This window comes from Dromiciops gliroides, chromosome 4 (assembly GCF_019393635.1).
Source record: "Dromiciops gliroides isolate mDroGli1 chromosome 4, mDroGli1.pri, whole genome shotgun sequence".
Classification (NCBI taxonomy): domain Eukaryota; kingdom Metazoa; phylum Chordata; class Mammalia; order Microbiotheria; family Microbiotheriidae; genus Dromiciops; species Dromiciops gliroides.
In genome coordinates this window covers 156,196,449-156,340,627 of record NC_057864.1, presented here as the reverse complement: position 1 = coordinate 156,340,627, position 144,179 = coordinate 156,196,449, and the positions used below count along the sequence as shown (strand labels likewise).

Below are 144,179 nucleotides of genomic sequence, written 5' to 3'. Positions count from 1 at the left end.
TATGATGTGGCATCCACAGGTACATTGGAATTAGGAATGGGCTAGATTCAGAGGCAGAGGACCTGGGTTAAAATCTTTCATTTGCTACCTACTAAATATGTCACCTTGATGAAGTTTTTTGAGGTCTCTCAGCCCTATCTTCCTTGTCTGTAAAATGTAAGAGTTGGGCTAAATGACCTCTACAATCCATTGAAATCTATGCTCTTATGACCCTTTGCCAATGAAAGAGGGTGTAGAAGTGGACCTGAAAATGGGCTTTGCTCACCTGGAAAGGTACAGGCTCCCCAGGAGACTGCACTGCAAATGCCCAAATGTTCCCACAGAGTTGTACTCTACAAAAAAGGTTTCTAAATCAAAATGCTACTTTTAATTTTAATTTATATTTCATTTACATGAAGAACACTTCAAAGATGAATGCCAGAGGGGCAAAATCAGCCTTGAATGTGATGTAAAAAATGAATCTGTCCATTTGGAGCATTACCAAATGAACTAAACTGTTGAACTGGGAGAGAAGACACTGTACTTAGATTGGTACTTTGAAATCAGCCAGGAGAGGATACTGCCAATTCTCAGCAAGGAATGATCAACTGGGAGAAGTTGTGCTATGGGGCAGGATAAAGAATGGAGGATGAAGAAGCAAGGAATGTCTCTGGGGGAAGTGGGCTTGCTCTTAACAGAATTTCTGCATAAACTTAAAGATCAAAAGTAGCATCACTGCTGGATGAGACCTCATCTAAGTTGCTTCTGGGATGGGGCCCTGAATTTCTGTTTTCAAGGCCTCAGTGCTGAGCTGGATGCTAAACCCAGCACAGACTCTGATTCTTGGAATCCCAGACTCTGAGAATCTTGGACTCTAGGAGGCTCACTCTCCTGACCTTTCTTTCTTTTTTTCTTTCTCCTGACCTTTCAAAGGTTTCCTGCCCTTTCAAAAATCACAAGATTAGAGCCTTCATATCTTTCATCTAAGAACAAGGCAGAGGACTAAGGTCCATATTCATGAGGCCACATGTTGGCCTTGCCGAGAGAAAGCCCAGGGTTTTAGCTCTTACAATATTCTCTCTCAATGGGCACTATCAGCAAAGGAATTCAAACCAAGAGAAGTTCACCAAGGAAGAGAACTGAAAGGAATGACTAAGGTTTGTTTCTTTGACTTCTAGAACTGGACTATCCCAACAGGTAAAGGATGAGAAGGAAGTCAGGATCTAGGCTTAACATTAGGAGGCACTTATATGAAGTATTCATATTTTCTGACAAATCACATAATAATTACAATAACAACTGTGCCTTAAGATTTGCAAAGCCTTCAATATACATTATCTCATTTGGTCCTCACAACAATCCTGTGAATTAAGGACTACAGATATTATTATCTCCTTTTATAAGTAAGAAAACTCAGAGCTGCTAACTGGTTTGCTCGTGCTCACCCAATTAGTAATTTTTAGATTCAGGGATGCCCAGGGAAGAGCACAGGATTTGAGCCTTAGGGAAGAGGGTGTCCATGTGTAGGTGACATTTGATCCTTGGTCCTTACCTGTGCCCTTTAGCTGTAAGATGAGGTTCCCATTCTCAGGTAGCATGGAGTTCAAACTAAGCATGGCTCTAGATAGTCTTTGTAGGTAAAAGAGTACAAGATTGCTCGTTTAAAAAAGTTTTTCTATTTTAGGAATTCCCCAATCATAAATCTGAGAGTTCAAAGGGATTTTTGAGGTCCTCTGGGCCCACTGCTCACCTAATGAGGTGGTGTGGAAGAGTGGAAAGAATATTAATTTTGGATCAGTTCAAATCCCACTTCTGATGACTCCTGTACAACACTTGGCAGGTGCTTTAATCTCACAGAGTCTCAGTTTTCTCATCTGCAAAATAGAATGGATAATACTTTTATTATGGTTTTCATAGGGTTAAAGTGAAGTAGAGGTAGTACAGTAGATAGAACACTGAGCTTGAAATCAGGAAGACTCATCTTCATGAGTTCAAATCCAGCCTCACCTACTTACTAGCTGTGTGACCCTGGGCAAGTCACTTAATCTATTTGTCTCAGTTTCCACATCTGTAAAATGAGCTGGAAAAAAATGGCAAACCACTCTGAATGGGGTCACAAAGAATTGGATGTGCCTGAAATGACTGAATGACAAATTAGTTGTTATTACTATCATTTCTGCAGCATCCCTGAAAGACAGACACAAGGTCTTGCTTGATCACTTCTAGTGGTAATGAACTCATTAACATGAGGCAGTTGTTGGACAGCTCTAATTATGTTTTTTAAAGACCATTTTCTATTGAGTCAAGATCTACCTTCTTGTTACATCTATACTATGAAACAAGTCTACTCTGTTTTCTATGTGGGTGGCCTTCAAATACTCAGGATCACAGAATTTTGTAGTTGAAAAGATCTTGGAAATTACCCAGTTCAGTGATTTCTATTTAGTGGTTTAAGAACTCCTTGGGGGTTTCAGACAATGATCCAAAGGGGTTCATGCTAAAATTCTTTAATGGCACCTTGAGCAATAAATAATTGCAGAATATAATAAGTTGTATATTAAAATACATGAAGGGTCACAACTCTTTTGTTTCATTGAAAGGTGTTAATGGAACAAATATGTTGGGAACCACTGATCTGGTCCAAGCCTTTCTCTTACATATGAGGAAAATGAGATGCAGAGAAAAGAGGATTTGCACTTGTTCAAAGTCACATAGGTAGTTGGGGCAGCTAGGTGGCACAGTGGATAAAGCACTGGCCCTGGATTCAGGAGGACCTGAGTTCAAATCTGGCCTCAGACACTTGACACTTATGTATGTATGATCCTGGGCAAGTCACTTAACCCTCATTGTCCTGCAAAAAAAACCTAAATAAAAGTCATATAGGTAGTAAACTTGACAGCTAGGATTCATACACATCTCTTCATTCCAGAGTTAGTTTTATTTACTTATGTCACATTATGTTTTTTGAGAATACCAATCTACTCTCCTCAATTATCAATCAATCAACAAGAATTTGTTAAGTCCTTCCTATGTGCTTGGTATATAACAGACATTTGACATTTGGTGCTTAGTATATTATTGTTGACTTCTTTCTTTCTTTTTTCTTCGTGAGGTATTGGGGTTAAGTGACTTGCCCAGGGTCACACAGCTAGTAAGTGTCAAATGTCGGAGGCCGGATTTGAACTCAGGTCCTCCTGACTCCGGGGCTGGTGCTCTATCCACTGTGCCACCTATCCGCCCCTGATTGTTGACTTATTTACTGACAAACACCATGTTTGGTGGTGGGGATTAAAAAAACAAAAATGAAAACTGTTTCTGCCCTCAAGTAGCTTATATTCTATCAGGAGAAAGAAAATCTATGTGTGTGTATACATATATATATGTGCATATATATGTATATATATGCATACACACACACACACACTAAATTGAAATTGAAAACTAGATTGAAATTCTATGAGATTCTGTCATTCCTTTTTTGCTTCTCTGATAGCATCTCACTTTAAGACTTTCTGACATATTGTTTAACTTACAGTAGTCAAGGTGGGTATTATCCTTGAAAACAATAATAATATGAACTATCATTTTAAAATTCTGTAAGGTTTGCAAAGCACTTTACAAATATCTTATTAGATCCTTACAATAACTCTGAGACAGGTGCTATTATGATTCTCATTTTATAGAGGAGGAAATGGATATGGACAGAAGTTAAGAGACATGCCCAGGGTCACAGTGCTGGTAAATGACTGAGGCTTGATTTGAATTTTGAACTTTGGTCTTCCTAACCCCAGGTCCAGTGCTCTATGCATGGTGCCACCTAACTGCCTCATGAAATAAGCTCATGAAAGCCTGCTGTGAAGATCTGGACTTTATAGTTTCCCTCATCCTCCAGATTGAATTTGCTGATCACTGGCTGGAAGATGTTAAACAGATTCAAGTTGTTCCTTGAACTATTTGTCAACAATGTTGAAAGAAGGATTCTTTCACCCATTCCTGGGATCACAAATGCCCTGGGGGGTATGGAAGCTCCAGACCATTTTTCCCATCTGCAGCCCCTTAAGGATATCCAAGGAAAACTCGACTGATTCACCCAGAACTCCACGAAAGTGGAAGGACAACTTTCCCTAGTGCTGATTCAGCAGCTCCTGGTAGCTTTAACTTAACAGGATGCTTGAAGACAAAGAAGTCTGATTCCTTTCCCTTTCTTTGCTAAATGGCTCAGATCTTTCCACGTTAATGACATTAGGCACTTCAGAGACTCCCAAAACTCAGTCTGTGCCCCTGTATTGTCCGTTCTACCTACCTATGAAAGCCAGAATTAGCTTTCAAATTAGAATTCCTTCTGAATTATAATCATAAACCCACAGAATGCTAGACCTTGAAGGAAATTTCCTGGTCATCTAGCCCTGTGCTCTCATTTTACTAATTATAACTGACATTTGCAAAACACATTAGGAATTGCAAAGTGCTTAAGGTAGGGTCAAAAATCCAAAGCTGGAACTGAGCCAAATTTATGAAAATAAGAGCCATTCCTCAATTGAGAAAGAGTCAAAGGATATGAATAAGCAGCTTTCAGAAGAAGAAATCAATGATATCATTAGTCACATAAAATGCTCTAAATCACTATTGATTAGAAAAATATAAATTAAAACAACTTGGAGGTACCACCTCATACCTATAAGACTGGCTAATATGACAGAAAAGGAAAATGAGAAATGTTGGAGGATGTGGAAAAATAGATTCACTAATGCACTGGCAATGGAATTATGAACTGCTCCAACCATTCTAGAGAACAATTTGGAACTATACCCAAAGGGCTATAAAACTGTGTATACCCTTTGACCCAGCAATACCACTACAAGGTCTATATTCCAAAGACATCACAGAAAAGGGAAAAGGATCTATATGTACAAAAAGTATTTATAGCAGCTCATTTTGTGGTGATAAAGAATTGGACATTGAGGGGATGCCCATCATTTGGGGAATGGACAAATAAGTTGTGGTATATGATTGTGGTAGAATAGTATGATCCAATAAGAAATGAACAGGATGGTTTCAGAAAAGCTTGGGAAGATTTATATGAATTGAGTTGGAGTGAAGTGAGCACAACCAGGAGAACATTGTACACAGTAACAGTAATATTGTAATAATGACCAACTGTGAAAGACTTGGCTACTCTGATCAAGACAATGATCCAAGACCATCCCAAAGGATGCATGATGGAAAATACTATCTACGTCCAGAAAGAGAACTAATGAATTATGAGTGCAGACTGAATCACAGTTCTTTTTTTTTCTTGCCTTTTTGGAAGTTATTGCTTATCTTGTTTATCTTCTTAATGGGGTGGGGGAAGGATGAAAGGGAGGGAGAGAATTTGGAACTCAAAATTTTTTAAAAAACTAACATTAAATTAAAAAAATAATGGGGAAATATTTAACAAAAGAAATAAAAATATAACTAAAAGAGAAACAATGGATCAAGAAGGATAAGTGACTGCCTAAGGTCACACAGGTAATAAGCACCTGAGGTGGGCTTTGAACCCTGATCTTCTTACTCCAGTCAGTGATCTCACCACAGGGACATATGGTCTTATGATTTAATTTGATACTCTCAACACCCCGTGAGGTAGGTGCTGCTATCACCATCATACCATATTACTTTCCAGGGAAGGGACTAGCTCAAGGTCACACAACTTAGTGGCAAAGCCAAGACTATAAACTGGGTTGACATTCATTTCTCCACTGCTTAGCACAGGGCACTGCACTCAGTTGGTATTTAGTAAATGTTTGTTGAATTGAATTTCAGTTAATCAAACTTTGTGCTGTATCCAGCAAATAGCTCTGCAGAGCTGTTCAAAGAATTTGTTTATTCTGTAAATGTGTATATTCATCAATATTATTCACTGAGTGCTCAATGTATCTATCCAAGGGCTGTCAGAGGCAAGAGAAGCAGGTTTACCCATCTGGAGGAGAAAGTCTGATCTTTGGAGATAAAGGAGACAAAAGAATATATAGTAGGGGTAGTGAAGCCAACGGGTGAAGGTGCCCATTAGTGAAGCAGAGATAGTTGTCTCTTGGGTACTTTTATGGCACAAAGAAGACCACATTTTTGGTTAGGAGGCAGATTGTTCAAGTTTATTTTTCACAGATGCTCAGCTGGGGGCTTCATTCCCTTTTCAGAAAAATTGATCCCAAAGTGTCAGTGAATATGATGGCATATTTATTCAGTTACAGACATAAGGGAGAAACATTGGTGATGGGAAGCAAGCAGGCTTTAATGAGGTCAAGAGCAGAGAGAGGAGAGGGGGCTTCAAGGACACATTTGGTGTTCACTGAAGCTCACAAGTCCTGGAAGCTGGCATTAAGCAGGAAAAGAGTTCAGAAAATATTATACAATTCATCTGCCCAGTTGAGATAAGGGCACCTGTGTAACGGCATGCATGGGACAAATGGGGAGAAACAATGAATCTACTATGAAAGAATGCCTTTGAAAAGCAACATTTACATGAAACCAAGACGCAGGTATTTAAGAAAAACAATTTTGCCATTGTTGCAAGTTTGCAAATAACAGATTTTTCTCTTCCACCCCTTCTCATTACAATAAAAAAAAAATCTCCTTACATTAAGTAAGACTGTAGTCAACATCTGAAACATATAGAAATAAAATAAATGGTAACACTGGGAAGACAGATTTGAAATACAGATAAATAATTTTTTCCACCAGCAGAATCACAGCATCTTGGTCAGGAGGAAGCTCATTACATAATCTTCTAGACCAATCCATATTTGCGCATAAATGTCCTCTAAAACAATGGTATCAAACTCAAAGAAATGGGAACATCTAAACCGTACATAAGAATCTTTGTGGGCTGCATATTGACTTAGTTTTAAGATGTAATATTATCTATGTCAATGCATTTCTATTTATTTTGTTAGATATTTCCCAATTACATGTTAATTAGAACTTTGTAGGGTTGCCAGTGAGAAGAGAACATCTCTGCTCTAAAACACCCCCGACAAACAGTCGTCAAGCCTATGTATGAAGCCCTCCAGTGAGGGGGAACTTAGTACCTACAAGGGCATTCAACTTTTAAATAGCTCTGTTTGTTAAGATGTTTCTCTCTCCATCAAGACTAAATCTTCCTCTTTGCCTCTTCTAATCATTGTTCCTTTTTTGTGTTCTGGGGCAAAGCAGAGCAAATCTATTTCCTTTGCACTGACAGGCCTGTGACAAGCCTTCAAAGTATTGAAGACAGCTATCATGCCCTCCTTTTCTCAAGTTTTCTCTTCTCCTAGATAATAATCTTTAATTCCTTCCATAATAGATGACTGACCAAAGAGGGTCCAACACCAGGAACATGGGCAATAGGCTCTGCCTGCTGCTAAGTCATGTATGTGTGTGGGTGGGGGTGAGGTGGGGTGGTGAACTTGCTTCTATCAGTCCATGATGGTGTATAATGGAGAAGTCCCGCTCTCAGGTTTGGACAATGTGTAGGTATTGGTTACTGTTTCTTGTTTCCTCACCAGGTAGTGAAGAAAAGCCTTCTGACTGGCTTCTGAACTGGAAATGAGGGTGCATATAAAAGGTACTGAGAAGCCAGGTAGGGCTCTCTTTCCTGGTGGTCACTGAGGGAAAACATTCTATAAGCCTCTTGGTGGGGAGTGAGGGCCTGGTCCCTAATCTTTGAGGCCTGTGGACACATGCCATCTCTGTTTCTTTATCATTGTCCTTTTTGCCCTTAGGTAAATAAATGAATGTTGGATAGGGAAAGCACTAGGTGATGATCTGGTGAATTTCAAAAGATCAGAAATCAACCAGAGGTCCAGGAACTAGAGTTCATTCCAGAGTTTGCCTTATCCAGTAAGGGGTCTAGCCTTAAAGAGTATCTTAAAGGATTCAGCTCAACAGTATGCTGCAGAAAGGGACTGACTTTAATAATAGCTATGCCATACCCAGAAGTCAAAGTGGTGAAGTGAGTGTTCACAGTGGCGACATTAAATTTGAGCCCACCTTCCCCAAGCACCAAAGTGGTAGAGGGGAGAGTATGCCCCAATTTGATAGAATGTTTTTGGACTATGCTTCATGTAAAATTGTTGTTCATTGGTTAGATGATATTGGTGTGTCAGGCACTGGCAATTGAGGCTTTGGGTGAGGGGCAAGCAAACACAATGGAATGGGGACTCAAACCAATAGCATAAGAAAAACCTCACTGCCTCTGAGCAGTGCCCTTAGAACCCCAAGGAGGGAGGTGTAACCAGATACGCACTGGGGACCTGAATTTTTTGTGAGCATGTGAGTTGGGGGAGTGGTCCCAACTATACAACCACTCTTCAACTGATTCTCATATGATATCACTTTGAAACCTTTCACTATTCTGGTCAGCCTACTCTGTATGTTCCCCATCTTATCAATATTCTACCCAACATATGTAATTCATTAAATGGTGTTGAGAATGCTTCTATTGTTTTATATTTCCATTTCTGTTCTTGCTAAATGTTATTGCTGATTTTTTGTTGTTGTTATTAGCCTAGGGTCTATTTGCATAGTAGAAATTGGATACCTAGTCCTGAGTGTAACTTTAGAGGGTTTCTTTTTTTTCTTCACCGGAATGAGGGTTCAAGCCAAGTGAGGTACATTTACTACAGTTTATTCTCTCTCCTTATAATATGACCCAATTCACAAAGGGTTAGAACTGGCTGGCACATAGGTAATGTAGGTTACAGTGTTCAATTCAATGTTGGTAAGGCTGTGGGGAAACAGACTTGTTAATATGGTTCTTGTTGGAATTGTAAATTGGTGCAATCTCTTTGGAGAGCAATCTGGCAATACAGAATAAGGGTTAGAAAACGCTTTATTCCCTTTGACCCAATGATACCACTACTAGGACTATACCCTAAGGATGTAATTACAAAGAAAAAAAATACCTAGCTATATAAAAATATCCAGAATGCTTTATTTGTAACAGCAAAAAAAACAAAAAACAAAAACTGGAAGCAAATTCTCTGGTCAATGGTTGGGGAATGGCTGAACAAACTGTGGTATATCAATATAATGGAATATTATTTCCCCATTAAAATGACAAATAGCAGGAATATAAGGAAATACAGAACAACAAAGGGAATAATGTAAAACGAAGAAAACAGCTAGAAGGACAAGATGCCATATAAACAGCAACAACGACAAAACTTTATGTGTACACAGATGATCGATCAGAATGGGACCCGGAGTTAATAACTTGTTACTGTTATTGCTTTGTAGAAATATATGTTCTTTTAAAAATGTAAATAGTTCTCCTTATATGGTTATAATGGGTTTAATTCTTTCTTTACTTTCCTTGTTCGTATTTCTAGAGATTGTTGCTAAATTTACAATAAAAAATTATTTAGAACCCTACTGCCAAACAGTTCTTAGAAGCTGCAAACCAATCAAACCCTGGCTTCTCTTTTCTTGGGGGCCCATGGGATTATAGGATCATAGATTTACAGCTAGAAGGGACCTTAGAGGTTTTCTAGTTCAACTCTGTCATTTTATAGATGAGAAACAGAGGTCTAAAGAGGTTAAGTGATTTCAAGGTCACAGAGTGGAAGAGCCAAATGTCAAACATGGGTCATTTCACTCCAAACCTGGTATTTCTGAGTGTAAGGGAACCTGGAGGATCCTCTGTTAAGGAAGGGGTTTTCTTTGTGAATTGTCCTACCTAGCCATTTGTGTTTCATTATTTGTATCTTCTGAGATGTGCAGCTGAAGGGGAGACTTAGGAAGTAAGTGATTTATAGGAATGTGAATTTAAAAAGCAAACCTCTGTTTGTCATCAGGAGGACTCCTGATTCAATTCAATTCAATCCACAAGGATTTTAGTAAACACCTACAATGTGCCAGGCTCTATTCTAGCCACTGAGAATATAAGGACAAAAAATAAAATGGCTCTTGCTCATTATAAGGACAGGTTCCCCTTGTTGGTCAAGGATTGTATTAAAGGCAAATGAATGAGCTCAGTAGAGTTCAGCTGGGTGAGCATCCCCAAATCAACTTATTCACATTGGGATGTTCTAAAAATGAAGATTCCATTCTTTTTCTAAGGGTTCCTGGTGAGGGAATTGGGATTATTAATAGAATCTCAAATCCCCCAAAAGACATCTAGATGGCACAGTGGTTAGAGCACTGGGCTTGAAGTAAGGAAGGTAGGAGTTCAAATTTGATCTCAGATACTTAACTAGCTGTATGACCCTGGGCAAGTCATATTACTTCTGTCTGCCTCAGTTTCCTACAAAATGGGAATAACAATAGCACCTACCTCACAGGGTTGTCGTGAGGATTAAATGAGATAATAATTTGTAAAGCACTTAGCCCAGTGCTTGGCACATAGTTGGTGTTTAATAAGGGCTTATTTCCTCCCTTCCCCAAAGGGGAGAAAAAATATGGAAAAGTTTTATTTCCTATACACAAAAGAAAAGATAAAAACCAAAAGGTTCTCATAAGCATTTGACAGAAAACAACATTCAGCAACAGTGATACGTCCTCCTAGAAGTTGATACTTAAAAATATCAAGACATGATGAAGTTACCAGAAGTACTGAGTGGGCACTTTTACGTTTCACCTTGGTTCTGCACCATTCAGATAATTCCCTCCAGGTCCATGTCTTCTGGCAAGCTGTCCAGGGGATTAAGCTCCTTCTACTGTCAGTGGTATATTTTCTAATGCAGTAACCCCACCTTGCGCCAGACAGCTCTGTCCGAGGGACCCAAAACTTCCAACCTCTCAAACTCACAGAGCTGCCTTTAGGATTCGATGCCTGCTCCTCAGGTTCTCTGTTTGGTTATCTATATTCAGGCTTAAGGCTTAAACTATACCCAATTCTAGTTAGAACTGGCTGCTGAGACTCCAACGAGCTTGCTGATGCAGCATAGCTGTAATAGACCTGAGTAGGTCTATCTTATTAATTTCTAGAGACTCCCCTTTTCCTTGATCTTGTTACCCCACTGGTGACCTAAGAGTTGACAGAGAAGGTCCTTTGTCTGAAAACACGATGTAAAGGAGGGTCCCTTGTAACTCTGGGTTTTTGATGGGAAAATAAATCCTACTGTTTTATCTGGGCTACTGCCACTCAGCAAGCTGCTCCATGCTATGGTTGGGTGTGAGGATGACCACTTGTGATTCTGCCCCTGACTGAATTGGTCATTTATCCATGCCCTTGCCACGGGGAAATAGGTGGTGGGGCTCCTTAGGTATTCCTCTGTAAAGTATTACAACTTGCACACATCCTGATTAAAGATAAAAGAATAGTTTTATTTAGTACACAGGGAACTGGCCAGGAGGAAAATTTAGAACTTTTACCTCCAAAAGAAGGACAATTTAAAGAAGGTAGGTGGGGTGATCACCTGAAAATGGAAAGTTCCTTTCTGGGGTGGGGAAAGCCTGAATGAGGGGTGGTGGTCCTGACTTCTGGAGTTATCTCTGTCCCTGGGTGTCACTCAAGTAGTAGCCATGCCTAATGCATTTATCTCCCCTTTACTTCTTAGGTGTGTCTGTCCTTTAGTTTTGTTTCTCAAAGGAAAAAAACTTCTGAGTTATCCCAGGCCCATCTCACCCACCTATACTGGGCTTGCCCATGAGTATAAACAAACCATTCTGTGTGGCTGGGTATTATTCACCCAAACTCCACCTTACTTTTTCAGGACAAAAAGCAGCTAAGAACCCCCAAGGCTCAGCTTGTCTAACCAGGTGCCTCTTCCTCTTACCTCTCACTAGAAAGAGTTGAATACTCCTTACATAGTCTACATCCAGGAAGACAGGACGGATCACTCCTGTTTATAGAACCATTGAGTCATTACCTCTTCCTCCTTAGTGGACAAGAAAAGAGGTGCTTTATCACCCCCAAAGTACTTCTGTAGCTTCTGCAGTTTTCTAGGGGAGCTCTAGTGCATACTTCCTGGGATGGTCCCATTGGTCCACTTCTATGCATTCTTACCCCCTGCAATATTTGTAAATAAATGCTAAAAACAACAACAAAGACATACTCAGGATCTGAAGAGTATAGAGACAAAGTGATCAAAAAAAAAAAAAAAGGATGGATGCTAGTCCAGCTGTAAGGAACACAGTGGCTTCCGATCAGCTAAATGAAGAAGCCTGGGGGAAGCAGAAGATCTTCCTATTAAAGGGACATGAGCAATAATAGTCCCCAATCCCTTTTCCTACCCTCAGGGAATCTGAATATCAACTGAACTTCAATTCCCCAGGAAATCTTCCTATCCCTTCACTATCACAAATGGGTACCAGTCCCTAGATCCAGGCTTTTCTCTCCCTTGTTCTGTTAGACTCATATAAGGGAAGCGAATAAATATTTATTATAGGGCCAAATATATGCTTGCTAAGCACCACTATACAAATATTGTCTCATCAGAGATCCCACAACAAACTTGCAAGGGGTTGTTATCCTCATTTTATAGATGAAGAACCCAAGGCAAACAGAGCTTAAGTGAGTTTGCCCAAAGTCACACAGCTAGTAAGCATTTGAGACGGGATTAGAACTCAGGTCTTTCAGACTCCAGGCTCAGAGATCCATTGTGCCACCTAGTTGCCTGTATAGGAGTTTGGGATTCTCCTCATGATCCCAATTCCCACACCAGGTGGCCTTAGAAAAAGAATGACATCTTCTTGCTAGAACACACCAATGCTAATAAGCTGACTTTGCCATGTTTACTCAGCCAAGTTCTATTGAATTCATTTATTTGCTCTTTTTATAATCCCTGTCTGGGAGCCAGCCAGTCCCCTAAGAATGCTATAAGAATCCACCATACTTTATTGACTGGGGAGATGATGCTCTATTCCCTCCAAGATCACAGCAGGGTGCCCAATTCCACTCTAGGGCCCAGCAGATTTGACCTGTTTATAGAATCCTCCCTTGTTGTTGTCAGTCCTGCCCCACTCTTTGTGACCCAATGGACCATACAGTTTATTGTTGTTGCTTTTTTTTTTTTTGGTGGGGCAATGAGGGTTAAGTGACTTGCCCAGGGTCATATAGCTAGTAAGTGTCTGAGGGCGGATTTAAACTCAGATCCTTCTAAATCCAGGGCCACTACTTTATCCACTGTGCCACCTAGCTGCCCTTAGACCATACTGTTGATGGGGTTTTCTTGGCCAAGATACTGGAGTGGTTTGCCATTTCCTTCTCCAGTAGATAAAGGCAAACAGAGGTTAAGTAACTTGCCCAAGGTCATATGGCTAGTAAGTGTCTGATGCCAGATTTGAACTCAGGTCTTCCTAATTCCAGGCTCAGCATTCTATTCACTAAGACAACTAGCTGCTTCCAATCCCTTACTGCTCTTCATTTTGTGTTATCTCTCTCTAATAAAGCTGACTAGTCTTACAGTCTTTCTTTGAGGTCTGTCTTGCCTTCTGTATTTGGTTTTCAAACTTACTTAAAGTCTGCATTAAGATACCGGGGCACCTAGTTATGATGGCAATAGTCAAAGAAAAGGGAAAAGGTAATTGGGGATTAGATATAGTGAAACTCTGAAGCCAAGGAGTCAAGTGTGATTAGGAAAACATCAATGTCTACAAGTCTTAGTGGCTCAGGTTAGGACTAATGACAAGGAAATTTGGATAATAAAGACACAAGTTCAATAGAACAATTCAAAGAGGAGGAAATGGTGGCTTATCAAGATGGTGTGGGTCACTGAGATTGAGCACTGCACACTTCTGTCATTTCTGAGGAGGGCACAAATGATACTCATAGGATCTTAGATTTATATCTGGAAGGGACCTCAGAGGACTAGTCTAAACCCCCTTGTGTTACAGATGAAGGACTGATGCTGAGGTAGCTATGTTAAGTGACTTGATTAAGGTAACCCAGAAAGTATGTAGTGGAGCCAGGATTCAATCTCAGTTGTTTTGATTTGAAATCCAGCACACTCTCCACTGTTCTATATTGAAAGAAAAAACCCAGGGAGTGGCTGAGTAAATTGTAGTATTATGAATATCATTGCACTATAAATGATGGAGAGGAAGAATTCAGAGAAATATATGAAATTGTTTGAACAGATACATACTATAGAAATCAGAAGCAGTAGTTCAATTTACATAATATCTATTATTGTTGAGTCATTTCAGTCATGACCAATTCTTTGTTACCCCATTTAGGGTTTTCTTGGCCGAGATACTGGAGTGATTCACCATATCCTTCTAGAGCTTACTTGACAGATGAGGAAACTAAGGCAAGCAGGGTGAAATGACTTACCCAGGGTCACACAGCTAGTAAGTGTCTGAGGCTGAATTTGAACTCAAGATGATGAATCCTTCTGACTCCAGGCCTGGCTCTTTCTCCACTATATCACCTATTAGCCCCAAATTATATAATATCTATGGTAATATCAGTGAAAACATAAAAAAACCCAATAATAATGATAAAGATAAATAACGATAGACATTTATACAGAACTTAGAAATTTACAAAATGCATCTCATTATAGACTCCCAATAACCTTGAGAAGTAGGTATCCTAGGCATTATTATCTCCATTTTACAAATGAGGAAAGTGATTCGCAGACAACTTAAGGGACAGCAGAGTTAGGATCAAATGCAATGACTAATCCTGGTTCCATCCCATCAGAAGAGAACTGAAGAATCAAGATTATAGAAAGTTTCATAGCAGACACAGTTCCTGTGCTTAACTATTTTCTTTCTTTTGTAACCCGTGTCCCATAGACAATTGGCATGGGACCCCCCTCATTGATGGAGATGAGAGGAGCCTGAAGTCTCCATCATGTCCCTATTCCCAGTTTGCTACACTGGAGACTTTGCAGAGTTTCCCCATAGGTGAGATCAAGGACAATCTCTGCGGAACTGAGTTATCTCACTCCCAGTGAGAGAGATCCTTCATTCTCTATTGTAGGGTATATATTCTCTTATGTATAATTTCTCTGATTTCTGTTTTGTGATTGATTTGGCTAAATGGGCTTTCTTTGCTATTCAGTGTGTGTGTTCATGGTGGAAGTAGTATTTGGTGGGAAAGAAGTCAAGCCTTGGATATAGAGCTTGGGGTCCCTTCCCCCCAATAATAGTGAGACAGAGCAATTAGATGTTAGATAGAATCCAATCACATCCTCTAGACTAATTATATTCAAGGGAGCAAATAGAGGTAATTCTAGCCCAGTACCCTCTCTTTCTCTGAGGAGAGCAAAATGGCCTCAGGTCCCAAATTCCCTTGCTTTCCCTTCAGGTAAGAATGAAAGTCTTTCTTAGAAGCCTGGGAGGAAAAGAGGTAGAGATGTCTATCCTGCCTCCCTTTGAGCCACACCAGGGTCCCCTTTTGCTACAGGCAGGGACACTGCCCCTTCTCACAGATGGGCTCTCTCTACCCTTTTAATGTGGAAAGGGGGGTTCTATGGTAGGAGCAAGGCTGGGGTAGAGTTATTGATAAGTGGGCTATAAAAAAACCAAAACATCAATAAAAGATTTTTCTAAAAAGAAAAACAGGTAAATAGAAAACAGAAACAAGGATTGTTAACAGAGGATGAATACAAAAGCATGCCATTGTTCGAGCTATTAGAACAGTGTCTAGGGTGCTAAAGCTCAGAATGAGCTTAAACAGTTGTGGAAAGCTGAAGACAATTTTTAAAAGTTTTTTTTTTTTTAAGCTGTGTTGAGGAAAAGAGGCTCAAAGAAGGGTTGGGACTGTTAGGATGAACGGGACAAAGATAATGGGTTCAAGTGGGTTTAAATGCCACCTCAGACACATACTAGCTGTGTGATCATGGACAAGTTACCAGACTTCCGAGTCTTAATTTGCTGAACTTTAAAAAATGGAGACAATGACACAGAGGACTCTGTGCTGGGTTGTCTTCTCTTCTCCCGTTATATTACTTCCCTTGGTGATCTTCATCAGCTCCTGTGGATTTAATGATTATTTCTGTGCTAATGATGCTCGATTGCACCTATCCTCTAAACTGCTGAGCTCTAGTTTTGCATCTCCAACTGCCTTTCAGATATCTTGAACTGGATGTCCGGTAAACATCTTAAACTAAACATGGCCAAAATTTAGCTTATTATCCTTCCCCCAAACTTCCTTCCCTTACTCCATCCTGCTCCAAATTTCCCTTTTACTGAAGAGGGTAACACCATCCCTGTCTCCCCCCCCCCCCCCCCCCCCCCCCCCCCCCCCCCCGTTAACTGGGTTTTAACCAGATTTACAACCTGGGTGTCGTCCTCACTATCTCCCTGCCATATTTATGCTGCCAAGGCCTATCGATCTCTCCTTTGTAACATCTCGCCGATGTGCCTCCTTCTCTCTGATACTGCCACCACTCTGGCACAGACCATTACTTCCTCATTATTGGACTACTGAAATAGCCTATTGTTTAGTTGGCCTGCCTTGTCCAAGCCTCTCCCCATTTTAGTCTACCCTCCACTCAGCCAACAAAGGGATTTTCCTAAAGCGTAGCTTTGACCACATCACTCCTTACACAAAAATCCCAGTGGCTCCTTGTCACCTTCAGGATCAAATGCAAAATCCTCTGTTTGGAATTTAAAGCTCTCTGTAGCCACCCCTCCCCCCATTTCCAGCCTTCTTACACAGTCAACCATTTCCCCAACTCCATTCTCTACCTCGTTCCCACGTACTCTTCAGCGATACAAGACACTGCATACCTTGGCTGGGAGCATTTTCTCTGACCTGGAACAGCACCTTCTTCCTCATGCATCTCCCTCCCTTGCCTCCTGGCATCCTTTAAGTTCCAACTAAAAGTCCACCATCTACTGAAAACCTTTTCCAACTCCTTTTAATTTGCTCTCTTACATATTTCACGTTTATAGCTTGTTTGCACATAGCTGTTGGCTTGCTGTCTCTCCTGTTACATTGTACGCTCCTCTAGGGCTCTTGCCTCTTTTTGTATCTTCAGCGCTTAGTACAATGCCTGGCATGCAGTAAGAGATTAATAAATGCTTATTGACTGACTCGTCCTGTCTCCTTCACAAGGTTGTCGAGGGAAGAATTTTGTAAAACTCAAAAGTGCTGTGATTAAGTCTTTGGTTAAAGAATTCAAATGAAATTTGTTTCAGTAGGAGAGAAACCTCCTTAGACTTGGTTTCTTCATCCGTAAAATAATACAACTAACACTAAGAGCCAGGGACTGTCCACTTAACAATTATCATCTCATTTGATCCTCCATAACCCTGGGGGCTTTTATTATTATCATCCCTTTTTATGGATGAGGAAAGTGAGGTAACGTAGACTTGCCCAGGGTCACAGAATTTGAATCTGAACTCAGGCCTAGGCCTCTATCCACGGCACTACCTAGTTGCCTCTGAATGGGCTCTTTTTTAAGCTTCTAGCAGTTCTGTAACACTGCTGTCAGTGAGCTCGAGAGTGTAGAGACCCGAGATGCCAGACCAAGCCAGACACAACCTTCTCCTCCCCATTCCGGTTAAGAAAAAAACCTGCGCATGCTCACTAAAGAGAAGCAAGGTAGTGCCCTAACAACCTGCGCATGCTCACTAAGGTGGTGTCTTGATATATGACTGGTTATTTCTGGCAATACTTAGAGGATCCCGTGTTTCTCTCCTGCGGGGAGTTGGGGAGAAATACAAAATCAGAGACGGTGTTTCCGATGCTTAGGAACTCTGGCCCTAAGCCAATTTCTTTTTTCTGGGCCCGGGAACCCACTCTACCAAACCACCATGAATAATTGGCCAGACCGAAAGGGTCCACCTTCTTCGCCTCCTCACATTGGCCCCGTGGGTGAAATTTGCTGAGCCTATTGGTTCAATCACACGTCCGTCAACGCCGGAACAGGCGATGAATCACTCAGGTTAATATTGGAAACTCTCACGGGCTCGGCATGAGGCATCTTGGGTATTGTAGTCCCGAGGACAGATAAGTCCATCTTCCTCTTTTTTCCCTGAGTCTTCTGGAAGAATTCTTTTGTGGTTCTGGAGATAGGACTGAATTCTCCATGCTCCCGGGGAGGGGTGGGGCGTTTCCCACCAACTCCCTCTATACTAGTGTACACAGATGATTCTAGGCTTACCAGGAGTAGTGGTAAGAATGGAAAAAGCCCAGGGTTTGGGGGTGTTGGCTCTTGGGTTCCAATCCTGACTCCAACTCCTACCAGCTTTGGGACCCTGGGTAAGTCCCTTCCTTCCCAAGAATCAGTTTCCTCGTCTGTAAATTAGCAAGAATAAGTGTAAGTGGGATGTGAATATTAGCGCTTTATAGAAATGTGGGTTATCTATTAATGGATGGATCATTCACTCACCAAACATTTATTAAGCACCGTTTGGTAGTAGCTGGGGGAAGGGGACATGATAGAAGACCTCCCCCTTGCCCTTGTTGTTGTTCAGTTGTTTAAATTGTGACCCCTTTTGAGGTTTTCTTGGCAGAGATACTGGAGTGGTTTTCCATTTCCTTTTCCAGCTCATTTTACATTATAAGGAAACTGAGGCAAACAGGGTTAAATGTTTTGCCCAGGGTTACACAGATAGTGTAACTCAGAGAACTCAAGAGGATGAGTCTTTCTGACTCCAGGCCTAACACCTGATCCAATGTACCACCTAACTGTTCCTCAAGGGAAGCTTAAAATCAAACTTACAGTTATATGTCAATTTAAGGTGTACAAAATGTTTTCCCCAGACCCACCCTCTGAAGTAGAATTATCCCCATTTTATACACAGAGACATTGAAGCTCGAGGTGCTTGTGTTAACTTGCCCATGCCACCTAGCTAGTCAGTGTCAAAGCCAGGACCCAAACCTAGGTTTCCTCTGTTAGGCCACAACTGCTTCTGGGAGCTTATCTCTTCATTGTATTCCAGAATTAGAGGGAGTAGGACTGGACATATAACAAGAGTGGATAGATAAACCACATGGAGTCATAAAGATCTAGGTCTGTACCCCCTATCTCTGACACATACTGGCTGTGTGACTCGGGGGAAGTCACTTAACCTCTTGCTTTTGCACTCAGTTTATTTGGTCTCTGTCACCCCCAGGTGCCCAGAAGGTGCAGTTGCCCAGAGATGCAACAAGAGAGCCTACTTCAACTGTAGAAATGAGGAGCCAACTGGAGGGGTAATGATGGTAATTAGTCTTAATCTCCCCAGTTCAGGAACCTTTAGATTTCATAAAGGGCCTCTAATTGTGAAGGTGGAAGAGGATTCTCTTCAGTGAACCAGCTTCACTGACCAAAGATTCCAGCCTTGAGCTCTTTCCCTGCTATTGTTGGGCCCTGAGTCCCTGAGTGGAATCCTGGATTTTTGCTGTTGTTGGTTGCAATCTGAGCTGCATTCCGCTCCCTAGATAAATCAGAGAGCATTTATTAAACACTTTCTATGTGCCAGACACTATGATAAGCCTTGGGGATACACAGAGAGGTAAAAATGTGGTTCTTGCCCTTGGACCACATGCAAATAACTCTGCTTTCTAGATATATACAGGCTAAGTGGGAGACAATTTCAAAGGGAAGGGGTAGGAGAATGGGTATTGGGGAAGGCCTCCTGCAGAAGGTAGGATTTAAGCCCAGTCTTGAAGGAATCCAGGAGGTAGAGGTGAAGATGGAGAGCACAGTGAGCATGGAGGATGGCCAGTGAAAAAGTATAGAGTTGGTAGATGGAGATTTGTATTTGAGGCACAGCAAGACACTGTGACATTGGATCATAGACTGTGTAGAGAAGTAAAATCTAAGAAGACTGGGAAGGGAGGAAGAGGCCAGGTTGTGAAAGGCTTTAAAAACCAAATAGGGGATTTTATATTTAGTTGTTGAGGTAATAGGGAGCCATAGCAGTATATTGAGTGGGGTGTGTATGAGGGGTGATATGTTTAGATCTAAGATTTAGGAAAATCGCAGTGATAGCTGAGTGGAGAATAGACTGTAATGGGGAGAGAAAAGTCAAGGAAAAAAACTTGCACTAGGGTGATTGCTGTGTGAGTAGAGAGAAGGGGATGCATATGAGAAACGTGAACATAGGAATGACAAGATTTGACAATGGATTAGATATGTGTGGTGAGTGTGTATGAGTCAAGGTTGCAAAGCTGGGTGGGTATCTGGGAAGTCAGTGGTGCCCTTAACAGTAGCAGGGAGAGTCAGAAGAAGGAAGGGATTAGGTGGGAAGAATTCTTTGGATGTGTTGATTTTGAGATGCCTTTGGGACATATTGTTTGAGATAGGCAATCAACAGTTGTAGGCATGGGGCTCCAGAGTGTTTAGGGCTGGCTATATAGATCTGAGAATCTTCTGCATGGAGGTAATCATTGAATCTATGGTAGCTGATGAGGTCACCAAGAGAAGATATTATATTGGGAGAAGGCCCAGGACAGAGCCTTGGGGGACAGCCATGTGTGACCTGGGTGAAATTCCAGCAAGGAGATTGAAAAAGGGCAGTCTCACATAGTAGTAGTGGTGGTGGTGGTGGTAGTAATAAACATTCATACAGCACCTAATGTATGCCAGGTACTGTGTTAAGCACTTTACAATTATGATCTCATTTGATCCTCACAGCAACCCTGGGAAGTAGGTGCTATTATTATCCTATTTCACAGATGAGGAAACTGAGGCAAATAGAGGTTATGTGACTTGCCTACTGTCACACAGCTAGTTGGTATCTGAGGTCAAATTTGAACTCAGGTCTTCCTGACCTCAGGCCTGCCACTCTCTATCCACTGTGTCTCCTAGCAGCCTTGGGTTGGAGGAGAATTTGGAGAGAGCAGTGCACCCAAAACCTAGAGAGAAAAGAGTGTGCAGGAGAAGAAGGTGATCAGCAAGGGCTATGGGGAGGCTAGGGAGGATCACGACTGAGGAAAGACCTTTAGGTTTGTCAGTTAAGGTCAGTAACTTAGACCTTTAGGTTTGTCAGTTAAGGTCAGTAACTTTACACCCCTTGTGTAAGTTCCAGTGTACTCAGAGTTGTGTGTGCTTGACCCTATTGGCAAAGGTAGGACCCAGTTCTGGTTCAAGCCATGGTGTCATTTATGTTTCTTTCTCCCTCGGCTGGGTCTATCACTATAATATCCACCTTGCCCTGGGAAGGAAGCCCCAGAGATAGGAAGATGACCACTCCTTCCTTGTTGCCTGGAGGTATATTGTTGACTCTGGCCTTGCTCTGTTCTCATCCCAGAGCCAGGAAATCCCCATTTTGGAAGCTCACCTTTTCTCTGACCATCTTCTATTCTTGCCCTTCCATTCTCACTGAAGGGCTGCATGTAATCATAAAAAGCATGGGAGATGGGTCTGAGTTAGGGCTCAAGTAAAACATACTATTGCCTGACCAAGGTCAAGTAATTTAACATTTCTGAATCTCAGTTTTCTCATCTGTGAAATAGCCCTGTGAGGTTAGTAGGTGGTAGCTAGGTGGTACAATGGAAAGAGTTTTGAGCCTGGAATCAAGAAGACCTGAGTTCAAATCCAGCATAAGACACTAGCTGTGTGACCCTGGGCAAGTCGGTTTGCTTCAGTTTCCTCATATGTAAAATGAGTTGGAGAAGGAAATGCCAAACTACTTCACTATCTTTGCCAAGAAAACCCCATATGGGTTCACTAAGAGTTGGGCATGGCTGAGCAAGAACTACGAGGCCAGAAATGCAAGTACTATTTTGTTTTGTTTTGTTTTGTTTTTAGTGAGGCAATTGGGGTTAAGTGACTTGCCCAGGGTCACACAGCTAGTAAGTGTTAAGTGTCTGAGACCAGATTTGAACTCAGGTACTCCTGATTCCAGGGCCGGTGTTCTATCCACTGCGTCACCTAGCTGCCCCAATGCAAGTACTATTGTTGCCATTTTCAGGTGAGGAAACAGAGTTTAAGTAATTTCTCAGGATTACACATGAATAATAAGGATCAGTGGCAGGATTTGAAGCCAGATCTTCTTACTCTGGGATTACTTCTCTGTCTACAGTGCCACATAGTAGTCATATTCTCATTCTCTACCTGGGATTATATTGGGAAAGTTAGGATTTTAATAGTGTGGAGAAGTCTCCTTACCTGAGATAGCCTGCTGTGCCTTATCTGGGGTCTAAGGGACATTTTTCCCTAGGTAGAAGATCTTGAGGGAATATCTTTGTGTCATCCTGGATGCCAGCATGCTTTGAAGTGATGGATCTTTACCTTGAGAGGTTATTGTCTTCTGCCTTTAGGTACAGGTGCATAACCTCAAAGCATTCTGGGAAGGAAAGGCTTTCAGGAGACCATCTCCCTGTGCAAGGTTTCCTGAAAGCCTTTCTATTCCAGTATGTTTCCATCATAGGTTTTTACGTCAGTGAGTTTCTATTTAAGCCCCCGCCATATGCCCAGCATTGTGCAAAATATGTTGTCCCGGTGAAATTTAAAGTCCAGTTGGAATCTGTGTACGTGAAACAGCTAGAGATCAGTACTTGCTCTTCTAAGAGCAGGGACTAGGTTGTAGGCTGGAGACTTTATGTGATAGAGACTGTACATGCTGTTAGAATTGAGGGAAGGAAGATGGGAAGTGTGAGGTAGCAGAAGGAAGGCTTGGAGTCTAGCCCCAGTCTCATCACTAGTCAGCTATGTGATCTAGAGCTAATCACTGTGATGTTTAAAATCTAACTGTTATGACTAAAATCTAACGTGTGCTCGCCTTAAATTAGAAGCTTATAGCGCCTGTCTTTGAGCATTGAGCAGTTATTAAAGGATATGAGAAGTTAGCAAAAGAGAGAGGAAGAACACGTGGAGTTCAGAGAGAAAAAGCCTAGCTACCCTGGCCCTTCAGCCGCCACTACTGAGACCTCCAACTGAAAGAGGGATCGCCATTCTCCTAGAGCAGAGGCTCCCTGCAGGACCAAAAGAGGGTCAGTCCCCACACACAGCTCCAAGCTAATTGTCTGGTAGCATTGATTGACATGACTTACAGGCAGTTCTATGAATAGATGTAACTTCCGGATGCTAGTCACATACTTTCTCCTCGGGGGGGGGGGGGGTGTGTTGCCCTGGTTCTCACAATATCTTTTTTTTTTTTTTTTTAGTGAGGCAATTGGGGTTAAGTGACTTGCCCAGGGTCACACAGCTAGTAAGTGTTAAGTGTCTGAGGCTGGATTTGAACTCAGGTACTCCTGAATCCAGGGCCGGTGCTTTATCCACTGTGCCACCTAGCTGCCCCCTCACAATATCTTTTTCAGCAGGGGGGTGGCACCCTGATTCTCACATCACCTTACCTCTGGATCTTAGTTTACATTATCAGCAAGATGGAAATAATGTCACTTGCTCCATCTTCTGTCACAGGGTGATTGTGAAGGAAGCACTCTATAAATCATAAAATGTCTATTTAAAAGTCTCCTATTGTTATTGGGGCAGGGAGGTAGCACAGTGGATAGAGAACCAGGCCTGGAGTCAGGAAGACCTGAGTTTAAATTTGGCCTCAGACTCTTACTAGCTGTGTGACTCTGGGCAGGTCATTTAACTCTGCTTGCCATAGTTTCCTCATCTGTAAAATGAACTAGAGAAGGAAATGGCAAACCACTTCAGTATCTTTGCTAAGAAAACCCCAAATGGGGTCACAGAGAGTCAGACGTGCCTGAAACAACTGAACAACAACATTATAGTTATTGGAGAAAACAGTGGAGGGCGTGGAATTTGAATAGAAAGTATGGAAGATGCTGGGAATAGCATTAGCAAAGATGGGGCTGAGTGTGATCCATGGAAAGGGAATTCGAGTCAACAAACAAATATATAAGGGCCTGCTAAGCCTAAGGATCTGGGCTAGATCCTGGGGATACAAAGACAGCCCCTCAGCGTAGTGCTTATGTCACAGAGTTGTCTTAAGCATCAAAGGAGAACATAGATATAAAGCTCTTTGTAAACCGTAAAGTGCTGAATAAATGACAGCTGTGACCCTTGAGATTTCAGTTTAGTAGAGAAGATAAAATATGTGTGCAAACAACTATGAGCACAAGTTAGAAAATGAATATGTACATAGGATGTATGAGATTAACTAGAACCTAAGAAGTTTAAGGAGGAAGAAATCACTTCTGGCTGGGCAGCAGGGTGGAGCCTGAGGAGGCTTCATGGAGGAAATGGCTCCTGCGCTGGGCCCTGAAGGAAGGGAAAGATGGCAGCAGGAAGAGGTAGGGACGGCAGGTAGTTTGTGCTGGTCATGGGAGTTCACATGGTTAAAGACACAGAAGTGACAGAAGGTGGCATGATTGGGGAAAAATACTGCAGTTTGGTGGAGACCGAGGATGCTTGTAGAATGGGCAGCTTGCTGACTGCGGGGCACTTTGAAGTCCTGGCCAAGGGAGTCTGTGTTTTATTTTGGGTGAGAGCTACTTTAGGTGTTGGTGCAGGGAAGTGTGCATAGCCAGAGCAGGGGGCCCGAGCTGAACCGTGGTGTAAATGAAAAGGAAGAGATGGTTGCGGGGGAGGTTGGCTAGGACTTGACAACTAAGTTGGTGTGGTGTGTGAAGGAGTGGGAGGGTTCTAGTGTGACTCCAACTCAGAATGGGCAAAATTGGGAAATGTAAAAAGAGTGGGAAAGTTAGGAGGAGGTGAAGGTTTGGGAGGGATATGAGGAGTTGGCCTTTCTGTCCTAAGAAGTAGTGTAGAAGGAGGTTAAATGAGTAGAAATGGAGGACCTTGCATGCCTCACTGGGATTCGAGTCAAGGTTACACATAATTAGATAGGCAGTTTGGTGTGATGGACAGAGAGCTGGCCTTGAGGTCAAGAAGGTCTTACTTCAGATCCTTGCTCTCACACAGATTCGATATGTAATCTTGGCACTTAGTCCCAGTCCCCACAGGGCACTCCAGGACTGTCAATTGCAGAGTGTGGTTCTGGCCTCTATTGCTGGAGAGATTCTTCATCCATAGTTCCTTATGTGAATGGAATCACAGATCTGGTCTCCCCCAAAGCCACCCAAAACAACCCCTGCCCTACCTACCTACTTCATGGTTTGTTCTAAGGATCAGATCAATCAAGTAGTCAATAAGCATTAATTAAGTACCGATTTAGTGCCAGGTCTTGTACTAAGCCCTGAGAGTATAAAGAAAAGAAAAAAAAATAGCAACAACTAGTCTTTTTCTTGAAGGAACTTACATCCCAGTGGAGGAAACATCATGTAAATGAATAGGTTCTTATAAGATACATGCGGAGTAGATGGAAGATAAATTGAGAGGGGAAGGCCCCAGCTCCTGGGGGTGATGAGAAAAGCCTCTTGCCAAAGGTGGCATTTAAGCTGAATCTTGAAGGAAGCCAAGAATTTGAAGAGGTAAAGGTGAGGAGGGTGATCGTGTTAGGTATGGAGGATAGTCAGTGCAAAGGAGTGCAGATGGGAGATGGAATGTCGTGGGTGAGGAACAGCAAAGGGGCCATTTTGGCCAGATTGTAGGATATGTCTGGAGGGGAGTGAAATGTAAGGAGACTGGGAGGTTGGGCAGAGTTTTAAATGCCAAATGGAAGACTTGATATTTGATCCTCAGGTAATAAGGAGCTACTGGAGTTTATTGAGTAAAGGGGTAACTGTAGAAAACTCACTTTGGCAGCTGTGTAGAAGATGGATTGCAGTGGGGAGAGAGTGTAGGCAGACTTGTTAAGAGGCTATTGCCTGAGGCCAAGTGTTCAGTGATGCTGGTTTGAATTAGCATAGTGGTGGTGTAAGTATGGGGAAGGGGACATGTTTGAAAGATGTTGTAGAGAAAGAAACAACAAATACTGTCCACCAATTGAATATGTGGGGTGGGTGAGAGGGAGGTTTTGAAGATGACCCTAAGAGAATGAACCCTGGTGATTGATGGGACATTGGTACCTTTGGCAGTAATAGGGATGCTTGGTGGAGGGATGAGTTTGCAGGGAGGAGATAACAAACTCTGCTTTGGAATTGTTGAGTTTGTGATGGCTTTAGGACATCCAGTTTGAAGTGTCTAATAGACAATTAGCAAGACAGTTAATAAAGTCATTTTTGCTATTCTTGTTGAAGAGATAGAGAGCTGTGGGCTAGACACTAATATAATTAGGTGGATTTAGAATTGGTTGAATGGCTGAAATCAAAGTGTGTTGTTAGTGGTTTGTTGCCATTTTGGAAGGAATTCCAGAGTGGTGTGCTCCAGGGAAAGGTACTTGGTCCTGTGCTCATTAACATTTTTATCATTGACTTGGAAAAAGTCTAGATGCATCCTTATCCAATTTGCTGGGGAGAAAACTAAACTCACAGGATGGCAGGGTCAGGATCTAAAACAATCTTAATAGTCTAGAATTTGTTCCATATCTAAGAAGATGTGATGTAAACATTTTTATTGTTTTCATATCAGTTTCATTTTCCAGTTTGGTTTTCTCCCTTCTCCCACCCAGAAAGCCATTCCTTATAACAAGTAACAAAGAGAAATAAAAACAGGTCAACACCCAGCCAACAAATCAGTCAAGTTTAATAGTATGTGCTGTGTTCCTCCTCCATAATCTCCCTCCTCTGCAGGGAAGAGGGAGATGCATTTGTTACATCTCCTGGGCTAAGCTTACTGACTACAAGTACACAACATTCAGTTTTGAATTTTGTTATTTCCATTTATGTTGATGTGGTCATTATGTATATGGGTAGCTAGAAGGTGCAGTGGATAAAGCACTGGGCCTAGAGTCAGGAATATCTAGCCTTGGATACTTCCTAGCTATGTGACCCTGGGCCCTAACCTTCTGTTTGCCTTATTTTCCTCATCTGTGAAATAGGGTTAATAATGACACCTACCTCCCAGGGTTGTTGTGAGGATCAAATGAGATAATAATTATAAAGCACTTAGCACACTGCCTGGCACTTAGTAAGTACTACATAAAAATGAGCTATTATTAATATATTGTTTTCTTTGTTCTTAAGGGAGATGAAATTTTATATGGATAAATGTAAAATCTTATGCTTGGGTTTTAAAAAACAACAACAACTTTACATATGCAAGATGGAGGAGGCACAGTTAGACAGTAGTTCATTCTTAAATTATTCGGGTGTTTTAGTAGTACCTTATAGGTATTGTGGCATAAGCCAAAATTTGGGTTAGTCCTGTAGGTTCAGATGTTTTTTTCTTTTTAAAAAATGCAGCAGGCACTCTTGAGCCACAAAATCCAATTAAAACTACTTTAATAATTGAAAATTAAAAGCACACACTAGAAGAATAAAAAGGATATTAAAAACATTTCCCCTTCTTCAGTTACTGATTCAGGAACAGAAAGAAGCAACTTGAAGAGGAGCTTGGGGAAGATTCCTGACAACCTTTCCTGCCGTTACCCTGTTCCATTTTTAGATCAAACCACCAGGTGTTTTGGGCTGAGCCATGGAGCTATGCGGAGGACCAGCTATGGCTGCAACAGCTACACCAGTCCTAGGGGCCTATTCAACCTCCCACTATTTCCCACCCCTTAATGACAAGGTCTCAAAATTTTCCAGGAGATTTTTCACCAGTAATAATGTCAAAACAGCTTTCAGACATGGGGGAAGAACTTAAAATAAATGAAGATAAATGAATTCAAACAACTCTTTTGAAACAATGGGAAAGTGATAGGAGGGGCAGTTCATAAAAAATCTTTTGGGATAAAATAATCATGATATCCAGGAGCTGCACGAGGAGGATCAGGTTCACCAAATGACATTGTCACCACTTCTCATCACAGGTCTAGACCATATCAATTAAAAGAGCTAAGAGATCACAGACCTCTAACTCGTAACCTGTCCTGGAGGCTAAATTAATACCAAGATTGACCCAATACCGCCAGATACAGAGACTCATGCATTTGGTGTTCCAAAGCCTGCCAGCCAAAAACTCCCTCTCTTGGATCCCCATTGTGTAGATCAGTGCTTCTTAAACTTTTTCCACTCACAACCCCTTTTTGCCCAAGAAATTTTTATGTGACCCCGGGGTATATAGGTATATAAAATAGCTATGCATAACCATTTACTGTCACCAAATTTTTTTTTTTGTTGTTGTTGTTGTTGTGTTTTTTTGGTGAGGCAATTGGGGTTAAGTGATTTGCCCAGGGTCACACAGCTAGTAAGTGTCAAGTGTCTGAGGTCGGATTTGAACTCAGGTCCTCCTGAATCCAGGGCCGGTGCTTTATCCACTGCGCCACCTAGCTGCCCCCTCTGCCCTCAGTTTTTATTTCTTAAAGATTCCCCGTTGTTTTCATTCAAAGACTTAAAATCGCCACAAAACAGGCCAAGATCCCTTTCCCTACCAGTAAATTCCTAGTCACCACAGTTATAAGAGGTAATTTTTACCTTCCCCAAACCATTAAAAAGCAAAGCCCCTCCCAATAATTGGCCCTTTCTGCCCCCAAACCCTTTCTAGGAAGGAGCTTTTCAAACCATCTCAGGGTAAAGAACCTGCCAACAAATTGGTACTGAACTTTATCTCTGGTGCAAATCCATATAATGGGATGATTCCCTCAAGTCTTGAGACACTCTGAACAGAGTCTAGAACAAGGAAGGTGAACGTGTGTATGTGTGTGTGTGTGTGGGAGGGGTCAACTGAGATTCTGTCCCAAAATAACCATCCTGGTCAGGCAGGTGCTTCTGAAGGGTAGATCCAAGAAACCACTGGAGTGGAAACCCCTCCTCTTTCGAGGGGCAGTGCTGTTTTATCAGAGCCACAGCCTCTGGAAGATATGCTCAGCCTTGATAACCAGCTGTCTGATGACAAAGCTGTTTATTTTAAAGTCTGTTTCACGACACCAGCTGCCTGGGGATGGTATAGAAAATTGAAAACCCAGCAAATATGGTGGTTATGGGTCTAGACCTTGTTTGCAGTAAGATAGATACTTTGATCAGAGGTCATACGAAGGGGCCTATAGGCAAGAGGAATATGTTTTGTAAGGGATACTGCCCGTAGTAGTAGCAGACTTAGCTGGCACTGAATGGGTATTTACTATAGTGAGGACAGACTTCTTGTCTATTGATGGAGTAAGAGGACCAGAATAACAATTTGTCAACTAGATGTGGGCTGAGAACTATAAGGCCTTATATAATACTGAAGAGCAGAAGCAGCTGCATCATCTTTGTTTAAAGAGATGATATGAACTTGTGCCAACCACAACAGAACATCTTGGCCCCATGTTCAGATTGATGACACCCCCAACCCCCTGTCTCTCATTCTTGTGAGGACATTGGCCCGCTCCCTTGGTTTATCCGTGGGTGTATGATGTCTCCAGTGAGCACTACCATAACCCACAATTGACTGCATGCTGCAAGAAGAATCAGCAGAATTCTTCCATCTGTCCTCACCCCAAAGTGGCAAGTCTTTAATTGTCTAATTATGTCCTCCCTCAGCCCTGGTCCACTCAGCAAAATCCATGGCCACTGGCCAGTCATCAATTTGAATACAAATTGTATCTCCTCCGTCCCTCCAAGCTCTTTCCCAGGCCAGCTGTGCAGTTCTTAGCTCAGTCCAGTGGGAGGATGGGCCAGGACCTCCATCCCTTGTGAAGATCAACTAAAATAATTTTGTAAATCTGCAAGTGCTACACGAATGTGACTATCTTTATCTGATTTGGCAGAAGAGTCAGCCGAGACCTGGACAAGGGAAGGGACTTGTCCAAGATCCCACAGCCTTGACTTTTGATTCTGTGTCCAGCGCTTTTTCTTAGTAGTCAATTTTTATTTTGTGCTTATGTTCTCTTTTTATCCCCGAGGCTAGCTCCAGGCCCAGTCACAGCTCTTCCAGTCAGCAGCTCGGTAGTAAAGGTGCTATGTGTGCTTCTCACCCAGGCCCCAGGTCTGAGATGCCCTTCTTTATGGCACAGAGAAAACATTTTTGATTTCCTCAGGCGAAGGCCCTTCTGACCTGCCAAACTCAGAGCTCCTAGCCTACTTGTTAACTACTGTTTCTCTGACAAAATGTTCTTTCTCAAAATGGAGTGACATTTTCCCAACTAACTAGGGGAAGCAGCTATTATGTGTGGAAAAAGCCCTGAATTTGGAGTTACGAGACTTTGCCTTCAGTCTTGACTCTATGGGTGACTTAACCTTTCCGAGCCTCAGTTTCCTTACATGTAAAAAGGGGATATTACCCGACAAAGCCACCTATCTTCTCAACTTCCCTATTCCTCTGGAGAGTGCTAGCACTTTTCCAGTCACCCAGTCACATCCTCAGTGTCATTCTCAGCTCCTCACTCTTCCTCCTCCGAATATCCAATCAGTCACCCTTGTCAGTTCTCTTGGCAACAAGTCCCACATCCATCCCCTTCTCTACTCTCACAGCTGCTCTCCTGGCTCAGGCCTTCATCACTGATCACCTGGCTTGCTTTAGTGGCCTCTTAGGTGGTCTTCCTGTCTCACGCCTTTCCCTTCCCTTCTCCAGGCCATCTTCCATATTGCTGCAAAATTGCTATTCCTTATGCACAGGTCCGACCTCCTCTGTTCAGGGGGCCCCAGTGGCTTCTTGTTACTTCCCAGATAAACTATAAATTCTGGCATTTAAAGCTCTCAGAACCTGACCCCTTCCTACAATTTCAAAGCACAGGAGATGGCCTGCACAGGATCAAGGAGACAAGATGGAATGCCTAGTATGGGGAACAAGAGGCCAGTCTGGCTGGAATGTAGAATCTGTGATGGAGCAGAATCTGCAGTAAGCCTGGAAAGGTGGGCTATATGAAAACCTTGACAGCCTAATTCCTCTGTGGGGTTTTTAAAGCCCTTCAGAGTCTCATTCTACCTTACATTCCGGGACTCATTCCACCTCTAGGGCAGCTTCATCCTGGCTTAAGGGACATGCATGCATGCTAGCCCCCTGTTGTCTGCTCTGTTGTCTTTGTGCCCTTCCACAGACTGCCCCCCCATGCCTCATTTCTCACCCCTACCTGAGGAAATCCCTCTGTTCCTTGAAAGCTCAGCTCATTTAATGTAGCCTATAGGAAATCTATTTTTTCCCCTTTCCTCTCGAAGTTTCTAGTGCTTTCTTTCTAGGAAGTACTTTATCTGTATATTATGTTAATTTTTTGTGTTTGCCTGTACTGTGTCCCTAAAGCTCTTTGAGGGCATGGACTGTTGGCTTTGACTTTGTATTCCAAGGGTCTAGCCCAGTGATGGCCACAGAGTAGACAATCCACAAATGCTTGTGGAATGGACAGATGACCACAAGATAATGTATGTAAAGGACTCTTTTTCTTTCTCTTTGCTCACTGCCACTTTTTCAAAGAGACTGGGTCTCTATCCCTACTTTTTTCCTCTCTGAATCTTCTTTTATTCATTCAATAACTCTTTTTAAGGGCCTACTATACTTGGTAGAGTAGATCAAAGCTTCTTAAACTGTGGGGCAATTTAAGCCCATATCGAGTTGCATAACTGAATGTGGGAGTCATGAAAAATTTAGCAGTGTTTAATTTGTATACCTATTTTATATACCTATATACCCAGAGTCACATAAAAATTTTTTGAGTGAAAAGGGGTCGTGAGTGGAGAAAGTTTAAGAAGCCCTGGTGTAGATTTAAACTAACCTTTTTTAACCCCACCCCCAATTCCAAACCATTGATGGAGTTACACTTTAGGCCAGGCTATCTTTTCCACCCACTCTAATCCTTTGCCTTCCTGGGAATTCCTAGGAGGCAGATTCCTGAATGGGGGAGAGACAGGGTCCTTTGAGTAAACTGGAAGGATCCAGAAAGAGGCACATATATCATCCCTGAATCCATACTCTCAAGGAGATCAGAATCCAATAGGAGAGAGAGGGATAAATGCAGGAAAATATAGCTAAGATTGCCTAGGTGAGTACTAAGGGGCTACAGTGTGGCCAGTGTTGCGTGAGCAGTATTTGGGTGAGCAGTATATGAGTGTAGTCTACAAGAACTCAGAGATGTCCTAAGACCTAGAATTAAAAGACACCCCATAGATCATCTAATGGAATGAACTTATTCTACAAGGGAAACAGGTTCAGCAGGTGGAATGCCTTGTCCAAGATCACAAGACCTTCCCTGGACGCTTGGCACAATCCTTGGACAAGGCATTTAACCAATCAGAGCCTCAGTTTCATCATTTGTAAAATGAGGACACTACTACTTGGTTATCTGTCTCCCAGGGCCATTGTAGCCCTGGTTTGTTAAGTAGAGTGAGTGGGGATTTCCCTGGGGTTAGAGTCCCTTCTCCTCTATTCCATCATCTGGCCCCTGGGAGAGAAGGGCAAGGAAGGGAATGCTAGGCCGAGTCCAGTTGCCCTGGAAGAAGAGTGAAGGGCAGGGGAGGGTGAGACATGCTGAGAATCAGGGTGGCAAGCTTCCATAGCTAGAAGAGGAAATTTGTCTTGTATGTGTGCATTGGAAGACAGGGGAAAATCCATCTAATTGAGTACCTAGAAGATATGACTAGTGGAAGAACAAACCTCCTAGAGGAAATGCCCCAGTTGTTCTCAGCTGGGCCCTATGCCATAGCACTCAAACAGCAGACCCTGGAGAGTTTTGTTCTGTGGGAATCATCTCTGGCCCCACTCTCTTAGGTATTCATTAAAAGCCAGCACAATTGAACTGAATTCCCTTTCCTTCCTTCCCAAACCCTGTGGGTGTGCTCTAGTCCAAAGACTATTAAAAATAATTGAGTCACTACAGGATTGGAGGGAATGCTTTGTCATGGACAGTGAAAAATAATGGCTCATATTTCAGGTGTCACCATTCAGTTGTTACTTCCTCTGTGAAGTCTTCCCTCATCTTCCCCCAAACACTCCCCAATCATTAGTGGGCACTTTCTCTTCAGTTTTCCTTGTGCCTCTACCTATTGTAGCCCCCAGGTGAATATGAACTTTTCTGGGACGAGGACTGTTAACTTTCTGAATCCCACAGTCTAGCAGAATGTTTTGCAAATAGTAAGTACATTATAAATGTTGAGTCAGATCTAGTCCTTTAATAAAAAGATTTCAAAGCAGTTTTTATACAACTCCACAAAGTAGGTACTACATGCATTATTATCTCCATTTTACAAATTAGGAAACTGATTCATTGATTACCTGACGATAATTGATTAGTAAGAATCAGTACAAAGACTCAAATCCAGGTCATGTGGCTCCAAGACAAGGACTTATTCTATTATACTAGGCAGTAATTGACTGAAAGGCAAGTGGGAGCAATTTTTTTAATGGAGCTTTAGAAAGAATAGGGTCCCTGGGATTGTTAGAACATAAAATTGTCTTTTTGAGTCAAAGCTAGGCTCTGCCCAGCTTAGTTCTGTCTTAGAGGCACCAAGACATGGCTATTGGAAGGATCAGTGCTGGACTGGGTCTTAACTCAGCGTAGTCTAGTGCAAAGAGTACTGGGCATAGTAGAGTCAAAAGCCTTGGGTTCCAGTCCTTATCTCAGTCCTCTGGGCCTCTTGGCAGAAGCTGAGTAAGAGTGGGAAATCAGGAAGAAGGCAGAGCAGGTGAGAGCCTGAAGTCTGAGGCCACAGGGCAGAGCAGAATGTGGCATGCTATCTGGGAGACCGGTACTGGCCTGAACCTTGTGCTCCTCTGTAGGCTTTTCAGAGGCAGGGCCAGTGAAGGGAGGTGATGGGGGGCAGGGCGCTTGTGCTGTGGGGGGCTTGCCTTCTCCTCCAGCAGCACTCTGGCTGCTGCAGAGCATTGCCCCTCTCACAGCGCCTTTTTGCGAGGAGCTAGAATGGGAGATGGCGAGGGAGAAGGTACCAGATTCAAGCATAGCAGTTTCTCTTCAGCCCACTTTACTTTCTCTTCCTTTTTTCCTCTTCTTGAGAGCAGAGATTGTTCATTCGGCAGCTAGCATAGTACCTGGCACTTGGTGGGTATTTAATAAATACTTGTTGAATGATTACTTCTTGTAGCCCAAGGGTGTCCCAAGGTCATTTCAGTTCAGGGAGTGAAGGATGTTGCAGCTCTATTTGACCAGCCTCATCCATAATGTACATGGCTTTGTCAAGATCTAGTGGTGGATCTGTGAGTTTTTTGGGTTAGGGATTTAGAGATTATGGTCTCTTTCTGTGGAGTTTGCTGAAGGGGAGAGATGGGGAAGTTCTGAGTCTTAAACCTCTGCCTTCTTCTAGTTGGATTTTTCTTCTGCATCCTGAGTTCCTTTGGTCACCGAAACTCACCCTCCATCTCATCTCTTAGTCCTTACTCCCACTCCCTGATAGCCCAAGGCTCCTGACCCCAGTTTCTCAGGTCCTCTTGATTACCTTCCCTTATAACCTTGATGTTAGGGGAATCTAACCTTCTTTCACCAGGTCTTCCCTCTCCAGTTGGTTGTTTCTGACTTATTCTCCTTACACTAGCACTTACCACCATTCTTATCTTCATATTGTAGAGGAAAAAATTACTGGACCGGGAGTCAGAAGACCTCTTTTCAGCTGGCTCCTTACTATCCTGTGACTTGGGAAGGTCGAAGTCCTTCTTTGGGCTCCAGTTTATTCATGTGGGAAATGAGGATGTGACTCTGGTCTTTAAGCTATCTAGCTCCTGGATATATCACCTGCAGGCAAACCCCCCAATCCACAGGGTCTTCTTTGCCCCCCTGGGAATGGCTACCCTAGGTACAAGGTATTCCTTTTGTCCTTGACTTTTTGGACTTCAAAACTTTTCTAGGGCTTCCCTCCCTCAGCACCTGGGGCCTCCTTGCCCAGGGACAGCCTTCCACCTCAGTGCCCTGCTCCTCCTGGAGTATTCCTCTATAAGGCTTTCCCCACGTCTGCCATTGATGAGTTCCTCCATTTTGTGACAGGGCCCAGGCAAGCTTGCCTTCTTTCACATCTCTGCCTTATCCATGACTTTTTGGACTTCAACACCATGCTTCTCTCCTGGGTACCTTCTTCCCCTTCACCCTCTCTTGATACTTCCCCCGCCCCAACATACACACCTTTCAGTTCCCTTTTGTGTGTTGTCTTTCCCATTAGAATGTAAGCTCCCCTTGAGGGTGAGGACTATCTTTCTTTTTCATTATATTTCCACTCCTAGTGCAAACCCACAGTTACTAACACATAAGAAGTGCTTAATGAATGCTTGTTTCCTTCCTTCTGGTCCATATCCCTTAAAACCATAGCCCATGAGCCCCCAGTGATGCATTTCCCTTTAATGATCAGCCAGAGGACCCAATCAATTCAAAGCAAAGGCTGAATGAAATGCCATTATATGAAAAGTAGAAACAAACATTTCCCTCATAAACCTGGGTCACCCTCTCCCACAAATACAACCACAGCAGTTGGGAGGGCGGGCAAACACAGGGATCATGTGTGGAGAAGCACAAGTGAAAGGAATGCGTTTGGCCAGTGCGCACACAAATAGGGGGCGCTGGTGAGCAGGGCACACGTGGGATGGGTCAAGTCGCTCCTGCAAGGCTGAAGGACCCCTGACGTCTTCTGGTGATAGAGAGATGCTGTCGTACTGTTTCCAGTAGGCTGCTTCTCCAGGTTCTTGTACTCTCTGGTTCTGCTCTACCAGATACATGGTCTCCTCTGGCTGCTGTTTTGCCCTGGGTTCTCCCAGTTGCTGTTTCACTAGACACAGTTCAGTTGAATGGTGCTCAGCTGGATGTGTCATCTTCCGCTTCTGACTCTGCAGAAGAGTTTGGTAGTTCTTTGTTCCAGAAAGGCTTCCTCACCTTAAAGCATATGGGCCCATTTTCAGGTTTTGAAAGGTCACGTGTGGAACGGAGTAAAGTATAAAGAGACTGGAAAGGGACCAGTTATGAAGGGCTTTACAAAACCAAAGAGAAGATTTCCTGTTTGATCTTAGAGTTAATAGGGAGCCGTTGGCATTGATTTTTGCGGGGATCGTGTTTATCCTTGTGCTTTAAATCACTTTAGCATCTGAGTGGGAAATGGACTCAAGTGTGAAAGACTAAAGGTGTTTGATCCCTTCTTTCTACTCACAAAGCCTCTGCCTTATAACTATAAGGACTCAGGGTTCTTCATTCCAAAGAGCTTTGCTTTGGACTGAAAAAGTCTCCTCTTGGATGATAAGAGGCTCTAGTAGCCGAAACTTTGAGGAAATAGGACAAAAGAGGAGGGTTTTTGCTGGTCCTAGCAATGATTTCTGTCTTTCCTAAAATAGCCGTTCCTTAAACATAGCATTCCATCTCCCAACTCCATGCCTTTTACCTGGCTGTCCCCCAGGTCTGGAATGTTCTCCTTCCTTATTTCTACCTTCTGGCTGTGCTGGTCCCTTTCAATATTTAGCTTAAAATTCACCTTCTGCAAGAGGCCTTTCCTAGTCTCTCTATTGCCTATCTCCCCTGCCCCTCCCAACTGCTAGGTGCCTTTCCTCTGAGATTACCTCTCATTTACACTATCTATCTTGTATGTACATAGGTGTTTATCCCCAGTTAGAGTGTGAGGTCCTTGAGGGAAGGTATCATGTTTTTGCTTTCTCTTTGTATCATTGTTTTGTCATTGTATTGATCAGAGGAACAAAGTCTTTCGGTATTGATTGTCTTTATAATATTGCTGTTACTGTGTAGATTGTTCTCTGGGTTGTTCTCATTTCACTTTGCATCAGTTTGTGTATTCTCATTGCTTAGCATAGTGCCTGGCACATAGTAAAGTGCTTAATGAATGTTTGTTGCCCTACTGGAGGTAGAAAGCACAAAATGTGGCAGTTGCTGCCTATGTGATGTCAAGAAGAGAGGGGCATTTGAGGACATCAGATTTGAGATGTCTAACAAGCAGTTAGTATTGCAGGACCAGAGCTCAGGGGTGCCTGGAGCAAGATATATAGATCTGTGGGTTATCTGCATATGACAATTAAACTCATGGGAGCTGATGAGGTTCCTGATAGAGTGTACAGAGATGGAAGAGAAGCCTTAGGACAGAACCATGGGAAATACCCAAAGGGGCAACTTTTTGACTTCAACCTTCTGGAAATCACCTGTATTATACCCCAATGTAGGGACTAGGTGATGAGCCAGCAAGAGATTGAGAAGGAGCCATCAGACAAGTAGGAGAAAAAATAAGAGAGAAGTGAGTGAGAAGATAAGCAATGGTGTCAAATGCAGCAGAGAAATCAAGAATTATGAAGATTGATGGAAAAAATTCCCCACATTAGGCAATTTCAGGTCAGTGATGAGTTTTGAAGCCAGTTTACAAAAGGTTGAAGAGTGACTGAGAGGCAATAGAGGCAGTGAATATTGACTAATTTTTTTTAGTAAGGTTGGGGGCAGAAATTGTGTGTGTGTGTGTGTGTGTGTGTGTGTGTGTGTGTGTGTGTGTGTGTGAGAGAGAGAGAGAGAGAGAGAGAGAGAGAGAGAGAGAGAGAGAGAGAGAGAGAGAGAGAAGGAGGGAAGTTGGTTTAGAATAACTTCTGTGGAGTGAAATAGGGACTCAGGGAAGAACAAAGTTGAAGTGAAGACCCAGATAAGATTAAACTCCTTGGTAACCTTCTAGAGTAGGGCTTCTTTTTTGAAAAAAAAAATTCTAGTTCCGAATTTTTTCCTTTCCCTTAGTCCTTGCCCCACCCATTGAGAAAGCAAGATATATACCTATTTATATATGTCAAGTCATGCAAAACATATTTCTGCATTAGCCATGTTCCATCAAAAAAGCAAGAAAGATCACAAAGAAAGGGGGGGGGAGGCTTCATTTTGTACTCAGTCTTCATCAGGTCTCTCTCTGGAGGTAGATAGCATTTTTCATCATGAGTCCTTTGGGATAGTCTTGGATCATTGGATGAGGGGAGCTAAGTCATTATTGGTTATTTTTACAATATTGCTGTTACTGTATAGATTGTTCTCTGGGTTCTTCTCATTTCACTTTGCATGAGTCCATTCCTAGGTTTTTCTGAAATCAACCCTTTCATCATGTCTTACAGCATAATAGTATCCATCACATTCATATACCATATTGTTCAGCAATTCCCCAGTTGATGGGCATACACTCAATTTCTGATTCTTTGCCACCACAAAAAGAGTTGCTATAAATATTTTTGTAGATATGGGTCTTTTTCCTTTGTTCTCATTGGGGGTACAGAACTAGTAGTATTGCTGGGTCAAAGGGTATGCACAGTTTTTTTATGCCTTTGGGGTATAGTTCCAACATATTCTCCAGAATGGTTGGATTAGATTATAGCTCTACCAGTAGTACATTAGTGTCTTTAATTTTCTATAACCCCACTCATATTCATTATTTTTCTTTTCTGTCAGTCAATCTAATGAGTGTAAGGTGGTACCTTGGAGTTGTTTGAATTTGCATTTTTAGTTATTAGTGATTTACTTTTTCAGATTTCAGTTTTTTGAAATAGATGTTCTCCATTGTGTCCAGCTCTAAATCCTATGAGCCTCGTAATGGAGTCTCTGGTTCAAAGGGTGTGGCCTTTTAGTTCCTTTATTTGCATAATTCCAAATTATTATTTCACAGCTTCACCAATAATGTATTAGTACATATGCAGTATCTGTAGGTGACACTTGCTCAGGGTCACAAAGCCAGTAAATATCTGAGGACAGATTTGAATTCAGATTTTTCTGACTGTAGGTCTAGTACTTTATCCTTTGTACCACCTAACTGCATCTGACAAGGTTTGTCAGGAATGTATTTTCTTTATATTTTATAAATCTAATCAAAACAGTTTTAAAATGAAAAGGATGGAAAGGCAGAAAACCCCTTATGTTTATCAACCAAGCTAGATAGCCTTGAGAACAGCTATAATGGAAGAAGATAGGCAGTAAAGTCAATAACCACAAGTTTACAGGAGACAAAATTCACAAAAGGAGCCAGTAGTAAAATCTACCCCTCAGATGTCTTTATAGAAATGCTCTAGATTAAGGCAACAAACAAGAGAAACTAGGGGTCCTTATGCAAGGATGCAAATTAGATGTCATCACTGAAGTATTACTGAGATTTGGTGGGATGAAACCTGTGACTAGAATATGGCTCTGGATGTATATATCTTCAGAAGAAACAGAAAAGGTAAAAGAGAATAAGATTGGCATGGAGACAGGCAAGGGATAGCATTTTATATTAAAGAGGTACACTAAAACGAAGGAATTCTCAAGAAACAAAGGGAGTTCATTCCACTGAAGGGAAAAAGAAAGAATATTGTTTAAAGAGCTTGTTGTGGATGCACAGGGTGCTCACCAACCAATTTAGATTTTTTTTTAAAGATGTAGCACTGGCCCTGGATTCAGGAGGACCTGAGTTCAAATCCAGCCTCAGACATTTGACACTTAGTAGCTGTGTGACTTTGGGCAAGTCACTTAACCCTCATTGTCCTGCAGAAATGAATAATTTAAAAAAAGATGTGGAGGATCAAGGAATGATGATGAATATAAGAGCTTGGCAAAAATAGTTAGGAGAGATGAGCCTCAGAATAGGCTGTGGTTAGTTAGAGAAGTTGAGGACAACACCAATGGTTTTGGGTTTTCTTTTTACCTATGTTGAGGGAAGAGAGAGGGTCAGAGAAGGGCTAGTGAGATGATGCCACTGCTAGGCATGAGCTGAATGATAAAAACTGAAGAAGAGATGCTTAATTACTATGTGTATTATTTTTTTTGCCAAGAGAAATCACCTTTCCCAGGGAAATGTCAGATCCCAAATTACTAATGGGGAGTTGATAGCCAAGAAAAATAAGGAGATTCTAAGGAAGCACCTACTTGTTTTTGATGAATTAAGTTACCTGTCCCCAGACGAACTACATCCTTGACTCTCATTCAGGCAGTCAACCTGCTCTGATTAAATGCCTACAAAATACATATTAAATAACCAAAAGGGAATTTTAAGAGGGAGGCTCTAGCCGTGGAGGGTCAGCAAAGGCCTTATGTAGGAGAGGACATTTAAGATGAGCTTTGAATGAAATTAGGGATTCAGAGGTGGAGACAGAGGCTTCACATTCTAGGCATGGAGGCAGCATTTGTGTTCAAAATCATGGAGATTGGAAGGAGATGGAAGATCAGGTGTGTGAGGAGCAGCAAGAAGGCCACTTTGGCTGGACCATTGATAGAGTGTGTAAAGTGCAGTGATGTTCTAGCAATGTTAGGCAGGTAATTGGAGCCAGGCTGTGAACAGCTTTCATAAGACTGACAGGGATGATTGTTTTTTTTTTTTTTAATTTTTTAGTGAGGCAATTGGGGTTAAGTGACCTTCCCAGGGTCACACAGCTAGTAAGTGTAAAGTGTCTGAGGCCTGAATCCAGGGCCAGTGCTTTATCCACTGCGCCACCTAGCTGCCCCGACAGGGATGATTGTTGAGCCACAGCAGCTGATCATTGAACACTGGAGATTGGGAGAGGCACCACAAGATTACAGGTCCATGGTCCTGATCTTTCAAAAAAGAACAAAACAGGGAAGAGAAGTCTGTGAGCCTGAGACCAATGAGCTTGACTTTGATTCTTCAGAAAATTCTAGAGTGGATCATAAAAGAGATGGTTAACAAATGTCTAGAAAAGGAAATAGCGGCCACAGAATGCCAGCGTGGTTTCATCAGGAGCAGGCTGTGCCAGATTAGCCCCATTTTCTTGTTTGTCAGGCTGACTAGACTAATAGATGAGGCCAAGGCTGTAGATTTCTGACTTTGTATTCCCAGCACTCAGGACCATGCTTGGAACGCAGCAGGCCCTTAATCACTGTTTTTTGAATTGAAAGTATATGACTTAGCTCTATTTTAGCAAAGCATTGGATAAAGTTGGTCTGATACTATTCTTGGGGAGAAGATGAAGATTATATGATGAGACAATTCGATGACTTGGAAATGGTTGGATGGGCCGACTCAGAGAGTCATTGATAATGGTTCAGTGACAGGTTGGCAGGAGGTCTCCAGTGGATTGCCTCAGGGATCCATCTGGGCTTGGCCCTATGCTGTTTAACATTTTTGTCAGTCTTGAATAAAGGCATAGATGGCAGGTTTATCAAATTTACAGATGACACAAAGCTGGGAGGGGAAGCTAACACAAGGGATGAAAGAATCGAGATCCAAAAAGATCTTGACATCTAGAACATTGGGCTGAATTAAATAATATGAAGCTCAGGAGGGATTTTTTTCCCTTTTTAAAATAACATTTAATTTTTCCCTAATTACATGTAAAAACAAATTTAAGCATTCATTGTTTTTTAAGTTTGAGTTCCAAATTCTATCTTTCCTTCTCTTCCCCTCCCCTTCCCTGAAACAGTAAGCAATCTGATATAGGTTATCCATGTGGGATCATGTAAAACATTTCCTTATTAGTCACTTTGTGCAAGAAGACTCAAACAAAAAAAGAAAGGAAGAAAAATAGGATTCTTCAGCCTGTATTCAGGCAATATCAGTTCTTTCTCTGGAGGCGGAGAGCATTTTTCATCATGAGTCCTTTGGGATTGTCTTGGATCATTGTATTGCTGAGAATAGTTAAGTCTTTCACAGTTCTTCATCATGTAATGTCAGTAGGGAAAATGTTAAGTCTTTCATTGAGATATGTTAAAAAAATCAACTTTTCAAGTACAGCATGGGGGAGGCCCAGTTAGACAGCAATTTATCTGAAATAAAGAGTTGGGGCATTTACTGGGCTGTATATTCAACATGAGATTGATCGTCTGATGATGTGTCAGCCACAAAAGCTAGTATGATCTTGGGCATTGTTTCCAAGAGTAAGGACATCATTGTACTTTAGAGTCCCTACTGGTCAGACCATGTCTCAGGTATTGTGTTCAGTTCTAGGCACCGCGGTTCAAGAGGGACACCAGAGAGTGTCCAGAGAAGGGAAAGCAGGACCTTGAGTCTCTATCAGAGGAGGATTGGTTGAAGGAATTGGAAAGCAGTGGGGTACAGAGGAAAGAATGCTAGGTTTGGAACAAGATGACCTGCTTTCAGATCCCAGCTCTGCCACTTAACTCCCTATGTGGTCTCCGGCAAGTCACTTAACTTCTCTAGGGCTCAATTTCCTCATCTGTAAAATGAGAGGGGTGGAGTTGATGGCCCACAAGGCCAGGTCTGGATTGATGATCCTATGAAATATCCCTCCTGTGCCATGCCTGCTATTATCTGTGGTGTTAGTTACTTGAGAGTATTGTGTAGTTAGGCAACTTGTTTAGAGTTAACATTTCTAAGTGTGTCTGAGACAGGACTGGAACATAGATCTTCCCGAGTCCTCTGTAATGGAGAGAGAGAGAGAGAGAGAGAGAGAGAGAGAGAGAGAGAGAGAGAGAGAGAGAGAGAGAGAGAGACAGAGACAGAGAGACAGAGACAGAGACAAACACAGAGAGACAGAGACAGAGACAGATACAGAGAGACAGACACAGAGACAGAGAAAAACACAGAGACAAGGACATAGAGATAGAGGAGTCAGGTGACCTGAAGGATGTGTGTGTGTGTGTGTGTGTGTGTGTGTGTGTGTGTAGTGTTATGTCCACATGCATACACACTAACTAATCTTCATTAGATATACTTCATCATATAGTTGGCCAAGAATCCATTATTTCAATTTCTTAGGAAGGTATGGTACAGAAATCCAATTCCCATTCTCAGGTGCCTTCTCTTTAATCAGCTGTCCACTTTTTCTCCAGAAGCTCCTACCTTCACTTGGCAGCATTAATGCAGATATGACCAACCTCTCTACACTCTTGTGTCTTGCCTAGCACTTCATGCTGCCCAGTGATGTTTTGTAGTGTGTTGGTCCTCACATAAAACATCTGAGGAGAGAGTGGATAGAACTGACCCAGGAGTCAGGAAGGCCTGGGTACATAGCCCACCTCTGACATCTATTGGTTTTATGTTCCCTTGGTGCCCCTGGCCAGTCTCTAAGATTCAAAATGGCAGTGCAGGTGCTAATCTTTGTTGGTAGAACTTAGTCACGGGAAGTTCCCTACAAAGATAAAAATCACAAATCCAGTTTTTAAAAAGTCACCGGAAGAAGGCTATGGTTGTCAGGATCTTTGGTGTTTCTCAAGCAGTGTGTAATCCTGGGGAATGTTAAAGTAAAGGGACAACTTACTGGGGTGGCTTTGGAGAGGGGAGCAGGAGCATTCACAATGAGTGTGGCTGCATTGACCACAGTTGAAGACTGGAATAGGAATCAGCTTTATCTTTGGCCATGGGGTATAGAAATAGTTTCTGGCCTGTTTGGAATTCTCAAGAAGCTCAGTAATTTTCAAGCACTATAGTGCTATGGAAAAAAAAAAAAAACTGCCACAGAGGTAAAAGTCCTGCATTCAAATCCTGGTGCTGCTTCTTGCTGGTTGTGTGGCCTTGGAAAAGCCACTTTGAGCCAGGGGTGGTAATATTTTGGTTTGTTCTGTCAAATATCATTTGACCTGTTATCTCTGGTCCCAGTTTTCCTCATCTGCAGAAGGAGAGCATTAGACTAGATTATCCCTAAGGTCTCTTCCAGTTCTAAAACCCCGTGAATCTAGTCTGATCCTTTCATTTTATAGATGTAGGGACTTAGGGGGTGGGGGTGTGATGCAGGATGTGATGAAGCACCTCTTAGGGGCTCTCATAGACAATACACCCTTTGTGCTTCTGGGAGTCTCTTTATTCATCTTTCTTAGTCCAAGGGCTGCCTTATAGATGTGCTCTAGGATAGCCTTAGAAATGACCTAAATTGCCAAAATTCTGTCACCATGGTCTTAACCCTACCCTCACCCAGCCCCAACCCAGCTTCGGACTAGCCCTGACCCACCCCTGACCTGGCCCTAACCCTGGAATAAAATGGAGGAAGCCTCTTCTCTTAAGGGCTAATAACTTTTGTTGTTTTATTCTTTGAAGCTTTTATAGGCTAATGAACAATGAATTTTATAGGCTTAGACAAAAATCGCTGTTAATGGCCATGTAGTTTATTGGCAGTAACAAGTAATATAGACATGTAGATGGATGTCAACACAAGGTATGGAAAGCTGCAGTGGGAATTGTATCGGTCACCTCCCTCTTTCCATCCTTCTCCCAGCTGGTCTGGGGGGTGGAGTGCAGTGTTGCTGTAAAAAGAGATTGAGATATAAACTTCAGGTCTTAATTTCCCCAGCACTGTCCTCTGGGAAAACAAGGGAAGGAAAGAAGCTGTTGACTGGATCTCGCTCTCACTATTGGCCACAACTGTTCTCTTAGCCTGGTCTCAGTGCTGTGCCTGCCATGTGCCTGACTTCTCACTTGCTCTCTTGCTGCCTGAACCAGTATCCATGCCCCAGAGGACTTGACCTTTTCAGCTTTGGAAATTCCCTCCTCGGAGCCCTCCCTGTCCTGACTGAGAATTGCCTCAGTTGCTGACTGTGTCCAAGACTGGCCCCAGCTGTACCACATTTCACTCTCCCGCTGCCTTGCTGGCTGCTTTGCTCACAGGCATGTAACCTCCACCTCTTCCTCTGCTTCTAGTTCTTGAAACATAATTGATCAGCTCTGTCCTTCCTCCTGAAGGTAAATGTCAGTCCAACTCTCCTGTTGCTTGGTCCACCAGCCTGGCAAATTGCTCAAACAAAATGTCCCTCCATTGCCACCACTCCCTTCTATGTGATGTTTCCTTCTATTAAGCAACTAGTTCAAAACACTGAGGCAGGGCTTCTTAAACTAATTCCACTCTTGACCTTTTTTTCCGGAGACATTTTTATGTGACCCCAGGTATATAGGTATATAAAATAGGTATACATAACCTTTTACTGTTGCCAAATTTTTTGTAACCCCTACATTCAGTTACACAACCCTGTATGGGGTTGTGACCCACAGTTTAAGAAGCTTTGGTAGAGCAGATAAAGCGTTGGGCCTGGAGTCAGGAAGACCTGAGTTCAAATTGAGAGCTATGTGACTCTAGGCAAGTCATTTTACTTCTGCCTGCCTCAATTTTCTGAAACTATAAACGGGATAATAATAGTACCTACCTCACAGGGTTGTTGTGAGAATCAAATCAGATATTTGGAAAGTGCTTAGCCCTTCCATTGTTACAGTAAATGATTCTTGAGTATTCTAACCAATCTTTCCTCCACTTTCCAAGAAAAGTTATCCAAATTATGAATGATTCTGAATCTTGACAAGCTGGGGCTCATATAGAGAAGGAAACTGAGAGTGACTTAACTAGCGGGCCACAGTGAACCAACCAGTGGCAGAGCTGGGATCAGAGGCCAGGACTCAAGATTACTAGTCCAGGGCTCTTGCCACACTGTTTGGTTTCACAGTCACCTTTGAGTATAGACACAGAATCAGAGAGTCTCAAGATTCATTTATTCCAATTTGGACTGTCTCCTCGACAATATTTCAACAAGTGGTTGGCATGCTGCCTTTGTTGGAAGATGCCTTTTGAGACAGGAAATCACATTCAGCTTTTGGGACAACTCTGAATCTCAGGGAGAAGAGGCTTTAATTTCTTATTTAGATTATTGTAGTTATCCTGCCTTTCCCACAGGCTAGAAATACCATATGTCATCAAAAACCCTTCAGAAAAAGTAAAGGCCTTTTCAGATGCAGAAAGGAAGCTGCTTGGAATGACAGAGGAACAGAGGGAAATCTAGGGCAGGGGGTGTGTCTATAGGCCAAGGGAAGTGGTTTGGGGAAGGGATTGTTTTTGACCTAAAGAACAACCATCTTCCCCTCTTTTTAGAAGTTTCCATTTACATCCTTCAAACTGTCAGGAGTCTGTTAACTTTTTTAACGCATAGCCCCACAGGTTATTTGAATTCCGTTTTGAGTTTAGGCCCCAGCCAGTTACACCCAGCCACTTGGATAAAGTGTTTGGCATTTGTCAGTCTTTCATAACCCTTGGTCATTTGCTTGGATCTCATGAAAATTATCCCAGAAGTTTCACTTGGCAAAACTGCCAAAGATTTGAGGGGAGCTGCAGGGAAGGGATTTCCATCAACCTCTACCATCCTCTTGGTCCATGCAGATATCTTGTCAGTAAGATTAGAAAGGGGACAGGTAAAACTGGACACCTTTGTCCTTTTTTCTCCATTTCATTTATCATTTCCAGGTCCCTCTCCAGCCCCCAGCTGCTAGTGCCTTCCCTTATGAGAGTACTTTCTATCTACTCTGTTTATACTTGTTTTTTATCTTGTCTTTCCCACTAAATGTGAGCTTCTTTCAGGCAGGGACTGCTTTTGCCTATCTTCATATCTCTGGTATTTAGCACATTGTCTGACACATAATAAGCACTGATAATTTTTCTTTTATAAATTGACTAATCTATCTTATAAATCTGTATTTCCAACATTAGTCTCCCTTCTGCATTCTTCTCTATCATCACTAACTTTCTGTAATCTATCTCCATCTGTACATTTTATAAACACCTCAATCTTAGCATGTTTAAAATGTGATGTATTATCTACCTTCTCTTAGTTTTCCTATTTCTAGAAAATAGAATCAGTGCTCTGTATTAGTGAGAGAGTACTATTATTCTCCAGCCATTGGGATTTATAATTTGAGAATCTCTGGCCCTGGGAACACAGAGAGATGCTTCTGGGCATCTTCATATGAATGGCTTGTATAAAGGGCCATGGAGGGAGAGCTGACACTGGATGAAGCAGTGGAGTTAGGATGAACAGGGTCGGAAAAGCCTGGGAACCAGTGCTGGAAAGAACCAAGACTGGATGTGGGGTAAATCAGGATGGCTTAACTTCTGTAGTTAGTGAGAAGACTGATAGACCAGTCATTAACCTCCTATTCCTCTTATTCCTCACTATTTCTTTCTGTCTTAGAGGACTGGCCCCCCATGTGGGTCTCAGACATTTGACCCCTTTCTTTTGATGTTTCTTAAGACTAGGGTGAGAGGAAGGAGCAGAGGGAGGAGGAAGGAGTGTTTAAAAACTGCTTTTCCTCTCACCCTCAGTGGGAAAACCAGGAGGATGCTGTGGGAGGAGGTTTGGGGAGGTGGTTGAACTAGTATTCCATGAGAAGAGTGAATAACAGTGTCTTTGTTTTGTTATATTCAGCATGTTGAGTAGTGTAATAAATATTATGTGTGTGTGAACATCACCAGAGAGAGAAGAGCCCATATACAGAGTGAGGATGGAGCCAGAAGTTTTCCTTATAATTCTTTAATAATTCAGGGCTGTTTTTTGTGTTAGCTCAGATCAGTATTAAATCTGGGACAAGCAGCCATAGTGAGGAATTGTGAGAAGCTTGGGGTGGAAGGATAGGGAGTAGTTGTAGGCCTAGTGCTCTGTGGTTCACAAAGGGGATTCTCTAGCCTTTAGGAAAGCTTCATAAAGAGTTCACCAGGAAAGAAGCCCCCCTCCCTATCACCTCTGTAGGCTCACTAAAGTGTCCAAATCACTTGGCCTGTGACTAGGCTATGGTGCCACCTGGTGGACAAATTACACATTACATTCCTTTTCTGGTTAATTGTTCAATTAATTGTGATACCTTGTAGGTATTATACCTTCAGGCCTAAAGAAGGTAGGACATGAAGCTGTATGGGTTGCTTTCAGTATTCCTGTGCCCCAAGTGTCACCCGGGACACCCAAGTCCTATGCCACCCATACTCTTCTCATAAGGGAAAACTTCCTAACAACCAAAGATGGTTCAAAAATAAAATAAGCTGTCTCTGGGGATAGAAAGTCCTCCATGACTGGAGGTCTTTAAGAAGAGGGATAGTTGGCTGTCAGAAATGTTGTAGATTTCACTCATCTTTTGGTGTGACTGAACCACAGGTTCTCTGACATCCCTTTCGGTGCTGTTTTTTTTTTCTGTTTCTTAAAGCCCAGCCTCATGTTACCATTCCAAGTCTGAATTTCCTCATCTGTAAGATGAAGGGCATGTGCTGTATGATTTTAAAAGTCTCTTTCAGTTTTAAGTTCCAGAATAATTATTGTAATATTATTATTCCCTTTTCACAGATGAGTGTACTGGGGCTCAGAAAAGTTCTGTAGGGACCAAATTTAATATAGAGAGAGTTAATTGGGTGGCTTGCCGTAATATTGGGGTTCAGAAAATAATGAGGGACCTCTAGGTCCAAAGCTTCCTCCCATCCAAACTGCCTTTTTTAGTTATTTCTCCCAGGCCAATAAGAAAGGAAATTAACAGCCTCTTTTTCCACAAACAGATCAGGTTTTATTAATGGGAATAAAATACACAGCAAAGGTGAAATTAATTAAAGGAATAGGGAAAGAGGAAAATGGATAATCTCCCTGGCTCTAGCAAAGACTGTCTCAAAACCCAAACTCACTTTCAGCTCAGCTAATTCAAAGAGCTAGATTTTATTATGAATTCACCACCAGAGGTCTGTAATTTCTATGGGAGTCAGTTGTGCAGCCAGTCTGCTCTGAAAGCTCCTCTAAGGCAAGAACGACTACTTCCTGTTGGGGGGGGGGTGTCCCTTTTTCTACTTTTTTCTCCCTACCCCAAAGGGGAGGTCCTTCAAGTTGTGTGGCTGAGACTGGTCCTCGGTTGAAGACACAGCCTCTGAGGACACTCCTTCTCAAGGTTGGCCAAGTTTAAACTAGGTTTAACAGGGCCAGCCAGGTGTGGCTAAAAATCTAATCATCTTAAGTGGGTACTCAGTTGTTTCTCATTCACACCCAATTCAAACACTACTAAATCAATCAAATCGGACCCCTGGGCATCTGCCAAATTCCATTATTTTACCACAGTTCACACATGTGGTAAGTAGCAGAGTCAAGATTCAAATCAAGCTCTGATGCCAAGCTGAGTGCTTTTTTTCACTCACTCCTTAAGGAATTTCTGTTGAATTGAGTTACACACAGAGGGAATTACTCTCATTGGGAGGCAGAAGTTCTCAAGGATGGGGTGGATGAGAAGGTTTGGAAAACATTCAGTTCCCCATTGTTCCCTCTGGCTTTCGGAGCTGACCTCAAGAGGGTGGCAGACTCACAACCTCTTTCTATCCATCTCCATGCCAGGCATAAAGAATTGGAGTAGAATTGGGGCAAAGATGGTGAGGATGCTTTGGGTGGCAGTAACTAGGTGCTAGAGCAGAAATAGGAGTGAAAAGCAAGGAAGGAAAATTGGGTTTCCATGTAATAGGAAGCAAGACAGCCCAGGAGGCAGAATAATAGTGCTGAGAGGGTAGAGTTGGGGAGATACTGTGGTTAAAACTCACAACTAGGCTGGGAAAATCTGAGCCAAGGACCCTGACTGAGAGATTGTGGGCTCTGCTCCAAGCCTCATACTCCTGCTACCCTTCTAGCCTCTCTTCTGGGGACTGACTGTCTGGGTCTAGGGAAATACTCTGGGTAAGAACTGATTGGGGAAGGGGAAGAGAGGAGGAGGTGACCTGGCAATTGAAGGGAACTGTATTCTAGGCTGGTGCTTTAACCACTGTGCCATCTAGTTGCCCCCTTGTTTCTTTTTTCTTCCCTTACTCCGATTATTCCCTTTCTCCTAACGTCTCTCCCCACAGCTTCCCAAGAGCCCCTCACATTCCTCTGCCTGCTGATCTTGCCTTTCTTCAGCCACAACTGGACTTTGACCAGAGAACCTGGAGACCCACTGGTGAAACCCAGAGGCTAGCACCATGCGCTTCCTGCAGCCCTGGGCTGGGGGTTGCTTCACTGCAGAAGAGGGAGGGGAGCTGTGGAGATTGGTGCAGATGTACTTGACCAGCTTCACTCAAGATGTGCAAGACTTTGTTAGGTTCTTGAGGCAGGACTATGGGTCTTGAAGGGCCTGGGAGGCTTCCATCTGAGGAATTTGATGAAGGGAGGTGGGGAAGGGCAGTGTGGACCACAAGACTCTGCTGTCTCCTAGCTGAATCTTTCCCCTTGGCTCAGAGCCCCCTTCCTCCCACATGACCCACCTCTGAATTCTTATTTCTCCTCCCTCAACCATGGCCCCAGGCTTTCTTCTCTGATAATCCCCCCAAAGTCCCCCAACATCTCCCCAACCTCCCAGGTTCATGTGTCCTCTCAGTCTTTCCCCCTTGTGATCCTGGGAGAATCTGGAGGCTTCCTTTCACTTGGTCTTCCTTCTCCCCGTGGCTGGTCAACTCATTCTCCTTACATGATCCTTTCTCACCTTTCCAGTCTTACCTGTTGGGGAAAGTGAAAAGAGTACTTTAACTAGAATCTGAGGAACCTGCTTTTCTCTTCTACTTACTACTCCTATGACCTTGGACAGTCCCTTTGAAGCCCTGGGACTCATTTTCTTCATCTGTAAAATGAGAAAGTTGACTCTGGTGACCAAAATCCCTTAGAGCGTTAAAATCCTGTGAGCCTATATTGGTGTTATTTTTATTACACTAATTTCCCTACTGATCCAGCTTCTTCAGTCATTCCCTAAACTCCACCCTCTTTGTCCTCTACTTCCTCATCCCCAGACCCCTTTGTGATCTAGGTGTAACACCTGTTTCAAAAGCCTCTCCTGCCGAGGAGATATCCTGTAGCTTTAAGAGCCAAATGGAGTGCTTAGGATTGGGCAGTTAAGGGATAGCAGTTTTTGAGAAAACTGAGAAGAGAGATTTAATGCCTATTTCTGAGAGAAATTATGGAGAAGACAGAAAGAAGATGAGGAAAAGCTTCTTTCTTAAGAGAAATGTCAGCTTTTATTTTATGAAGAAACATCATAAAGAGACATTTGTAAGAGATGAGATTGAAGAGACTATTCAGTGATAGTTGGGAGAAGTTGGAAGAGATTTCCTCTCATGGCTTAAGAGAAGCCCAGGAAGACAAGAGCAGGATGAAGAGGCCTTTTTTACTGATGGAACTGTTTTAACTTTTATCTTGAGAAGATCAAGAGAGTTCTTGAGAAGAGAATTTGCTCAGCTAGGTGGTCCAGTGGATAGAGCACTGGTCCAGGCTTCAGGAGGACCTGAGTTCAAATCCGGCCTGAGACACTTGACACTAGCTGTGTGACCCTGGGCAAGTCACTTAACCCTCATCTCCCCCCCCCCCCCAAAAAAAAGAGAGAGATTTGCTTGGTACTTTGAGAGAACTGATTGTTATTTTCAGAAGTTAAGAGAAGACTGGCTATTACAGTGAAAGTACAATATTGTTCTAAAAAACTATGTCTTTGTTTTTAATTATTTACTTCATCATTAATAAACTGTATATTCAGTAACTTCAATATTCATTTAATCCTAGGAGATTAAAAGATTCATTATACAGAGACATAGGAAAGGATGTTTCTTTCGGATATTAAATAAATATATTTGATGCCGTGGTAGAGGCTCTGAGTTGTTATTTAAGTGAGAGATATGTTGAAATGTTATTAATTCATGAGGAAATATACTGACATGCCCCTGGATTACTTTAGAGCCCTGGATAAGATTAAATTTCAAAAGAGTCAATAGGACACTGAGGAGTAACCAACAAATGAGGTTAGTTGATTCATGGAAGCCTAGTATATGTAAAAGGCTGTCTTCCTTCTACACTGACCATAGGAGACTGTTGTTGAGGAAACTCCAATAGGCTTCTTCAGGTGGTAAAGGGAGCAGGCTTCTTGAGCTTCAAGGTGAGTCATCATAGTCTGTCCCAGGAAAGGTTAGCCCTAGATACTTGCAGGGTGCTTAACTTGTTTTTGTTTGTTTGTTTGTTCTTTAGTGAGGCAATTGGGGTTGTGACTTGCCCAGGGTCACACAGCTAGTAAGTGTTAAGTGTCTGAGGCTGGATTTGAACTCAGGTACTCCTGACTCCAGGGCTGGTGCTCTATCCACTTTGCTACCTAGCTGCCCCCAGGGTGCTTAACTTGTACCAGGGGACCTAGGACACAACATGGTCTACTCAGTGACACTTTCTTGGCTCCATTGGTGATTTTCTAGAGGCAGGAGGAGCATGGGAAAACCTGAAGTGGCAAAGCCAGTTTTGGGAATCATCTTCTCCCTCCTCCCTCCCCTGAACCACCTCCAAGCCCATAGCCATCAAGACTTTTAGGGCTCAGGCCCCTTTTTGTGGGTGCCCTAACTCCTTCCCACCTCACAGCCAACTCATTTGTTACTTTAGATCATTGGATAAAAAGACGACAAGGTAATTGGTGAGAGAGAAGAGAGAGTTGGTCCCTGGAAAAGGGAAAGGGCTTGGGGTAGTCCTATTATAGGACTTTGGTCCTTGTAGCCAGAGCATCTTAGAATAGCAAAAAGAACTTGGGATTTGGGGAGCTAAGATTGGACTCTTGGCTCTCTTATCCTGTCTGTGACTTTGGGTAGGTCTCTGCCTCTTTGAGCCTAAGTTTACCTTCCAGGTTCAGCTGGGTGCCTCACCATAAGGGTCTGGCTCTTGACACAGCTGGGGTTGTGGTGGTTTTAGTGATTGGTATCTACTGTTGTTAATTCTTTGGTTTCATTTGCTCCATCTTTTCTTTCTGCTTCTCTCTCCAAATCTTTACCCTTTGCCCTTTCCCAAAACTTAGTTCTCTTTTCTATATAGTCACAGAAAGCACTTTTACTTTTGGTTAGGCCAGGCGATGACCTTACAGGTTACCATAACAGTATTTTGGGACTAAGCCTTTCATTACTCTTCTCCTATTGGATAGTGAGCTCTGCAGTCCCGGAAGCTTGGCTCTGTACAACCCAGAAATCTCAAGGCTTCTGAAATATCCTTCTCTCTTTCTTTCCATTCTCCTCTTTCCCCAACATGTTGTTATGGACTTTTCCTTCCTTGAACTCCAGTAACTTTCTACATTGGTCAGAGGTTCCCCTGTGCACTCTTATCAAAACAGAGTAGAGGGTGGAGGAGGTTGGGCCATTTCCTCTTTCAGTAAGCAACTATCACTGAGTGCCCATTATGTTCTCAGCACTATAAATGACAAATGAGAACACCCAAGAAGTAGAAAACAGGGCTCTTGCCTTTGGAGAGCTTGAAATCCCAGTTCCCTAGACAGGAGGAACCATAAAGAACCAGATAAATTGAAAGAACAGGGGAGCTTTTGCCTGGACAAGAGAAAATTTAGCAAGGTGAACATTATGGATGCTTTCAAGTATTTTAACTGCCATATGGAAGAGGATCAGACTTGATGAGTTCTGCCCTGAGGAGCACCTGATCAGCTGGGGAGAACAGTTGCCACTGCTGTTAGATGTTATATGAGAATAAAGAAAGCAAAGGACTCTGGGATTGTTTATTATTTTATTTGTTTGTAATCGACTATATATGCACACACACTATACACACAAATCTGCACACAATCTATATGTGTATATATGCACATGTGTATATATACATACATGCATATATATGAATCTACATACACATATATGCATACAGACACATATATGCACAGGAACAAAATTAAGTGAAAAGAGAAATACATAGCTTCAGCCTGAAGGTGAAATTAAGGAAGTAGGCATTGAATAGCTGCAGGAATCTCAATGACCGGGCTGAGATTGCAAGACAAATTCAGAGCTTAGCCAAGACGGTGGCTGTGTTGAATCACTGAGTAAACATGTAGCTTTCTCAAACTTCCCCTGCCAAAGTCAAGGCTCTGGTTAGAAGGGAGTATCACTGATTCTTGGGATGGAATCATTTGGGAAGACACAGACATAGGATCATAGATTTAGTGTGGGGTGTGTGTGTGTGTGAACTGTTTTACAGAGTAAACTGAGGACATGGTCTAAAATTATACATCAGAAAGTTGCTATCGTTCAACCATCCTCCACCTATCTTTCACGTAATCACATGGCTAATAAGTATCTGAGATCGGATTTGAATTTAGGTCTTCCCAATTCCAATCTACTGATTTTAGTGGGGCGGGGTGGAATAGGGAGGGAGGGAATATACGAATACTGTATCTTCCACAATGTGAGGCTTACTGGAGTAAGGGCATAACCAGGGGCCTGAAGGAAACACGCTGCCTCAGAGTTGAGAAGTAAAATCGCACAAACCAAATTTTAGGAATTACCAAAGTAGGAACCACCAAATCCTGTGCAGTGCCCCGGTGCCTGACTTCTACATGCTTATAATTAAGACTGTTCTCATACTGAAAAAGAAAGAAATGAGCTGATGAATGCCACCCCCTCACCTAAAAGTATCTTTCCTGCCAGCTAAATTAGCCTGTCATGCAATGACAGTGGGAACTCCTATGGATAAAATAGATGGGCAACCAACTAAAAGCCTTTATAGATTTGTATTGTCAGAAGAGTAAGGGAGGTGGTGCAGACATTTAGTGGGACTTCTACATGCAAAAGGGACAACCAGGGCAGGGAGGGGGGGAAGGAAAAAGAAACCACATTATTCTGTCCTAATGTACATTTAATAGCTTGAAACTCATGGACTTCCAAAATGGGTACCAGGCTTTTCAGTAGGAAAGGGCACGTGTTGTGTGTGTATAGATGTATCTATATAGCCACACACACACATATGTAAACATACAAAATACATATATATGTGTACATATAGAAATATATACATATCTACATATTATATCCCCATTTTCTGAAAAGGACCAATGGCATTGCTAGGTGATTTCTTGACTCAGGCATAAATTGGATTTAAATGAGGCAGAGTTGTACAGAGTTGTCAGCCTTATTCTTTCTTCCAGTCACGGAAATCCAGTGGCAAGACAAAAGTCAGGATGACTGGCAATGGCCCGGGATTCAGTGGATGATCTTAGCATTTTTTTCTGGTTTTATTATTTTTTTTACAAATGTATTTATTTTATTTTGAATTTAAGAAATAAAACAAATGTTTCCATAGCAAAGTGGGATAGAACAGAATGATTGCCCTGAAATTGCCAGTCTGCTATGTTACAACTTGCTATTCCTTTAAAATATACCACCCAGTTATCAAGCAACTTTATTTCCCCCCTTCCTCTTCCCCCCCCAACTTACAGGTGGCTACCATTAGACATAAATCTCTCTGTGTGTGGATAGAGAGATAAATAGCTCTCCTTCTATGCCTTTTTCAGGGGTGGGGTGGGGGGATATCTGAGTAAATGTACCTTGGGAAAGGTGTAATAATCAAACAGAAGTATTAGGTACTTCCTTTTAGGTACCAGCTTTTAGCACAGTGCCTAGTATACAGTAAACTCTTAATAAATGCCGTTTGGTTGATCACATTACAAATATATCTATGTGGCTTAGAGCAACTGCTGGAGTGCTATATCTATTCAGGCCACCAGGTGGCGCTGAAAGCTCGAGGTGTGCCAGTTCATTCACCTTGTATTTGTGCAGATAAACCTAGCATCTTCTAACATCTATCAATTTTCAAGAACTTTCTAGGGACATTGAATAATTCTAAAAACAAATCATGATTCTCTTGAATCTTATCCCATCTTCTTAGATCTCTTTCCTCATTCCCCAAATAATTCACTTAGTTGGTACCCCCAGAGTCTGAGTCACTCACAAAGAGCCAAGACTACAAAACACTGAATCTTTCTTAAGGTCCTACAAGACAATCCTTTTAAGGTAAATTTGGGATTACCTGGGTCACTGAGATGTCTTCCAACTCTGAGATACTCTGAGTTGTTGTTATCACATTCATTCATCTTGTTTTCAACTCAATGGGGTCCAAATAAGACCTGACCTGAGACAAGTCACTATCCTGTTTTATTCTTTTATATTTAATATTCTACAGACTCTTTCAAGATGGATGAAATAATTGACTTTTTGTAATTTAGTTAAAATATTGGGGTGCAAGCCCATTTTTGGTAGACTCACCAATATCATCTTTGGGATAGCTTTAGTACCCCATGCTGTTCCCATGTGATTTTGATTTCTTTCAGTAAATACTGGGAACAAGATGTCAGAAATATATTCGTAGGTCCAGAAGAAGAGAGAGCAAAGAATCAACCCCCCTCCCACCTTCAGGGTTAGCCTGATGCAATCACAGTAGGTATGGACATTTTGGGGATACAACGGAGTGGTTCAGTGGTCACAGAAAGAGGAAGGGAGATGGACAGGCAACAACTAGAGAACCCTGTGATTATTGCTCACTGTTTGGGCAAAAATTTCAGGGAACTAGAAAAAGCTAAACTGAAAGTTCAAGCTTCTAGAGCAAAATTGAAGAAAGCAGAGGGGTAGGTACCCTCAGATGGGGGAATGGGTCTAGAACTGCAGGAGGAACTTGGGTCAGAAACCCAGTTGAACAGGAAAAGGAATCTGGGTTGTTAGAGATAGGTTGGATAAAACATGTGGAATTGGGAACTCGTTGTATGCATGATGGATGAGTTGAATAAGAAAGTCAGAGAACCCAGCAATACCACTACTAAGTCTATTTCCAAAGATGACTGGGGAAAAAGGCAAAAGAACTTCTAATGTTCTAAAATATTTATAGCAGCTCTCTTTGTGGTGGCAAATTGCTGGAAACTGCAAGGATGCCTGTCAGTTGGAGAATAGCTAAATAAATTATGTGATCATGATGGAATACTACTGTTCTATAAGAAATGATGAGCTTGTTGATTTTAGAAAAACATGGATAGACCTGCATGAAAGAATGCAGAATAAAATGAGCAGAATCAAGAGAACATTGTATACAGTAATAGTGATACTGTTTTAAGAACAACTTTGAGCAAATAAGTCATTTTGGCTATTATAAATACCCAAATTAACTGTAAAGGACCTATGAAGGAAGATGCTATCTGCATCCAGAAAAAAGAATTGATAAATTGATGTATCAAGTGATTTTATTATATACATATATGTATTTGTGTCTAATGCTAGATATCTCTAGGGTGGGGAGGAAGAAAAAAAGAAAAGAAAAATAAAAGAAACATGATGACTATGTTACAGTTTATTTTATATTTAAAAGGAATAGCAAGTTGTACATAATGGATTTGCAGTTTCATGTGCAAGTATCTTTTTAAAAATTCTACTCTACTATGTTGTAGAAATACTTGTTTTATTTAATAAACTAAAAATAAAATAAATAAAAATTTTTAAAAAGAGTCAGAGAAAAGATTTTCTGTTTCCTTTTTTTTTTCATGCTGTGTTGAGTATATGCTATTCTCAGGGTTCTGTATCTGGCCCATGTCGTCTGGACAGAATTCCCTTTGAACCAATTACTGATTAATCAAAGGAAAAGGGATGGAAAGAATAAGAGCTTTTCAGTGGAATGTTTCAGAGCTAAAGGATGTGAGACAGACAGGAGTAAGAGCTTTCCTCTTCCCCCATCTGCAAAAAATGTGGCATTGGAAACTGAAGAAAGATTAAATTGGCGACTCATACACAATCTTTTAATGTGGCTTTCCAAATTACAAGGGGAGTGATTTTTCTTTTTACTGTTTTTATATGCAGAAAGATGCTTGTGGAGATTTTCTTCAGGATAGACCTCCCTAGAATTGTTAAAAAGGAGAGATTTTGTCAGATTTGTATGACAAATGCAACCAAACCCCTCTCTCCCATCTTTCCATAAGAGAGTAAAGAATTTCTGTTGCTTCAGTGTTAGGGAAAGGGAACAATTTACATTTTGGAATGTGGTCTCTTAGCTTAGAGCCCCCTTTCACAATGACATTAAACTCCACCCCTAGATCCAAAATCAGAAGTTTGGGGAGTCTTACTGTCTATGAGAAGTGCTTATGAAAATGCATTAGCTCTCCTAAATTTTCAGCCTTGGACTTGTCATAAAACCTTATCAGTTCAGTGAGAGAAGGAACCATAAGGATGTGTGTGTGAACAGAGTGCCTGGGGCCAGAGTGATCAAGAAGTTGACTTAGAGAGGAACCAAGGTCCCTTCACCCTATCTGTACCCCTCAACATACACTCTAGTTAAATGGGCATGTAACAGGGAGCCGACTAAAGACCCAAGTCCTTATGAGCATGCACTAGTGCTGCTGATACAATTTGCCATTAGAATGAGTAAATGAATCATTTTTATAGTACTGACTATGCACAGAGCAATGTACCAAGTGCTGAAGATACAAATAGAAAAAACAATTCCTATCTTCTTCTTTTTTTAAAATAATAAATACTTGTATTTAATGTTTTGAGTTCCACATTTTATCCCTCCTTCCGTTCCACTTTCCCTGAGGTGTTAAGCAATCACATATAGGTTATACATGTGCAATTATGTAAAGCATTACCATATAAGTAATTTTGTATAAGAAAACTTGAATAAAAGAAAGTGAAAAATAGCATGCTGCAGTCAGTGTTCAATCAATATCAGTTCTTTGTCTGAAGGTAGAGAGTATGCTTCATCATTAGTCCATTGGGATTGTCTTGGATCATTGTACTACTGAGAATAGTTATGTCATTCACAGTTCTTCATCAAACAATATTGCTGTCACTGTGCACAATGTTCTCTTGGTTCTATTAACTTCACTATATATCAGTTCATACAAATCTTTCCAGGCCTTTCTGAAATGATCCTGTTTGTCATTTATTTTATTTTATTTTATTTTTATTTTTCAGGGCAATGAGGATTAAGTGACTTGCCCAGGGTCACACAGCTAGTAAGTGTCAAGTGTCTGAGTCCGGATTTGAACTCAGGTACTCCTGAATCCAGGGCCAGTGCTTTATCCACTGCGCCACCTAGCTGCCCCTGTCATTTATTATAACACAATAATATTACATCACCATCATATACCACAGCTTCTTTAGCCATTCCCCAATTGATGAGCATTCCTTTGATTTCCAATTTTTAGCTACCACAAAAGAGCTGCTATCAATATTTTTGTACAAATTGGTCTTTTCCTCTTTTGGGGATGTCTTTGGGATAAAATCTAGTCGTGGTATTGCTGGATCAAAGGGTATGCACATTTCTTTAGCCCTTTGGGTTTAGTTCTAAGTTGCTTTCCAGAATGGTTGGATCTTTTCACAACCCTACCAATAGTGGATTAGTATCCCGGTTTTCCCACATCCCCCTCCAACATCCAGTATTTTCCTTTTTTGTTATATTTGCCACTGTGATCGGTGTGAGATGATACCTCATACTTGTTTTAATTTGCATTTTTTGGATCAATATTTATCTAGAGCATTTTTTCATATGACTATAAATAGTTTTGATTTCTTTGTAACAGTCCCTAATTTCACAGAGCTTTCATTTTAATGGAGGAAGTAACATATGCCGTAGACTTAGATAGATAAAAAGTTCCATAGTCCACAGGAGGCTGTGGAGCCAATTTTCAGGTGAATCATGACAGCATGTAATGGAAAAGCCTTGGAAAGTTTGGGAACACATGAAGACATTTTTATAATTAGCTGTGGTCTGCTAACTACATGGAAAATAGGAGCTGTTTTTTATTGGCTGCAGATGCATAACTAGAATGGGTTTGAAAAGTTTGCTTCCACAATATAGAAATTACTTAGATGGTGAATTAACTACTAGTTCCTGTAGAATCTATGGAAAATAACTGGACAAATTGGAAATTGATTGGCATATGCCATTTTCTTCATGTTTCATCTGCTCCCTATGTAGTACTGGAAAATAGGGCAAAATAATGAGACAGCAGACCACCTTTACATCTTTGTATATAATGAGTTCCTCAGTTTCTGTAAGACTTTGATGTTATACATAAAAGATCTCATTACCAGGCTTAGAATCTCCATTTCAGTCCATCAAGGAGAGAGATGACCCTGACGCCTGCTGAGGAAAGGACCTCACTGGAACCCCAGATGGTTAGAACTGCTGTTCAACCTTGGAACTACAGATTCCAGTTTAAAAGGCTTTTTCCCCCCTAGGGGTTTATAGGTAGTATATTAAACCATCTAGGCTAACTGTAATCAACACCCTTCTGCTTTTTAGTGAACAAGCTTACATTTATTTTCTGTGTAGAAGCCCAGCATGTGATTATTTTATTAATTTGCTATGATTGATGCTTGTATCAGAATGTGTTAAACTAGGAAGAGAAGAAATGAGCTAAAAGTTTTTAAGAAACACTTTGTATGCATTTAATGGCTACAGAAGATGGATCTTTTCAATGACTGTCATGTATTATGCAACAACCGTAAACTGTAAACGGTAATACTTTTAACTTGAGAAACAACACTTTAAGTTTTAAGTAGTGGAACTTGCTATGCAAGGTAGGTAGGGTTTCTTGGAACATGAATCCAGGTAAAAGTGTTTATGCTTTTGCTGAGTGAGGCAGGTAGAGGTAGATTCCTGGGATAATTAATATGAAAGCCTTAGGAAAATAATGGTGGGAACCTCTTAATAATAGTAGCTAGCATTTTAATAGCATTCATGATGTGCCAGGAACTGTGCTAAGCACTTTACAAATATTATCTCCTTTGATTCTTACAACAACTCTGGGAAGTAGGTGCTATTATTATCTTCATTTTCCAGCCAAGGAAAATGAGGCAGACAGTGGTTAAGAGTCACACAGTAAGAATCTGAGGCTAGATTTGAACTCAGGTCCTCCTGACTCTAGGCCCAGGATCTATCTATTGTACCACCTAGCTGCCTAGAAGATGCCTATATATATAGCTGCCTATATGGAGATGACTTACTTTAAATTGATTCATTTGAAAGAGACCCATGGTCCCTTGGAACTCCTGAGTTCAAAATAGTGCTATTCATAAGCACATCAGCCACCACTCAGACTTAACCTTATTTTTCATGACTATGGAATAATCCTGAATTATTTAAATTGGTGCTTCTTAATTTTTTATTGTTTTTCTCATGACTGCTTGGACAATTTGCTGTTTGTTATTGAAATTGTAAAATTTAACTAGTATATTCCTTGTAACTTTAAGTGTGAGATATTTCTATGGTGACAATATGAATTTGAAGAAGGAATACTTTATTGTCTGTATCAAAAGTTCTAGGCAGGTTTTTAAAAAATTAGTATATTGTTCAGTATATGTTCAGTAATTAAAATAAAACACTTTCATGTTTTCCTGGGAGAATTTTAATCCTAAATTATCTGTTCATCCTGTTTCTAGGTCAGTCAGTTTTGTTTGTGTAGCATAATTCCCATGGGTGTGGGGAGCACCTCACACCTCTGCTCTGCATCTGTAGACACTCACTCTCTAGGTTGGCTCCCTTACTCCAATCTGTTTTTGTACTTGCAGATTTGTTGTTTTTTCTTTGTTCTCAAAGAGGACCATGACATCGGGAGGTGATGTCATGACTTGCACTGAATTGGATTTAAGTGAGGAAGGGATGTACAAAATTGCCAGCTTCACTCTCTCCTCCAGAGACATTTGGGTCCAGTGGAAAGATATCAGTCAGGATAACTGGAGATGACCCTGGATGTTTGAGGTAATCAGGGTTAAGTGACTTGCCCAGGGTCACATGGCTAATATGTGTCAAGTGGCTGAGGCAGAATTTGAACTCGTGTCCTCCTGACTCCAGGGCATTGCAATGCTTGATCCACTGTGTCACCTAGCTGGCCCTACTTGCATTTAGTTTCCCAAAGAAGGTCCACCACCATGTAGTTACATTTTTTTTTTTTTTTTGCGGGGCAATGGGGGTTAAGTGACTTGCCCAGGGTCACACAGCTAGTAAGTGTCAAGTGTCTGAGACCAGGTTTGAACTCAGGTATTCCTGAATCCAGGGCCAGTGCTTTATCCACTGCGCCACCTAGCCGCCCCCAATGTAGTTACATTTTAAATTCTGTCAGGGTCCTGGGGTACTAAGTCCTTGTTGTGGGGAACGACAATCCCTGTTACTTACTGCTTTAGCTTTTGAGGCCTCACTGATGCATTTCCACTCATACCAACCAGCCATTCACAATATAAACTTAGCAAAAAGGCAAGAGAAATAAAAATAGCATAAGTGGTCGTGTAGTAAAGAAAATACATAAATGTGAAAATATATCACAATTCGCATGTAAAGCTGGGTCACATTCTCCCACCAATACACATACATATAAATCTAGCAGGGAAGAACATGAGGGAGAAAAATCTGTGTACTTGGAATAATTTACAACTCTGGACTCTAGGTTTTGATGTCATTGGTCCATTCAGGAAAGCTACACCACAGAAGGCTGATTTTCTGCTAACTCCTTGCCTGCTGGTACCATTCATTCTCTAGTTGGGCAAATCTTCTCTCCTCAACGGGATAAAGTACTTATAGGCCCCTTTAATCCTGAAAGGGGAGTTAGAAGAGTGTTGACTTGTGGCATCTAGGTGGTGCAGTGGATAAAGTACTGGCCTTGGATTCAGGAGGACCTGAGTTCAAATCTAGCCTCAGACACTTGACACTTACTAGCTGTGTGACCCTGGGCAAGTCATTTAACCCTCATTGCCCTGCAAAAACAAAAGAAAGGGGAAAAAAAAGAGAAGAGTGTTGACTTTCAATTCATCTGGCAGATGCTGTTAAGCCGGAGAGTTGAAAAGTTCATTAGATTAGCTATCTTTGGGTAAAACCAGTTAGTCATTTGCCATTATATCATGTCATTTAGTCACACAGCAGCAAACAGATGTCACAGCAAAACATCTCAGATTGACTCTCTGCTCAGGGCAAATCATTCTGTTGTTGTTATTCATCCTTCATTCTCCAAGAGGACCAAGGAGAGCATGAGAGTGATGTCCTGACTTGTGCATGAATTGGGTTTAAGTGAGGCAGAGCTGCAAAGAGTCTTTAGCCTCACTCTCTCCTTCAGAGTCATTGAAGTCCAGTGGCCAAGACAAAAGTCAAGACAACTGCTGATGGCCCGTGATGCACTGGATGAACTTGGCCTTTCTAAATCAAAGTCTTTCCCAGGCTTTCTAGCAAGCTCCAAACTCACCAGGATTCTACAACATCCAATTAAAATCTCAGATTCTTTTCCTGTACAACAAGAACTAGCAGTATAGATTCCCCTCCCCCCTTTCCATCCCTTTTTAATTTTTTCATCTCAAACCAGAGGAGGGCAGCAAAAAGCAACAGGTATTCCTGAGAGGCTTCCTAAATTCTAGGATGTGGGATCTTCACCTTCAGTCTGTGAACTTTTTTTAAAAAAACGTTTTTATAACCAGGACATCAACATATTTGGTTTCCTTTGCAATATTGTGTATTATATTTTATGAATTTAAATATTATTCCGAGAAGGACTCTGTAGGCTTTACTAGTCTTCCAAAGGGGCCATTACACACAAAAAAATGGTTAAATACTCCTGTTCTAAGGGGTGCTGAAGAACAATAAGAAATTGGAAAGCTAAAGGGTTTTGTCATCTGTCCACCTCCTGTCCTGTCTTTACACATAGCCCCAAGAGAGATTCTTTTATCCTCTAGATACTTCTGCTGTCAGTAGATAAGTCAATAAACATTTATTAAGTGCCCACTATGTGTCTGGGACTATGCTAGGTGTTGGGGATACATAGAAAGGTAAAAGACAATCCCTGCTGTCCTGGAACTCATAGTCTATTGGGGGAGATAATATGCCAACAACTATGTACAAACAAGCAGGATAAATTGGAGCTAAGCAGCAGAGGGAAGGCACTAGAATTAAGGGGGATCAGGAAAGTCTTCCTGTGGAAGGTAGGATTTTAGCTGGAACTTTGAGGAAGCCAAGGTATTCAGGAGGCAGAGCTGAGGAGGGAGAGCATTGCTGACATGGAAAATAGACAATAAAAATGGCAGGATTGGGGATGTGGAGTGTCTTGTTAGAGAAACAGCAAGGAGGACAGTACCATTAGATTGAAGATCCAGCCTAAATCTTCGTTTGCCAAGTTCTTCCCTCTTCAGCATAGCTTCAGCTTTTTATACCTTTCAGTGGCTTAAATCAAAGTCTTTTGGAACTCAGTAATTTAAAAGTTCCCCAGGTTTCCCATGTAAAATCGACAGTTCTTATTTAAACATATCTGTTTCCAAATAGTTATACAATTTCTTTTTTTTATTATTTTGTTTTTGTCTTAAACCATTTAGAGAGGAATGGAGACCATAATGTCTTTAGCTCAAAGTTCTCAAAACATTCAGTCCACCATCTCATTCTGTGTTCTTGAAACTATTTCTTAATACTCACATTTTCTAGTTTTTAATTAATAAAAGTTTTTCTCTTCCCACTTTAAACCATCAAGCTATTTAATACAAATTAGGTGTCATCCTACATCTTTTCTTTCTTTCTTTCTTTCTTTCTTTCTTTCTTTCTTTCTTTCTTTCTTTCTTTCTTTCTTTCTTTGGTGGGGCAATGAGGGTTAAGTGACTTGCCCAGGGTCACACAGCTAGTAAGTGTCAAGTGTCTGAGGTCGGATTTGAACTCAGGTCCTCCTGATTCCAGGGCTGGTGCTCTAACCACTGTACCACCTAGCTGCCCCCAGCCTACATCTTTTACAAAGTGATTTAAATCTTTATATTTATACCAAAGTTTATTTTCTGTGTCAACCTGTTTAAGTCCCACCTCAAAGCTGTTTGTTTATACACACATTTTAGTAGTTAAAAAATTAAAAGAAAGTTATTTTCCTACTCCTTTTAATTATCAAAATATTCATTTAGGACAATGGTAATACCTGACATCCTTTACTAGTTAACTTAACTCTTTTTTCTTCACATGAAAGTATATGTTCTGCCCTTTTCTACACTAGACCCCTCTATATGAAAAGTTCAGTTCCTTATAGGAGAGTACCTTTAAAATAGAATCCTTGAGTGCTTTTAAAGGTGTTTCCTTTTGCTTCACTTCTTCCAAATTTTCTTTCACTTGCCTTCTTTTGTTTCAAATCTGTTATTCTCTCCCTTCCTCTCCCCCAATCCCTTCCTTCCTCCCTTCCTCTCTGTCCCCCCTTATATCTCTGTCTCTCTTTAGAAAATATATCTATCATGTTTTCCAAGTTTTATATCCTGCTATTTGTGATATTTGGGGTGGGGGGGCAGCTAGATGGCATAGTGGATAGAGTGCTGGGCCTGGAGTCAGGAAGACTCATCTTTGTGAGTTTAACTCTGGCCTTGGACACTTATTAGCTGTGTTATCCTGGGCAAGTCATTTACAACTGTTTGCCTCAATTTCCTCCTTGTAAAATGGGCTAGAGAAGGAAATGGCAAACCACTCCAGTGTCTTTGCCAAGAAAACCCCAAATGGGGTCATGAAGAGTCAAGCACTACTGAAACACAACTAAACAAATTTGTGATTTTTAAAAGTTTTGCATTGAGAACTCTGATTTTAGACTCAATTTCATTCCTAATACCTTCTTTTAAAGGTGTTATTTTGCTTTTGAACCATTCTAGAGTTTTACTGGTTCTTCCCCCCCTCCCCCCCCCCCCCCCCCCCCCCCCCTGCCATGATTGCTAAGGCATCTGAAGAATTCCCTTCTTGACAGGGGAAGTTTAATTCATTTCCCTTCATAGGATAATATGTATTTTCAGTGTTTGAACTTTTCTTAGTTTTTATTCATTCTTATTTCTATCTTTAAAAGCTTCTGCACTGGTTTATCTGTTCATGAGTTATAGTTTACTCAAGCTTCCTCCCTTGACCCACTTTTTAGGCTTTCTCTGTTTTTTTTTTTTGGTTTCCTGTTTCTGATTTTCGTCTTTGCTCTCTTTCCTCTTCTCTTTGCACTGCTACACAGACCCAAGAGAATAAACATTTTAAACTTCCTTGAGTTGGGGGTGAGGAGTAATAGGAACTTGACCTAGGTCCTTGCCCAGAGTAAACTCTGGGGGGAAAGGATTTCTTATCCTCTTTCCATCAGGTACAGAAATTCTTTGTGTCTCTAGCTACCCCTGTGCTCCATAAAGGTACCAGGTAGGGCCCTCCACAATTCTCTTCCCTTTTAAATCATTAAACTGGTGGCATACAAATTAGGATTCTATATCTTTTACAAAATGATTTAATTCTCTATATTTATATCACAGTTTTTACTATAAGGTACAAACCTACATGGTTGCATTAATGGACCCAGAAAACTTTGAAGTGCACAGTGCCTGGCATATAATAGATGCTATATAAATGTTATTATAATTATTGTTATGTTCTCTAGTGTTGGTTGTAGTTGAAATGGGAAAAGTAATGGAGGATCAGTTGTGGTCAATGTCAGAACCTGGGAAACCAAGCAAGAGGCTCAGTAGCTTGAATTGGTGCTCAGAGATGAGAGAAATTTAGTGAACTTAAAGGTGAAATTTTTCCAACTTCCAGTCAAATTCTAAAGTGTCCTGAACCACTTTCAAGAATCTGAAATCCCCAGGAGACTAAAGTGTTTTGGTGAGGCATAAAACCCAGTGTTGTATTTTTTCCAAATACTATTAGGGGTAATCTGGAAACTCAAATGGAAAAAGAAACACTCAATGGAATGGTAAGTGAATTGGCATAAAGCCTAAGAAAAACTGGGTAAAATTATAGGTTCCTCATTTACTCCCTGTGTGACTTCAACATGGTATTTCCCTTCTCTGGGCTTTTTTGTTTGTATGTTTCAGTCATTTCTTACTTTTCATAACCCAATTTGGGGTTTTCATAGCAAAGATACCAGAGTGGTTTGCCATTTCCTTCTCCAGCTTATTTTATAGATGAGACAAATGAGGCAAATAGGGTTGTGACTTCCCCAAGGTTACCCAGCTAGTAAGTGTATGAAGCCAGATTTGATATCACAATGATGAATCTTCCTGATTTAGGCTCAGTACTTTATCCATTGTGCCACCTAGCTGCCCTCTCTGAACCTTAATTTCTTTGTTTGTAAAATGACTGCATCCTTATCCATTCCAGCTATACATCTTATGATTCTATGATCAAATGAATAAGAGTTCTAAATTTTTTTCCCAAGGTAAACCAGGATGTTTGGAGAACTATCCTAACCTTTGAAGGTAATCATGAATCATCTTGCTCAACATTCTTTCTTACTCTTGTTAGAGGCAAACCACTGGGCTGTGAACCCTTAACCAGGTCTAATTCCATTTCTGGGTCAGACTGAGTCTGACTTTCCATTAATTCCAGCACCTTCTTGGCTTGTCCTATCTTAACTATAGTTACATATAGTTCTTTTTTTTTTCTTTCAGAGCAATGAGGGTTAAGTGACTTGCCCAGGGTCACAGAGCTAGTGTCAAGCATCTGAGGCTAGATTTGAACTCAGGTCCTCCTGAATCTAGGGCCGGTGCTTTATACACTGCACCACCTAGCTGTCCCATTATATATAGTTCTATCTTAAGTATGGTTATGTCGATACCAGAGAAGTGCCCCCCTTCTAAACTATTTTATGTTGAGGTATTTTGCATATGTTTGTATTAATGTTATATTTATGCTATACATAAGTATATATATATGTGTGTATATACACATACATATACATACTTATATATATATACACATACATACACACACATATATGTACTTGTCCTCTTCATTGGAATGTAGGCTCTTTTTGAATGGAGATTGTTCCGCTCTTTGTACTTGTATCCCCAGAACCTAGAAAAGTGCTTGGCACATAGTAGGCACCTAATAAATGCTTGTTGATGCCAAAGGGTCAGTTTTGCTGTTCTGGAGCCTCAGAATCACACAGCTACTCAATTTAGGCCATTGGTCAAGACTTGAGCACCAAGCCTGGGAAGAACTTCCTTACTTCTAGTAGCAGGAGAAAGAAACTTAAGAAAACTTTCTCAAACCCAAGCTTTAATTGGGAGGTGGTGGGTATAATGAGTGGGGTTGGCAGAAGTACTCTCTCAGCTTTTTTAACCCTTATTTACTCCTACCCTTTGCCCACTTCCCCCCTGAAGAAACTTCTAATGATAGAGAAACTCCTCAAAGGAATGGTGAAGGAGGAGTGGTGAGGGAAAGGGGTAAGCGCCATACCCAGGACAAAACAGACTGAGTAAAACCCCATAATGCCAGAGTTCCAGTCAGTATTGTACATCACCCATGGGGAATTCCCAGTTATGAACTGAGTACCTGGTCAGAAAATGGGAAGAGAAGATGAGAGGCACATGAGTCAGAGAGGAGAGGGAGAAAGGATATAGAAGAGAGAGGGGGAGTTATGGGAGATGGGGAGGTAGATGAAAGCTTTAAGGTTTACAAAGTATTTTATACAATTAATGGTTCATTTGATCCTCAGAGCAATTCGGTGAGGTAGGTAGTTCCTCTCCATTTTACAGATAGGGAAAATGAGGCTCAGAAAAGCTGAATGGCCCAGCTGAGATTTGAATGTGTCTTCTCGTTCCTGAGCCACTATTCTTTCCATTGCACTACAATTACTTTTTTTTTTTTTGGTGAGGCAATTGGGGTTAAGTGACTTGCTCAGGGTCACACAGCTATTGTGTCAAGTGTCTGAGACCGGATTTGAACTCAGGTCCTCCTGAATTCAGGGTTGGTGCTCTATCCACTGCGCCATCTAGCTGCCCCTACAGTTACCTTTTAAAGAAGATTAGGAGATAGGGAGCAAGGAGAAGGAGGAAGGAAGGATGGAATGGAAAGAACTTGAAATGGGAAGGCCTGTGTTCATATTCTGGTTCTGACACTTGTTACCTTGACTATGGACAAGTCACTTTCTGAGTCTCCATGTGTCAAATGAGTATAATAATCCCTGCTCTACTTACTTCACAGGGTTTTATGGGAAAGCACTTAAAAGTAGGCTACTGTTGTTACCCTGTACTCCCTCTGGAGAGTTAGAATTGGTGAAGGCAATAATGTAGGACATGAAAAGGAGATTAGAATTGGCAAGGATCAAAGTTGAGCAGGTGTGTTGTTTTCTTCCTCTCTGTAGGCAGCTATTTCTTATGATTTGACATGGGGGGAAAAAGAGGTCTCCAAGAGGATCTGTTCTTTACTCTTCTCAATCGCACCCCTCCCCCCTGCCACTTTTAAAATCTGATTTGCTGATTTCCTTTATTTATTTTCGATATTTATTTTTTAAATCTGTGTTTCAAATTATCTTCCCTCCTCCAGCCCTTCCCCCACTCTTTGAGAAGACAAGTATAGAGGTTTCTGGGAAGATGGTGGAAGAAAGGCAGAAAATTTCTTGGCTTTCCCAAATTCCCCCTCAAACAATTTAAAATAAAACTAAAGTGAACTTTGAGGGGCAGAAATAATTAAAAGTTAGGGTAGAGTAGTTGTTCAGCCTAAGACAATTTGAGAGGACATTAGTATTGAAATATAGATACCTACCTACCGGCAAATACCTCTTGATCAACAAACAAGCCCCGGGGGCAACTGTGTGGAAGGGAAGTCTTACATGCAGTAATTCACTTCACAGAGAGTGAGGAGGTCAAATGGGTGATCGGGGGAAGATCGGAAAGGCCCTCTGCTGATGCTGGTTGAGAATCCCAGAGGAACTGACTAGATGTGGTCCTGGGCTGTGGTTATAGCTAAGGAGGAGCAAGGACACATCAGTGAATATAATAACAGTGGTAGGGACCCTGCTGGGTGTGGGCACTCACAAGAAAGTGGAGTTCCCAGTATTGGTTCTAGGGCTGAAGCTTGCAGCACCAGGAAGGATAGCAGGAAGTAAGAGTATTTGTGGGTGACAACATTGCTGGTGACCTTTCTCAGGGGTAGAAAGGAGTACTTGAAGTCAAACTCCCAAATAAAGCTCAGAAAACAATCGCACAAAAAAACCCCCGAAGGCTAAGACATTAACTCCAAAACCTTGGGACTACAGCCCAACTCTATTTTACAGTGATTTTTTTTTTCGCACAGTAACTTTATGTAGTAGGTAGTGGGTTTTTTTTGTTTTTGTTTTTGTTTTTGTTTTTGTTTTTGTTTTTGTTTTTGTTTTTGTTTTTGTTTTTGTTTTTGCAAGGCAATAAGGGTTAAGTGACTTGCCCAGGGTCATACAGCTAGTAAATGTCAAGTGTTTGAGGTCAGATTTGAACTCAGGTCCTCCTGAATTCAAGGCCTGTGCTTTATCCACTACGCCACCTAGCTGGCCCAGTAGTTATTTTATGGAGGGTTTTTTTTTTTTTTTTGGTGGGGCAATGAGGGTTAAGTGACTTGCCTAGAGTCACACAGCTAGTAAATGTCAAGTGTCTGAGACTGGATTTGAACTCGGGTCCTCCTGAATCCATGGCTGGTGTTTTATCCACTGTGCCACATAGCTGCCCCTACTCTAACACAAAGTTAATAGCCAAGAAATAAAGTGCTAAAAAATAAGTAAGCAAAAGTGAAAGAACCTGATCATATATAGAGAAGGTCTGGGTTCAAATTTAGAAGAAGAGAGTGAATTTAAAACAGCTATTTCTACTTTAAAGAAAACTGTAAAATGGTCACAAGTCCAAAATGAGTTTTTGGAAGAGCTTAAAAAGGACTTTAAAAATCAAATAAAAGAGGTTGATGAAAAATTAAAAAGAAAAATAAGGAATAATGCAAAAAATTCAAGAAAATTAAAACAAAAGTCAATGAATTGGGAAATGAGATTCAAAAACTTAAGAAAGAAAATTACTCCTTAAAAATCAGAATTTGGCAAGAGGAAGATGACTTCATAAAATTATAAGATATAATAAAACAAACAAACAAAAAAACCAAAAAGGTGGAAGAGAATGTGAAACACTTCATTAAAAGACAGCTGACCTGGAGAGTGAATCCAAAAGAGACTTCCTAGATTAACAGAAGAGAAAATAGAATAAATAATTCTATTTTAGAAAAAGAAATTTAATAGGCTATAAACAAACTTCCTAAGAAAAAAGAACCAGGACCAAATGAATTTACAAGTGAATTCTACCAAACATTTTAAGATCAACTAATTATAATATTAAATAAATTATTTAAAATAATAGTCAAAGAAGGAGTTCTACCAAACTCCTTTTATGAAGCAAATATGGCTGCTGATTCCCAATTTAGGAAGAACAAAACAGAGAAAGAAAATTATAGATCAATTTCATTAATGAATATGGATGCAAAAATCCTAAATAAAATACTAGCTAGGAGACTACAACAATATATCTCAAAGATTATACATTATAACCAAGTGGGATTTATACCAGGAATGCAGGGATGGTTTGACATAAGGAAAATAATCAACCTAATTAATTATATCAATAATAAGAGTAACAAAATCATATGATTGTATAACTAGATGCAGAAAAAGCTTTTGAGAAAATTCAATACTCATTCCTATGAAAAAACACTAGAAATCAAAGGTATAAATGGATTTTTTCCTAAAATGATAGGAAGCATCTACTTAGTTCTATCAGGAAATGTTATTTATAATGGGGATAAGCTAGAAGCCTTCCCAATAAGATCAGGAGTGAAAGAAGGGTGCCCATTATCACCAATAATATTCAGTATTGTATTAAAATGCTAGCAAAGGCAGTAAGAGAAGAAAGAGAAATTGAAGGAATCAAAATGGGCAATAAGTTAACAAAACTATCTCTTTTTGCAGATGATATGATGATATACTTGTAAAATCCTAGATAATCAATTAAAAGTTAGTTGAAATAATTAGTAATTTTAGCAAAGTATCAGGATATAAAATAAACCCACATAAATCATCAGCATTTCTATATATCACCCCCCAAAAGACCCTTCAAGAAGAGATAGTAAGAGATACCCCATTTAAAATAATAGTAGACAAAATAAAATACCTGGAAGTATACCTGCTGAGACAAATCCAAGCACTATAGGAACATAATTATAAAACACTTCTTTTACAAATAGTCAGATTTGGGGCAGCTAGGTGGCACAGTGGATAAAGCACCGGCCCTGGATTCAGGAGTACCTGAGTTCAAATCCAGCCTCAAATACATGACACGTACTAGCTGAGTAACCCTGGGCAAGTCATTTAACCTCCATTGCCCTGCCAAAAAAAAAAGAATATACAAATAGTCAGATTTAAATAACTGGAGAAATATTAATAATTCATGGATGGGCAGAGCCAATATAATACAAATGACAATTCTACATAAACTAATCTACTTATTCAATGCTCTCCCAATTAAATTACCAAAAATTGTTTTATTGAGCTAGAAAAAATAATAACAAAATTGATTTAGAAGAACAAAAGGTTAATAATATCAAAGGAATTAACAAAATTTTAAAGAAAGCTTAGCAGTGGTGGCAAAGAACTAGAAATTGAGGGGATGCCCCTCACTTGGGGACTGGCTAAACAAGTCTCTGCATATGATTATGATGGAATACTACTGTGCTATAAGAAATGGTGAGCTGATTGTTTTGTTTTGTTTTGGGTTTTTTTTTTTTTTTTTGCAGGGCAATGAGGGTTAAGTGACTTGCCCAGGGTCACACAGCAAGTAAGTATCAAGTGTCTGAGTGCAGATTTGAACTCAGGTCCTCCTGAATTCAGGGCTGGTGCTCTATCCACTTTGCCACCTAGCTGCCCCCTGAGCTGATTGGTTTTAGAAAAACATCTAAAGACTTGAATGAAATAAGGAAGAATGAAATGTGCAGAACCAAGAAAACATTGTGTACAATAAAAGCAATATTCAAAGAACAACTGTGAATGACTAAGTTATTCTGAGTATTATAAATACTCAATTACAAAGGACCTATGAAGGAAGATACCATCCACTTCCAGAGAAAGAACTGATAAATGTAAGTATGCATAGTATGGTTTTACTTATATGTGTGTGCCTGTGGAATGGTGGTCTTTAGTGTGGTGTGGGAAGGGAGAAAGGGAGACAGTTTGGAACTTAAAATGTAACAAAAAATAAATTTAAAAAACTGAGAAGGCAAGTAACATGATATCAGTTACACATGTGAAATCATGTAAAACATTTTCATATTAGCCATGTTGTGGAAGAAAGCAAGAAAAATAAAGAAAATTTAAAAGATATATACTTCAGTTTTCACTCAGAGTTCATCAGTTCTCTCTCTGGAGATAGCATTTTTCATCATGAGTCCTTAAGAATTGTCTTGGATCATTGTATGGATCAGTGTAGTTAAGTCATTGTTAATTGTTATTCCAATTTTACTATTACTGTGTAAAATGGTCTCCTGGTTCTGCTCACTTCACTCTGCATTAATTCATGTAAATCTTCCCAGGTTTTTCTGAAACCATCCTGCTCATCATTTCTTATACAATAATAGTATTATATCACAATCACATACCACAATTTGTTCAGTCATTGCCCATTTGATGGGCATCCCTCAATTTCCAATTTTTTGCTACCACAAAGGAACTTATATTTCTGTACACATAGGTTCTTTTCTTTTTCTTTTGATCTCTTTGAGATACAGACTTAGTAGTGGAATTGCTGGAACAAAGTGTATGTACAGTGTTATAACCCTGTAGGCATAGTTCTGAATTGTTCTCCACGATGGTTGGACCATTTCACAATTCCATAGTGCACTAGTAGCTCTGCTTTTCCACATCCACTCCAGCATTTGTTATTTTCCTTTTCTGTCACATTAGCCAATTTCATAAGTGTGATGTGGTACCTTGGAGGTATTTTAATTTGCATTTTTCTAATCAATAGTCATTTAGGGCATTTTTTCCCCACGTGACTATGGATAGCTTTGATTCCTTCATTGAAAAACTGCCTGTTCATATCTTTTGGCCATTTCTCAATTGGGGAATGGCTCTTATTTTTATAAATTTGACTCAGTTCCCTGTATATTTGAAAAATGAGGCCTTTATCAGAGAAATTTGTTATAATATTTTTGCTATTAATTCATCATATGTAGTATGTTTTTCAAAATGTACTTTTCTTTTTAATTTAGAATTTTATTTTTCCCCCATTATATGTAAAAACAATTTTAATCATTGTCCATTTTTTTTTTGTGAGGCAATTGGGGTTAAGTGACTTGCCCAGGGTCACACAGCTAGTAAGGGTCAAGTGTCTGAGGCCGGATTTGAATTCAGGTACTCCTGAATCCAGGGTCAGGGCTTTATCCACTGCGCCACCTAGCTGCCCCCATTGTCAATTTTTAAAACTTTGTGTTCCAAATTATCTTCCTCTTTCCCTCCCCACCCACCTTAAGAATGAAAGCAATTCAATATGTTATAAATGTGTAGTCATGCAAAACATTTCCACATTAGTCAGATTGTGAAATAAAACTGACAAAAAGAAAACTTAAGAAGAAGGGATTTAAAAAAATATGCTTCAATCTATATTCAAACACCATCAGTTCTTTCTCTGGAGATGGATTGCATTTTTCATAAATCCTTCAGAATTGTCCTGGATTTTGCTGAGAATAGCCAAATCATTCACAGATGATCATCTTATAATATTGCTGTTATTTTGTATATAGTACATCTCACTTTGTATCAACTCATGGAAAGTTGTGCAGGAGGAGTATTTGGGGAGAGAGAGGAGGGACAAAATGTTTCAGGTGGTTCTGTGACGTGGATAGATGTAAAACATTCTGGAGGAGCATCTAGAGTGAGTCTTTTACTTGAGTTTGCCATCACTTAATAGTTAATTAAACTCAGTCCCAGGGTAAACAAAGTTCCCAGCTTTTCTATCTCTTATGTCCATGATCTCAGACAAATCATTTTCCTCTAGGACTGTTTCCTTATTAATCTGTTGTGTTTTAAGAAGACATAAATGGTTCTAATTAGTGTAACTTTTTACAAATCCAAACCAATTCTTACATTTTTCCTCCTCCTCCTCTTCCTTCTCTGTCTGTCTGTCTGTCTGTCTCTGTCTGCCTCTGTCTAACTCTCTGTCTCTGTCTGTCTCTGTCTCTCTGTCTCTGTCACTGTGTCTCTCTGTGTCTCTCTGTGTCTCTCTGTGTCTCTCTGTCTGTCTCTCTCTCTCTCTCTTGCTCATTCTCAAGTATGCATGAGAGGCAGCATAACATACTGGGTAGGCACTGAACTTCTGAGTCAGCAAGACCCTGATTGAAGTCCTGGCTCTGACACATACTATGTGATTCTGGGCAAGTCACTCAATCTTTCAGTGCCTCCAGGCAATTTCAGAGTAGGTGCAGATATACATTGTAAGAGGGAATTCTAGGAAATGTAAATGGGCAAGTTTGGCTGGATATAGAGTTCATGGAGAGGAATAAATTGTAAGAAGGGGGGAAGAAAAGATATAAGCATTTATATAGTGTATTAAAGAAAAATCCCATGTGAACTATTAAACAGAAGAAACCCCAGGTCCAAAAGGGGGGACCTGGAATGAACCAGAGTCATATCACAATTTACACAGATTATAAGTGCACTTATTGATTGAGAAGAAGAAGCTTGCAGGCTGGAACAGTAAATCAGTGTTCTCACTTGTTCAAAGAGGAGTTGGAAAGAGTGAGGCATTTATATTTTTTTAAACAAAGGAAGGAGAAAAGTCAGGAATTTGGGCAGATCCTAGACAGGAAGCCCCATTCCCAAGGGAATGGGGGAGGGAATCTAAGAAACAAGAGGAGTGAGGAAATACAGATATCAGAGCTATGGTCCTTAGATAGACAAATCAGAAGGCATTCTTGGTGATAAACAGTCAACAGTTCAAGGCTTAAGAACAGAAAACAAAATTAGGAGGTGTCTCTCAAAACCATAAAACAGGATGTGCCAAAGAGTTCCATAACCAACACTTAGGGGAGTCTCTGAAGACAAGGATGTCTCTTATTGGTCCATAAACCACCAAATGGCTCAGGGTCTGCTTCACAGCTAGTATGTACTTAATTGGCTTTAGAGTTGCTGATTTTCTGCATGTTCAGCTAAGATACAGAGTGGCTTGATATACCAACAGTCCAAACAGCTGTTGGTATATCAAGCCACTCTATCTTAGCTAATATGTCTAGTCCTCACACAGCTCTTCTCAGTTACCTGGATAATTGGGGGCTCAAGCAAATCAAGCAAATCCATTTTCACAGTGTTGTACCAGACATTGTGCTAGTCTATGTCTACATCTACATCAATACCTACATCTGTAGCTGTATATGTCTATTTCTACTTCTAAGTCTAGATCTATGTTTTCTATGTCTGTCTACATTTACTTCCATGTATAAGTCTCTGTTTACATCTCTATCTCATTCATTATCATCTATATATATATCTATATAACTTTCTTTATCTCTATCACTATTACTATAGTTATACATAGATATAGCTAGATACAATGTATCCTCAAAGTCTGTGTAGTTTTAAGCTTTAGTAACTTGAGAAGTGGGCAGCTAGGTGGTACCGTGGATAGAATGCTGGGCCTGGAGTCAGGAATCCATCTTACTAAATTAAAATCTGGCTTCAGACACTTATTAGCTGTGTGACCCTGAGAAAGTTACTTAACCCTACTTGCCTCAGTTCCCTCATCTGTAAAATGAATTGGAGAGGTAAATGGCAAACAACTATAGTATCTTTGCCAAGAAAACTCCAAATGGGGTCATGAAGAGTCAGATATGACTGAACAACAGACTTCAGAAGTATAAATGCTACAGACTTTATAGTATTATTTTTTCATGATAAAATTTTAATTTTCATTTTCACAAGATGGAACATCCTGTCATTATGAATTGCATATGCAACCATTTCTGGATGACACTTTTTAGACAAGTGGCTGGGTAAAGGAAATCCTATTGCTTGCCTACCTTGATCACCTGATTAATCTTCATTAAGTCTTTTCTTCTAGAGTCATGTTAAAACTGTCTCATATGCATCAAAACTTTATTCTTTGGATTATTTTAAGATTAGAAATAAAAAATATAATCTTTTTAGTAACTAAGCAGGAGCTAATGAAAGTTTTTTTTACAAAGTTTAAAGTCTATGAGAGTGATGTTATAACACAGTTATACTGCAATTTAATAAGAAATATAAATATTTTAAAATTTAAATAATTAACCTTTCAATTTTTTTATGGATGCAACATTACATACATCGTATATAGCATTATATACATGGCACATTTTTGCCGCTGAAGTTGTTAAAGCTTAAAACTACGCTAAGAAGAAAACAATTTAAAAAAACTACACTAAGACTTTTGGGGTACCCTTTAAAATTCAAGATTTGATTTGTTTGAAAGGAGTAGTATCAGAAAAGACGTAAATTTACTCACCAAAGTTCAGCAATACTTTTGCATAACTGCTAGATGGGACTGAAAAATGAATCATGATTTAGTGAATGAAGCAAACAATATACTTCTTTGACGTACATACATTTTGAGCTATCTTTTTCAACTGATAGTTATCAACCAAGTACAAAAATAAACTGAACTTAAAGCTAGACTTTTGATTTGCTGTATTACAAAGTATTAAACCAAGACATTTCTTTTTTTTTTCTTTTGGCAGGGCAATGGGGCTTAAGTGACTTGCCCAAGGTCACACAGCTAGTAAGTGTCAAGTGTCTGAGGCCGGATTTGAACTCAGGTACTCCTGACTCCAGGGCTGGTGCTCTATCCACTGCGCCACCTAGCTGCCCACTGACATGTTATTTTTAGTGAGATCAAAAACATTTTTTACTATGAACAAATAAAAATTATTTTAAAATTGTGTTTATTTCATCTTTCTCGCAGGCTTTTAAAATAATATTTTATGTATGCTTCTTATATACATAAAATAGTATAATAGTGCAGAAATGTAATTTGTAAGTGAATAATATACATATGTTGAGCATATGCTCAAAATTTGTTTACTTATAGAAATGTTCAATCAATGAAGTTTTGAGACCACTGTTGTATATTATATCAATGAAATTTTATGTCTTATCCAAAGCAATTATCTCTAATCACTATCAATGTGCATAATTTTCCTTATTCAAAGGCACTGTTTAAAACTCATCACACATATACCATGCAGGGCTTCCCACGACGTGGGTATAATTATTGTTATTATTGTATCTCAGAGGTAACATGGTGACAAGAACACCAGATTTGGAGTCAGAAGACTTTGAACAAATCACTTAACTTTTCTAAGGCTTGATGTCCTCCTCCATGAAATGAGAATAAAAGTAATACTGGAGAGCAAGAACTTTGTGAAACGTAATGCGCTACCATGGAAATGTGAACTGCTCAATTTTTGAAATTTCAGTTTCCCATTTACACAATGGAGAGAGACTTGTACTGCTGACTTCACAGTGTTATGGGCATTCACCAATTCTTGTAGATTATGAAGTTTCTAGGGTCAACACCCCAACAAGAAAGAAAGCTTTGGGCCCCTATCCCCTCCACCACCTGAGACTGAAACTGCCTCTGCTTGGCCTAATATTCTTTCCCTTATTTGGGGAATCCTTCAGAGAGTGCTAGTAAATTAAGTGGATCATATTCTCAGCACCATAGTTTTTGTACCTACAGCCCCTTAACAACTTTGCAGGTGCTCAGAGTGGGGAGGGGTGCAGGTTTAGCAGACAACTCAGAAATATAGTCCCCAGTCTAAAGGAACTGACAGTCTAATTGGAGAAATTGAACAGACACATGTAAGCAAATGGGTACGGTGCAAAAGGATCCCATAAAGTGAAGATGAACATAGAATTATGAGACAGGTTAGTATCAGGAAGGGTTAATCAAGAAAGGCTCATGGTGGAGGATTGTTGAGTTTTGGAGGGGTAGGTTGCGGTATGATTTGATAGAGGAGGCAGGGAGTTTATATGATAAACTCAGCCCCTGGACAGTATAAGAGATACACAGGCTATGATTTGAGCTCTTACTCCTTTCCTTCCTTCCTTCCTTTCTTTTACTTCCTGACAAAGTAAAATTTATATTCCCTGTTTCCAGAGCTCAGGCCCAGCAAGCAAACTGCACCCTGAGCTTAGCAGGACAACAATCCTTTGTGATCACCCTTTGGATGATGTCACCCTCTGGGCTAATCACACAATTCACTAGGTGTTCTCTGGTCAAACACAAACAATGGACAAAGTCAGAATATCCTGCAGTGAATCAAACTTGTCTCATGCTTGTTGCTCCCTTATTGTACAATTCACTGAGCGGTCACTAGTATAAGTATTGAGATCTCCCCAGTGGGGGCAGCTAGGTGGTGTAGTGGATAAAGCACTGGCTCTAGATTCAGGAGGACTTGAGTTCAAATGTGCCCTCAGACACTTGACACTTAACTAGCTGTGTGACCCTGGGCAAGTCACTTAACCTTCATTGCCCGGCCCCCCCAAAAGAAATCTCCCCAGGCTACCTTGCCCCCCCCAGGGGGCGGGGCCCAGCACGTGTCTACAGCTCCACCTTGCAAGCCCTTTTCCTCACTTAGAAAATAAACTTTCTCTGTAACTCCTAACACCAGTCTCCGGCCTATTGTGTGCCAGCCATACATAAGTTAAGAGATCAGTTCTAGAAAAGTCCAGTTGACATTTCCTTCCCCCATACCCCGAATCTGCCTCTGAGATGATTAAAACTAAAATACTTTTAAATGTTTGAAACTCACTATTCACCACTGAAATAATTTGTTTATTCTCTTTCCCTTGTACTTTGTTCTTTTGGGAGAACTGACTTGTTTGCTTATGGCCCAGTTTGCATTGAGACGATTCCCAATACACTCCAGTTAGCTTTGTTTTGCTGTTAGAGAGGAGGGGGCAGGGGTAGGGAGGCCTGGCTGTATGAGGGAACTCTAATCTTACTGGACTAAGTCTCTCCCCCTCATACCCACATAAAGGCAACAACAGTTTTCAGAGAAAGAAATCTGTCAGATGTTTATGTTCCCAAAAGAACTGGAGACCTTTTCATAGTCCAAAGGTAAAGTTCAGGACAAGGAAGAGACCTTTATCAATATAACCCCACAGATTCCCCTATGCCCTTCATGAAGGGGAGACTATTACTCCCCACAACACACGCACACATATGTACATATACACATAGCAGGTAAGTTTCCAGGATGCCAGACCACTAAGTAGTCTCCAGGGACTTAGACCCTACTGCTCCCTTCACCCTTAAACACTCACCTGCTTAAATCCCTTTGGAAAAGTTGAAAAGGTTTGTTACTACATAGATCATGTGTAGAGCTAAAGCAGGAAGGGCCCTCTAAGACCATTATGTAGTTAGTTCAAGTGCTAGTTCATGGAGGAAGAAACTGGAACCCAAGGGGACTTTGTGAAAAAGCATTTATTAAGCACTTACTATATTACAGGTCCTGTGCCAAGCTCTTGGGATACAAAAAAAAGGGCAAAAGACAACCCAGCTTTCAAGGGTATCACAGCCTAATCTAACTAAAGTTAACAATACATGTGCCTAGCTTCCTACTATGCACTGAGGGAGATAGCATCTTCACACAAGACATGGATATGACACACAGAAAAGTAATGATAACCCACATAAATATGAAAGTAGAATCAGGAAAGAAAGTGGCTAGTTTCATTCCGACCTCTGAATCTTACTTCTGACAGTTACATGACTGAAAGTTCTGCAAGTCACATCACTTCCATTAGCCTGTAAAATGAAAAATCTTCCCCATAAAGTAACACAAAACATGATCCCTTTGAGCCCTGACATGGTATTCTGTGATAGTATGATTAGCTGAATAACAATGACTCATTTATATATTTTTTCCGCAATCAGGAACTTGACCACATAGCGCAGAAAGCTACAATACATAAGCACACACCTGCCAGTGTGGAAAGAGACCTGCACTTGGAATAAGGAAGACCTCAGACTAAATTCTTCTTTTGGTCCTTATTAGCTGGATGCTCCTAGGCAAATCACTTAGTAGAAACAAGCAACAACCTGTTATTCAGCACCTACTATATATGCCAGGCATTATGCTAAACTGTAGATAAAACAAAAATAAAAACAAAAAAGAAGCAAAACCAGTCCCTGCTCTCAAGGAGCTCACAATCTAACAGGGGAGACAAAATGTCAGGCTATATAACTTACAGATAATCTCAGAGGAAGGCACTGGTATTAAGGGGACCTGGGGAAAAGTTTGGCAGAAGGTGGGAATTTAGCTGGGACTTAAAGGAATCCAAGCAAGATAGGCAGCAGAGATAAGGAAGGAGAGTACAATAAACATAAGGGTCAGCCAGTGAAAATACACAGAGCAGGAAGATGTAAGGAATTGCAAGGAGGTCAGTGTTGTATAGTACAGTACATGGAAGATAGGTGTAAGAAGATTGGAAAGCAAGGAATCAGGTTATGAAGGGCTTTAAAATCCTCAAAGTGGAATTTATATTTGATTTTAGAGGTCATAGAGAGCCATTGGAGTTTATTAAATGGGATGATATCATGGTGAGGCATGTGTTTTAGGAAGATAACTTGTGTGGCTTAGTTGATCGTGGATTGGAATGGGGAGAGACTTGACCCTGGGAGACCAACCAGCAGGCTATTGCATTAGTTTAGGAGTGAAGTGATGAGGATCTGCACCAGAGTGGTGGCAATACCAGAGGAGAGAAGGGGACATAAAGGAGAGATGTATGCGAAGGTAGAATCAGTAGGATTTGGTGACAGACTGGATATGTGGTGAGAGAGTCAGGAGTTAGGGGTATCACCTAGATTTAGAGTATGTATAACTGGCACAATGCTCAGGAGTAATGAGGAATACAGGAAGAGCTGAGGATTTGGAGATAACAGGCTCAGTTTTGTACATGTTGAGTTTATGCTGTCTATGGGAAACTAGTCTACTATGTCCAATAAGCAGCTTAAGATACAAGACTGGAAGTCAAAAGACAGCTTTGTTGTCAGCTGTGTCTGACTCTTTGTGACCCCATCTGAGGTTTTCTTGGCAAAAATACTGGAGTGGTTTGCCATTTCCTTCTCCAGCTCATTTTACAAATGAGGAAACTGAAACAATTAAGTAACTTGCCCAGGGTCACACAACTAGGAAATGTCTGAGGCCAGATTGGTCTTCCTGACTCCAGGCCCAGTACTCTATCTACTGTACCACTTAGCTGCTCCCCACCCCCCAAAGGAAGGTTAGGGCTAGATAAATAGATCTGAGAATCATTTGCAGAGATCTGATAACTGAATTCACAGAAGCTGATGAGATCATCAAGTAAAATAGGATAGAGGGAGAAGAGGACCCAGGACAGAGCCAGGTGAGACCTGTATTGAAGATCCAGCAAAGGAGATTGAGGAGTGCTCAAACAGGTGGGAGGAAAGCCAGGAGAGAGCAATGTCTCAAAAGTATAAAGAGAAGAGTATCAAGGAGAAGAAGCTGAAAGTGTCAAGGATCACGGTACTCCTTAGCTCTCTAGAACTAAGTCACATACTAGTTTCACATCAGAAGCCTCCCTCTCTCCCCACCCCCATCTCCAGATTCTTTACATTCACCTCACAACATCCTTCTAAGATAAATGATGCAAGTATTATACTCCTCATTTATGGATGATAAAACAGGTCAAGAGAGGTCAAGTGACTTGATCATCATCTAAAATTAGACCAGTAGTGTGTGAGAATTGGAGAGGAGAGAGGGAGGGAAGAAAGAAGGAGAAGGAGAAAGGCTGTGACCAGATTGGGAATCCCATGAGGGTCTCTCCATTTATTATATAATCTTTGGAGGGGAGAGCAGAAACAGAGATAGGACTACCCAGAGATGTAGCCTGGCTTCCCAGTCACTTCCACCTCTCTGGGTCTCAGTTTCTCAATTATAAAATGAGGGGATTGGAATGATGGCCTCCAAGATCCCTTCCAATTCTAAATCTACAATCTTCTTATTCCTGGCATTGATATGGGATGGGAAGAAAGACTTGTTGACTCAAAGGGCACCTCCACCTCTGAGGGTGTATACTTTGAGAAGCTCCCAAGGCATTAGTGGGTATTACATACACGGTTTCTCTTTCTGTGGCTTTTGTAGGTCCTCATTCTCACGCAGGCCTCATTCCTATTCTGAGTTAGTTTCACTATTGCCTCAGGCCCAGTGAATGAAAATCGTTTCAGCATGTTATGGGGGAAGAGAATTAAAATTCTAGTGTCAGAAGACCCACATTCAGATTTTGGCACAGTTGTTTTTGAGCCTTTTGATTCTGGGCAAGACATAGTCTTGCAGAACCTCAATTTCCTCATCGGTGAAATAGAGGTAATAATACTGGTATTGCCTACTTTTAAGGACTGTTGTGAGTAAAGTTCTTTTTGCAAACAAACTCCAAAGCTGTAGAAATGTGAGTTGCTGGTGTTTTTATATTATTCTAATTCAAATTATTACACAATTTAGAACTGAGGTGAAATGTGGAATGCCTATTTGCTAGGCCTGCAAATTGCCTTGTATTCCTGTTTTTATGACACAATATTCCTTTCATGTCAGTCTAAGAGACATGACTTGTGCATATTTACCCAATTGGGTTAATTCTGAGCCCCCATTCCATAGCAAACACAGCAAAGCACTTAACAAATATGATTTCATTTGATCCTAATAACAATCCTGGGAGCTAGATGCTATCATTATTTCCACTTTACAGATGAGGAAACAGGTAAGAGAGGTTAAATGACTTGCCCAGGGTCTCACAACTAGTGCCTGAGGCATGATTTAAACTCAACACTTCCTGACCTAAAATCCACTGCTTTACTGACTACACTACCTACCTTGCATTGCGAAAACCCTGATTCCTCTCTGAATTTACTGTATTTCATGCAATCCTAGTCACATGACCTTGATAGCATGTAGATTCCCCAAAGGAACAGACAGGCATGCTTGGATACTGAATGCAGTATCTTACTCTTGGCATAGAATCTATAACAGCAATAACATAATAACATAATAAAACTTCTCCCTCCTGTATGCATGCCTATAGTCCAAGTCAGTTCCCAGATCCACACAAAGGTTGTTCCTAACTTAGCATACTAGGGAATACATGATTTGGTTGACTTAGTTCCTCAAATTACCTCCCCCTTGAACTTGTGAAAAAAAACACAAAAAAAACCTCATGTATGTATCAATATACCATCAAATTATTCCTGTTAAATCTCACCTTCACAGAGTTTTAGAGCTGTAAAGGACTTTAGAGGCAATGTACTCCAATGTCCTCATGTGGTTGGATTGGTCAGTAAATTAAATTAAGCAGCACAGTCATCTTTATTATATTGGAATGGCCCAGGCAAGAGACCTGAATATCTCTACAATTATTTAAGTCATTCTTAATTTCTTTAAGGAATGTTATGTATGTATAGAAAGGGTTGTATTAATACAAGTCTTAGAAGATCAAATCTAAGAACAAGGATTTCACTAGATTTGAAGGCCATTTTTTAAGTATGAAAAGGGCCTGTGTCCTTTGTTTGGAGCTGATAGTCTGCAGAGAGCAATCCCTTCTCTCCCTTTCCACCACTCTGTCTCTCTCTTCCCCCCTCTTCCTTCCCGCCTCCCCCAACACACACATGTAGAAGTACTCCAGTGCTTTTTGGAAAAGGTAATCTCCTCCAGGAGGATGACCTTATTCCTTGGCCCAGCTTGCTACAAGATAAATTAGGGGGACAATTCAGAGCAGAGGAGATGAGGAAACTGGGCTCAGAAACGCTAAAGGTCATGTTCAAGGTCACATACCTAGTGAAGTCAAAAGTTCTTCTTAGGAAGAAAACAACGAAATCAACTAGTTTAACAGACTCATTTTTTTTATAGCCAAGGAAACAACAGGTCCAGGGTCATTGAATGATTTATCCAACTCACACAAGTAGTAAAGAGGAAAGTTAAAAAAACTTGAACCTAGGTTTTCCCAGGACTAGCCTAGGGCTCTTTTCACTCCATCACCATGTTCTGAATAAATGATTGTTAAAGTGAATTACTCAAGAGAAATCATTCCCAGTGGTGAGGCAGAAAATGGGACTTGTAGGGGGTTGTGGGGTGGACAAGGCAGGGAAAGAAGGGGCCAGGGAGGAGGGAGAGACAGACTTTGAGGGGAAGCAAATAGAGGACAGAGCACAATCTGGAGACAAGGGGACCTCTCGAGCGAGGAACCTGGGATGTATAGCTTGAAGTGAGACCGCTGACTTGGTTTTTATTGTCTTTTTTTTTTTTAAACAGTTCGTTACTTCTAAAGAAAAAAAAAGAAGCTTCCTCTGTTCTCTCTGCCTGGTCTTCTACCTCCCCTCCTCCCGCCACCGCAGAAACTGCCTAGGGACAAAGTAAGAACCTTGAAACCATATCCGTCAAACTCTCTGTCAAACTCAGATAAGGTTGAGTTAAGAATAGGAAGTGAGGCGCAGGGTAAGGCGGGATGTGGCAAATACCCAAGCTCCCAGTCCAGAAGAGCCGCCGAGCTGAGCACTTGGCGGCCTCATGCTGTCGCGGTGCCTCGCCTTCCTGCTGCTGATCCGGGGGATCTCTGAGGGATGGGGAGGAGGGACGGGTAAGGAAGATCTGATCGGGGGCGATGAGGGGGACCCACGAGACAGAGAGGGAACGTTATGGTTGGAGACGGGGCACGGTGGGAAAGAGACCCAAGTCACGTTGGTTATTCCTTCCCTTGACCAGGGAACCCCTCCCCCGACCTTTCCATACCCCTGGGAAACTGCAGGGTAGACCACTCTTTCCCAGATTCAGTTTCCCCTTTGGAAGGGAAGCGAGGAGGGAGACGGGATTGCTGTGTTTTTTTCCTTTTTTATTTTTTCTCCTCCGTTTCTTTCCTCTTTTATCTTTTCTCCTCCAATTAGCACCTTTCTTTAACCCTCTTTCCCCACAGCTTCCCAGGAGCCCCTCACCTTCCAGTTCCAGCTGATCATGTCTTTCTTCAATGACAGCTGTGTTCCGAGCTTGGCCTCAGGCTGGCTGGGGGATCTAGAGACCAACAGGTGGGACCCACAGGCTAGAACCATTCTCTTCCTGTGGCCCTGGGCCAGGGGTCACTTCAGTGCAGAGCAGTTGGAAGAGCTGCGGGGGATCTTCGACGTCTTCCTGACCAGTATTACACGGGATGTGCAAGACTTTGTTAAGGTCTTCAGGCAGGATTGTGAGTCTTGGGGGTCTGAGATGTTCACAGCTGATGATTTTTATCTCCTAAGTGTGTTGGGGAGGGAAGTAATTGGGATGGGCATTGTGGGTCCCAAGGTTAATTTCTAGTTGAATTCTCCCCTTGTATCCGGAGTCCCCTTCCTCTCCAAATATAGCCTTTATCTCATCTCTCACTCTATTCCCACTCCTCCAACAAGGGTCACAGGTTCTCAGCCCTGACCCTAAAAAACTCCCAGGTTCCTCCATTGCTCATTTTGATCTACTTTGGAGAAGGCCAAGACGTTCTTCTTTCACCTGCTCTTTACTCTTCCTGTGGCTGATCCTGTCTTTTTTTTTTTTTTTTTGTGGGGCAGTGAGGGTTAAGTGACTTGCCCAGGGTCGCACAGCTAGCAAGTGTCAAGTGTCTGAGGCCAGATTTGAATTCAGGTCCTCCTGAATCCAGGGCCAGTGCTTTATCCACTGCGCCACATAGATGCCCCCCTATTTTTTTCTCTAGGTCCTCTTAAGAAGGATAAGAAGGGGCAGCTAGGTGGTGCAGTGGATAGAGCACTGGCCCTGGAGTCAGGAGGACCTGAGTTCAAATCCGACCTCAGACACTTAACACTTACTAGCTGTGCGACCCTGGGCAAGTCACTTAACCCCACTTGCCTCACTAAAAAAAAAAAAAAAAAAAAAAAGAAGGATAAGAGAGAGAAATTGGAAACCAAGTTCAAATTCTATCTCAGGTGAATGATTTAACCTCTCTGGGTCTCTCTCATCTGTAAGATGAGGGGGTTGGCGAAGTTAGTATCTGAGATCTTTTCTAACTTTTGATCTGTGGTCTCTTGAATACTCCTATTATATTAAGCAAGTCATTTACCCTCTCTGGGCCTTCATTTCCTCATCTGAGGGGCTTGAATATGATTTCTAGGGTTTCTTCCCCATTAAAATCCTATGAGCACAGATAGGAGATTATAATTATTTCCCACACTCATCACCACCACCCCACTCCCTGCCCCACATCTAACCCCTTCCATCTCTCCCTAACTAAACTTTTTCCTCTTTCTTCCCTTCCTTCACTTTCATACCCTTAGACCCCTTTGTGATCCAGATTAGAGCAAGTTACTCCCAAAGATCCCCTGTGAGCCTTTTCCAGGTGGCATTTCAAGGAACAGACTTCATGAGCTTCCAAGAAGATTCATGGAAGCCTGCACCAGGGGCTGAAAGTATATCCCAGAATATCTCCGACATTCTTAACCAGGACCAGGGTACCCAGGTCATGTTACAGAACTTACTCAATCACACTCTTCCCCAGTTCCTTGGTGACCTTCTAGACACAGGACGGAAAGACATTGAACGGCAAGGTCAGTCCTAAGAACCATTTTTATGCTCCTAACCATAAAGAACACAAGCCCCAAGACTCTGGAACTTAGTCCTCTTCCTATTCCCACCCAATCCTCAAATCCCCATCATTTTTTTGGGCCAGGATTGTTATTTAAATTATTTTCAAGTTTACTGATATAGTTTTGCTTTTTAAAAATTACCTAATTTTTTTTATATTGTCCTCCTTTCTTCCTTTTCCAGAGAGCAATCTGTAAATATTTTCTGTAGAGAAATTGGGCAGGTGCCTTCTCATAGCTCTGCTTTGGGTGAAGCTTGGTCATTTTAATTTCTCAGCATTCAGATTTAATTGTTTTGTGGCTGTTCTATCATTGTTGTAGTAATTATGCATCTTGTTTTTGGTTCTGTGTACTCTATTAGTTCATATAAGTCTCTTCCCAGTCATCCTAACTAATTTTTCTTGCAGTGAAATCATATTTCATTACCTTTAGACATTCCCAAATGACAACCACCTGTACAGTTTCCAGTTCTTACCATTTATTTATTCTTATTCTTATTATTTTTTTTTTTGGTGAGGCAGTGAGGGTATTGTGACTTGTCTAGGGTCACACAGCTAGTAAGTGTCAAGTGTCTGAGGCTGAATTTGAACTCTGGTCCTCCTGAATCCAGGGCCAGTGTTTTATCCTCTGCACCACCCAGCTGCCACCTTCCAGTTCTTATTACTACAAAAAAGTGCCATTATAAATATTTGGGTGTATGTGTAGTCTTCGTTTTTATCATTAACCTTGAGGTCTATGTATACCAGCAGGATCTCAGGGGCAAAAGATGTGAACATTTGAGCAACTTTATTAGCATTTTGAAAAATGCTTTTTACAATCTTTGTTTCTTCTCCCTCTTTTCACTTCTTTCCCCTTTGCTACCTTGCTTCTGACTTCCTCCTTGCTCAGCTGAAGCTTCTCTCTTTAAAGTTACCAGGCATCCCTTAAACTCAGCACTTATTCTTTTCGATCTCTCTGTTCCATTTGACACTGTTGACCACCCTTTTCTCCTGGATCTTTTCTCTTCTGTGGGTTTTTATGATTCTTTTCTCTTCTGGTTCTCCTCTTACTTGTCTGACCACTCCTCTTTTATTTGCTAATCATCCATATCACCCTTCCTAATTGTAAATGTATCCCAAGGCTTTGTCTTCTTTGTCTTCTCTCTCTATATATTTTCTCATTGCCTCATCAACTTCGATGAGTTTAGTTATCCTTTCCAGGCTGATGACTTTCAGAGTTGTATATATATACAGCCACAGTTTCTCTCCGGAATTCTCATTCTGTATTACCAAATATTTTCCTATTGGACATTTCAAATTGGAGATCTGTTCCAGAGGGATCTCAAATTCAGAGTCTAAAACAGGGCTCACTAAACTTACCCCTGTACCGATTTCCTTATTTATGTTGAAGGTACGTACCATCATTCTAGTCCCTTAGGTTTGTTACATTATTACATTAGGTTTGTTACATTATAGTATGTTCAATTTATCACTTTCCATCATCTCCCTATATTTAATCAGTTGTCAAATTCTACCATTATCCCTGTCATCTGAACATTTATCTCTACTTACACAAATTACTACATTATTTCAAGGGATATAGAACTGAATCTGGAGTCAGGAAACTAAAGTCCAAATCCTGCCTCAGACATACTAGATGTGTCTAACCTCTGTCTGCCTCATTTTCCTCATTTATAAAATAAGAATAATAATAGCACCTTTCTCCCATGGTTGAGAGAATAAAATGAGATATGTAGAAACTGCTTTGGAGACCTTAAAGCATTTGTATAAATTCTAGATGTCTTCTTTCTGGCCCTAATCTTGCCTGCCTGGGCTATTGCAATGTTCACCTAGTTGCTCTCCCTGTCTCAGGTTTCACACTACCATAGTCCATCCTCCACAAAGCTGCCAAAGTGATTTTCCTTATGCACAGGTCTGACTTTGTCACTTTTCTAATCCTATTATAGCCTCTAGGATAAAGTATAAACTCATTTACTAGGCTTTGATAGCCCTTCACAATCTGTCCTCAACCTAATTTTCTTGTCTCCTATGTTATTCTTCTTCCTGTATTTTATGGACCAGTTAAACTAACCTTCTCCCTTTTCCCACATGACACTCTATTGACTATCTTCATGGTTTTACACTGTTTTCGTGACCTGGAATGCACTCAATCTTCACTTCTCCCTCATAGAATCCCGCACTTTTTTCAGGATGCAGCTTAACACCACATCGTACCATTTAACTACCTTGCATTTAAGTACTTTGCATTTAATTTCTGAGGAGCATTTAATTTCTGTGTAGTGGACACTGGGCAAGTAATTTAAAATCTCAGTGACTAAGGCAATGCTCAACAACTATAAATTAAAGAGCAGATTTCAATTTTAATTTACTAGACAAATTTTTCTCACTTGAGAATTCTTTTTGCTCATGAAATCACAGGTTTGGCCCCCAAATAATTTTATTTTATTCTTCATATATGCTGCATATGCACCATATATAATGGTATCTAAAGCCCATCATAACCTGGTCCCTTCCTACCTTTCTAGTCTTATTACATCTTACTCTCCATCACAACTACTCTTCTATCCAGTAACATTAGCCTCCTTGCTGTTTCACCAAATCGCTCAGTCTTGTGGCTCTGGGCATTTCTTTTAGCTATCCCCCATGGCTGGAATGCTCTTCATTCTCATTTCTATCTCTTGACTTCCTTTAAGTTCCAACTAAGATCCCATCTTCTACAAGAAAGAAACCTTTCCCAGCCCCTCTTAATTCTGATGCTTTCCCTCTTTTCTATTTATCCTGTATGTAGCTTGCTTGTAAATATTTGTTTACTTGTCTTCCCCATTAGTTTGTGAGCTTGAAGTCAGTGATCATCTTTTGCCTCTTTTTGTATCCCCAACACTTAGCATAGTACCTGACATGTAGTATGTACTTAATAAATGTCTGTTAAGTAACTGAATGATTAATGTATGTACATGTTTTCTCCTATGTAAACTTTTTTTGAGAGCTGGGACTATTTCATTCTTTTTTATCTCTGGATCTCCAAGTGTCTAGTACAATGCCTGCCACATAGTAGACTCTTTTTCTTTCTTTCTTTCTTTCTTTTTTTTTTTTTGGTGAGGCAATTGGGGTTAAGTGACTTGCCCAGGGTCACACAGCTAGTAAGTGTCAAGTGTCTGAGGCCAGATTTGAACTCAGGTCCTCCTGACTCCAGGGCCGGTGCTCTATCCACTGTGCCACCTAGCTGCCCCTACATAGTAGACTCTTAAGAATGCTTGTTGGTTGTTCCAAATTTCTTTCCCGAGTGGTTGAACCAATTCACAGCTGCACCAATGGTGGATTAGTGTGCCTATCCTTTTACAGCCCTTTTCAACATTAACTATTTTCATCTTTTGTCAACAACTTTGCCAATTTGTTGGGAATAAGATGAGATCTAAGTTTTTTTTTTTTTAAATTTGGATTTCTCTCTCTTTTTTTTGTGAGGCAGTTGGGGTTAAGTAACTTGCCCAGGATCACACAGCTAGTAAGTGTCAAGTGTCTGAAGTCGGATTTGAACTCAGGTCCTCCTGAAACCGGGGCTGGTGCTCTATCCTATGTGCCATCTAGCTGCTCCTTGGATTTCTCTTATTACTAGTGATTTGAAGCATTCTCCCATATTGGTATTAATAGTTTGTAATTATCCTTTTGAGAACTGTTTGTTCATATCTTTTGAGCATTTATCTATTAGGTAATAGCTTTCAGACCTATATATTTCCATTAGTTGCCTTTTATATCTTGGATATAAGTCCCTTTTTGGAGATATTATATTTCACATAAATATTTTTTCTCAATTAAGTTCTTCCCTTCATATGTTAGGTGAATTAATTTTGTTTGTTAAAAGGTCTTAATTTCACATATTCCAAATAATTTATTTTGCCTTTTGTTATTGCCTCCATCCCTTATTTGGCTAAGAATTTGCCTCTTACCCATAACTGTGAAAGGTACTTGGGGTAATTCTACTGTAAATTTTTATGATATGTCCTTTAATAGAAAAAAAAATAGACATACATTAAGGCACAAAGAGATTTCAAATAACTGTAACCCCCCCCCGTAAAACATAAATATTAAATGCAAGCTATAATATAATAAAAATTATAATAAATTCAGGGACTACAAACAGAAAACAAAGACCCAAAAGGAAACTTAAAAATGAAATCCCAAATAACTAGTGGGTCAAAGAACAAATAATAGAAAAAATGTTTATTTTAAAGATGATGATAATGATGATAAAATATACTAAAATGTCTGGTATGTGGCTAAAGCTGTCATCAGAGGAAAAAACAACCCATATTCTTAGAACATATATTTACACAATAGAAAAAGAGACAATCAAGGAACTTAATGTGCATTTAATAAATTATAAAATCCAACAAAAAACTCCAAAAGAAGCAAAAAAGAGGCAAAGGTTGCTTCCTTTGTCTGTTATTATTTAAAATAGTTTTTGAAGTGCTAACAATAGCAATAGGACAAAATAAACAAATTAAATACATAAAGATAGGCAGTTAAAGATACAACTATCCCTATTTGTTGATGAAATAATGGTTTACTTAGGAAATCTAAGGATTCACCAAAGAAACGAATTGAAACGATGCCTTCAGCAAAGTTGAAGGCTGTAATAGAATTTCTATATTATAACAAGATAAAGGAAGCAATAATAGATAGGGAAGTCTCATTCAAAATAACTATAAAACACATAAAATATTTAGAAATCACTCTATGAAAGCACATCTAATACCTGTCAATTCAGTTACAAAATGCAAAGGTATGCTTATGTATCTGACAATACTCAGGGCTCATGGCTGAGTCATACCAATTTAACAAACATAACATTACTACCAATGTTAATTTATAGATTTATTGTTATATCAATCAAACTACCAAAGAGACACTTACTTTACACATACAAATAACAACTAGACAAAAATAATAACATAGTTTGCTTGGAGCAGAAAAGAGATCTAGAATATCAAGGGAAATAATGAAAAATGGTAGGAATGAAAGAGAAGTAGTGATTTTAAACTTCCAACTATTGCAAAATAGCAGTCATCAAAACCATTTGGTACTAGTTAAAAACATTTTAAAAAACAAATTATTACAGCTAACTAGACAAAGAAGAATCAGAAACTATTTAACTCAAAACACCAGCATTCAATAAAACCCCAAACATAAATTACATAAGAAAGTGCTCTGTATTTGATAAGAATTTCTGGTTAAACTGGAGAATAATCTGGAATAAATTAGATTTAAGTCACATCTTATACTGTATTCTACAATAAATAAAGATCATATACAATCCATTTTTGAGTAGAGGATACTTCATATAACTAAACAAGGGATAGTGGCAATTTTAAATGGCAAATGGCAGATTTAAATTTTAAATAAAAGTAATGCATGTAGGATAAAAAAGAACAAGTTGACTAAGGAAAATTTTATCCTGTGTGTTGTATACCTCTGATAAGGATTTGATATGTAAGATATATAGACCAATGATAGAAATGTGTAAGAGCAAATGAAATTCCCCAAGACAAAAATGGTCAAAAGATATGAACAGTTTTCAAAAGAAAAGCTGCAAATTATTAACAATCATATTTAACATTTTCCCAAATAATTAATAATAAAATAAATGAAAATAATCTTGAAATTTTACCTTATATCTAGTAAACTGAGATAGCAAAAATGATAAAAGATGAAAAAAATCAATGATGAAGGGGTTGTGGAAAGATATTAATTGTTTATTGTTTATGGAACTGTGAAGTATCATTCTGGAAAACAATCTGTAATTATGCAAATAAAGTGACCATTTGACACTGCAAGGCATCCATTTTAAGGAGGTCATTGACACAAAGAATGTTTCCATATACATTAAAATATTTTATAACAATACTTTTGGGAGTAGCAAAGAACTGGAAACAAAGTAGCTGCCAATCAATTGGGGAATGTCTAAACAAATAGTGGTACAAATATATAATAGCAATTGCCATTCTGTAAGAAACAACAAATATGATGCATCTGTAGGGAGGCATATACAGATTTATATGAACTGATGCAGAGTCAAGAAGACAACATAAATAATGACAAAAACAGTGCAAATGAAAAAAAAAAACAACAACAATCAAACAGAATGTTGTGAAATCCAAGAATAAGCTGAGGCCCAAAGAAGAGGTTTGAGAAAACACATTTCCCATGTTTCATTGCAAAGGTACAGGTCCATCGTATATGCCATTAAAAAAAAGTATTGATTAGTTTTGCTGAATGTTTCTCTTAATCTTCTTTTGAAAATATATTATGAGACATGGCTCTCAGAGAAGTGTAGAGGCAAGGATATAAAGAGAAATGTAGGTAATGTAAAAATAAAATGTATTAAGATTATTTTTAAAAAATATTTAAGTCATATCCATTTTGAGTTTATTGAGGTATGTGGCATAAGATATTGATATAAACCTGATTTCTGCCATCCTGCTTTTCAGTTTTCCCAAATGCCCATCATTTTTTATGCATCAGAAGAATAGTCAACATAAGGATAGTTGGTGGGGAATAAGAGTTAGCTGGGGCATTGAAGAAAGAAGTTTGGAGGAAGGTATTGTTGTGGGATTTTGTACCTTGATATAGTGGAAAGAACTTGAAATTTAAGAATTCTAGGTTCATATCATATCTATCTGCTTCTTAATCCTTATGGGACTCTGACAAACCCATTAGCTCTCTGGGTCTTAGTTTCTGAATGTATGAAAATTATGAGACTGGATCTCAAAGGTCAGTTCTAGCCGTAAATGGTATCATCCTATGATTTTATGAATCCTACATGAATCTCTCTTCTCTCTATCCTATAGTTAGGCCAGAAGTCTGGTTGTCAAGTAGTCCCACCCCTGTTCCAGGACAGCTGCAGCTACTTTGTCATGTCTCAGGATTCTATCCAAAGTCAGTGCAGGTGACGTGGATAAAACATGGACAGGAGCTACCAGGAACTCAGACAGGTGACCTCTTGCCAAATTCAGATGGGACATGGTATCTTCAAGTTATCCTCAATGTGGAAGCTGGAGAAACAGCTGATCTGGCTTGCAGGGTAGAACACAGCAGTCTTGATGGCCAGTACCTCATCCGATATTGGGGTGAGAAATAACTGAGTCCTAGATTGGGAATGGGAAGAAAGTGGTGCTAGAGTGTAGAAGAAGGGCATGGTCACAAGACTGGGAAGGGAAGAAGATGGAGAATACTAGACTCAGGAGGGAGGAAAATGTGGTAACTTGGACCTAGGAGGAATAAGAAGGGAGGGACTTTGGGCCCAAAATGGAAGGGGATGGGAGTCACAGACTTAGAATGGAAAGGGATAGGGAATCTCAGGCTCGGGAGGGATGGGATAGAGGAAAGATCCCAGTTTAGTTTACTTATATGCTAATATTTTCATGTCCAGCCAAAAGCTCTGCCTTGCCCTTGGCTCTGGGGATCTCAATTGTGATTGTAGTGGTGGTTTCATTAGTGTTTGGATTCATCTGGTGGAAAAATCAACATAGGTGAGTGCATCCATTTCCACACATCCCATTACCTCCACTTTTCTATTTCTCTCTTTCTCTTTCAATATTTTTCCTCCTACATCTTTTCTTCCAGTATACATTCCTGCTTAGGGTCAGGAGAATACTTTTACCTTGACTCAGATGGCTGCTTACCTCTGCTCTCCCTACAGGTCATATGAAGACATTCTGTGATACTCTTCTTCCATTATCTTTCTCCCATTGGAGTCAGAGCCCTGGAATCCCAGAAACAGCTCTGTTTAACCCAGGAATCATAGCAGTCTGGAATATTTTGCCTTCTTACTGGCCTCCTTCTCCAAAGTGGTATTTGTAATGCATGAGCGCCCAAAGATAGGAAAATTGACTTTCCGTCCTCCAGTACCCTTGACTTTAACTTTGGCTGTGAACTCCATTCCCTGTGAACTCCCTCTAGTACAGTGGATGGGGAATGTTGACTGGACATCAGTTCTTATCTTTACATGTATTATGTTCTTGGCACTATGCTGGATATATGAACATATGCAAGAAGAAAAAATGGTCCTTGACTCTGAAGAGCTTGAATCCCAAAGGAGACTGATCAGAAGGGTTCACCCTACAAAAGATATATAGAATAGAGAAGACTTTTATATGTTTAAGGAGGGGCATGACTGCTGTCTTCAAGTGTTTGAAGGTTGTCCAAGTGGAAGAAGAATTGGACATATACTGCTTTACCCCAGAAATCAGAACAAAGGGCAATGGGTAGAAAGCAGATTTGGATTTAATTCAAGAGAAACTTGCTGACAGTGAGAGCTATTTAAAAAACTTAGTAGAGGTCATGAGTTTCCTTTCACTAGAGATCTCTCAGTGAATGCTAGATGGCTGCTTGGTAGAAATAAACAGTATTCCTGTCCACATACAGGCAAACTTGTCTTGGAGATATTGTGGCTTTGCTTCTAGACCATAACAGGAAAGTGAATATTGCAACAAAGTGAGTCACATGAATATTTTCGTTTCCTAGTGAATATAAAAGTTATATTTATACTATAGTGTAGCCTATTAAGTATACAATAATATCATATCTTTTTTTTTGTGAGGGAATTGGGGTTAAGTGACTTGCCTAGGGTCACACAGCTAGTAAGTGTTAAGTGTCTGATGCCGGATTTGAACTCAGGTCCTCCTGACTCCAGGGCCAGTGCTGCCTCTATATAGTATCATATCTAAAGAAACAACGTACATACTCTAATATAAAATATTTTATTTCTAAAAAATGCGATCATCAGAGTCTTCAGTGAACCATAATTTTTTTGCTGGGTGAGGTTCTTGCCTGGATGTCGATGGCTGCTGATTGATCAAGGTGGTGATTGCTAAACGTTGGGGTGGCTGTGGCAATTTCTTAAAATAAGATGACAATGAAGTTTGCCACATTGATTGATTCTTACTTTCATGAAAGATTTCTCTAGTATGGGATGCTGGTTGATAGCATTTTACGCACAGTAGAACTTCTTTCAAAAGTGAAGTTAACCTCTCTCTTTCTTTTCTTTTCTTTATTTTTTTTTTCCGGGCAGTGAGGGTTAAGTGACTTGCCCAGGGACACACAGCTAGTAAGTGTCAAGTGTCTGAGGCTGGATTTGAAATCAGGTCCTCCTGAATCCAGGGCCGGTACTTTATCCACTCTGCCACCTAGCTGCCCCCTGGAGTTAACCCTCTCAAACCCTACTGCTGCTTTATCAACTAAGTTTATGTAATATTGTTCAATATTGTTTTGTTTTAGGGAATAGGAAGGCCTGAGGAGAGGTAGAGTTGAGGGAACACCAGTAAGTGGAACAGAACAAACATATTTATTGATTAATTATGCCATCTTGTATGGGTGCAATTTGTGGCACCCTAAAACAATGACAGTAAAATCAAAGATCACTGATCACAGATCACCATAACTGATATAATAATAATAATGGAAAACTTGGAAATATTGTGAGAATTACCAAAATGTGAAATAGAGACATGATATGAGCAAATGCTGTTGGAAAAATGGCACCAATAAATTTGCTTTACCCAGGGTTGCCACAAACCTTCAATTTGTTAAAATGCTACCGCCCCAAATGCAATATCTGTGGAATGCAATAAATAAAGCACAATAAAACAAAGTATGCCTGTACTATGTGACTAGAACATTGATAGTCGTGAAACATAGTTGGGGAGTCAAAGCATAGAAGTCTAAACTAGATAGCAATTCTATGTCAACTCCTTTTCTGAGTGTGTTATTGTTTTCCCAAATCTTTTCAAATTTTGTTTAAGTGTAATCCGTAAAAAGATTTTGGGGAGAGAGAGACACACACAGAGATAGAAAGAAAGACACAGAGAGAAATCAATAGAATAGATTAGGTACATGATGCACAGAAGCAACAAACATAGTAGAACAGTGTTTTGATAAAGCCAAAGACTTCAGTTACTGGGGGAAGTACTCTCTGACAAAAACTGCTGGGAAAACTGGATAGCAGTCTGGTAAAAACCTAACATTTAGGGGGCAGGCCAGGCTTCCAGGCCCAGGGAGGTCTTGTCCAGCTAGAGCCCTTGCCGGGGTGCTCCCAGCCATGGGGAGGCAGCTGAGTGGCTGGCCAGGCCAGGCTGCCCCAACGACTTCATTGTCTCTGGGCCCGAAGAGCAGGAGTCAGGGTTAACTGGACAGTAAACTCAGGAAGGGAGGAAGGAGATGGGCATTGCCTCGCCTCCCCGCACCATGTTAGGCCACCTACCCGCTTTGTGCAGAGCCTCTCACTGCTCTGTTACAGCCTCGATACCCCCCCCCCCCACACACACACACAGAGTCACATCTGGGCAGGAGAGGAGAGAGCATGCTCCCTGAACTCAGCCCCAGTATTACTCCAGGGATCCAAAGGGGAGAAATGAGGCAGAATCTAGGTGGCGAGTAAACGCAGCGCTGTGTGTCTACTAGGAATTCTTTCACTGTCTGTCCCCGAAGCATTCTGATGAGCTTGGCTGCAGGAGAGGTGATGGGGTAGGTGGAGTGGAGCCCCCTTCTCCCTGACTGGCAGGAATGGGCCTGAAGCATCCTCTCCTCTAGAGAGGCTCTAATTGCCCTTCTTTCTGAGCTCTCACAGGCTGTAAATGCAAATGGGTGAGAAGCCCCACTCCCTTCTAGCCACGCTGCAGCCGGGCTAGGTAGCCTGGGGCCCGGGACCTCTGCCTAGAACACTCCCTGCTGCCTCAGCCTGTCGGCGGGGGCTCTAACAATGTCTCTTCATCTCCGATTTGTGGCCCCCGCCAGCCCCAACAATTGGTATTCTCAGTAGCAAGTCTTAAAAAGAGTCTAGCCTCTCTGAGGTGTTATGCACTTGACCAGAAGCGCCTCAGGGACAGCCAGGTATGATGTCGGCCCAGTTCTTTTGGAGGCCCGGCTCTTGCCTGGGGGTCTGGTACTGGTGAGCAGGGTAGGGGAAAGGGCCTTCTCATCGACCCCAGGGCATAAATGATCCTAAAGAGAACAGCAGGACATTGTAGGCTATGGCCCTGCGGCCCTCACGGAGGGGCAGCTGCGAGTGCCCTAGGAGCTGCTCCTCAGCAGGCAGGAGATTCTGGCCTCCCCACTGGGCCGCTTTGGTTCCCATGACTCCTCACCACCTCTTTTGTTCCATCCAGAGGCAGTAATACAGCACCCCCTTCCCAGTGCTTGCAAGCACTGAACCCTTTCAGTCCTCAACAGGAAGAGAGCTGGGGGCTCTCAGGAATGGCTAGAAAAGCAAATGCCGGGCTTGGGAGTTGGTGGGGCAGCTACCTTGTGAAGGAGAACCCCACGTTTGGGCTGGGGAATGGGGTTGAAAATGTTTTCAATGGGATTTTTCCAGTCTAGCATCTATGTTCTTTCTTCTCACCCCTTCCCACCCCTACTGAAAAAATGAAAAAAAGCCCCTCTAACAGTTAAGCATTGTTGTGCAAAATAAATCCCCACATTGTCCAGGGCCACACATCCGTGTCCCATCCTCTGTCCGAGTGGCAGCTCATTTTCATGCACCTTCATGGATGACTGCGTGACCATTGGATTCTAGAAGCTCAGGTATTGGTTCAGTACTGCACGGCCTCCCCTCCCCAAAGACAGACGTCTCTGTTGACCCCAGACTCAGGACTGTGCACTCTGTGATGTACCTGTGGCCCGTGTGGCCCTGTAGGTTTCAGGAGGGGGGCTTGCCATCGGGCCAGGTGTGGCACTGCACAGCACAGCGGACATGCCTCCCCCTTCCTGAAATCAAGCCTATACTCTGTCTTCCATGTCCCCTTCCCCCTTAAGTAAGCCAAGTGAGTAACCGTATCTGAGATGGAGGTGTTTGCTAGCTGATCTATTTCAATAATGCAATAAATTTGGGTCCACTACCCACTCACTAAAAAAACATAAACCAAAACCAAAACCAAAACCTAACGTTTACAACATGGTAAATTTTAATGGATAAATGACACATATAAAAGATCATGTTATAAAAACAATTAGAAGAGGAATTGCTTTTTGGATCTACAATTAGGGGAAGAAATCATGATTAAATTAGTGATAGGGTAAGATAGATTGGCCAATTTTGATTAAAGTAAAACATTATTGCACAAAAAATCTAATATAAAAATTAGAAGGCTCCATGTTCTAGGAATGGATTCAAATTTGTAGAACTAAAGTCATTCCCCAATAGATCATTGGACAAAGGATTCCCAAGCTCTCAATAAATATATGAAATGCTTTAAATAAATAATAATTAGAGAAATGGAAAAGCAATTTTAAAGTTTTAACTCCTTCCCATCAGCCTGAAAAAAATGACAAAAGAGGAAAATGACATGTTGGGGGAGCTATGAGAAAACAAATGCACCAGTACACCATTAGTGGAGCTATGAATTGGTTCAGCTACTCTGGAAAGCAATTTGGAACTTTATCCAAAATGTAATGAAACTATACATACCCCTTGACCCATTACTAGGCCTAGAAATTAAAGAAAGAGGAAAAAGGATAAAAATATACTTATTCATGACAGCTCTTTAATAAGAGTCAAAATTGAAATTAAGGGGGTGTCCACCAATTGGGGAATGGCACAAAAATTGTGATGTAAGAATGTTATGAAATTGACAATTTTGAGGGAAATTCTATGAAATGATACAGAACCAAGTGAGCAGAACTAGAATAATTTATACAATGATAACAACATGCTTTTGGTTTTATTATATGTGTGAGGGCCAAAATTTGATATATGGAGTGTTATTTGAATGACTCACCTTAATATTGGGGTCCCAGAAATATGAGGGACCTTTTAGGTTTAACCCTCCCCTCTGAACTGCTCTTTTCAGATATTTCTTCCAGGCCAAAAAGAAAGGAACCTCTAAGCCTTAGTTCACAAAAGGATCAGATTTTATTACTTGGGAATTAATTAAACAACAAAGGTGAAACTAATAAAAAATCAAAGCTAAGGAAATAGGAAAATAGAAATACAGATAGATATTCTTAACTTTAAGCTTAACCTATTCACTGCCCAGACTGTTCCCAATTAAGCTAGTTCAAAGGAATTTAGGGTTTTCCATGATTAACTCATCAACCCCCAGGACAGTCTGCAGTTGCCTGACAGAACAGCAGTTGCCTGAGACAGAGAGAGAACCTGCCACCAGCGCAAAGGCCAAGACCGAAAGGCCTGAGTTCTGAAAGACACCTAGTATTCCAGAAGCAGCCTTCTTCCCTTTAGGTAGCATTCAGTCTCCAGGGGAGGTCCTTCAAAAGCTGCTTATGGAGAGTTCTTCTTCTGACCTCAGTAGCATATGTAACCTCAGGGTGGGCCAGGTGTGGCCCCTCCCAAATGATTCAGCTAAAACTGCGATATTAATGTTTACCACAAATAATTTTTACCACATATGTTTCATGAATAACAACTTGACAATAATTGTAAAATCTCTAAAAGATTCTGAATTTCCTTAGACATGTTTTGAGAACTCTCTTTGTTTGATTTGATTATTGACAAAGCTATTTAAAGTTGTGTTAAGCTCAATTTTGTAGGAAAATTTCCTAGCTGAATACCAGTATCTGAAACACCTGAAAGACTTCCATTCCACAACTACACCCAGAGGACATCCCAAGAATCGTCTAAGAAAAGACTTCCAAAGACTTAAATGGATATTTTCCTGTTTTCCTTTTCCCCATTGCATACACTGTTTAAAATGTCCACTTACAAAAGGGGAGTGCCCCTTTAGTTTTTCTCTGTTTGTAATGTCCACTTGCTAACAGGAGAGTGTCCCCTTTAGCCTTTGTTAATGGGTTGTTCAATTTCTTTTCTCTCTTTTCATTTCCTTTAGTTTGTGAGCCATAAGTATCTATAATGTTATTGCTTCATTAAGGAAATGATTGTTTCTTAATGAAGCACAGGGGGAATGTGATAAAATAATGGGATTTGGCACATACCCAGGGGCCCCCACCTGAAGAATGATTTGGAATTGATTGTATTGGGTGAAACTGAGAGACTGAGAACCTACTTAAGGTTGATTAAATTGAGACCAGACCTGGCTGACCCTGAGTGGGGTGTTGTTCTCAGAGGCTGTGGACTGTGACATCAACAGGAGACCACCCTCAAACAATCAGCTTGAAGGACCTCCCCTTCTAGGGAGGGAGAGAGGAAGTAGGAAGATGAGGCTGGCTCCCTGGATTGGCCTTTTCTGTGCTGGGTCTTTGGGTTGGTGGCAGAGAAAGAGAGAGGAAAGTAGATAGGCTTTCCTCGCATTACTGTATTCTATGTGTTGTCTTTACTCTTTAATAAATACTTAAAAGCCTAAACATTTGCTGAATTTATCAATAAATCTTAGTTTCCCCTAAAACTTGGGGTGGGGGCAGGTATGGACACACATTAGATTTTAAACATCACACACTTAACCCTCATTGCCCCACAAAAATCCCAATGCCCCAAAAAACAAAACCCAATTCTGAGGTATCACCTCACACCTATCAGAGTGCCAAATATAATAAAAAAAGAAAATATTGGATGTTGGAGGAGATATGGGAAAACTGGGACACTAATCCACTTTTGGTGGAGTTGTAAAAAGATCCAGCCATTCTAGAGAGCAATTTTGAACTATACCCAGAGGGCTATAAAACTATGCATACCCTTTGATCCAGCAGTACTACTGCTAGGTTTATATTCCAAAGATATTCCCCAAAAGAGAAAAAGACCCATTTTTAAAAAAATATTTATAGCAGCTCTTTCTGTGGTGGCCAAGAATTGGAAATCAAAGGAATGCCTAGAAATTAGGGAATGGCTAAAGAAGCTGTAGTATATGATAGTGATGAAATATTATTGTGCTATAAGAAATGACAAATAAGATTATTTCAGAAAGGCCTGGAAAGCCTCACATGAACTGATATAAAGTGAAATGAGCAGAACCAGAAAAATGCACAGTGACAGAAATATTGTTTGATAAAGAACTGTGAATGACAACTATTCTCAGCAATACAATAATCCAAGACACTCCCAAAGGACTAAAGATGAAGCATACTATCTGCCTTCAGAGAAAGAAATGATATTGACTGAACACTGAATGAAGCATACTATTTTTACTTTCTTTTATTCAAGTTTTCTTATACAAAATGACTTGTATGGTAATGTTTTACATAATTGCACATGTATAACCTATATGTGATTGCTTATTGCCTCAGGGAGGGGCTGGGGAGGGAGGAAAGGAGGGATCGAATTTGGAACTCAAAATTTTAAATAAAAATGTTTATTATTTTAAAAAAAGAAACAATGAAGACTGAAATGAGCAGAACCAAAAGAACATTGTATACAGTAACAGCAATATTATTCAAAGCACAGCTGTGAATGACTAAGTTATTCTGAGTGTTATAAATATTCAAATCAATTACAAAGGACCTATGTAGGAAGGTGCTGGCCACCTCCAGAGAAAGAATTGATAAATAGAAGTATGCATAGTATGGTTTTACGTATATGTATATTTATATCTTTGTCAAATGGTGGTCTTCTCTAGTGTGGGTTGGGGAGGGAGAGAAGGAGACATTTTGGAACTTAAAATGTAACCAAAAAAAATACAGCTAAATAATAAAAAAGGAAAAACAGCTTTGAAAGACTTTAGAACTCTGAACAATGCAATGATAAACCATGAGTTCAAAATAATAATGATGAAAGGTAATTTCTATTCTGACGGAGAAGTGATGAAAAGATGCAGAAAGAGAAAAATTTTCAGACATGGTTAATATGCCAATATGATTTTCTACTTTATGTAGCTGTATATTGAGGGATTTGTTTTTTGTTTTGAATTTGCCTAAAGAGTGTGCAGGAAATAGGATGGAGAGATGAATAAGAATAAATGATTATTACTTGGAAAAAAAAGAAAATATTATTTGTTACATGGGATGTCTCTCTGGGAGGAGGAGGAATACTGGAGAGAATTTAAGTGATGCAAAATCAAAAGATTGCTTTTACAAAACAAGTTATGTGACCACTCCTAGATCATATTGGTAGTGTCAGAATTGGTATTTAAATCCAGGTTCTTCCACTTAGGCAGCTGGGTGGTTCAGTGAATACAGTGCTGGGCCTGATGTCAAGAAGACTCATCTTCATGAGTTCAAAACTGGCTTCAGATACTTACTAGCTGTGTGACCCTCCACAAGTTACTTCACCCTGATTGCCTCAGTTTCCTCATCTGTAAAATGAACTGGAGAAGGAAATGACAAACCACTCCTGTATCTTTGCCAAAAAACAAACCCCAAACACACCAAAACCATAATTAGATCATTAAGAATTGGACAGGACTGAACAACAACGACCTCCCACTTAAGTTAAGGGGAATAGACAGCAAAATTCACATTCTCCTTTTATGTCGATGTGTCAGTCTACAAGTAGCTGAGGCAGCTAGAAAGTTGAGTATAAATTGCTCAAGGGTATTATGGCTAATTACATATAGTGTAACAGGGGAGGGAGCAACAGCCCAACACAGGGATAACAGTTAAGAAATCATTATTGCCACTCACAAGGGAAGGATGAGAACAGATGCCATTGGGGAACAGCTTCAGCCTGTGGATCCATTGACCTCGGTCTGAGGGCAGCACACAGTGGGGGAGGCTTTGCTGTGCATTCCAAGTCCCAAAACCCTTCAGGACTCAAATTTACATAGATTTCTGGACAAAGAACCACAGTGTCCCTTAATAGGAAACTGCTCCAGCATCTGTGGGGGAAGGACCAGTAATCTGGTCCAGTGAAATGAGGGCATTTTCTGAATTAACCTAACAAGGAATGAAGAATAAGGGGGTAAGGACCCTGTACCACACAAAGGCTGGGTGGGAATGTCTGGGCACTGAGTTTATTGAGCCTGAGGATAAATATGTCCTGGGGGGATTGGGGCCATAAAAGTCAAACCAGTTTTCATGGGCTCACATTATTCAACTCAGCAGGAAATCTCATAGCTGTCCTTGGATGAGAATGTTACTTAGATAGCTATCCAAGGCCACATAGAAGGAATTGTCCTAGTCAAATACTGGATAAAATAGGTCAAATTAAATACTGGGTTTGAATAGTTATGGATTAGTGATAATAGCATTTAACTACTTGTGTGTGTGTGTATACACTAAATCTTCCTATGTAATTTTATTTTTCAAATATGGCATAATTCTTGAATGTTTACACTTAGCTATTAATACAGAATTCTATTTTGAAAAAGGATAAAGGAGTTGCACATTATGTTGATTTCCCCCCTTCTCTCTGTCTCCCTCCTTTTCTCCTCTCTGTCTCCCCCTTCTTCTTTCTTTTTCTCCCTGAATCTCTCTCCCTCCCCCTCTTTTCCTCCTCTCTCTCTTTCTTTTTCTGTTGCTCTGTGTCTGTCTCTCTGTTATTCAGACCATGATGCTGTTACCAGGGCACTACTTCTTTGCTATATCATGGTACCTTTGTTAGTGTGTGAAAAGGGCACATACTCTGGCAAGGCCTACTGTCCTTGGAGTTCTGAGTGTGGAGAGGTCCAATCACCTGTAGGCATAGGTTGGCCATTGCAACACATAAAACAAAGAAAATAAAAAATGTTTTTTGGTTCTAAGCCATCCCTTCCCCTTTTGTAGTAACAGTGAAGTGGAAGAAAGTGGTGAAAGGTGCTGAGTTGTTGGGTTTAAACCGTGTATAATTATCTATTGGTTCTCTAAATATGAGATCCTTTTCCAGTGGTCATCAAGGGCACATATTCATACAAGAACGGAATCATATACGTGTTGGCATTCACCATAAATAAATCCAGAGAAATAAAGGCAGTTGCCACTAGATGGAAGGATAATTATAACTAGATGAGATAACTATATACTCTCTCTCGATATATATAACTATAACTATAACGATAACGATAACGATAACGATAACTATAACTATAACTAACTATAACTAGATGGAAGGATAACTATAAATGAGAAGACTGTCAGGACAGGGAGTTGAGAAGAGAGACTGTCTCATACCAGGCCATGCATAGATTTCTTGGTGAAGAAGTGATCAATGAATATTTTGGAGTGATGGATAACATACTTGCTTTTTTTCTCATATATCTTTAAGACCATACATGTTTTCCAAATCTTATGTGTTTACATGTCCTGGTCTACAATTACTTTTTATATCCTATTCTCTTTATGTGTGTGTGTGTGTATATATACACACACACACACATACATACATACACATATATATGTATATATATATGTGTGTGTGTATATGTATGTATATATGTGTGTGTATATATATGTAATTATATCCCCTCCATATAGTGAAGTCTATATACATTGTGTGTGTGCTTCTCTGTGTCTCTGTCTTTCTCAACAACCTACCTCCTGTGAATTTGTATGACTTACTGAATGCAGTGCAGAGGAGTTCATATGAAGGGCAACAGTACCACAAAAAAAAGCTTTAAAAATTTTTATTTCTACTCAGAAGAGGGGGAGGAGGAAGAGAAGGAAGAGGAAGAGGAGGAGGAGGGGGAGGAGGCAGAGGAGGACAGATGCTTGCAGGGATGGTCTCAGTGTGGGCCCTCTATGGCTGACTACTTCAGCAGAGAACACAGGGGAGGGGGGGCTGGTCTCCATGCCCCAGACCAAGGTTCAGAGCCATTTTTATTTGTTGTTATTAAAATTCCCATCTTCTCTGGTGAGTGATAGTTCTCTTTTCCCCAAACCTGAGATTGCTTAGATCTCAGAGACAAATAAAGGAGTTTGTTTAGTTTTAATGCGTATTCAAAGACAAGAGAGAACTCAATTTCATGGGACATTTTGTTATCTTGTATTGTAGTGCTTCTGATAAAAAAATTGTAAAAAGACTATTTATAAAGATCATCATTGTGGGGCAAAGTATTGAGGGACATTAGAAGCTACTGAATAGTGTTAATATGAATATATGGATCACCTGGATTTGATGGAGGTATCTTATTATCCAAAAGTATTTTTATGAAACCCTGGATTAATAGGAGCAAAATGTCCTTCAACTGAACTCCAAACTGAACCCCGATAGCTAGCAGATAAAAGATCCTACCTAGTGACTTCTTTTCCCTCAGCATAGTAAGTCCCGATCTTATGGTAACATATGGGCATCCTCATCCTTGCCAAACCCTTTTTTGGAATCCCATAATCTTATCATGATGCTTCTGTATTTCCTCCATACTTGTTATAACTGAAATTGTTAAATTGCTTTTTGCTTCTGGGTTGATTTCTGTATCATGCTGTTGAAACTGACAACGCCCTGTAATCAGTGGACTAAAAACATATATACCCTCAGAAATGGGGAGTCCCCCGAGCTTCACTCTTAGGAGGGGAGTCTCCAGATGATCATGTTATGTTAAATTTCTTTTTGGGATACAATATTAAATTGATATTATGCTTTTCTGTCTGTCTCTGATTTGTTTTGTATGAGGACAGGTATCATGTTCTCTGATCTGGTTTTGTAGGAGATATTATAAAATATTATAATTTCTCTGATCTGTTTTATTAATTTTGTAGGAGAGATTAAAGATTATTCCTCTGATCTGTTTATAGGAGACAAGCAGATACAAAAACCATATTTAAATATTCAGCAGTAGATTCCCTAATTTTACAGATGAGGATACTCAGGTACAGGGAGGCTAAGTATTTTACCAGCATCATACAGAGAATGTCTGAGGCAGGATTAGAACCTAGAGCCTTGAGACTTATCAGTCCACTGCTCTTTATAATGTGCAACATTGATTTTTTTTGCAAGCTTACATCTCAAAATCAGTTTCAACCGATGAAAAGATTGAGAAATTCCATGCAAAACTTGATAAAAAATCCTCCATATTAAATCAAGAGGGTAGGGACAGCTAAGGTGGCGCAGTGGATAGAGAACCGGCCCTGGAGTCAGGAGGACCTGAATTCAAATCCGGCCTCAGTCACTTGACACTTAGTAGCTGTGTGACCCTGGGCAAGTCACTTAACCCCAATTGCTTCACCAAAAAAAAATCAAGAGGGTAGAGAAAATCAGTCAAAGAATGTCAGAGTTGAAAGGGAACTCATCACACTTGGGCTTTGCCCCAAGAACAGTTTAGCAATCAAAAACCTCTAAAAAAACCTTTCCTCAATATTCTACCCCTATCATAACTCAGGAAGAGAAAAGAAGAAAAAGAAAAAAATGAACACATCACAATAGAAAAACCTACTTACAATTCCAGCTTTCTCATACATTTCTAGATTATCATCTCTTTAGTAGTTTTTACCTGATTTAATTTTTCTCTTTGTTTCTAGCCAACACTACCTTGAGAAACTGAATAGAAAAGGCAGGAAAGCTGATCTGTCCCCTTACCTCCACTCCCTGAAGTTCCCCCATGATTTCATTTTTCCTTCAGCCAGACCTATGGTCTCCAACTTATGGAATATCCTCTATTGTACTCCCCTGCTCCCCTGGTAGGAAGCAAGTTAAGATCCAAGAAAGCTTGCTCTATTATCCTCAGAAAGGTTTTTCTTCAAAACAGACTCCAAGTATTTGTTTAAATGAATTTAATTGGTGCAGCTAGGTAGCACAGTGGATAAAGCTTCGACCCTGGATTCAGTCCCCAAACACTTGACACTTACTAGCTGTGTGACCCTGGGCAAGTCACTTAACCATCTTTGCCCCACCAAAAAAAGAAAAAATGAATTTAATTAAACTTAGCCACCCTGACAATTAAGAACTTGCCTTTCTGATGATTGTTTTATTTTTTTCTTACACTGCAACTCACATATTCTTAATGTGTTGTTAGAAAATAAAGGGGTGCATGCTTTTATATCTTTATAGACTTCTTGTTTTTGAGTCATTTCAGTTGTGTCCTATTCATTGTGACCCCATTTTGGTGTTTTCTTGGCAAATATACTAGAATGGTTTGCCATTTCTTTCTCCAGCTCATTTTACAGATGAGGAACTGAGGCAAACAGGGTTAAGTGACTTGTTCAGGGTCACACAGCTAGGAAGTATCAGAGGCCAGACTTGAGCTCATGAAAATGAGTCTTCCTGATTCCAAGCCCAATGCTCTACCCACTGCACCACCTAGCTGCCCCTTTTATGGACTTATTATTTTTTGGCGGGGGAAAGGCAATGAGGGTTAAGTGACTTGCTCAAGGTCACACAGCTAGTAAGTGTCAAGTGTCTGAGGCCCGATTTGAACTCAGGTCCTCCTGAATTCAGGGTTGGTGCTTTATCCACTGTGTCACCTAGCTGCCCCTATGGACTTATTTTACATTAATTTCTCCCCTTCATGCACTGTGTTCTAGCTAAGCCGACCTCCTCTTCCCCAAATTCAGTGGTCCATCTCTTAGCACATAGTTATTTCCTTATGTTTGGAACACACTCATGCCCCAATTTAATTCAATAAACATTTTATTAAGTGCCTACCATGTGCCAGGTACCATACTAAGCCCTGAGGATAGATACAAAAAGAGGCAAAAGACAGTCCCTGCCCTCAAAGAGCTTATAATAGGAGGGTGGAGACAAGATACAAATAAATATGCAAAGCAAACTATGTACAAGACAAATAGAAATTTAAAAACGGAATTGAAACACTGGAATTGAGAGGGTTTAGGGAAAGCTTCCTTTCAGTCTCCCAGAATACTTAGCATCCTTCAGATTCTGTTCAGGTGCTTCCTTCTCCAAGAACATTTCATTGGGACCAAAAGTTAATCATTTCTCTCTCTCTCTCTCTCTCCCTCCCTGAGTTACCTTGTATTGACTTATGTATTTATATATTGTATTCCATAGCACATTCTCATAGCAAGAAATAATATATTTTTTTTCTCTTTATCCTCAGAGTCTACTAAATGTTTAATAGGCTTTCCCCTCCTGTGTTTATATGTCTTTGGCTCCATCAAGCTGGGAATTCTTGCCTGGCAGGAAGCATGTTGCCTTTTTCCTCTAGTTAGGGGTTCTTAACTTGGGATTCATAAAAGAAATCCATGAATAGATTTCAGGGGGTCTGTGAACATAAATGGGAAAAATCATTTCTTTGTTTTCTCTAATCTCTAGTTGAAATTAAACATTTCCTTCACTTATTTTAGAACATTATTCTTTTTTTTTTCTGGGGCAACGAGGGCTAAGTGACTTGCCCAGGGTCACACAGCTAGTAAGTGTCAAGTGTCTGAGGCTGGATTTGAACTCAGGTCCTCCTTAATCCAGGTATGGTGCTTTATCCACTTTGCTACCTAGCTGCCCCTAGAACATTATTCTGAGAATGGATTCACATGCCATTGGAGTGAAGTTTTATGACAAAGGTCCTAAAATAAACTTGGGTGGTCTTTGTTTAAATGGTTGCTCTGCTAAGAGTAATGTTTGTTTTTTTAAAAAATATTTATTTTTAAACATTCTTTTTAAATTTTGAGTCCCAAATTCTCTCACCCATCCACCTTCTCCTGCCCACTGAAAAAGCAAATAATATATCAGCTATACTTGTGAAATCATGCCCAATATAGTTCCCCAAAAAGCAAGACAAATAAAGAAAGTGAAAATATTATACTTCAGTTTTCACGGAATCAGTTCCCTTTCTGGAGGTGGAGAGTGCTTTTTTTCCATTATGAGACCTTTGGAATTGTCTTGGATCATTATATTGATCAAAGTAACTATCTTTCTCAATTGTTCATCATCACAACATTGTTGTTACTGTGCACAATGATCTCCTGTTTCTTCTCATTTTTACTGTGCATCAGTTCGTATATTCTTACTATGTTTTGCTGAAACCATCCCTCCCCCCTCGTTTCCCACAGCACAATAGTACTCCATCACAATCATATGGCACAACTTGTTCAGTCATTCCCCAATTGATGAATATCCCCTTGATGTCTAATTCTTTGCCAACATAAAAATAGCTCCTATAAATATTTCTGTAGATGTAGGTCCTTTTCCCTGTCCCTCCACCTTTTTTGGATCTCTTGGGGATACAGACATAGTATATGCACAGTTTCATAGCTCTTTGGGTCTAGTTCCAAATTGTTCTCTAGAATGATTGGATCAGTTAACTACTCCAACAGTACATTAGTGTGCTTAGGGTGGATAGGTGTTCAGAGAAGACTAGTACCTCTGATGTTCCTATTTTTCCCTCAACTCCTCCAGCAATTTTCATTTCTGATAGGTATGAGATGATACCTCAGAATTGTTTTAATTTATCTTTCTCTAATCAATAGTGATTTAGAACATTTTTATATGATTATAGATAGCCTTGATTTATTCTTCTAAAAATTGTCTGTTTATATCTTTTGGCCACTTATCAGTCGGGGAATGGCTTTTATTTTTATAAATTTGACTCAGTTCTTTTATATATACATATTTATGTATATATGTATGTATATGAGTCATATATACATATATATGAAATGAGAACTTTATCAGAGAAAGTTTCTGTAAATATTTTTGATATTACTTCATTATCTAGGGTACCTTTTAGCAAAATGTAGTTTCCCTGATTATCCCTTTTATCAGGTCCATTTTTGTTTTTGTTTTGTCTGAGATCATGATTGTTGCCTTTGCCTTTTTTGTTTGTATGTTTAGCTGAAGCATATTAGATTCTACTCCAGGCCTTTATTTTAACTTTCCATGTGTCTCTTTGTTTCAAGTATATCTCTTGTAAATAACATATAATTGGATTCTGGTTTCTAAAATATTCTATTATCTGCTTCTGTTTTATGGATAAGCCCATTCACATTCACAGTTAGGATCACTGTGTTTTCTCGTCCATCCCATTTTCTTCTGTTTCTGTTTCTTTTTCTTCTTCTTCCTCTCTTTTTATTCTGTTCCTTTTCAAAAGTCTATTATTCGTCTGACCACTGGCTCCTTTTATCAGTCTTCCCTTCTATCATTCCCCCTCCCTTTCTCTTATCTCCTTCCCCTTGTATTTCCCTATTTGGTAAGTTACATTCCTATATACAACTGAGTGTGTATATATATCCGTCCTTCTTTGAACCAATTTTAATAAGAGTGAGATTCACACATTGCCCCCCCCTGAAATTTCCCCCTCAACTGTAAGAGCACTTCCTTGTGTATCTCTTTTATGTGAGAAAATTTTCCCCATTCTACCTCTCTTTTCCCCATTCTCCCAGTGCATCCCTCTTTCTTACACCTTTTTTTTTAGGGGGGGGGGGAATCATTCTAACATAATCGAGTTGTATCCATGCCCTCTTTCTTTGTAAATTCCTTTTAGCAGCCCTAATAATGATAATGGGCAGCTAGGTGGCACTGTACTAAGTGGGCATGAGTCAGGAAGAATCATCTTCCTGAGTTCAAATCTGGCCTCAGACATTTACTAGCTATGTGACACTGGGCAAATCATTTAATCCTGTTTGCCTCAGTTACCTCTTCTTTAAAATGAACTAAATCAGGGCAGCTAGGTGGCGCAGTGGATAGAGCACCGGCCCTGTAGTCAGGAGTACTGTAATGATTGGAATGACACCACCTACTGGAGACTTACTATAGGAAAGCTCCACCATGAGGAGAATGCTTTAGAGGGCAAGGCCATGCGGCTTTTCATTGGCGTCAGGAAGTGATGTTTGCTCATGGGTACTGTCTATCAAGGCTACCAGCCAATCAACTTGAGGAGCCTCCTATTTTCTGGGAGGGGACAGGAAGGAGGAAGGAGGGCCTGGGTGGAGAGCTCTGTGTCTTTTGGGTTCCTGACTTGGTGGTGACGGCAGGAAAAGAAAGAGAGGAGCTGAGGAAAGATAGGATTGCAAGGTTGTAAGAATTCTGTTCTCAATCTTCCTCTTTCTATATTTCAATAAACCCTTAAACATCTAAACTCGTTTTATCAGTGATTTTAGTCAGTTTTCCCCAAAACTGGGGGAACAGATTAGAACCCACATTTAGAATTTTAAATTACACGGTTCCTGGGATCAAATCTGGCCTCAGACACTTAACACTTACTAGCTGTGTGACCCTGGGCAAGTCACTTAACTCCAATTGCCTCACTAAAAATAAATAAATAAATAAAATGAACTAAATCCTGAAGAGCTGAAACAACTGAACAACAAAAATAAGGATAAGGTTCTTAGGAGTTATATGTATCATCCATCCACATAGGAATATAAACAATTTAACTTTATTCAGAGCCTAATAATTACTCTTTCATGCCTACCTTTTTATGCTTCTTTTGAATCTTGTTTTACATCATCAGATTTTCTATTCAAATTTGGTCTTATCATCAAGATTGCAGGAAAATCCTCTATTTCATCAAATATGCATTTCCCCCATGAAGGATCTTACTCAACTTTGCTGAGTAGGTTTTTTTTTTTGTTGTTGTTGTTGTTGTAATCCTAGTGCCTCTGTTTTGTGGAATATCATATTCCAAGTCCTCTGCTCCTTTAACATAGACACTGCTAAATCTTGTGTGATCCTGACTGCAGTGCTACAATATTTGAATTGTTTCTTTCTGGCTGCTTAAAGTATTTTCTTTTTGACCTGGGAGCTCTGGAATTTGATTGTAATGTTTCTAGGAGTTTGCATTTTGGAATCTCTCTCAGGAGATGATTGGTGGATTCTTTCAATTTCTGTTTTATCTTCTGTACCTAAAATATCAAAACAGTTTTCCTTAATAATTTCTTGAAATATAATGTCTGTGGGTTTTTTTTTTTTTGATCATGGCTTTCAGGTAGTCTGATAATTCTTAAATTATCTCTCCTTGATCTATTTTCCAGGTCAGTTGTTTTTTTCTGATGAGATATTTGACATTTTCTTTCATTTTTTCAATTTTGTTTTATTGTTTCTTGATGCCTCATAGAGTTATTAGGTTTCATTTGGACAATTATAATTTTTAAGGAATTATTTTCTTAAGTGAACTTTTGTACCTCTTTTTCTGGCCAGGTTTTTTTTGTTTTTGTTTTTTTTTGGCGGGGCAATGAGGGTTAAGTGACTTGCCCAGGGTCACACAGCTAGTAAGTGTCAAGTGTCTGAGGCTACATTTGAACTCAGGTCCTCCTGAATCCAAGGCCAGTGATTTATCGTCTGAGCCACCTAGCTGCCCACCAGTTTTGTTTTTTTAAGAAGCTCTGGGGGGCGGAGGAAAGGCAGTGAGCTCCCGAACTCATGACACGATTGCTCCAAAAAACATCCAAATAAGGTCATAGGAAAATGCCAGGAGCAGCAAAACTCACAGAAGAATGTGCTGAAATCATCTTCTAACCAAGAACGGCTTGGAAGGTCAGAAGGAGGGAGCTGCTGTGCTAATACAGGAGTCGAGCCAAACCCCACAGTCACCCTAACACAGATTCAGTCTCAGGAAGTCCTCACCAGACAAGGAGACCCCCAGAGCCTGTGAATCAGCTGAAGCACCAGCATTGTCTGGAACTAAGCTCACAGTCTGATGAGAGGGCTGAGCCCTGGGCAGGGGAGAGACTACAGGGGTCTATGCTGGTGCTAAGGCAGAACTTGGATTTTACACCCCTACTGAGAACCAGGTGGTAGGCTCAAGTAGAAGTGGCCCAGGTGGGGGAGGGGCACAGGTTCATCAGAGCTAACAACCACAACACACAAAGCAGGTTGATTGGCAAGTTGGTCTGGGGTCATCTAGGACCAGGAAACAGGCCGGGTGAGGGAAGAACCTGATTCTCCTTAAATCATACCACCTGGGACTTCTTAAGCTTGGGATACTGCAGCCTGGAAAGAGTGCCCCACTTTAAGGAGCTAAAAGTCTACTTAAAGAAAGGCAAGATGAGCCGACAGAGAAAGGTGAGGACCATAGAAAGTTTCTTCAGTAACGAGGAAGACCAAGGGGCACCCTCAGAGGAAGATGTCAACATCGGGGCCCCTATATCTAAAGCTTCCAAGAAAAATACGAATTGGTCTCAGGCCATAGAGGTGCTCAAAAAGGACTTTGAAGATAAAATTAAAGAGGTAGAGGAAAAAATGGAAAGAGAAATGATACAGGAAAGACATGAGAAAAAAGTCAACAGCTTGAAAAGTCAAATGGAAAAGGAGGTACAAAAGCTCTCTGAAAATAATTGCCTAAGAATTAGGATTGAACAAATGGAAGCCAGTGACTTTATGAGAAACCAAGACACAATAAAGCAAATCCAAATGAATAAAAAAAATAGAGGGCAATGTGAAATGTCTTCTGGGAAAAACTGCTGACCTGGAAAATAGGTCCAGGTCATTTGAAAATTATTGGTCTACCTGAAAACCATGATCATGGAAAGAGCTTAGACGCCATCTTCCAAGATATTCTCAGGGAAAATTGCCCTGAAATTCTAGAAGAAGAAGCTAAAATAGAAATCGAAAGAATCCATCCATCACCTCCAGAAAGAGATCCCAAAAAGAAAACTCCTAGGAATATTATAGCCAAATTCCAGAGCTCTCAGGTCAAGGAGAAAATATTGCAAGCTGTCAAAAAGAAAGAATTCAAGTACTGTGGAGCTCCAGTCAGGATAGCACAAGATCTAGCTGCTTCTACATTAAAGGATTGGAGGGCATAGAATATGATATTCCAAAGGGCAAAGGAAATGGGATTACAACCAAGAATCACCTGCCCAGCAAAACTCAGCATTATCTTTCAGTGGAAAAAATGGGACTTTAATGAAAAAGAAGACTTTCAGATATTTGTGATAAAAAGACCTGAACTGAATGGCATATTTGACTTTCAAATACAAAACCCTAGAGAACCATAAAAAAAAAAAAAATTGGAGCTGAGGGACATACTGGGGGTCATACAGTGGGTGACTATCTTGTGTCTGAGGCCAGGTTTTGGCTGGGATCCCCCTGGGTCCAGGGGTGATGATTTGTCCACTGAGCCACTTAGCTAGATGATAACATCTTTAGGGTTAAATTGAGGGGTGAAGGGAATTCATTGGGGGAGGGGGAAGGGCAGAAGCAAAATCCTACGTGAAAGTAACAGGAAAAGGCTTATGGAGTAGGGGAAGAGATGGGAGAGGAGCAGGGGAAGTACATGAATTTTACACTCAATCAGAAAAGGCTCAAAATTCTTAAACTCATCAGAGCTGTCTCAAGGAGGGACTAATAGACACACCCAACTGGGTGGAGTAATCTATTTAATCTGGGCAGTAAATGAGCCTAACAGTCATCAGAATTGGCTCAAAGACCTCAATCTCATTAGAATTGGCTCTAGGAGGGAATAATGTACACACTCAATTGGGTGGAGTAATCTCTCTAACCCTGCAGGAAAATAGGAGGGGAAAGGAATAAAGAGAGAGGGGCAAAAGAAGGAAGGGCAGAGTGGGGGAGGGGACAGACAGAAGCAAATCCCTTTTGAAGAGTGATAGGATGAAAGAAGATGGATAATAGAATAAATATCATGGGGAAGGGAATAGGATGGAAGGGAAACAGTTAACAATAGTAATCATGAAAAAGAGAAAAGGGGGAAAAATTGTACAAAAAATATTTATAGCAACTCTTGGTGGAGGCTAAGAATTGAGAATCAAGGGAACGTCCATCAATTGAGGAATGATGGAAAAAGCTGTGTTATATGGTTGTAGTGGAATGGACTTGTGCTACAGGAAATGACAAACAGAATGATCCCCGAAAAACCTTGAAAGACTAATGAACATCGATGTATAGTGAAGTGAGCAGAGCTGAGAGGACATTGTCTGTAATGACAGCAGTATTGTTCAATGAGTAATTTTGAATGACTTAACTACTCTCAGCAGTGCAATGATCCAAGGCAATCCCAAGGAACTAATGAGGAAGCTTACTATGCACCGCTATAGGAAGAACTCATAAAAAGAACACTTGTGGATTGTACATATATAACCTGATTTAGATCTTATGGAGGGGGGAGGAAAGGGAAGGAGGGAGGGAGAAAAATTTAGAACTCTAAATCTTATGAAAATGAATGTTGAAAACTACCCTTACATGTAAATGGAAAATAAAATAAATGTTTGCTGAAAGAAAAAAAAAAGAGAAATTCTGTTCTTCAGTGAATTTTTTACCTCCTTTCTCATTTGGCCTATTGTGTTTTTTAAGAAGTTCTTTTCTTCAGTGAATACTCATGTCTCTTTGACCAAAATGTTAATTTTCTTTTCATAGTTTTCTTGCATCACTCTCATTGGGGGTAAGGAGGAACTGTCCCAGCTTTAGGGTTTTTCCTCACTGCTGTTTTCAGAGCTTGTTCTGGGGGTCTGAAAGGTTTTGGTGCTTCCAAAGTAGTGCGTTGTGGGGAGAAATATGATTGCTGCTATCCTAGTTTGTGCTATGGTCTTTACTCAGGGAGAGGCTCTGGTCTCCTGCAACCACAAGTACTAGTGCTCCACTTTGCTTTGAAACTGTGATCAGAGTCCTTGCTCCTTTGGGACTGACCCTAGTGCTCCTCTCTTCCCTGGAACTGAGACCCAGAGCTGTGTAAGGGCAATAGAGTTGCCAATCAATACCAGCTGTACCAAATGCCAGAAAAGGGTCCTCTGTAATCTCTTTCTGACCAGTTGTCCAACCTTCTCACTATCCCTGGGCTGAGAGCTTCCAACACTACTGCTGCACAGCTGTTACTGCTACCACATGTGCAGGCTCTGAATAAGCTTCCACCCTGGTGTCACAAACTTCTGCTAACCTCCTAAATTTTCTTGGGCCTAAAAAGTTTCACCTCAATCCTTTGTTGGCTCTGCCACTCCAAACATTATTTTAAAGTTAATTGGAGGGGAATGTTAAGAGAGCTTAGTTGAGTTGCCTCTAATCTGCCATCTTGTCTCTGCCCTCCTAAACAAATTTCCTAGAAATGTGTTTTTTGATTTCTATTCCCTATTGCTAAAAGACACTTAATTTCTATCACTGTAACACTTTTAATTCTTGTCACTTTTTGCCAAAAAATAAAAAGCTAATGTAACTTTGCCTTTTTCTTTTGTCTGTGTGTTTTTATAATATACCATAGATTTAGGCATCCTAATATCTCATCCTATATTAGAGTTAGTATGACCATGTTTATGCCATTTAGTTATCCCAAATTTTTGTTCTTATATAATAACAAGCTTCTTATTTTTTGTTCTGGCAGTATATCCATCTTAAGTATTCTTCCTTTTGGCCATTTTGTTAAGGGTTCTTTTAAAAGAAAACAACAAAATAATTGTTTAATAATAACACAAGTCTTGGTACTATGGTACATAGCAGCACAACAGATCCACATCTGACAATAGGCAATTGAAGGCTGCCAATGTAATTGCACATTAAACCCTTCGATTGTTTCACACAAATCCCATTAACTGAATTTTGGTTTGGCTCAAATGTAATTTGGTATTTTAAAATTCTCATGAAATCAAATTTTGTACTATTCAAACTCACATTGATAGTGAACTAGCTGTGATCCTGTTGTGGAGAAGGACACTAATAACAATATTGAAAAAGGACATGAGGTTAATGTGGTATTGGTATGTCTTGCTTTTGATGAACCCTTGCAAACTTTCTGACTATCACTTCTCATTTTTTTGTTCCTTCATTTTCATGTTTCACTTCTCATTTCTCAGGTTCAAGCCATTCCATTAATAATACAACAATACAAAATGGTAGAATTTTATTTTAATAGATTATACATGTAAAATCACATTAAACATATTTCTGCATTTGTCATGTTGTAAAAGAAGAATTAGAACAAAAGGGGAAAACCTCAATAAAGAAAAAAAAAACAGCCAAAAAGTAGAAACAGTATGGTTCAATCTGCATTCAGAATCCACAGTTTGAGAATTTTTATTCTTACATCAAACTTGAATTGACCTCTTTTCAGCCTTCACCCATTGTTCCAGTTTCTGCCCTTCAGAGCCAACAGAATCAATTTAATCCTTGCACATGACAGCATTTCAAATACTTCAAGACAGCTATCATGTCCCTCTTGAAGCTCCTCTTCTCCACTGGTAGATATCTCTATTTCCTCTAACACATTTTTATGTGGTATCAAGTTAAGGCCCCTTACCATCTTGGCTTATTCCTCCAGATACTATCTTCCCAATGTCCTTGCTAAAATATGGTCAGTCAGATGATCTCAGTTTGACTACTGGCTCTAAAGTGGTTATATGGTCTTGGCCACTTCATTAATGGCTCTGAAGATCATTTCCCTTGGCAGAGAAAATGAAACTTTAAAAAATCATTCCTATTCCCAACTCATGCTATTTTCTCCCTTCTCTATGAAGTCTTTCCAGATAAAATTGATTCTTCTCTCTTCCCTTCCTGACCTCTTTCCCCAATTATCTTATTCAGAGTATTTATTAAATACTGTCTTCCATTGTTTTGTAATTTCATATGTATAAGATTTATGCCTCTGAAAAGACTGTAATCAAATAAAATAATGAATACAAAGTGCTTTGTAATAAAATTTTTATTATATTGTAAACACTGTGAGAGAAGAGACCATGTTTTTTTGTTTTTGTGGTTAGCAGAGCATTCAACCTATATTACTGTAACAAAGTACAACCCTGTAACTTGGGCTAGGCAGCCCAAGTATAACAAATGGACTATGTAACAGGTAATTGTAGATAGATCTTGAATTCTTAATGCAAGAGAAATAGTGTTTCACCCTTGTGGTGACCAGGAAGATGATGGTAGCAGGGTGATCTCTCCCTTACTCTTCTATCTTCAAAAAGCAGGATTATGATATGGGGGAGAAACCGATAGGAGAAAGCACGTGGGTCCTTAGGATTCCTCTGTAAGGAATTACACTTTCACACAAGACCTAATTAGGAATAAAAGAACAGGTTTATTGGGGTACAAGAGAAATCGGCTGGGAGGAATGTTTTGCCAGAACAAAACGCTTTCATCCCCGGCTAACTTGTGGGGTGCCATTTTATAGGGTTTAGATGGGGGTGGGTAAGAGTCTCTTATTGGGTGAAGGGCTGGCGGTCTTTCCGCATTGCGTTGGGGTAGGAAGAATCCCTCGTGAGTGATCTGGTGGTCGGTGTCAACTTTGTTATGATGGGTCTAAGCAGTCTGCTGATGGGTGGTTCCAGGTGGTCTTCTCCTGGATTACCTCATCCAGATGCTTAGGATGACTGGAATGTGGGGGGGTGATGGTCCTGGAGCATGCTCAGTTTGATCTGTGCCGCTTATCTCCATTAGGTGTGTGTGTGTGTGTGTGTCCTTGATTGAGTTCAAGGAGAGGCCTACTTGATTTTAAGGGAAAACCCTTGAGGTTTCAAGGAAAAAGTTCCTTGAACCCCCCAGAGAATTGTTGGTGTGACCGGGGCCCATAACCCTCCCATGACAATTAGGTGTGCAATTATACTGATTACACACCAGATATTGGCTGTCTAGAAGTATGATTCTTTTGGGGGTATTCAGGATAAAAGTCATTTTTGTCTGGTCACTGGGGTTAAGAGTTATTCTGCTCCAGACCTCAGAGGGTGACATTTAGCTTAAACTCTGTTGGTCTAACTTCCTTTTTCCACCATACACTTATTATACAAAAGATAATTACAGATATTGATCAAACATTGTTATAGAAACAAGCTAGTAAAACAGGAGAAAGCTATGCAGATTAGTTTAGGTGGTAGAATACACAAGAGTAAAAAGAAGATTCTGTTAACTGAAGGGAAATGAAATCTCAGCTGAAGGGAGGAGAGAGCAAACTCACCTGAAAAATACCCTTAGTTTCTGGGAGTGCAGACATTGAGAATCTCAAGAGATGTTTGGGATTCCTGGCTTCTTTTTAACATGTCTATAGGGGCGGCTAGGTGGCGCAGTGGATAAAGCACCAGCCCTGGATTCAGGAGTACCTGAGTTCAAATCTGGCCTGAGACACTTGACACTTACTAGCTGTGTGACCCTGGGCAAGTCACTTAACCCCCATTGCCCCTCAAAAAAACCCCAAACAAACCCATGTCTATGGCTCCAAAGAGGCTTCCTTTGTCATTCAATATCTGTGCCTTCTTTTCCTCCCTATCTCTTTCTCTTTTTCCTTCTCTCCCAAACATCTTAGCCAATCAGGAATTAACTCTTTCTACACCTACCCAGCATTATGAGGCTATCCAGGGGACCTTCAAATGCACTTTGATTGTGCCACCTTATGTAGAGTGAAAGTCTGTTGAACTTTAAATTTTAACTTTTTTTTAGTGAATTATAAACCCTTCAAAACCAGAAAAGTTGCATCCACAAGTTTGTTTCTTGTATAATTCAGTACCTAGGTGTTCAATAATTATTTAATAAATAGAGAAGGGAGTCAGTGGAGGGAGAAATATAAACAAGCTTATGTGTGTCCCAAGCTTTCCAACCTTGGATATAGGATGGGGCTGGAAGTGGTGGGAATGGGGACCATAAGTATTGCAGAGAGGTTGTTTTCTCAAGATGAGCCCAAATGGAAGCTGCTGGGCAGAATGACTTGCTTTTCTCCCCAAAATATTGGCACTGAGAGTAGGCTATGTAGTCAGAGTGAAAGAGAAGAAGGAAGAAGAGAAGGAGGAGAAAAAGGAGAAGGAGGGGAGAAAGAGTAGGAAGTGAAGGAGGGGAGAAAGATTTGGAGGAGGAGGGAGAGGAGAAGAACAAGGAACAAAAGGAATAGGGGGAAAAGAAGTGATATTCTATGTAATTCACTAGGTCAGACTTCAGAAAACAAACTCTTTTGCTGAGACTATATTAGAAGTCTTTTAAGTATGGTAGAATTTCTAGAATTTTTGCTATTTTGACCTATTCTCAATGAATGCCAGGCCACTTCCACACCATCATGAAGTATCAGAACAGGACTTTGTGGAAGGTTATAGTATACTGGAAGGAGATAAAATTTATTCATATCCAGGAGAAAAGGATGCTCCATTAGTTTATCAGGGACCAAAAGTCCTTTCATTTTTTTTTTTTTGGAAGGCAGACCTTCTTCCAAGAATGTAAAAATATTAACACTACCATTTTTCTCTTTAATAAATTAAAAAAAACCCTAAACTTAAATTAGAAAACTGTTTTACACTGCAGCAGGAATCTCTTCATTTTTGTTTCAAATTAATATAAAATGTGATTTAGAAATGGTTAGGTGTAGAGGATTGTCATGGGGTGCAGAGCACCCCAGAAGTTCTCTGGGGCACATCAAGGAAACTTCTCCTTGAGAAACTAAACCAGAGGACAGATAACGCCTAGAGAGATAAGCTGAACCAAATCAGACTGAGCTAGCTTTGGATTCCTACCCTTCATTCTGGTCTCCCTTACCCTGGGGAGATAAGTTTGGGTGTGGCTGCGGCCTTTGTGTTCTGAAGAGGGATCCGTAGCCACCCCTCACCCTATTCCTCTAGTCACTACCAGTGGGGGATGGTCCTCCCTAACTAAAGGAACTTTTCACGGGCAAATGGTCCACCCCCATCAGTCCTCTATAAAAGTACCTTCCAGTCTCCTGTTCGAGGAGATTAGGTACCTCTGAGCCATGTGCTTTATGCCAATCTCCCCATAAAAAGTCCAAGGATTTCTTTCATGGTTTCCCTCCCCCCACCCTTCCCTTCCCTTGCTCCTAAATAAACTACCACCTTATTCTAACTACTTTTGCGTGTAAGAGGGTGTAATTCTTTAAAGAGGAATTCCTAAGAATCCCAACCCCTACCCCAACCCGTACCCCATTTCCCACTATATCATTATCATCGGATGAGCCAGGGGGATCTCTTAAAGGACATATTTCCAATTGGAATGCTTATACCTTAATACAAATGCATGTCTGATGGGTTGGCTAAAATGTAGGGTATTGCGTATTTTTCTCTTATACCATATAAATAAAAAAGAATATGGATCAACCAGACAGTGAGAGTGAGACCTAATAGATAAGCAATCTGAGTCCTTCCCTGGTATTTGCAAAATATTGGGGGCAAGGGAAGATTATTGTAGTTACAGGACAAGGGCAAAAAGCTCTGTCTCCCTTCCTCCAGTGTCTTTTTGAGGTCTATCAATGATTAAAGTTAACTGGCATAGCCTGGAGGATGGAAATGAAAGGAATTCTTTCCTCCTCATTTCAGCTAGGAGTGAGGACTGGGAGACTTTCCAGTGAGAGAAAGGGAGGAAGTTGAGCAGGAAAGTTCTTGACAGCCCTCTGAGAGGGTAATGTGTTATTGGTTGTGGTATGGTAAAACCTATCTAAGGAAACAACAACCTGAAAAAGTATTGATTAGATTTTGAATGTGTTGGTCTAGGATAGTCTCACAAAAGAGTAATAATACTCTTTGCTCTTCCCTTACAGAAGAATAAACGATGACAGCCCACATTAGCTTCAATGAAGCGACTAAATCCAGCTTTGGAGATGGAGTACAGCGGCAATGATAAGATAACCTACAGTACCATGTCAAAGAAACTATGAAAGGAAGCATTGAGAAGTGAAGCATGCAGGTGTTACCTAGTCTGTGAAACTATGACTGCAATACTTATTTTGTGGTGTTTGGTTTGTGGTTTTGATTATTCTTCTGACAAGGATATGTGCTTCTTAGAATTTTTGTAACTGCAAGTACCATTCTTCTTCTGGGGGGGATGAAAATGAGCAACTGGTAAGTGACTAAATGTCCCCTGGTCTCAGTTTCCTTATGTGTAAAGTAAGGAGGTGGGACTAGATGATCTCTAACATCCCTCATTACTCTGATTCATATGATCTTCAGGAAGTGGATGGATCTTTTGTGGAATAATACAAATTAAGGGCAGTTTTTTTAAACCATTCCCATAAGTAGAGAAAAAAAACATTGCAAGCAGAAGGAAAAGTACAAGTATTAAGAGGTAGAAAAGGACAAAACTTGTTAGGAACAGTCACTCTCCCATTTTGGTTATAGTCTATAGATAGGAATAGTGGGTGACAGGACTTGTTGCTGTAAGATTGTGGAGAGCCTTGAGTATTAGACTGAAGAACATTAATTCTTCAAAGATCCATGATTTCTTTAGTTTGAACACAACCTCCCCTCCTATCTATCTATCTATCTATCTATCTATCTATCTATCTATCTATCTATCTATCTATCTATCTATCTATCTATCTATATATCTGTATGTATATATATGTATATATACACACAAACACACATATAGTGATCCCTCTATAATTTAGTAAGTGACCTTCAAGAGTTGCCAGGGTTAAAGAATTCATCATCCTACAGGCACCCCGATGATGTGCTTTTAAGAATAATGAAAACTATGGATTATTTTTTATAATTATGACCCTGTGAAGGAAAGTGTGTGTATGAGTGTGCGTGTGTGTGTGTGTGATTCTGTGTGAATTTTCAAGGTGATCTATTATTTCCTTGAGGCAATCATAAAATTTCACTTTGTTTTTATTTCCTGTTACTTAACAAGGTATTGGTTAGTAAGAGCTTCATTTCAAGGACTTGCTCTTTCTGACCTGGATGACTACAAACCATGGACTTGCTATAGTGGATTGGCCTATTTGGTATATCTTTGCATTGATCCAGGCCTATGGAATTGCACTGGATTGAAGACAGTGTGATTAAGGGTACTTAATTTAGAGACAGAGAACCTACATTTGAATCCCTGTTCTGTACTTTACTAACTGTGTGACTTTGGGCAAATTACTTTCTCATAGTATCATAGAATCATAGTTTTGGAGCTGGAAGGGATCTTAGACGTCATTGAGTCCAACCCCCTCATTTTACAGATAAGGAAGTATAAGTTTTCTTTGTGTCCTCTTCTTCGTGACCACTTTTGGGGTTTTCTTGGCAAAGATACTAGAGTGGTTTGTATTTCCTTCTGCCATTTTTACAGATGAAGAAATTGAGGCAAACAGGATTAAGTGACTTGGCCAAAGGTAATACAGCTAGTAAGTCTCTGAGGCCAGATTTGAGATCAGGTCCTCTTAGCTTCCAGGCTGGCATTCCATCTGCTGAGTCTCCTAGCTGCCCCACAGATGAGGAAACAGAATCCCAAAGGGGGCCTTTTTAAATAGTACCTGGGATGGGATTCAATCCCAGGTTTTCCTGACTTCAAGTCCAAAGCTCTGTTCATTGCACCAAAGGAAGAGGTTGGACTAGAGGATCTCTAAGGTTCCTTTTACTTCTATGATTCCATCATCCCACAATTCTGAGCTCTTTATGTGGCTCCAAAGGGAATAAGGCCTATTAGCCTGTGCAGCTCTAAATCAGATGGCTCAGAGTCTGAGTCTTAGGGATATAAGAGGAAGGGGCTTGGGTTTGTGTTTTCCCTGGAACTTAGAGAGGTAGGGAAAGAAGATAGCTTGAGGGCCATCCCAAAACAGGTGGCAGACCAGATTTGGCCATACTCTGCCAGCCTCTCTAGCATCAAAGTTGGGGGTTATCTTTCCATGCATGTTCCCTGGTTATGTGGCCATTACATGCATATGCTTTCATGTGTGTTCCATGTTCACTTACCTGCCCCAGAGATGGAAGCAGCCCTTCCACAGAGGTCTCTAAAGGGGAAAACATTTTATATCCTCCTCCTCATGTGGCTTTCAGCTTTAGCAAGGGTTTTTTTTTTTTTTTTTTTTTTTGGTGGGGTGAACCAGAGATTACTAAGAGGTTGGTAGTATTTAGAGAACCCCATTGCCAACTTAGATCCTGGGACAGGATTACATGCAAAAGGTTTGACTTCTTAAGCCTCTTTACTGCAGTTGACCCTTATTTGTTATGAAGAACGTAGGACTGATGGAGATGTCATCATCTGTGCTGTGTCCCTGTTATTCACAGTACTGTTCCAGCTCATCTTTACTTCCTTGTTTCAGGAAACTCATTGTATACTGCAGAGATTTGGCTTCACCCACTACATGAGACTTGAGCCTTGGTCCTTCCAAATGGGGAGGAAAAACCCAGGATTTCTGACTTTTGTTCTCCACATTTTTTTCTTTCTTTTTTTTATAGTGGTACTTGGGGTAAGGTATAGAAAATTTTTGTTCTTTTTCTTTTCCCCCTTAGTACTGCCTATGCTAGGAAAATTGTCCACTAAAAGTCCTCAAAACAATTAAATAGTAGAAAGTTCTCTACAACAGGGCTTCTTAATTTTTTTTTCAAATTGCTACTCCTTTTTGCCCAATAAATTTTTATGCAACTCTGGGTATAAAGGTATATAAAATAGATTTACAAATCAAACATTTACTGCCAAATTTTTTGTGAGCCCCCTATTCAGTTACATGACCCCATACAGGGTAGTAACCCACAGTTTGAGAAGCTTTGCTCTAGAAGATCCTTGGGACCTTGTCATCATAGGGGTGGTATGTAAAAGGAACATTATCTATTAGGGTTCCTTCTCTCCCTTCTCCTTTTCCTCTACATGGGAAAAGGAGACAAGGACAAGACATGATTGGCCTGGGGATGACAAGACCCAACCTTTGCCTTCATTGATGTAGATTCTTGGTAGTCTCTGCTTGTGTTGACTGCCTTCCTGGTCTTGTAGGGACTTTAAAGGTTCCACTTATATAGTTGGGGCTCCTCTAACTTTGTAGATGTCTGAAGACCACTGGAGTCACCCTAACATTGCTAATGAGGAATAACACCAGAACTTGCTAATGAGGAACATTCCCATATGAGGTGGGGTGGGAAGTAGGACTGGCTAGGTCTAGAGGAGCTAAGTGGAAATGTACTCTTATTGCATATCCTTGATATTTAGAGCTAAGTAAACCTTTTATTAATTATTCAATGACCTATAAGTGTTTCATTTAGTCCCAATATTGAACCTGAACTTAAGGGAATGTTAACATCAGGCCCATCCCTGAAAGCAATTTGTGATAAATCCAGGAGTTTTGAGTCTAAAATTAGATAATGGATAGAAAGAACTTTTAAATTTTAAATTGCTATATAATTGTCATTATTTTTATTTGTTTATTTATTCATTCATTCATTCATTAATTTATTAATTTATTTATCTATTTGTTTACTTCATTTATTTACTTATTTATTCATTCATTCATTTATCTATCTACCTGTCTGTTCATTTATTCATGTATCTATCATCTATCTATCTATCTATCTATCTATCTATCTATCTATCTATCTATCTATCTATCTATCTATCTATTTTTCAATTGATTAATTGATTCTACATTGCAACTTTCCCCATTGCAGTTTTGATATATTATGGATTGGCATAGGAAATTAAATGGGAATTTCTGGGGAAGTTTTGCTAAGCCATAGATGACACACAAAGACCAGCAGACAACATAGAAAAAAGTTCAGAAACTCAGAAATGTATAAAATGTGTGTATAGTATTATATGATATCAATCCAAATTTTATAATAAGATACTGTAAACACCCCATCAAAGAAAAAGAAACAATTCAGACTTCTTCTCTGGTTTGAAGGGAGGCTCAACAAATTTTAGGTGTATTTTCCAGATTGTGGGGCACAGCACCCGTAAACCCAATGATGTGGAAAGGATTACTGTATTGTTTTTATTTTTGTTATTTTATAATCACTGGGTCTCCAGTCTGGTGATGACTTCATTTCTTTAGCCTTCTGTTGCACTCTGGTGAGTTCAAGCACCATTTACAGAGCAAAATAGGGGTGTGCTAGTAAATGTTTAACTGGGCTGGTATGTGGGGGGGTATTCACACGCATTTAGAAATTTAATTTGTGTGATGAATAGAGTCGGTTCTCAACTTTCACGGGGACAACATTCCCAGAAAACACAGAAAAAGTCAAAGGACATGAATGTCTATACAGTATATTAAATTTTGGGGAAATACAAAGGTTAGGTTTCCTCCAGAACCAAAAAACTGTATTATTATTATTATTATTGCTACAGCATGCTGAAAATGCACTTTTCTGCATACAGTTCTTTATGACAAAACAATAATTTTGATAATATGCACTTTTCCTAACACAGTAACCATAAAATATTCCATACAATGCAGGGGAGAGGCAGGGGCAGCAATGTTAGAAGAACCGCAAGGTACAAAAGGGAAAGGGGAAACCTGCCATCTCTAATCTCCCTTCTGGCTCTGCGGTTGAACTGTTCTTTTAGAAGAAGCACATGGCTCTGAGTCAGTCCCAGGTCCCAATGGGAGCTTGGAACTCATGCTGGGGAGCTCAGTTGGGTTCTTTGCAGGCAGGTACCCTGTGGCACGACCAGCAGAAGAGGCCGACACTCACTCACATTGGGAGCGCTGGTGAAAGGGTAGGGGTGATCACCATCTCATTTACCCACAAATTTAGCCACTTTTCCATTTTTTTTCAATTTTTTCATTCCACACTTGAGAGATTAATTTAGCACTTTCTGGAGCAGATTCATGAACACTTTTACAAATACTTTCTTCCTTTTTGTGGATATAAACTTGCACACAACTCGCCTTTCATTTTTCCCCTCTACTGCAGGTAGCCGAGAATAAGCCTATTTGCCAACAGGAAAGTGAAAATGAGGTTATTAATAAAATCATGTTAAGGTTTGGAGTCCAACCATAAGAATGTGGGGGATTGACTACTTTCTTTAGTGTAGAAATCATTGAAATAAGAAATCAATCCCCATTTTGTGGCTATTGCTGCTTTCTGAAGTATACATGCTCACACTGAAAATTGAACAATCTTTCCCAAGTCTCTTAGAGCTTACTTCAGCACAGTTGCCTATATTCCAGCTTGCAACCTTGAGAAGAAAAATACTAACAAGTTTTACTTATTTTCACTGCTTGCCAGATTAGTGACTGAGTATCAGTGCCTGGTGCTCAAAGGTCAAGTCCAAATTTTGTTGGCAGCTTTTATGGGTGAAGGGAATGTGGGGTAATAATCTAGCAATGATGAAATTGGTAAGAAGGATTTGCCTTAGCAGGCATTTAATATACATTTGTTAAACTGTCTAACATTCACTCCTATTTACATAGCACTTTTATGCTTTACAAAGGGCTTCTGTCACAACGGTTCAGTGAGGTTCATATTGCAAAGGTTATTAATCCAATTTTATAAATGATGATCCCTCAAGCACTCAGAAGAAGTCTAACCTGACCTTTCCCCAGCACTGCTGAATCCCTGGAGGGAGAGGGAGAAGGAGGCTGGAATTTCTGCTCTCTAGGCTTGATGGTTGATGTAGCCATGGAGTCACTGCCAAGCTCTTTTTGGGAACTAAACCACCTCTCCTTTATCTCTTCCCCATCTCTCCAACCCCATTTCAGTATCTCTGGCTACTAAGTCCCAATTGGATCTGGTTTGCTCAGCAATGAAGTCCTTTCTTTAACAGAGCCTCTTTGGAGAGTGAGCACAGCTCTCCTACTCTATTCTAATTGAGGACCAGGATGGGAAAAAGTGCAGTTCATGAGATGATTTATATAAATAAATATACTACTAAACCTTTGCTAAATTCCTGGTGGTGGTGGTGGTGGGGCGATATGGTCCTCATTGGCCTCTAGCATTTGTTAAGGCTTTGCTTTGGTACTTGCTGTGGGACCCTAGGGGTCAATCAGGCATTTTTCCAAGTAGCCCTTTGTCTTCCAGGAAAAGAAGGCAAGCAGGGCCTTTGGAAAGGATTTGGCTTAGTTTCTACTCTTTTCTTTCAGGGCCAATCAGTGACTGTTTTGGCTGGTCTCCTTAAGTTCCATCTCTGGGACCTTGGTTTGCCAGCTAGTGACCCAGACTCATGGATTGCAGTTTTAAGCTGTTTTATTCTTTTTGCTTCTTGTTACCTTTAGGATGAGATATAAACTTCTCAGTTTAGCTTTGAAGGCCCTACATGGCCTCAAACTATCTTTCCAACTCAGTAGACATGATTCTCCCTCCTGTACTCTGTGATCCAGCCAAACTAGCCTTCTCTCTGTTCCTCACACGTGACACTCTTTCTCCCACCTCTGTGTCTTTGTAGTGGCCCTGGAATAGACACCCTCTTCCCCTTCCCCTTTCTTGGTCCTCCCAAATTACTTTGTTAACAACCTTGCTCCCAAACTGTCTTGTATAGAACTATTTTGTTTAGGATGGTATTTATTCACTTTATACTTATTCTGTATGTATTTATTTATAGTAATTTTTTTTTTAGTGAGGCAATTGGGGTTAAGTGACTTGCCCAGGGTCACTCAGCTAGTAAGTGTTAAGTGTCTGAGGCCGGATTTGAACCCAGGTACTCCTGACTCCAGGGCCGGTGCTCTATCCACTGTGTCACCTAGCTGCCCCCTATGTATTTATTTATATACTTGTCTCTCCCATTAGAGTATAAGCTCCCTGTGAGTAGGGATTGCTTCATCCTTAATACTTGTATCCTCAGCACTGGGCACATAATAATCATTTGATAAATACTTGATTATTGTTTGCTTGATTGATTGGGCTACTTTTGTGAGGACAAACATCTGGGACTTTCCTCTTTGGATGGGAGGATCCTTCCAACTCTTCCATGTATAGCCTGGTCCTAACCCTGCCACTGCCTTCTCTTGACTTTTCTTAGCATGATTTCTTGTCATGGACTTATCAAATCCTTGACCTGGAAGGAACTTTAGAATTTACCTAGTCCAGCTCCCTGCTTTTACAGATAAGGAAACAGAAATTCAGAGACTTGTTCAAGGTTGTATAACTTGCTTGTGGCAAAATCAACACTCAAACCCATTTGTCCTGATTTCTAGCCCAGAGCTACTCTACTAAAGGACTCAGCCTCCCAAAAATCACAGAATCAGAAATCTGAAGCCAGAAGGGGTCCTGTAGATCATCTGGTCCAACCCCTTGATTTTACAAATGACAACTAAGCAGCAGAAGTAGAATTTGAACCTAGGTCCTCTGACTTAAAATCCAAGTGCTCTTTCCGTTGTACCATGTTTGGGGATACTTCCATAGAACCTGTATTTGCAGAACCTTCTCACAAATTTTATTCTGAAAAATATTGGAAATATTCAAGTATTCTGGGGGATGAGTAGGGCAAAGTGAGGTTCATTTTAGGATAATAGATTTAAAACCTTAGAGAACATCTAGCCCAGCTCCATTTTTATTTTATTTTTTTTGGTGAGGCAATTAGGGTTAAGTGACTTGCCCAGGGTCACACAGCTAGTAAGTGTTAAATGTCTGAGGCTGGATTTGAACTCTGTTACTCCCGACTCCAGGGCCGGTGCTCTATCCACTGCGTCACCTAGCTGCCCCACCCAGCTCCAGTTTTAGATGAGGAAGCAGACCCAAAGAGGTTGAGAGATTTGCCCATGGTCACATAGGTTGTAAGTATTGCTAGGATTTGAACTTAGGCCCTCTGACTCTAAGTCCAATGCTTTTTCCACTAAGTTATGCTGAGGATCAAATCGTACCCATGGGGCAATGGGTCATGTTCATGATGCTGTGTAAGATGACTCACATTTGTCTGTTATTTTCCAGGATGGAAAGGAGAGAGTGCTCTGAATCTTTGAAGAAACAGCCCTGTGGCATGGTAGACGGCATGCCTTTGGTACTTTTCCCCCACCTTTTACAAACTAAAACTTGACTCCTTTCAGATTAACTTGGCAGGCACTGGCCTCCAGAAGATTCTCTTCAGTGCTGCCTTTACCTCCTGATTCCTCAGGCTGTAGACAAGGGGGTTGAGCAAGGGAGTCACCACAGTATAGGTCACTGCCACCAGCTGGTCTTTGTCTGATGCAGACTTGGACTTGGGCCGGAGATAGATAATGGAGGCACATCCATAGTGGACAATGACTACAGTGAGATGGGAAGCACAGGTAGCAAATGCCTTACGCTTCCCTTCAGCTGATGGGATTTTAAGGATGGTGTTGACAATGAAGCCGTAGGAGATTAGGATTAGCACAAAGGGAACCATAATGACCAGGATGCTGAGGCTAAATAAAGCTAATTCCTTCACGTGGGTGTCTGTACAGGCCAATTTGATTACAGGTGCCATGTCACAGAAGTAGTGATTGACTCTATTGGGGCCACAAAAGGGCATGTCACAAATGAGGTTAGTGGCCACCAGGGCAATGAAGAATCCTGTGGCACCAGATACAGATATCAGTCCCAGTCCTAGCCTCTTGTTCATGATGATCATGTATCTCAGGGGGAAGCAGATGGCTACGTAACGGTCATAGCCCATCACAGCAATGAGGAAGCAGTTGGTGCATGCAAAGCCAAGAAAGAAGAAGAGTTGAGTGGCACAGGCCACAAAAGAGATGGCCTTGATGTCAGAGAGCAAGTGGTCTAGGAGCTGGGGGATGATGACAAAAGTGTAGCAGGTTTCAGAAAAGGAGAGGATGAAAAGGAAGCCATACATAGGGGTGTGGAGAGACCGGCTGAAGCGGATCACAGTCATGATGGTGGCATTGGCCAACAGGATTGTCATATAGAGAAGTAGGAAGATCACAAAGAGTAGCATCTGCAACTCACCCAGGCTGGAGAAACCCACAAGGATAAACTTGGTGACCCTAGTGGTTTGGTTGATTCTTTGCATCTTAGCAACTTCTTTCTAGGAATAAATTAAATCAATGGTTTAGAGTTGTCATTATCATTTTCATTATCATCATTATATATTTTAGAATTGGAAAGGACCTTACAGAGTCTCAAGTTCAACCTTAGAAAGTGACTTACCCAAGGTCACACAGAGAATATAACCAGAAAGCACAGTAGAATAATGAGAACTCCTCTTCTATAGCTCTAGAAAGTTGAAAAATACTTTGTACGCAACAAACCCAAGGTGAGGAACTTCTGAAAGTCAGAGTAGTAAAGGACATGGACCAGACCAAAAAAAAAAATCCAGCTTCAGATTTTGGCTCTATCACCTATTAGCTGTGTGATATTGGGCAAAAAATGTAACGAATTAACCTGCGTTTCCTCATCTATAAAATGGGGATAATAATGCTTATAATTCATAGGACCCCTTAAGAAGGTCCCAATATTACCTACTTCATAGGGTCCATGGTCACATAACTAGCAAGTGGCAAAGCTAAGATTCAAACCCAGGAAGGTCTCTTGCTTCTCAGTGTATGACACTGACTCCTGTTCCTAAGCCTTTATTATAAGTACCTAAATGGCCAAGTTTACACACTGCATCCTGGGTAATTGACAATCATCCTGACTTTTGTCTTGCTCCTGGACTCTGATGAGGACAGAGTGAAGCTAATGACTTTGCATAGCTCTGTCTCCCTTAAATCCAATTCATGTGCAAATCAAGACATCAGATCCCTTGTGATACCATTGGTTCTCTTTGAGAATGAAGAACAAAGAATGAACAAACAACAGCAAATACTTAAATGAATCACAGTATACTAAGAATTACGGCCAACTTTTTTTTTTTTGGTGAGACTATTGGGGTTAAGTGACTTGCCCAGGGTCACACAGCTAGTAAGTGTCAAGTGTCTCAGTCCAGATTTGAACTCAGGTCCTCCTGAATCCAGGGCCGGTGCTTTATCCACTGCGCCACCTAGCCGCCCCTGTAGAAGTGCTGAAGACTAGTTCATAAATTTGACAGATACTGGCAATAAGTGATTGACACCAGCCCATTACTTCCTTAGACAGAGCACATTACCTAAGGTCATACATCTTGTAAGTTGCAAAGCCAGGACTGGATCCCAAGGTGTTTTTTTCCTTCAAATTCTTCTGGGTATTTTCATCACCATCATGTGGTTCAAGCTCAGAGGATTCAAACATTTTAATATTAGCTTGAGTTACATATATCAGTGGTCAATAACCTATCACCCCAAATGGAATAATTCACTCCAAAGTGAAATAGAAATTACTTTTGGCTCAAACCCTATGACTCCATTGCACACAAATGTGTCTATGATCTCACCAATGTTGGGACTCCCACCAATGATGCAGATCTCAACCAATCCATGCCTGCAAGACTCTTGTCCATATTCTCTCATCAGTTTCTCACAGGAGGTCCATCCAATATGCTAAATACCTTCCTGTTTTTTTATGTCTCTTGAATTTGCAAGATTACTGTGGGATCATATTAGCTGTCCATTCCCAAATCTCACAACTTTCACCATGTTAACCCATTTTCTAATTTGATGACACATTTCTTGAATTGCATATTGGCATCCTTTGTAATTCCTTGTTGGTCAAATGTTTTGACCTGCTTTATCCACCATGCATTGCTTTATTTGCCCTTTGGTTTTAATTCTTTGGAGACTATTCCATTAGTCAGCTCTTCATATATACTGTTCATATATAGTAAACTAATTGGTGGACCATCTAAGTGGTGCTCTGGATAGAACACTGGGCTTGGAGTCAGGATAGACCCGGCTTAGAGAGACTTTGGCTTATGGAGGATGATGCACCTAATATGTGACAGAGTCAAGAATCTAAGTCAGATCTTCTGAATCCAAATATAGGATTCTCTTCTAGAACATAGTTCCTCCCACTTTCCCCCCAATCTGTGAAATAGAAATAGTAACACTTGAATTTCCTGCCTTACAAAAAATCAGTCAAAGTACTTTATACTTAAGCAGTGCTATGCTGGAACCAGCAGGAACTGGAGAACACTGATTGTTAAATTTTCAAAGAAATCAGCAAATGCTACAAATCAGAACTCATTTACTTTTTTGTTGATTATTTCAACTTAAGAAAATGTTAATAATGCAAATTAAACTTAAAGTGTATCATAAATACATACATACACATGGTTTTTTTTGGGGGGAGGGGGAAAGCTGGTTAAACATTTACTCATGCCTGTCATCCACCTAAGGTCAAATAAGTACTCTTCACACAACTGACCAAATAAATGTAGCAGACAGATACCAGGTGGGGTGGTGGTAGAGGTGAGTGCAGGAGGGTGCCTGGTTATGGGAATTCCAAAGCATGGTAGGTAGTACAGGGCTTGAGGGGGGAAAAACAGTTTCTTCTCTTTTCATCAATTCAGACAACTTCCTGTAGGAGGCAGGATTCTAGACACTGTCAGAATGACCAGAAAGTTCCAAGAAGGAGAAAGGTTCTCATTTTCTGAGCAAATCTGTGCATTATTTGTGAACTATTTATGTAGTACCTAAATTACCCCCTCTGGTACCTAGTTTTCCAAAAGAGTTACCCCAGCTTTGAGATATTGTAAGTTCCAATTTGGAGACAGCAATGTTTCATAATGGATAGAGTACTGGGCCTGGAGTCATGTAATATTGGGGTCAAAAAGACCTGAGTTGAAATCTGGCCAGACACTCACTAGGTGTATGACGCTGGGCAAGTCACTTAACCTCCTTTTGCTTTAATCTACTGGAGAAGGAACTGGCAAAACCACATTGTCTTTGCTAAGAAAACCCCATGGAAATTATGGTCTACAGAATCACAGAGTTGGACATGCCTGAATGACAACCCCACCACCTCCACCACAACAAAGTTCCCATTTAGAACTATTGCTCCTGAGTCTCCACTAATGTGGAGACTCTTACCAGTCAATGGGCATATTAGCCTAAAGCCAAGACATTTAATAAAACAATCTAGCAAATAACATGACAAGACATGATTTTTTCTATGGATAAAAGGGATACACTCAAACAGATTATCATATCATCTGATGGGAGGACACAGATGCAGAATAAATTCATGATCTGGGAACATACATGGAGAGCTCATATGTAGAGAGCCCATGTGGCCAGAAACCCATGTGAGTTGCTAGATAGCATGATAAATAGCTGGCCAGACTTACAATTAAGAAGACTCTTTGTTTAAATCTAGCCTTAGACACTTACTAGCTGCATAACTCTGGGCAAACCAGTTAAACTTTTTGAGCCTCAGTTTCCTCAACTGTAAAATGGGGATAATAATAGCACCTACTTCTCTAGGTTGTTTTGAGGTTGAAATGAGTTAAGTTTTATAAAGTGTTTTGCAAAGCTTAAAGTGCTCTATAAGTATCAGCTATAATCATTATTATATATTATTACCAGGGTAACTCACCTTTCTATATAATACTATGGGGTTGCTGTTCTCTGTTATTGTTATCACACTGCTCTATATTATTCCTGGACATCACTCCATTGGTCTAGTGATTATTACTGGGCATCTATGTTGGTCTTGGGGTTTTTCCCGAGTGACACCACTGGTTTTGTGATCACTAAGCATGTAGTAAAATATTTTAAAAAAAGAATAAATGAATAATTATATCTCCTTTATTCCTTTTCTAACCAGAAGTAGTAGGTTTAGCTCTGCAAACTAGACCTGGTCTGCCTTCTTTTTCATTTGTGAAATTCTGTTGGCTGTAGCAACTCATAAAGACTTTTTGTTGTAAAGTAGAAGGACAACATCCAGACTTGTGGAAACACATACCCATAAAAGCCCAAAGTAAGGTTGTGGTGATGTTTCCACTAAGCAGAACAGCAATGTTAAAGTTTCACTATTTCATTTGTATCACCAGATTTTTTTTAAAGGACTAAATTTAAAGTCAAGGGACTTGGGTTCAAATCTTTACACTTATTACATTAGCTATGTGACCACAGGTGAGATACCTTCACCTTTCTAGGTCTGTTTCCTTGTCTTTAAAATAGGGTAATAATATTTGTAGCTATAGAATACCTTTAGCTAAGTGGTGAAATGGATAGAGTTTGACACTTGGAGTTAGGAAGACCTAAGTCTATATTTAATCCCAGACATTTAATAGCTGTGTGACCCTGAGTGAGTCAGTTGACCTTTCTATGCCTCAGTTTCCTCATCTATAAAATGAAGATAATAATAGAATTTACTAGGGTTGTTGTGAGAATCAAATGATTTAAAATATATAAAGTGTTGGGAAACCTTAAAGTTCTATATAAATACTAGCTATTATTATTATTATTATTATTTTTATCTCACAGTATTGTTAAAGAGTTCAGATTTTATAAATTTTATAAATTGCTCTGGAAATGTTCTTTTTATTTATGATGCTGCTGCTGAAACCATTGCCTAAGATTCATTAGTCTTGTACCAAGTATGCCTTGATCTCATTTTTTCCTGCTTTCTAAATATTTAGCTATTTTACTTCAGTACTTTAAATGTTCTAAAAAAATACTATAAGCTAATTTTTAAGAAAATATTATTTTGCTATCCTAATGCTCTTCCTTTATCAACATATACGTGAAGACTAATTTTCTCAAGTATAATTTTGATAGCTCCCTAATAGTAAAGGTCCTTGATTTAGGACACCAAGCCTACTTTCCTGGTTCTGGAGAAACTAAGGCAACAGAAATTCTTGACTGGAGGTTGTGGATAGTATACCTTTTGGCATGGAGGTCTGGGGACCATTCTGTAATGGAAGAGGTTGGAGGAGCCAGAACATTTTAGCCTAAATTTGAGAAGACATGCATGACTAATATGGAAGACATGTTCTGCTTGGCCTGAAAGAGCAGAACTCATTAGGAGCCATGCTTGGTAGTAACATGGAGGTAAGAAAAAACTTCCTAACTAGTTGAGCTGCTTATAAGCAAAAAGGGGCAGCCTCCAGTGATTGTGGATTTCCCTTAACTGGAGGTCTTCCATAGAGGCTGAATGACTACTTGTTATGATGTAAGGAGGGGGAATCCTTGTTGGGATATGCATGAACCAGAAGGTCTCCAAGGTCCATTCTAACTCAGAGATTCTGTGAAACGCCTGTAGAGAGGTGTGTATGTATGTGTGTGTGTGTGGATAATGAGCAGGGGGAGCACAAAGCAACTTGAAGCATAAGCTTCTGGCATGGCAGATGAAGACACAGTGAAATTAGGTTCTCAATCCCCAGAACTGAGACTAGTAGCAGAGTAATTTCAGAGGATGGATTATTCTTAAGGTAGAGGGGAAGAAGGAAAAGAGATTGAAGTGGCCAACTCAGTCACCCTAATGGTGACTCAGATTTCTATAATGAATCCTTAACCTGAATAACCCTGAGATAAGTAATGGTGTATGGGTCTTGTTACCTTCTTTTCACAGATGAGGAAAAGGTGTCTCACATAGGTGAAAGGACTTGCCCACAATCTTCCTGCCAGGAAGTGTCAGAGCCAGGACTCAAGCCCAGGTTTTCTGACTCTTGAATCCAAGGCTCATTTCACAGTCCTGGCAAACTATTGGCCCATGTACTCTGCCTATCACGGAATAACTAAGCAATGTTATCTGCAAATTACTTGGCCTTGGAGTCAGGAAGACCTGCATTCAAATCTGACCTCAGATCATTACTAGCTGTGTGACCCTAGACAAGTCATTTAATCCTATCTGCCTTAGTTTTTTCAACTATGAATAATAATAGCAACTACCTCCAGACTCAATGTGAAGATTAAATGAGATAACATTTGTAAAGAACTTAGCACATTGCCTGGGATATAGTAAGTGCTTGATAAGTGCTAGTTTTTTTCACTTCCTTCTTGAAGGAAGTGCAAATGAATTAGTCCACATAACTTTTATTGCTGTGGGTGAAATTCTATTCTTGAAAGTTTCCTTTTTAAATGAAAGGACCTCCTTCTTTAGTTTAACACACAGACACACACAGACACACAGACACACACATACAAATGCACACACATATCCTACTTCAGAAAAATTATAAAGGAGTATATCTGATAAAAAGACATAGAACAAAGAATATGATCTCTGGCTGGAGGGAGAACAGGTGACATTAGTCAGGGAACACTTCCTGAAAGGTATGAGTTTGGAGCTGTTTGGAAGGAGTGGGGAAATGGAAATTGGCATGGATGTTTCTCCATCTCAGGTGAATTACAAGGCCAGCTGGAAGGCTCAGAAACAGGAAAGTCCACTCAGTCTTTCAATACACAATTTTTTTTTAATTCTCATTTTGTTTTAGGTGCAGTGGAGAATGTTGAGAGATATAAAGGACTTGGCTCTTGGCCTCAAGGAGCCTTCAATGATAAGAGCGAGACCGAACATTCACAGACAGTATCTCAGGATTATGGAATACAATTTATATTTGTTTAGTCATTTTTTCAGTCATGTCCAATGCTTCATGACTCCATTTGGGGTTTTCTTGGACATTTATTTCTGCAGCTTATTTTATAGATGAGAAGACTGAGGCAAATAGGATTAAGTGACTTTCCTGGGATCCCCCAGCTGGAAAGTTTCTGAGGTCAGATTTGAACTACCTAGCTGGTCTGTCAATTTATATACAAGTACTAAATTATAGAAACCTCACTAGGATGTGGTGTGCTGTCTTGGACTTGGAGTCAAGACATTTCTATTTAAGTAGCAGCTCTGACCTCACACTGGCTGTGTGACATTGGGCAAGTTAGACATCGTCCACAACAACCCTCGACACTTCAGTTTCCTCACCTCTAAAATGCATCAGTTGGAACTAAATGACCCCTCATGTCAGCAGATCTTTCAGATCAATGATCTCCCTAGGATCATAAATCTAAGAAGTGGTGGAACAGAGACTGAAGTCAGGCTTTCTTGTTCCTAATCTTGTGTTCTCGGTCTGGACTTGCTATCAGAGTGACCTTGGGCCATTCATTTTAATTTCTCTGTGCCTCAGTTTCCTCATCTGTAAAATGAGGGAGTGGAGCTTTATGATCTCTAAAGGTCCCTTCCATATCTAATGTTCTATTCTAGAACAGGCAAAGAAAACATGAAGAAAATCAGTTCAGATTAAACTGTGAAACCCAAGCACGGCATGTTTCCAAATATTTGCTTGGTTTGTCATAATTTAGAAACCAACAATTGAGCAATCAGTCAATGGTAGTGAGAGGACTGAATGACTGGAAGAGGGAATGGTTAAGGGCATGATTCAAAACATCCAAGAAGACTGGGCAGAGTGACCTTGCATACATCTTCTACTTGACTATCATAAGTAAGGATAAACAGAGTCTCAGTTTCCTTATGTTTAAAAAGGGGATAATGATACTTGTCCCTCATGAGGTTGTGCTAAGGAGGATGCTTTGTAACCAATAAAGTGCTACATAAAAATGAGTTTGCTATTTCTTGAGAGAGCATAGTAAAATCAAAGAAAAACAGCTTTTGGAGTCAGAGGACTGGAGTTCAAATCCCAAATCTGTTAATTAGAAACAGTGTGACCCCAAACAAATCATTCGACCTCTCATGGCCTCAATTTCTTCATCTGTAAAATTAGGGAATTGGACCTCCTTAAGGGTCCAATTCATTTCTAAACAAATGATTATTTTAGATTTTCAGAAACTCACTAGTAGAGAAAACACACTTACCTATTATCCTCAGCAAGTCCAAAGAAGCTGTGCTTTGGTCTTTGGTCCTATGTCTCATAGTCAGGCAGGGCTTTTGAAGAGGTGTCCTTGGGGAGGATGAATTGGAAAAGCTGGGACCTCTACTTTAGAAACATTGTATGTCTAGTTAAAAATATTGTTGTAGAGGCAGAATTGGCAATTATTTGGACTTGAAAATTTAGAACTATTTTTTCTTAAATAAGAAGCTGAAAGTAGTCCAGCTCATAGAAAAGTATTAAATTGTATAATTAGGCTGGAGTGTACTTATGGCCTTCTGGGGTTCCAGGGACTTGTCCTCTAGGGAAGTTAGGGAAAAAATAAATGACTAAAATTGGGAGAATTGTTTGACCTACTTAATGCTAGGAGACAGAAAGGCCAGTCCAGGGTGAGAAAGAATACTCCATAATAGTAATTCCATATGATGAATTGTAGTGTAGTAGAAACATTGGTCTTACATTCCAGTCTTGAGTCTATTTAACACTTGTTTGACCTTAGGCAAGCTATCTTATTTCTCTGGTCTTCAGTTTCTTCATCTATAAGATAAAACTATATTCTCTAAGGTAATTTCTCATTCTGAATCTTATAATGCTACACATGTAAGATTTTAAATGCTTTCCTCATAAATGTTTTGTAAGAATATTAACATAAGGGGTGGCTAGGTGGCACAGTGGATAAAGCACCCGCCCTGGATTCAGGAGTACATGAGTTCAAATCTGGCCTCAGACCCTTGACACTTACTAGCTGTGTGACCCTGGGCAAGTCACTTAACCCCCATTGCCCTGTAAAAAAAAAAGAATATTAGCATAAGTACTGTTTTCCCCATTTTATAGTTGAGGAAATGGAGTCTCAGGGGAATTGAATCATGTCCATGGTCATTCATTAATTCACTCAATTCATTCAAGAAATACACTGGACCCGGATGGCTTTGGAGGAGAGAGTGAGGTTGGTGACTTTGCACAAACCTCCTTCACTTAAATCCAATTTATTTCAAGACATGACATTGCCCCAATATCAAGGACAACAGTGACAAGAAGCAAAAGCAGAAGAAGAAGGAGAAGGAGAGGAAGAAGGAAAAGGAGAAGAAGAAGGAGAAGCAGCTGCAGCAGCAGCAGAAGAAGAAGCAGAAGAAGATGAAAAGAAAAAGAAATGAACATTTATTAAGCACTTACTATGCTAGGATGGGATAACCAGGTGGTTCAGTTGATATAGCACTGGACCTGGAGTCAGGAAGACCTGACTTGAAATCTGGTCTTAGACATTTACTAGTTGTGTGACCCTGGGCAAGTCATTTAACCTCTGTTTTCCTTAATTCATTGGAGAAAGAAATGGCAAACTACTCCAATATCTTTCTCAAGACCCCAGAGATAGTATTGGAATTCTATGGTCCACAAAGAGTCAGACACAGCTGAACAACTGAACAACATGTCAGGAACTGCGATAGACTTTGAAAGTACAAAAAATCCTTTTCTTAAGGAGTTTACCTTCTATTAGGGGAGCTCAGGAAATATAAGAGCTAAATTCAAATTCAGGTCTCTTTTTTTTCTTTTTTTTTAGTGAGGCAATGGGGGTTAAGTGACTTGCCCAGAGTCACACAGCTAGTAAGTGTTAAGTGTCTGAGGCCGGATTTGAACTCAGGTACTCCTGACTCCAGGGCCAGTGCTCTATCCACTGTACCACCTAGCTGCCCCCACGTCTCTTGACTATAAGCCACTATGGTGTCTGATCAATGGACTAACCAAAAAATGAAGTCACATTTGTGGCCTCAGTGAGTTAGGGATTTTTCTTAACGAAGAATTTCAGTTACTACTACTACTACTACTACTACTACTACTACTACTACTACTACGACTACGACTACTGCTACTACTACTGCTGCTGCTGCTGCTGCTGCTGGCTATACATTCTTTTTAATTTTTGTTAAATAAATTCTTTTAAAATTTTTTAATAAACTATTTTTAATTTTTCTGGAGATATTTACAAAGAAGAATTTTGGGACAAAGGAAAGAGAATGGACACAAGAAACATATTAGATAGTCATTCTTGGTTATAAGATGGGTTGCCCAGTTGACCTCTGTAGAGCTTTTGGGGCCTGAGAACTCCTAGTCCCCTAAAGACAATGGCCAAATTAATATGTATAAGACGGGTTAGAGGAAACCTTACATTAATAGATGTTCCCCTTTCTACAACCCCAGCTAAGTCTCTATGGCCAGAAATCCCTGAATAATGAATACTGTGAAGCTGGCAGAAGAAAGGCTGATGGAAACTCAGATCTTATGAACCACCCATATAGTTAGGTGCCAAAAAATAGTTGTGTTCCCTCCTCCTCCCCATCCCCTTTCCCCCAATTATTTTTTTTTTTTGGGAAATTTCTCCTATTAGACAGTATGGTACATTTCCAAGTGCCAAACCTGAAGAATATACACAAATACATACATATGCACATGTATATATACACATAAACATATATGTACACATAAAATACACACATATGTATATATACATATACACACATACATGCATCTCTCTCTCCATATATATATATATATATATATATATATATATATATATATATATATATATAAATAAACTTTTTGCTGCTTTTGCAGCAATTTGCTTGGGCCCCACACTATTCCTCCAAGGCACCAAGGTTATTTGAAAGTGTAATTTGATGCTCCCTCCTACCCCCCAATATGGGCTCCTGGAAGCTTCATCCTGGGAGCAGAGCCCAACTTTAACATACAATTAAGCAAACAATTCAAAGTCAAATAGTTGGTTAGAAAAATGACCAAACAACAACAACAACAACAAAACATGACCATAGAAAGTTACTGTGGTGACAGGGAAGATCAAAACACACTCAGAAGAAGACAACAAAGTGTAAAGAATTAATTGTTATTTGAGGTTTTTATGCCTAAGCGTGCACTGGCCCGGGGCTCTGCAAACTGCATGGTGCTCCACCCACTGGTTGTAGCCATTGCCATGGCAGTGGCACCTCACGTCATCACCACTCGCTGACGCCTACATGGACCTGGCAAAATTATAATGATTGGAAGCCTAGTGAGGGCAGTCATGTGACTATCAGAGCGGCCAGACAATTTGTTGGGGGCTGTGTGGGGTTTCGGGGAGGGAGAAGTCTCCATTCTAGCTGGAAGCTGGAAGGCGACAGGAGTGGGGCTGTGTATTCTCTGCTGATTCCTGGTCGGTGGTATTTTTTAGGTTGTATAATTTCCCTTTCCCCATTTTATTTCCTTTCCCTTGATCCTACTGATCCTGTTTGTGTGTTTTTTTTTTAAGTTTGTTCTTGTTAAAATAAATCCTGTTCTGTTTTGAGGGAGGCTGCTGGTCTCCTTCCTTTCCCCAATATTATGGCAAGCTGCTTAGCTAACACTCCCCAATTAAAAATTGGTCCCCACAAAAGTCACAACTTCTACATCCAAACCATCAAAGAAAAATATGTGAATTGGTCTGAGGCCACAAAAGAATTCCTGGAAATGTTCAAAAAGGATTTTAAAAATTAAATAAGAGAGCAAGAAAAATCGGGGTGGGGGGGGATGAGAGTGATGGAAGAAAATCATGAAAAAAAAACAACAGCTAGGTAAAGGAGGCAAAAAATATAACACCTTAAAAACAGAAATAAAAGAGGCACAAAAATCCACTGAAGAGAAGAACTCCTTAAAAAGCAGAATTGGCAGGGCAGCTAGGTGGCACAGTGGATAGAGCACCAGCCCTGGAGTCAGGTGGACCTAAGTTCAAATCCAGCCTCAAAAAAAAAAAAAGCACAATTGGCTAAATAGAAAAGCTTACTGAAGAAATAATTATTTAAAAATTAGAATTGGGCATGTGGAAGCCAATGACTCCATGAGACAGTGAGAAACAATAAAACAAAATCAAAAGGATGAAAAAAAAATAGAAGAAAAGGTAAAATATCTAAATGGAAAAACAACTGACCTGGAAAATAGATAGGATAGAGATAATTTAAGAATTATTGGAATACCTGAAATCAATGATAAAAAAAGAACCTATATATCATCTTTCATGAAATTGTCAATCTGTAATGATTGGAATGATGCCACTTGCTGGAGACTTACTGTAGGAAAGCTCCACCATAAGGAGAAGGTCTCTGAGGGCAAGACCATGATACTTTTCTTTGGTGTGAGGAAGTGATGTTTGCTTGTGGGAAGAAGAAGGGGGAGGCTGGCGCTCTGACTCTCTCTCTTTCATGTGGACCACAAAGGGACCTTCTCCTCATGGTAGATTCTTTAATTTCTCATAATGGCATGAGGATAATTAGGCAGATGATACAAACAGTGATGAAACAAAGATAAAAATTATTAAAAAAATTAATATTGCAGCAATTATCATGCCAATTTACCCTCCACAAGGGAGGACTATAGTAATATTAAGTTTTAGATAATGTTTCAATTTTGTTTTATTATATGTTTCATGTGTAACAACTACCCTTAGACATGTTTTTGAGAACTTTCATTGTTTGATTTGATTATTGACAAAGCTATTTTAAAGTTGTGTTAAGCTCATTTTTGTAGGAAAGATTCCTGGCTTATTACTAGTATCCACACATCAACCGCTAAAAAGACTTCCATTCCATGACTACACCCAGAGGATGTCCCAAGAATCATCTGAGAAAAGACTTTCAAAGACTTTAAATGAACAGTTTGGTTTTGTTGTTTTTCTTTTACCCTTCTGTTATTATATACATCATTTGTAACATGTATTCTCTGCAGAGGCCCTCTCTTTGCAAGAACAATGTCAAAGTGCCGGTTCATGAGGGACTGCCCCTCTGGACAAAACTTTCCCCTCTCCCTTTTCTATATTGTTATTAACATATTGTTAGTTAGCATAGCATTATATTCTGTTGTTTTTGACTGTTTCATCAAGGAAATACCCCGTTTCCTGAAGAAACAAAGTGGGGACTGTAATGATTGGAATGATGCCACCTGCTGGAGACTTACTGTAGGAAAGCTCCACCATGAGGAGAAGGTCTCTAAGGGCAAGACCATGCATCTTTTCTTTGGCATCAGGAAGTGATGTTTGCTTGTGGGAGGAAGAAGGGGGAGGCTGGCGCTCTGACTCTCTTTCGTGTGGACTCTGGCGGAGAGCGGAGCTAGGAATGCTCTCTCTCTCTCTTTAATAGATAGATGAATATAGGCCTTTCCCTCTCTTTTTACCAAATTCTTATTCTCCTTAATAAATGCTTAAAAGTCTAACTCTTGCTAAAGCTTATAATTTATTGGCGACCACTCATTAGATATTTTATATAGTATAGCTAGAATTTTAGCCCTTACGAATGAAAACTGCCCTGATATCCTAGAACCAAAGGTAAAATAGAATTTGAAAGAATCCACCAATCATCTCCTGAAAGAAATCTCAAAATGAAAACTCCCAGGAATACTATAATCAAATATTGGAGTTCCCAGGTCAAAGAGAACATATTCCAAGCAGCCAGAAAGAAACAATTCAAATATTGTGGAACCACAGTCAGGATAATACAGTGTTTAGTAGTTTCTACATTAAAGTAGGATTGGACTTGGAATATGATATTTTGAAAGGCAAAGGAGCTAGGCTTATAATCAAGAATCACCAACACAACAAAACTGGATATTATCCTTCAGGGGAAAAAATGGATATTCAATGAAATAGAAGACTTTGAAGCATTCCTGATGAAAAGACCAGAGCTGAACAGAAAATTTGACTTTCAAATAGAGGAGTCAAGAGAAGCCTAAAAAGGTAAACAGGAAATAGAAGTCATAAGAGATTCTGTAAGCTTATGCTATTGACAGTCTTACATAGGAAGATGATATTTGTTTTTGTTTTTTGGAATTGGAAATTCCCATCAACTGGGAAATGGCTGAACAAGTTGTATAAGATTGTGATGGAATACTATTGTCCTATAAGAAATGATGGGCAAG

At 40.3% G+C, this 144,179-nt stretch overlaps 2 protein-coding genes across 2 annotated transcripts; one reads left to right on the top strand and one right to left on the bottom strand.

Moving 5' to 3' along the window:
• The first annotated feature begins 84,313 nt into the window (after positions 1 to 84,313).
• On the top strand, positions 84,314 to 96,292 carry LOC122726134 (antigen-presenting glycoprotein CD1d-like). Its single transcript, XM_043963666.1, has 6 exons — positions 84,314 to 84,418; positions 84,752 to 85,018; positions 86,094 to 86,363; positions 93,244 to 93,522; positions 93,825 to 93,924; positions 94,095 to 96,292. Exons 1-6 carry the CDS (start codon positions 84,349 to 84,351, stop codon positions 94,114 to 94,116), a joined length of 1,008 nt encoding a protein of 335 aa, XP_043819601.1. The 5' UTR covers positions 84,314 to 84,348; the 3' UTR covers positions 94,117 to 96,292.
• A 33,257-nt stretch (positions 96,293 to 129,549) lies between these two features.
• LOC122726482 (olfactory receptor 10T2) lies at positions 129,550 to 130,583 on the bottom strand. The gene has a single exon (XM_043964196.1). It carries the CDS (start codon positions 130,581 to 130,583, stop codon positions 129,636 to 129,638), a length of 948 nt encoding a protein of 315 aa, XP_043820131.1. The 3' UTR covers positions 129,550 to 129,635.
• Positions 130,584 to 144,179: the final 13,596 nt, after the last annotated feature.

Excerpts from the sequence above, each read along its gene's own strand:
- LOC122726134 (XM_043963666.1), top strand. The coding sequence starts at position 84,349 with ATGCTGTCGCGGTGCCTCGCCTTCCTGCTGCTGATCCGGGGGATCTCT. Across the intron at positions 84,419-84,751 it reads GGGATGGGGAGGAGGGACGG|CTTCCCAGGAGCCCCTCACC; the intron begins GTAAGGAAGATC and ends CTTTCCCCACAG. Across the intron at positions 93,925-94,094 it reads TGGTGGAAAAATCAACATAG|GTCATATGAAGACATTCTGT; the intron begins GTGAGTGCATCC and ends CTCTCCCTACAG.
- LOC122726482 (XM_043964196.1), bottom strand. The coding sequence starts at position 130,583 with ATGCAAAGAATCAACCAAACCACTAGGGTCACCAAGTTTATCCTTGTG.